Below are 136,625 nucleotides of genomic sequence, written 5' to 3'. Positions count from 1 at the left end.
ACCCTGCCGAGGGGCACTTTGCCCTGGCACTCCGTGCCCTGGTGAATGTTGCAAGCCTGGCACGCAATGGCTGCTCCTTGCTGGACGAGACAAAGAGGAAAGCACTTGAGGTGCCCGGTTAATGCTGAAGAGCCATGGTGATCGCAGGCAACAATGGTTGCTCGTGGGCTCCAGTCCGCCTCTCCAAGCGTGCTCCAGTGGCGCAATGGGCCAGCGCGCAGTACTTATACAGCAGTGCTAAGCGGAGGGATGCTGAGGGTGAGTTCAAGCCTCACCTGGAGCATGGGCTTTTGATCATGCAGTGCCTCCTCTTCCCTTGGGCGGTGCAGCTTCCTAGCAGTGACATCTGTCTCAAGCCAGACATCCTGGGACCTGCCAATACAGACACCTTGGAACACCAGAAGCGCTCGGGGCCGTTCCAGGCTTGACCTGGGCTCTGCCCGCATAGCACTCGGTTTGGGGCCCCGGAGGCAGAGCTGGGCTCTCCTCCCTTCTCTTCCGCAGAGGATCCAGACCTCTTCTCTTCCGCAGAGGATCCAGAGGGTTTCTTTCCCACAGCCAGCTTACAGCTTGGCCGGAACAGGACTTAAGGCTTCCAGCATGGTGGCATAACCTCAGAAAAGTCACACGCTCCCCCTGAAGAAAAAAAAAAGCGACTTCTTTCTCCCAGGGAAGAGCTACTTGTGTTGGGGGTCTCTATGGCGTGGGATGGCAGTTGCGGGTGGGCTGGGGCTGCAGGGCAGTTTGTGTGTGGAGCTGAGAGTGCCCTGACTGCAACACGGAGAGCAAGGGCAAGGGAAAGGAAAGGTGAAAAGCTGGGCACTTTCCAGGCAGACTCTCTCAGTTCTCAAGCTTGGCCTGGAGAATGGAGAAGCTTGACTGCTTTCCCAGAAGCAGGGGTAGCTGTCACGGCAGCCCCACAGCAGAAGACACTGCACGATCACTAGAAACCAGGAAATCATTTTAGGCACGAGCCCACTGAATGTTTGGAACAGAGAGCACAGAAGAGCTTCCTAGGCCATGGCATCTTTGGAAACAAACCCACTGGCCTACCCTTGCGGGTGCCTCCCGTGTCTTTTCCAACTCTCCTTTTCACCCGGCGGGCTTTGCAAAACCATTGCTGTGACTCGGATTCGGCCACAACGCAGAGTACTAACCACTATACGATCACAGCTGCCCATGTGATTGCCTTTCCTCCTCGGGCCATTTGTCCCTCCTGCCTCCTGCCCTCCTGCCTTCTGCCCTCCTGCGGAGCAGCCAGAGCTGTCAGGTGACGGCAGGCTAGCAGGGAGAAGTCAGAAAATGCGAGTCTGTGTCCTTGCAGAGCAGCACCCGAACAGCGCAAGCCCTCATGTGCCTCCCTGGGAGAGGGGAGGCAAACTCACACTCTAGATTCACCTTTTCAGAAGTCTCAGTTCTTGGGGATGGCAAAGAACTGGACTGAAGGAAGTTACGGGGCATGTCCAGGGGCTGGCGATGAGGAAAGGACAACTCTGCAAAGAGCGGCCCCGCGTAGCCAGCTGGACAGAGGGTGGTGTAGGGGGGAAGGCAGGTGCATAGCACAGGGGATAGGAACTGCTCCGTGCCCAGCCCTGGCTCTTTCTGCTCAAGTGTCCCCTCCACCACGCACCCTGGGGTGCAGTGTGAGCCTGTGGGCGCACCTCCACAAAGAGCGACGGTCCTTTCCCCACTTGCTCTGCTCCTGCTGCTGGGAGAGGTCCTGGCGAGAGGTTGCAGCTGCAGGAGTGCTGCGCTGGGTGGCGGAGGTGGCTCAGCAGAAGGGAGCTGCTCCTCGCCTGAGCTACGTTGCAGCCATGCCCGGCCCTGGCCGCCATGCACCTCGCTGACCCTGCCCTTCCCTGGCTGACCGGGCTCCAGAGCTTGGCCTCAGACCCGTCTCAGCACTTTGGACTTGGCTGGCAACCACTGCTCTGTGCCTGGCCCTCGTTCCTGACACTCAACCAGCTCTCCCTTCTTGCTCGGGTGCTGAGGGCCTGTGCCCTGCCAGGGAGGTCCCTGCCTCACTGGCCTTGCTATGTCCCTCGCAGCCTGCTTGCCTGCCCTCGGAAAGCAGCCCGCTCCCACTGCTGGCTGCCACCTGCAGCAAGAGCGTGCTCACGCTTCGCACTGTGCTGCAAGGACAGCCGGAAGGGGCATCGGTCCCCTGGCGAGAGGCAATCCAGACTTCCCCCAGCCCAACCCATGCACCAGGACAGGAGTGTTGCAGTCTGGTGGGTATAGGTGAGTGGTGCAAGGAGCTGGATTTTGGCTCCGGTTTCTTGGAGAGGTGGGTTTGAAGCCCGTGCTGTCGGGTTTTGTTGTCTCAGGCTGCTGTGATTTGTGCCCAGCTGTGATTTTCTGCTCAGGGACTTTCCAGGTGCAAACCTGTGTCCAGCAGTGACCAGCCTCCCCGCCGACCGCCACCTTGCACTCCCTGGGCCTTCCCGCTGCAGGGTGCCTGCTGCCCAGAGGCTCTGGTTGAGGGCCTCGTTCTCAGAAAGAAGGAGGAATGCCTGCAGAGTTGCCTGGGAAGGCTCGGGCTGCCACGGCAATTTGTCTTCCTGACCGGCTGTGGGGGGCTGTGGTTGGAGGGGTTGGTCCCCTGCAGGGCAGGGCTGGTGCCCACCGGTGGGTGCACAGGCAGGCTGGGCCTCTCCTCCCTGGTGGTCTAGTGGTCAGGATTCGGCACTCTCACTGCCGCGGCCTGGGTTCGATTCCCAGCCAGGGAAAGGCTTAGGGTTAGGGCTAACCCTATTGCCACAGCAAGCGAGGCCTTTCACCTGGGGGGCAGCGTGGAAGGAAGGGGACCCTATCAGACGCACAGGAGCTCTGAGCAGGCACGAGGAACAGGGCGTTTCCTCTGTTGCAACAACAGCCATCCTGGGCTTGCCTGTGCAGCCAGCTCCAGGGCAGCCCTGTCTTCTGCCAAATCCCCTTGCAGAATACCCTTTCCTTAGGGCTCCTGGGAGGCGCTGGGTGACAGAGAAAAGGTCTCTGGGTCTGCGGGACGTGACTCACCTGCCGCAGGAGCTGCCTTGTCTTTCAGTCCTAAGATCCCTGCACTACCCAGTCCCACAGAGGCAGGAGCAGGCGACTCTGCAGTGAAGCTTTGCTCTGCACATGCCAATGAGAGACCCTTCCCATGCTTCCTGGTGCAGACGGGGCCAGAAGGCCCAGGGAGGAGCTGAAATGGGCTCCTGGGCCCATGGGCAGGGTGTGTGGAGCATTGCTGGTCAGGGCCACTGAGGCCCTCAGGGCCCTGACAGCACCCAGGTGTCGCGTCCTGCTGCTACGCCACAGGGGACTTGCAATAACAACCAGTGCTTAGGCCCTGCTGATAGTCACAGCCTGAGCCAGCCCTTGGTTCTGTTACGTCCTGGACAACTCCGGTCACTTTGAAAGAAGCCCTGGAAACAAGCCCACCTGCCCCCCACACTCAGCCATGGCACAGGTGTTCCTCAGTGCAGCGAGATGTTGGTGCACAAGGGGTGGCGCTTAACGCTCCCAGACCCGATTTTGCATTCGCACGGCCTTTGGCACGGTTTGGAGACGGTCCTGGCGGACTCTTGGACAGTGCCCGGGGGGAAAGGAAGTAGCCGTTGCTGAGAGCACAGCTCACCGAGGCAGCACACAGGTGCAGCAGTTTGAGCCAAAGGAGGCTGTGACCTCTCGCAAGCTCTAACAGGCTCCAGCGAGCTCTGTCAGCCATTCCTGAGCACAGGGCGCTTGGAGCTCTAGTTCCACCTAGAGTCGTGATGAGGGAAGGTCAAGCAGCCGTCCAGCAGGTGCCAGCGAGAGACCTGTACCACAAGCGCTGGGCCCAGTACAAGAAAGACATGGCCATGCCGGAGCGAGTCCAGCAAAAGGCCTCCGAGAGGCTTGAGGGATTGAAGCATCCGTCACACGAGCAGAGGCTGAGAGAGCTGGGATTGTTTAGGCGGGAGACGCAAAGGCCCAGAGGGGCTCTTGTCGGTGTGTCTAAATACGCGATGGGGGGAGTAAAGAAGACGGAGCCAGACTCCAGAGCCCAGGCAGACTCCAGACTCCAGAACCCAGAGAGGCTGTGGTATACCTAACCAGCACCAGCCCTTGCTTTGCCGAGGCTCCTCTTTATTCCTTCCTTCCTTTATCCCTTCCTTCCTTCCTTCAGGGCAGAGCTCAGCACAGCCCCTGCGGCCAGCAATGGCAGCGCAGCGTCCCCATCTGGGGCCACCACACTGGTGAGCTCCCCCTCCCCGCCCCCGCCATGGCTCTCGCTGCGCCACGGCGTGGGGTGGGGGCAGCACCCCAAAACAGCCAGCGCAGCTGCCCTTGGCTGAGGTGGGCAAAGCCTGGCAGGGTCTGGGGGAGGGTGTCGCGGGAGGCCTGGCAGCCTCTTGGTGACGCGGGCTGGGGTCACAGTGGGACATGCCGCATCACAGCCACAGCTCCCCTCCCGCCACGGGGCCCCTCCCTGCACTTCCCTGCGAGGCCTGGGCAAGCCCAGCTTTCGGGTGCTGCTCTCGCCACCGCTCTTCTCTGGAGGAGCTGCTTTGCAGCGCAACGAGAGGGCGAAGGCAGGCCACGCAACACTGCTGGAGCCTGCCTGGGGAAGTGCAAAGGAGGAGGAGGAGAAGTTTCCTCCTCCCCCTCCTGCTACAGGGCCTCATTGAGCGTGAGGGGGCGCAAAGATGGAGAACCTGTGGCCAGACGTGTTCCCAACGCTCAGGAATCTCAGCCGCTACGGTAAGGCTTGCAGGAGGTATTTCCTGACTGCTGTAGAGCATATCAGCTAGGAGAAGAGCTATGGAAAGGCTGGGCTCTGTGGGGCAGGGCTGGACAGGGCTAGTGGGTGCCACGAGAGACCAGTCTGCACGTCCCTTGGTGGCCCAGCGGTGAGTTTGGCAGCCGGGACTCCTGCAGGGGAGACACCTGGGGCTGCCCTGAGCCTGGGCGACTCCTGTGGGCACGGCACCGTCCTCTCACTGGCGTGGAAAGCTAGTCCCCGTTTCCCTAGCGGGCGGGTATGCCTTTCAGGCATGCCCACCTGAAAGGACAGGAGCCTCGCTTAGAAGTGGGCAGAGGTGTCCTCGCAGCTCAGCTCTGCAGCTCCCGCCACGTGGAGCGCCTTGCGTGTTCGGAATTGGGGTGGCGGTATGTTTCGTCTCACCTGCACCGGTCACCTCCTTGGTGAGCAGGGTGCTGAATGGTTGTGCGCTTGCTGACTTGGATTTTTCCCTTGCTTTCCAGAGATTGTTACCATTTGGGACAGCGTCTCTGAATACATTCTAGAGCACTTGGCAGAGAACAAGGTGGGTCTTGTGGCTCGGTCCTCCCCTCCTGAAACGCTGACGGTTTGCCTTGTCCTGACACCCCTGTGCCACGGCGTGCCGTTGCTTCCCTCCCCTGAAAAGAGAAAGAGCACCCCCGCAGGACACTGTCCTGGACAAATGTGCCACAGAGCAGCTTCTCTGGCACCGGCGGTAACAACGGAAGTCCCGATAAAGCAGAAGAGAGTGCTGGGCACTTTCTGGGCCTTCTCCCTTCTCCAGTGCCAGCATGGAAAAACCAAAGCCTGGCCCCTGTTCCAGGGTTGGTCCCTGCCGTTGGAAACCCCTCCGACTGTAGGTAGGGGAGGAATGTTGGCTCTGCTGTTGCTTTCCCAAAGAGATTTGGGGGGCGAGCCGAGGAGCAAGAGGAAAGAAAGGTCTGGAGTGTGTGCTTTCCCTAGTGCCCCATCTTGCCTTTTGCATGCTAGGGGTGGGCAGGGCCCAGGGCAGCATCTCCACGCTCGGGCAAGCCCTCGGTCCGTTTTTCGTCTCCAGGCTGCTTATGCTTGTTCCTTCTCTCCCGCTGCTGCTCTCAGGGTGTCAAGGTATTAGGAGTGGGGATATTCTATGTCCTTAAACACTACGAGTGCTCCGTGAACGGTGAGCTTTCGATTGTTCGGAGACCCATGTTCCGTATATCGGAGGTTGTTGCCAAGGAATACCAGGCCAGGTGTGCTCAAGAAGATGTTCCTGGTAAGAAGACACGTTAAAACCTTTGCCTGCCCTTGCGCCGAGCTTGAGGCGCATGCAAACTGCTCTGAAGACATGACTGAATGCCTCCGGCTGGCCTGAGAACAACTTCAGCTTGTTCAAGCTGCAGAGGCCAGCCAGGAGCAACTGCTCAGAAAGGCTCCCTGGGTGTCCTTTCCTGGTAATATGCCTTCAGCCGGTGCGTGGGAGGGATAGGACGCTGGCCCCAAAAGCGGAGACATTTGCTGACTACGAGGCGGTGGGGGTGGGGGTGGGGGTCGGGGTGGGGGTGCGGGGGGGGTAGAAGAACCCTGTGGGCTGCTGTGCCGTCCTTGCACTTTGCTTCTTCCTTGCGTCTACTGACATGGCATAGGCTTAGCCAGAGGGCACTGGCTGCGGGCACAGTCACAATGGCCTGGCACCACGCACTTTCTCATGGGACCTGCACCCGTCTGCCCTACTTGTCCTGCCCTCCGGTAACGTGGTCCTACCAAATGGTTAGTTTCCCTTTTTTATTCCTGCACTGGCAAAATCACTGCTGCCCCCTGAGCACCTCAGTTTGCAGGCTGCTCTGACTCTTCCCGGAAGGGACTCCATAAACCGCTCCTAGGCGCTGTAGCAGAGGATTCAAGAGCCTGCTCTGAGGCAGCGCTGTCTTGCCAGAAAGTGTTGTCACCTTGTGATTGGAGCCCGCTGCCCTGCTGCAGAGGTGACTTTGTTCCTCCTTTGCTGCTGTCTAGGTGACGTAAGAATCGTCCCTCTGAGGTACGAGGATCTATCCGTGTGTGCCCACATGCCTTTTACAACGGTGCAGTGCTGCATACAGGAGACCGTGATGGCGTTCTTTCGGGCCATCTCAAAAAGACAGGCCGTGGACTTTGTCTTCAAGGCCATTGGCATTCTCTCCGTACGAGACCAGGAAGTGACCATGAGATTTTACGATGACTTCCTCCTCACCGTGGATGGCACTGGAAAGCTGCTAGCAGCTCTGCTCGGGGTAAGTCGAGCACTTCCCCGTGCTACGCCTACTTCTTCTGGACACCTGTCAAAGGACGACTGAACTGATCTCTGTTGGCCTGCCAGGACCTTCCCGGCCAGCGGGGCAGCCACGGTCTCCAGCCACGCCAACTCTCTCTAGCGTCCGTCTCTCGTACGCAGTGGTCTGGGCGACAGAGGCGAACGTAGGACGAGCTGCCCCGCGTTAGGCCAAGGCTCTGGCTGGCCCAGCATCCCACTCTCTGTGCTAGAAATGATAATGGCGAGGCTTTTACGGGCTCAAAAGTAGGCAGTTTCTGGGGAAAGAGTCTACGACGCAGGCAGGTATCTGTGGCGCTTCCCCTCGCAGAAAGCCATGGTTGAGTGCTGGGCCGTCTGCACTGACCAGCCCTTCCCAGTGTCCCTGGCGTCCCACTGCCATGAACGGCTCTTTTCTGCCCCAGGCCTGCATTCACGCTCTGCTTGGGATGGTCACCCTGTCCCAGCCTGTCTCCTCATCCCAGCCCAATGCCCTTCCCCAGCTCTCTTGTGTGGCGCTCCCGGTTCTTACCCACTGGGCAAAGGCAAAGCAAGGGCTGGGTCTCTCTCGCTCCTCTTCCATGCTATGGATGCAACCACCCAAATCCTTGGAGAGCCTGTGAGGCTAACACCAGGTCCGAGCCAGGTGTTCTCTTTCCAGGAAGGCTCATAGCAAGCCAACCGGCAAAACCCGGCCCGCAGAGACCCTGGCTAATCGAATGCCTTCTCCTGTGCCTGACTTCTCCACTAACAGAGAAGGCGCGTCCTCGTTGACTGTCTTGACTCTTGCCCTTGCGAAACACCTGGCAGTGAGGTCCCTCAGTCTCAGCTCTGAGCTGTGCATCTTCTGCTTTCCTAGTTGAGGGCTAGCATTTGGAGAGGAAACTTTGTTTCAGGGTGTCCCGGTGGCAGCATCTGCCCTGAGCACAAGAAAGATTTGCTGCCTTTAGGAGCAAGGCAGTCATGTCGCCGGAACGCTCTCACGTACCTCTGTCTCTGTTTCAGGCCCCAGGGACGAGACCCCTGGTGGTTTCAGGAAGAGGAAGTGTGGCTTTTCGCATGGGTCCCGGCAGCGTCTTCGTGTTGCCACAGTACGTTTGTGGAGTAGGTCTCAGCTCCTGCTTGGTGAATAGGAGGAGGGGAGGCGAGATGGTCTCCAGGGGCAGCAAGGAGGCCTGGAGTACACTTTCTCCGCGTTAGGATAGGGAAGCCCTGGCCCAGACTGGTGGGGCCTCTCGTGTGCGCACACGCCGCGGAGGTCTGGCCTGTGCCTCTCCGGTTCCTCAGAATGAGAGTTCTCAAGGATGTTGCGTACTCTGCTTTGGAAAGCTATGGCCTTGGCAGGCCTTCTCAAAGCTCTCTGGCAACGGACTGTGAATGCGAGCGGCAAAGGGAGCGTGGTGCCTTTTCTGCAGCCTGGCGTCTTCTCCTTTCCAGATTTGATTTGACGCTTCCGGCTGAAAAACAAGAGGCGGAATCTCCCTCCCAGGGATCCCTGAAGTGCACTGAAGAAGAAGGGCAGATGGACAGAACAGGTCATGTCACAGCTGACTTGTGAGAGAGAAGGGAGTGTGCATGCGTGCGTGTGTTCATGCGTGTGTTCCCTTTGTCCTCAGCAGTAGGTGGTTGGAGCCCTGGTCAAGATGCGGTGCCTGGGAGAGTAGACTGCCTCTTTGTGCCTCTATTTACCCCTCGCAGCAAATCTCAAGTGACTCTGGATGGCAGGAGGTCTCAGGGTGGCCCAACAGCAACAAATGCAGCTGGTGCCGCTGAAGGGCAGTTTTGCCCCGGGGCGCTGCGCCCTGGTGGATAGCGCAAGCTCCTCTTTCACTTTAGCACTTTAGGACGTTTGGCGACGAGGTGTCTATGCTGGAGGGGAGGGGAGGGGGGGGTCTACCTCTCTGACGGATCCCGGGCACGTGAATGTGGGGAGAAAGATTGCCTGGAGATGACTGTCAACAGGCTGCTAGCGTGTGCCAAGGACGTCCTAGGGAGCAAGACCTCTTGGAGAGCGTGGCTCCAAGGGGATCAGCCTGTTTGATCCGATGCTGGAGCACATCTGCCTGTCCCAAGTGCTCACAAAGACGCTTGCTGAAGAGCCTTCTCCTTTCCTACTTCCAGGGAGTGCTCCCGTTGCGTGCCTCCTCTCTCAAGAAAGGCCTGTGCCACCCGCGTTATCTGGCGCCGGCCGTAAAAAGCAGAAGGGGCGGAAGAGCAAAGGAAGCAAGTCGTCGGCCAGGTGAGGCTCTTGGAGAAAAGGGCTGAGGGTGCCCTTGTGCTCTTGGAGTTCTTCGAAGGGGTTGCTTCTTCCGTACACTCTGTCAGTGTGACATCTGAAGGGCGGCCAACAAGTCTTTGCATGACTTGGTCTTCCTAGATTGACGGCAAGCCTGTCGCAGGTTTCTGCGAGCCTCTGGTGTCAAGCTTCTCTCTGGTGCCTTTCTTGTTTCCAGGACGGAGACTGAGATGTCGCCTGTGAGACCAGCCTCTTCCTCCAGAGGGTCTCGGAAGGCCGCCAAAGGCCGGGAGGCAAAGGACAGAGCGCGTAACAAGCAGACTGAGGGAAAAGGTAATGTCACAGCTGACTGGTGAGAGAGGTGTGTTTGTTTTCCTTTTGGCCTCCGCAGCACGGGGCTGGAGCCAAGCTGAAAAGGCGATGCCTGGCGGAGTAGGCTGCTTCTCTTGTGCCTCTGTTTACTCATCACGGCAGATCTCAGGGGACTCCTCCTGGAAGGGGCTCTCCGGGCAGTCCTGCAGCACCAACTGCAGCAGCTGCCACTGCTGAGGGGCACTTGGCCCTGGGACTCCATGCCCTGGTGTGTCTTGCAAGCTGCTCCTTAGTTGCAGGAGTCTGTCTGTGCAGCAGCATTTAGGAATTTAGGAAGATCCCTCCGCGCTCTGCGCGGGATCAAAATCCTGCCTTGAGCTGCCAGTGGCGGAGGGGGTCTAGCTTTCCCAGGGAAGCAGCGCGCTGGAAAGTGGGGAGGAAGACCACGTGGAGATGAGTGGCGACAGGCTGCGAAGCTGTGCCAAAACGTGGCTTCCTTGTGGAGGCTGGTAATTGCAGGCCTTGTGCTGTGCATCTCCCTAAGCATGTCTTTGGGCTGGATGCGCCAGAAGAGCACGTCTGTGCATGTGAGCGCCTTATAGATGTGCAGGAATCTGTTCCCCTTCTCGTGTGGAACTATGCCCTCCAGCCCGCAGCCGCCCCAAAGGAGAGGGTACCATGAGGTCACCAGCACCTCCCAGCCAAGCCCCGCTTTTTAAGCCTATGGGCTAGAGAAAGCAGGAGAACAGCCACAGTACTCCAGGGCAGACGGGTGCCCTGCAGAAGTGAAGAGCTGGACAGGATTCTGTGTCAGCAAGGGCCTAAGACCTGCTCGGGAGCAGAGCTCCGAGGCAATCGGGCTCTTTGATCCAAAGCTGGAGCACAGCTGCCTGTCCTTCTTGTTCAAACGCTCACAGAGATGCTTGCTGAAGAGTCTCCGCCCTTCCTACTTCCAGGGAGTCCTCCTGCTGAGCGCCTCCTTTCTCGAGAAAGGCTTTCTCCGCCCACGCTATCTGGGGCCAGCTCAAAGGGAGGGAAAGAATGGAAAACCCGGGCAAACAAGCCAGCTGCCAGGTGAGGCTCTTGGAGCAAAGCATGCTGGTGACCGTGTGCTTTTGGCATTCTGGGAAGGAGTTGTTTCCGTCGCACACGCCGTCGGTATGAACTCTGAAAGGTTGTCAACTCGTGTCACAACGACCGATGTCGATGCAAGAGGTGTTGCAGCAGCTGAGAAGTTGCAGCAAAGCTGTTCTGCTTTGCTAGACATTTCAAGGGACCTCATTTGGTTGCAGCGTAGATGAGAGCACTTCCCAGAGGAACGTGAAAGTCAGACCATCCTCCCCCACCAACAGAGAGCGGTGTCCGTTTTCCCTGGTTTTTAGGTTGGATTCAATTCACTAGAAGCCTCCCCTTTTCCCATTTCACCCCAAAACAGAGTCTTTCTGACCACCTCACGGCCTTTAGTGCCCCTAGCAGGAGGCGGCTAGCGGGCTCTGCAGGCTCCGGGCGTGGCAAATGGCACTGGTTTTCTCCTCGTGCCATCCAGAGAGGGCCCACACCTGGGCATCCAGAGCTTTCCTTAGGGCCTGTAGGGCCCTCACTCTTGATGGGATCACAAGGGCTCAAATACACCAAATGCTCCAGCAGCACTGTCTTGTGCTGCAGAGGCTGGCACGCCGCTGCTTGTGAGCACAAGATGGAGAACGGTCTCATCCGGGACTCCGATAACCTCACCCGGCTTGTGTGTTTTCAGCCTGCTGCAAACAGTTCGGGAGAGCTCCTCTCAGGTGGACGAGGACAGCAAGCAGCAAGAACCTCGTCAAGCCAGACCTCGGACTGCAATTCCTGTTTGCAGGCAGCCAAACAGGGCAGAACAGGTAAGCCGAGGAGCAGAGCTGTGGAGGTCTCCAAGTCCGAGTGGTACTGCTGCCCCCCAAAGAGCAGGCCAGGTGGCCATGGTCTTTCAAGCTTGCCTGCCCATGCCTGGCAGGGAGAAGCTGCTGCAAAAAGCCAAAGGGGAGGAGCAGCAATGTGCTGTGGTGGGGGCATGGCTGGGTCACCCCCTCCCTTGAACTTGCAGGGAAGAAGGCCAACCACAGGCGGGGCTGTGTTTGCAAGAGTGTAGCCAGCCGAGTGAAGGACGCCACGAGTCCTCTCTCTTCAGCCCTTGGGAGACCTCACCTGGAGCCAGCCCTAGGTCCAGGGTGGGGCTCGACCATGCAAGAGAGGCTCTGGAATGCTGGAGCAAATCCAGCGGAGGCTCCCAAGCTGGCCAGCGGGCTGGAGAACCTGGTGTCCAAGGGAGAGGTGGAGAGGACTGTGTTTGTTCAGCCCATAGAAGAGAAGGCTCAAGGGTCCATCGCCTTGCTGTCTGCAGCTACCCGGGGGAAAGGCTAGAGGTAACTTAGCCAGCTCTTCTCAGAGGCGCACAGTGACAGGGTGAGAGGCACAAGACGTAGAGTTGCAAAAAGGCAGATTCCGGCTAGCTGTTGGGAGGCGCGTTTCCACCATGAGGGTGGTCAAAGTTTGGAACAGGGCCCAGAGAGGCTGTGGGACTTCTACCCTTGGAGTTATTCAACCCTCAGGTGGACACGGCCCGGGCAGCCTGCTCTAACTGGCCCCGCTTGGAGCAGGGCCTTGGACGAGAGTTCTCCAGAGGTCCCCTCCAACCGACCCCGTTCAGTGGTTCCGTGCTGGGGTCTGACTGGTGGAACCCCACGGGAGCGTTTGATTTCACGGTTGCAGCGCTGAAAAATGGTCATTCCTTGCCCTCATTCACCCTGTCACGAGCGATGTCAGCAAGAGAGAATGGAGCCAGCAAGCAACGGTGGTGAATCCCGGCCAGGGTCCCTGCCTGCGGCAGTGCTTGGCATGGGGGTTTCTGAGGCCAGAGCAGAGCAAGTGTGCGGGAGGACGCACAGGCCCCGCAGTTGCTGGCTTCTCCAGGGCTGAGAGGTGAGAGCGCCTGAGGGAGGTCAGAAGCAGCCTCAAATTTGTCCTCTGGCCCCAATGCAGGCTTGGCGGCATCAGGAAACGCTGCCCGAGCTTCAGCCACACTCACCAGTGCCGTGGCTTGGGAAAGAGGAGAGCGCTGCTGCCTTCCTGCCCCGAGCTGAGGAGAAGAAGAGGAAGCCAGAGAGGCTGCCGCGGCTGCGCAAAGAGTAAGTGCGCGCCAGGCCCAGCCCCGGCCTGGAAAACTGGAGTGGCAGCACCTGTCTGAGGTGTGAGGAAGCCCATCTTGGGAGCCATGGGGCTGGGTATGGCGTCCCCTGATTTCTCCTGGCATGGCAATGACCTGGGCTGGACCCTGGTGCCAGGCAGCCCCAAGCTGCATTGCCACTTGAAGGCTGTGGGTACCACCAGCGGGAGCGTGCGTGCAGGGGCTGGTCGAGGGGAGAGGCAGGAGGGCCTCAGCCAGAAGGGGAGAGGGAACTTTCCCTGCTCTTGCAGGCAGCTTTCTGTACGAGCAAGCCACACCCTGCAACTCTTGGAGACTTACCAAGTGCGTCGGGAAGAGTGGAAGCAGAGGGTAGAGCTGAATCGGCAGCGGAATTCCCAAGAGAAGCACTTCCTCTGGTAAATTTCTCCAGCTGGGGGTGCTGTTTCCCCTTCCCCTGCACTGGCCTTCCCTCCACACCCAGGAGCACCCAAGGGGAGGGGAGGGGAAGGGGGTCCGGTCTTTCCCTGGCACCCCTCGTGGGAGAGCAACAGGCTTTGCAGGCTGTGGCCTGGGAGCAGGCACCCTTCCAGCCCAGGGGCAGGGGTTGGGCACTCAGCGGTGGGCTTTCCCTGTGGGACCAGAAAGTTGTGGCTGCCGACGATGAAAGGATTCCTCCAGCGTTTTGGCTCTCCCTTTTCAAACCGCACGCTCCATCCTTGTCTCCCCAAGGCTCCACACCCGGACACCTTGCCCTGTGGGGATCGAGGCCGGCTTGGTGCAAAGTCCCATCCCCGCCTGACTCCTCCGCAGGCTGATTACCGGCACGTGGCACCTTGTCATGTCCTTGCCTTGGACACTAGGGCCCCTGTCCCGTTCCAGAAAGCATAGAGATGCCAGCAGAAGCAGACCCCAGAAGAACCGCCCTGCCCTAGGCCTGCAGCGTTTCCGTGCCCTTCTCCCTGTGCCTAAAACCAAACGGTTCCTTTTTAATGCCCTAGCACTGGGCAGCAGATGGCTCTGCGGGATCAAAGGGAGAGATACCAGGACTTGCTGGCTGCGCAGAAGACATGTGAACATTGCTGGAAAGTCTGGAAGCGTGGTCCTGAGCCATCTTGCTAGCTGCGGAAGCCTGCCTGGGCCTGAAGAGCGACCAGTCCCAAGGCACTGCAGCTCCAGGGCCAAGTGGAGGCCTGTCAGCGTGGGAGCTCCCTCGGCTGCTGTCAGCGTTGTCTCCATTGCGGCCATGGAGCTCTTAGCAAAGGGGATGTTGAAATCCACCTACAAGGGCCAAAGGAAAAAAAAAGTGGCGTGTACTTGTTCACGGCTGGAGTAACCAGCCTGTGCCTCACAAAGGACAGTGCTGCAGGACAGATGAACAGAAGAGCTGTTAAACCCCCCATGTGCTCCTCCACAGTTTTTGTAGCGCCGTAACAGAATAACGCCCGTACACAGACCGCAGCATAGAGACACGCGTGCCACAGAGCAGGTGTGCAAGCAAACCACTGCCTCACTCATTCTAAGGACAGCGCGCGCGCACACACACGCGCCCCTTTCTTCCTTCATTACCCTCCCTAGGACACGCTCAGAGCTCACACCTCTCACTCCCCAAGACCCTCACGCACAGCCAGGACTGCACCGCCAGAGTGCACATGCACCAGCCCAACACATCCCTGACACTGCACACGCATCCGCACACATGCTCACGCTCTCCACACGCACAGAGACACTGCACAGCGGACACACCCCTCACACAGCATGGTGGCCAGGACACACGTACACCTGATGGGCCCACAGCCCCAGGGGTGCTATAGGAGCTGCAGCCCTTCTCCGGATTGTATGGGGAAAGGCTAAGGGCAGAGGAGGAGCTGCTGTGGGGTAGAGCGGTGCGGCAACCTGGGAGTGCAGATGCCTGGCTTTTCTCTGCAGCTGCAGTGCTCTCCAGCCAGGCAAACCTGGGATGGGCCATGTTTGTCCCTGGGCCTCCGTCGGCCCTTGGCTGCTCCTTGTGGCGGCCCCCCCAGGGCTGTGCTCATGTCCTGGTGGGCGCACGGTGTCCCCACCACCCACCTCCTGCCTGCTGCCTGGAGGTGGACGTGCCTCATTTAGACCTTCCTCCTCTCTTGCCGCATGGCTGCGGTTGGTTTTTTTAGCGCTTTCTTGAATTAGGTTTTCAAAGCAGCACCTAGTAGCTTCTTGTAAACTACAGGCAGCTCACAGCTGCTTGACTGCCCTGTCAGCCTTTTTCAAATCCTGGGCTCCTTGAAGCCTGTCCATGCGCCTCCTCTGACCCGGGAACACAGCATCTCCCTGCCCTTCATCAAACACAGGAAGGGGCTTTGTGGATCCTCCCAGAGGAGCGGGTGATGGCCGTGTCCTTTCGGTCTGTTGCTGGGAGAAGCCTCTTCTTCGGTCGTCTTCCTTGTCCCAGTAACGCCTGATGCTCCAAACACTGCACTCTCCCTGCAAGTGCTGCCTCTTACTAAGCACCTGCTTCACTGGCAGACATTCGGCGTAGTAAAGAGGCAAAGGCTTTGGACCGCCTTGCTGCTGCAGGGACCAACAAATTGCCAAGGAGGTCCAGAAGCTGAGTACTCAGCCAGTACTGTTTTGCCCTGCCTGTGCGCTTAGTTGGCAGCTTTCCCTGGCCATGCAACTCATGAAGTGGTGCTGACCCTGATTTCCAGAAAAGTGCTTGTCAGTTTAAAAGAGAAGAACTGGTTTTCAGTGGGGAGTTGGAAGGGCGACGTTCTGCTGCTTTGGGGGACTGCCCGCTGGCTTTTCTGGTGCGGTGACCCTTCTGTCTCGTCTCGCTCTGAGAGCTCCGCGAGGTCCCTCTTGACCCTCCCTGTGTGGAATAGCTACAAGATGCTGCTGCAGAGACTACTGGACTCTGACAGCCAGGCAGGGGTTAGGCCAGAGCCCAGATGCCCTCGGGAGCAGAGCGCAAAGCCAGAAGCCCGTTGGCTCCCCCACGAGATGTGGTTTGGGACCAGTGTTCCCTGCTGCTGCTCTCCGTGTCCTTCTTGGCTGCCTTAGCCCCTCTCCAGCCTCCACTCCCATTGGCCCAGCATGGCTTTGGCTGCTCTGGGTCTGCCCTTACTCACGGTCCCTGTGGCAGTCGGGTGTCCTTCTTCTGCCTCCCCTCGCCCCCTCCCCCGGCTGCCTTCACTACAGGGGCTTTCTGATGCACTCAATGGCCTCACAGGGCTGCCACAGCAGCGACCGCACTGTCCCAGCCCTGGGTCGCCTGTGGCCTCCCTTTTCCTGCCTCTAGCCAGCTAAACCCTGCCGAGGGGCACTTTGCCCTGGCACTCCGTGCCCTGGTGAATGTTGCAAGCCTGGCACGCAATGGCTGCTCCTTGCTGGACGAGACAAAGAGGAAAGCACTTGAGGTGCCCGGTTAATGCTGAAGAGCCATGGTGATCGCAGGCAACAATGGTTGCTCGTGGGCTCCAGTCCGCCTCTCCAAGCGTGCTCCAGTGGCGCAATGGGCCAGCGCGCAGTACTTATACAGCAGTGCTAAGCGGAGGGATGCTGAGGGTGTGAGTTCAAGCCTCACCTGGAGCATGGGCTTTTGATCATGCAGTGCCTCCTCTTCCCTTGGGCGGTGCAGCTTCCTAGCAGTGACATCTGTCTCAAGCCAGACATCCTGGGACCTGCCAATACAGACACCTTGGAACACCAGAAGCGCTCGGGGCCGTTCCAGGCTTGACCTGGGCTCTGCCCGCATAGCACTCGGTTTGGGGCCCCGGAGGCAGAGCTGGGCTCTCCTCCCTTCTCTTCCGCAGAGGATCCAGACCTCTTCTCTTCCGCAGAGGATCCAGAGGGTTTCTTTCCCACAGCCAGCTTACAGCTTGGCCGGAACAGGACTTAAGGCTTCCAGCATGGTGGCATAACCTCAGAAAAGTCACACGCTCCCCCTGAAGAAAAAAAAAAAGCGACTTCTTTCTCCCAGGGAAGAGCTACTTGTGTTGGGGGTCTCTATGGCGTGGGATGGCAGTTGCGGGTGGGCTGGGGCTGCAGGGCAGTTTGTGTGTGGAGCTGAGAGTGCCCTGACTGCAACACGGAGAGCAAGGGCAAGGGAAAGGAAAGGTGAAAAGCTGGGCACTTTCCAGGCAGAGTCTCTCAGTTCTCAAGCTTGGCCTGGAAAATGGAGAAGCTTGACTGCTTTCCCAGAAGCAGGGGTAGCTGTCACGGCAGCCCCACAGCAGAAGACACTGCACGATCACTAGAAACCAGGAAATCATTTTAGGCACGAGCCCACTGAATGTTTGGAACAGAGAGCACAGAAGAGCTTCCTAGGCCATGGCATCTTTGGAAACAAACCCACTGGCCTACCCTTGCGGGTGCCTCCCGTGTCTTTTCCAACTCTCCTTTTCACCCGGCGGGCTTTGCAAAACCATTGCTGTGACTCGGATTCGGCCACAACGCAGAGTACTAACCACTATACGATCACAGCTGCCCATGTGATTGCCTTTCCTCCTCGGGCCATTTGTCCCTCCTGCCTCCTGCCCTCCTGCCTTCTGCCCTCCTGCGGAGCAGCCAGAGCTGTCAGGTGACGACAGGCTAGCAGGGAGAAGTCAGAAAATGCGAGTCTGTGTCCTTGCAGAGCAGCACCCGAACAGCGCAAGCCCTCATGTGCCTCCCTGGGAGAGGGGAGGCAAACTCACACTCTAGATTCACCTTTTCAGAAGTCTCAGTTCTTGGGGATGGCAAAGAACTGGACTGAAGGCAGTTACGGGGCATGTCCAGGGGCTGGCGATGAGGAAAGGACAACTCTGCAAAGAGCGGCCCCGCGTAGCCAGCTGGACAGAGGGTGGTGTAGGGGGGAAGGCAGGTGCATAGCACAGGGGATAGGAACTGCTCCGTGCCCAGCCCTGGCTCTTTCTGCTCAAGTGTCCCCTCCACCACGCACCCTGGGGTGCAGTGTGAGCCTGTGGGCGCACCTCCACAAAGAGCGACGGTCCTTTCCCCACTTGCTCTGCTCCTGCTGCTGGGAGAGGTCCTGGCGAGAGGTTGCAGCTGCAGGAGTGCTGCGCTGGGTGGCGGAGGTGGCTCAGCAGAAGGGAGCTGCTCCTCGCCTGAGCTACGTTGCAGCCATGCCCGGCCCTGGCCGCCATGCACCTCGCTGACCCTGCCCTTCCCTGGCTGACCGGGCTCCAGAGCTTGGCCTCAGACCCGTCTCAGCACTTTGGACTTGGCTGGCAACCACTGCTCTGTGCCTGGCCCTCGTTCCTGACACTCAACCAGCTCTCCCTTCTTGCTCGGGTGCTGAGGGCCTGTGCCCTGCCAGGGAGGTCCCTGCCTCACTGGCCTTGCTATGTCCCTCGCAGCCTGCTTGCCTGCCCTCGGAAAGCAGCCCGCTCCCACTGCTGGCTGCCACCTGCAGCAAGAGCGTGCTCACGTTTCGCACTGTGCTGCAAGGACAGCCGGAAGGGGCATCGGTCCCCTGGCGAGAGGCAATCCAGACTTCCCCCAGCCCAACCCATGCACCAGGACAGGAGTGTTGCAGTCTGGTGGGTATAGGTGAGTGGTGCAAGGAGCTGGATTTTGGCTCCGGTTTCTTGGAGAGGTGGGTTTGAAGCCCGTGCTGTTGGGTTTTGTTGTCTCAGGCTGCTGTGATTTGTGCCCAGCTGTGATTTTCTGCTCAGGGACTTTCCAGGTGCAAACCTGTGTCCAGCAGTGACCAGCCTCCCCGCCGACCGCCACCTTGTACTCCCTGGGCCTTCCCGCTGCAGGGTGCCTGCTGCCCAGAGGCTCTGGTTGAGGGCCTCGTTCTCAGAAAGAAGGAGGAATGCCTGCAGAGTTGCCTGGGAAGGCTCGGGCTGCCACGGCAATTTGTCTTCCTGACCGGCTGTGGGGGGCTGTGGTTGGAGGGGTTGGTCCCCTGCAGGGCAGGGCTGGTGCCCACCGGTGGGTGCACAGGCAGGCTGGGCCTCTCCTCCCTGGTGGTCTAGTGGTCAGGATTCGGCACTCTCACTGCCGCGGCCTGGGTTCGATTCCCAGCCAGGGAAAGGCTTAGGGTTAGGGCTAACCCTATTGCCACAGCAAGCGAGGCCTTTCACCTGGGGGGCAGCGTGGAAGGAAGGGGACCCTATCAGACGCACAGGAGCTCTGAGCAGGCACGAGGAACAGGGCGTTTCCTCTGTTGCAACAACAGCCATCCTGGGCTTGCCTGTGCAGCCAGCTCCAGGGCAGCCCTGTCTTCTGCCAAATCCCCTTGCAGAATACCCTTTCCTTAGGGCTCCTGGGAGGCGCTGGGTGACAGAGAAAAGGTCTCTGGGTCTGTGGGACGTGACTCACCTGCCGCAGGAGCTGCCTTGTCTTTCAGTCCTAAGATCCCTGCACTACCCAGTCCCACAGAGGCAGGAGCAGGCGACTCTGCAGTGAAGCTTTGCTCTGCACATGCCAATGAGAGACCCTTCCCATGCTTCCTGGTGCAGACCAGAAGGCCCAGGGAGGAGCTGAAATGGGCTCCTGGGCCCATGGGCAGGGTGTGTGGAGCATTGCTGGTCAGGGCCACTGAGGCCCTCAGGGCCCTGACAGCACCCAGGTGTCGCGTCCTGCTGCTACGCCACAGGGGACTTGCAATAACAACCAGTGCTTAGGCCCTGCTGATAGTCACAGCCTGAGCCAGCCCTTGGTTCTGTTACGTCCTGGACAACTCCGGTCACTTTGAAAGAAGCCCTGGAAACAAGCCCACCTGCCCCCCACACTCAGCCATGGCACAGGTGTTCCTCAGTGCAGCGAGATGTTGGTGCACAAGGGGTGGCGCTTAACGCTCCCAGACCCGATTTTGCATTCGCACGGCCTTTGGCACGGTTTGGAGACGGTCCTGGCGGACTCTTGGACAGTGCCCGGGGGGAAAGGAAGTAGCCGTTGCTGAGAGCACAGCTCACCGAGGCAGCACACAGGTGCAGCAGTTTGAGCCAAAGGAGGCTGTGACCTCTCGCAAGCTCTAACAGGCTCCAGCGAGCTCTGTCAGCCATTCCTGAGCACAGGGCGCTTGGAGCTCTAGTTCCACCTAGAGTCGTGATGAGGGAAGGTCAAGCAGCCATCCAGCAGGTGCCAGCGAGAGACCTGTACCACAAGCGCTGGGCCCAGTACAAGAAAGACATGGCCATGCCGGAGCGAGTCCAGCAAAAGGCCTCCGAGAGGCTTGAGGGATTGAAGCATCCGTCACACGAGCAGAGGCTGAGAGAGCTGGGATTGTTTAGGCGGGAGACGCAAAGGCCCAGAGGGGCTCTTGTCGGTGTGTCTAAATACGCGATGGGGGGAGTAAAGAAGACGGAGCCAGACTCCAGAGCCCAGGCAGACTCCAGACTCCAGAACCCAGAGAGGCTGTGGTATACCTAACCAGCACCAGCCCTTGCTTTGCCGAGGCTCCTCTTTATTCCTTCCTTCCTTTATCCCTTCCTTCCTTCCTTCAGGGCAGAGCTCAGCACAGCCCCTGCGGCCAGCAATGGCAGCGCAGCGTCCCCATCTGGGGCCACCACACTGGTGAGCTCCCCCTCCCCGCCCCCGCCATGGCTCTCGCTGCGCCACGGCGTGGGGTGGGGGCAGCACCCCAAAACAGCCAGCGCAGCTGCCCTTGGCTGAGGTGGGCAAAGCCTGGCAGGGTCTGGGGGAGGGTGTCGCGGGAGGCCTGGCAGCCTCTTGGTGACGCGGGCTGGGGTCACAGTGGGACATGCCGCATCACAGCCACAGCTCCCCTCCCGCCACGGGGCCCCTCCCTGCACTTCCCTGCGAGGCCTGGGCAAGCCCAGCTTTCGGGTGCTGCTCTCGCCACCGCTCTTCTCTGGAGGAGCTGCTTTGCAGCGCAACGAGAGGGCGAAGGCAGGCCACGCAACACTGCTGGAGCCTGCCTGGGGAAGTGCAAAGGAGGAGGAGGAGAAGTTTCCTCCTCCCCCTCCTGCTACAGGGCCTCATTGAGCGTGAGGGGGCGCAAAGATGGAGAACCTGTGGCCAGACGTGTTCCCAACGCTCAGGAATCTCAGCCGCTACGGTAAGGCTTGCAGGAGGTATTTCCTGACTGCTGTAGAGCATATCAGCTAGGAGAAGAGCTATGGAAAGGCTGGGCTCTGTGGGGCAGGGCTGGACAGGGCTAGTGGGTGCCACGAGAGACCAGTCTGCACGTCCCTTGGTGGCCCAGCGGTGAGTTTGGCAGCCGGGACTCCTGCAGGGGAGACACCTGGGGCTGCCCTGAGCCTGGGCGACTCCTGTGGGCACGGCACCGTCCTCTCACTGGCGTGGAAAGCTAGTCCCCGTTTCCCTAGCGGGCGGGTATGCCTTTCAGGCATGCCCACCTGAAAGGACAGGAGCCTCGCTTAGAAGTGGGCAGAGGTGTCCTCGCAGCTCAGCTCTGCAGCTCCCGCCACGTGGAGCGCCTTGCGTGTTCGGAATTGGGGTGGCGGTATGTTTCGTCTCACCTGCACCGGTCACCTCCTTGGTGAGCAGGGTGCTGAATGGTTGTGCGCTTGCTGACTTGGATTTTTCCCTTGCTTTCCAGAGATTGTTACCATTTGGGACAGCGTCTCTGAATACATTCTAGAGCACTTGGCAGAGAACAAGGTGGGTCTTGTGGCTCGGTCCTCCCCTCCTGAAACGCTGACGGTTTGCCTTGTCCTGACACCCCTGTGCCACGGCGTGCCGTTGCTTCCCTCCCCTGAAAAGAGAAAGCGCACCCCCGCAGGACACTGTCCTGGACAAATGTGCCACAGAGCAGCTTCTCTGGCACCGGCGGTAACAACGGAAGTCCCGATAAAGCAGAAGAGAGTGCTGGGCACTTTCTGGGCCTTCTCCCTTCTCCAGTGCCAGCATGGAAAAACCAAAGCCTGGCCCCTGTTCCAGGGTTGGTCCCTGCCGTTGGAAACCCCTCCGACTGTAGGTAGGGGAGGAATGTTGGCTCTGCTGTTGCTTTCCCAAAGAGATTTGGGGGGCGAGCCGAGGAGCAAGAGGAAAGAAAGGTCTGGAGTGTGTGCTTTCCCTAGTGCCCCATCTTGCCTTTTGCATGCTAGGGGTGGGCAGGGCCCAGGGCAGCATCTCCACGCTCGGGCAAGCCCTCGGTCCGTTTTTCGTCTCCAGGCTGCTTATGCTTGTTCCTTCTCTCCCGCTGCTGCTCTCAGGGTGTCAAGGTATTAGGAGTGGGGATATTCTATGTCCTTAAACACTACGAGTGCTCCGTGAACGGTGAGCTTTCGATTGTTCGGAGACCCATGTTCCGTATATCGGAGGTTGTTGCCAAGGAATACCAGGCCAGGTGCGCTCAAGAAGATGTTCCTGGTAAGAAGACACGTTAAAACCTTTGCCTGCCCTTGCGCCGAGCTTGAGGCGCATGCAAACTGCTCTGAAGACATGACTGAATGCCTCCGGCTGGCCTGAGAACAACTTCAGCTTGTTCAAGCTGCAGAGGCCAGCCAGGAGCAACTGCTCAGAAAGGCTCCCTGGGTGTCCTTTCCTGGTAATATGCCTTCAGCCGGTGCGTGGGAGGGATAGGACGCTGGCCCCAAAAGCGGAGACATTTGCTGACTACGAGGCGGTGGGGGTGGGGGTGGGGGTCGGGGTGGGGGTGCGGGGGGGTAGAAGAACCCTGTGGGCTGCTGTGCCGTCCTTGCACTTTGCTTCTTCCTTGCGTCTACTGACATGGCATAGGCTTAGCCAGAGGGCACTGGCTGCGGGCACAGTCACAATGGCCTGGCACCACGCACTTTCTCATGGGACCTGCACCCGTCTGCCCTACTTGTCCTGCCCTCCGGTAACGTGGTCCTACCAAATGGTTAGTTTCCCTTTTTTATTCCTGCACTGGCAAAATCACTGCTGCCCCCTGAGCACCTCAGTTTGCAGGCTGCTCTGACTCTTCCCGGAAGGGACTCCATAAACCGCTCCTAGGCGCTGTAGCAGAGGATTCAAGAGCCTGCTCTGAGGCAGCGCTGTCTTGCCAGAAAGTGTTGTCGCCTTGTGATTGGAGCCCGCTGCCCTGCTGCAGAGGTGACTTTGTTCCTCCTTTGCTGCTGTCTAGGTGACGTAAGAATCGTCCCTCTGAGGTACGAGGATCTATCCGTGTGTGCCCACATGCCTTTTACAACGGTGCAGTGCTGCATACAGGAGACCGTGATGGCGTTCTTTCGGGCCATCTCAAAAAGACAGGCCGTGGACTTTGTCTTCAAGGCCATTGGCATTCTCTCCGTACGAGACCAGGAAGTGACCATGAGATTTTACGATGACTTCCTCCTCACCGTGGATGGCACTGGAAAGCTGCTAGCAGCTCTGCTCGGGGTAAGTCGAGCACTTCCCCGTGCTACGCCTACTTCTTCTGGACACCTGTCAAAGGACGACTGAACTGATCTCTGTTGGCCTGCCAGGACCTTCCCGGCCAGCGGGGCAGCCACGGTCTCCAGCCACGCCAACTCTCTCTAGCGTCCGTCTCTCGTACGCAGTGGTCTGGGCGACAGAGGCGAACGTAGGACGAGCTGCCCCGCGTTAGGCCAAGGCTCTGGCTGGCCCAGCATCCCACTCTCTGTGCTAGAAATGATAATGGCGAGGCTTTTACGGGCTCAAAAGTAGGCAGTTTCTGGGGAAAGAGTCTACGACGCAGGCAGGTATCTGTGGCGCTTCCCCTCGCAGAAAGCCATGGTTGAGTGCTGGGCCGTCTGCACTGACCAGCCCTTCCCAGTGTCCCTGGCGTCCCACTGCCATGAACGGCTCTTTTCTGCCCCAGGCCTGCATTCACGCTCTGCTTGGGATGGTCACCCTGTCCCAGCCTGTCTCCTCATCCCAGCCCAATGCCCTTCCCCAGCTCTCTTGTGTGGCGCTCCCGGTTCTTACCCACTGGGCAAAGGCAAAGCAAGGGCTGGGTCTCTCTCGCTCCTCTTCCATGCTATGGATGCAACCACCCAAATCCTTGGAGAGCCTGTGAGGCTAACACCAGGTCTGAGCCAGGTGTTCTCTTTCCAGGAAGGCTCATAGCAAGCCAACCGGCAAAACCCGGCCCGCAGAGACCCTGGCTAATCGAATGCCTTCTCCTGTGCCTGACTTCTCCACTAACAGAGAAGGCGCGTCCTCGTTGACTGTCTTGACTCTTGCCCTTGCGAAACACCTGGCAGTGAGGTCCCTCAGTCTCAGCTCTGAGCTGTGCATCTTCTGCTTTCCTAGTTGAGGGCTAGCATTTGGAGAGGAAACTTTGTTTCAGGGTGTCCCGGTGGCAGCATCTGCCCTGAGCACAAGAAAGATTTGCTGCCTTTAGGAGCAAGGCAGTCATGTCGCCGGAACGCTCTCACGTACCTCTGTCTCTGTTTCAGGCCCCAGGGACGAGACCCCTGGTGGTTTCAGGAAGAGGAAGTGTGGCTTTTCGCATGGGTCCCGGCAGTGTCTTCGTGTTGCCACAGTACGTTTGTGGAGTAGGTCTCAGCTCCTGCTTGGTGAATAGGAGGAGGGGAGGCGAGATGGTCTCCAGGGGCAGCAAGGAGGCCTGGAGTACACTTTCTCCGCGTTAGGATAGGGAAGCCCTGGCCCAGACTGGTGGGGCCTCTCGTGTGCGCACACGCCGCGGAGGTCTGGCCTGTGCCTCTCCGGTTCCTCAGAATGAGAGTTCTCAAGGATGTTGCGTACTCTGCTTTGGAAAGCTATGGCCTTGGCAGGCCTTCTCAAAGCTCTCTGGCAACGGACTGTGAATGCGAGCGGCAAAGGGAGCGTGGTGCCTTTTCTGCAGCCTGGCGTCTTCTCCTTTCCAGATTTGATTTGACGCTTCCGGCTGAAAAACAAGAGGCGGAATCTCCCTCCCAGGGATCCCTGAAGTGCACTGAAGAAGAAGGGCAGATGGACAGAACAGGTCATGTCACAGCTGACTTGTGAGAGAGAAGGGAGTGTGCATGCGTGCGTGTGTTCATGCGTGTGTTCCCTTTGTCCTCAGCAGTAGGTGGTTGGAGCCCTGGTCAAGATGCGGTGCCTGGGAGAGTAGACTGCCTCTTTGTGCCTCTATTTACCCCTCGCAGCAAATCTCAAGTGACTCTGGATGGCAGGAGGTCTCAGGGTGGCCCAACAGCAACAAATGCAGCTGGTGCCGCTGAAGGGCAGTTTTGCCCCGGGGCGCTGCGCCCTGGTGGATAGCGCAAGCTCCTCTTTCACTTTAGCACTTTAGGACGTTTGGCGACGAGGTGTCTATGCTGGAGGGGAGGGGAGGGGGGGGTCTACCTCTCTGACGGATCCCGGGCACGTGAATGTGGGGAGAAAGATTGCCTGGAGATGACTGTCAACAGGCTGCTAGCGTGTGCCAAGGACGTCCTAGGGAGCAAGACCTCTTGGAGAGCGTGGCTCCAAGGGGATCAGCCTGTTTGATCCGATGCTGGAGCACATCTGCCTGTCCCAAGTGCTCACAAAGACGCTTGCTGAAGAGCCTTCTCCTTTCCTACTTCCAGGGAGTGCTCCCGTTGCGTGCCTCCTCTCTCAAGAAAGGCCTGTGCCACCCGCGTTATCTGGCGCCGGCCGTAAAAAGCAGAAGGGGCGGAAGAGCAAAGGAAGCAAGTCGTCGGCCAGGTGAGGCTCTTGGAGAAAAGGGCTGAGGGTGCCCTTGTGCTCTTGGAGTTCTTCGAAGGGGTTGCTTCTTCCGTACACTCTGTCAGTGTGACATCTGAAGGGCGGCCAACAAGTCTTTGCATGACTTGGTCTTCCTAGATTGACGGCAAGCCTGTCGCAGGTTTCTGCGAGCCTCTGGTGTCAAGCTTCTCTCTGGTGCCTTTCTTGTTTCCAGGACGGAGACTGAGATGTCGCCTGTGAGACCAGCCTCTTCCTCCAGAGGGTCTCGGAAGGCCGCCAAAGGCCGGGAGGCAAAGGACAGAGCGCGTAACAAGCAGACTGAGGGAAAAGGTAATGTCACAGCTGACTGGTGAGAGAGGTGTGTTTGTTTTCCTTTTGGCCTCCGCAGCACGGGGCTGGAGCCAAGCTGAAAAGGCGATGCCTGGCGGAGTAGGCTGCTCCTCTTGTGCCTCTGTTTACTCATCACGGCAGATCTCAGGGGACTCCTCCTGGAAGGGGCTCTCCGGGCAGTCCTGCAGCACCAACTGCAGCAGCTGCCACTGCTGAGGGGCACTTGGCCCTGGGACTCCATGCCCTGGTGTGTCTTGCAAGCTGCTCCTTAGTTGCAGGAGTCTGTCTGTGCAGCAGCATTTAGGAATTTAGGAAGATCCCTCCGCGCTCTGCGCGGGATCAAAATCCTGCCTTGAGCTGCCAGTGGCGGAGGGGGTCTAGCTTTCCCAGGGAAGCAGCGCGCTGGAAAGTGGGGAGGAAGACCACGTGGAGATGAGTGGCGACAGGCTGCGAAGCTGTGCCAAAACGTGGCTTCCTTGTGGAGGCTGGTAATTGCAGGCCTTGTGCTGTGCATCTCCCTAAGCATGTCTTTGGGCTGGATGCGCCAGAAGAGCACGTCTGTGCATGTGAGCGCCTTAGAGATGTGCAGGAATCTGTTCCCCTTCTCGTGTGGAACTATGCCCTCCAGCCCGCAGCCGCCCCAAAGGAGAGGGTACCATGAGGTCACCAGCACCTCCCAGCCAAGCCCCGCTTTTTAAGCCTATGGGCTAGAGAAAGCAGGAGAACAGCCACAGTACTCCAGGGCAGACGGGTGCCCTGCAGAAGTGAAGAGCTGGACAGGATTCTGTGTCAGCAAGGGCCTAAGACCTGCTCGGGAGCAGAGCTCCGAGGCAATCGGGCTCTTTGATCCAAAGCTGGAGCACAGCTGCCTGTCCTTCTTGTTCAAACGCTCACAGAGATGCTTGCTGAAGAGTCTCCGCCCTTCCTACTTCCAGGGAGTCCTCCTGCTGAGCGCCTCCTTTCTCGAGAAAGGCTTTCTCCGCCCACGCTATCTGGGGCCAGCTCAAAGGGAGGGAAAGAATGGAAAACCCGGGCAAACAAGCCAGCTGCCAGGTGAGGCTCTTGGAGCAAAGCATGCCGGTGACCGTGTGCTTTTGGCATTCTGGGAAGGAGTTGTTTCCGTCGCACACGCCGTCGGTATGAACTCTGAAAGGTTGTCAACTCGTGTCACAACGACCGATGTCGATGCAAGAGGTGTTGCAGCAGCTGAGAAGTTGCAGCAAAGCTGTTCTGCTTTGCTAGACATTTCAAGGGACCTCATTTGGTTGCAGCGTAGATGAGAGCACTTCCCAGAGGAACGTGAAAGTCAGACCATCCTCCCCCACCAACAGAGAGCGGTGTCCGTTTTCCCTGGTTTTTAGGTTGGATTCAATTCACTAGAAGCCTCCCCTTTTCCCATTTCACCCCAAAACAGAGTCTTTCTGACCACCTCACGGCCTTTAGTGCCCCTAGCAGGAGGCGGCTAGCGGGCTCTGCAGGCTCCGGGCGTGGCAAATGGCACTGGTTTTCTCCTCGTGCCATCCAGAGAGGGCCCACACCTGGGCATCCAGAGCTTTCCTTAGGGCCTGTAGGGCCCTCACTCTTGATGGGATCACAAGGGCTCAAATACACCAAATGCTCCAGCAGCACTGTCTTGTGCTGCAGAGGCTGGCACGCCGCTGCTTGTGAGCACAAGATGGAGAACGGTCTCATCCGGGACTCCGATAACCTCACCCGGCTTGTGTGTTTTCAGCCTGCTGCAAACAGTTCGGGAGAGCTCCTCTCAGGTGGACGAGGACAGCAAGCAGCAAGAACCTCGTCAAGCCAGACCTCGGACTGCAATTCCTGTTTGCAGGCAGCCAAACAGGGCAGAACAGGTAAGCCGAGGAGCAGAGCTGTGGAGGTCTCCAAGTCCGAGTGGTACTGCTGCCCCCCAAAGAGCAGGCCAGGTGGCCATGGTCTTTCAAGCTTGCCTGCCCATGCCTGGCAGGGAGAAGCTGCTGCAAAAAGCCAAAGGGGAGGAGCAGCAATGTGCTGTGGTGGGGGCATGGCTGGGTCACCCCCTCCCTTGAACTTGCGGGGAAGAAGGCCAACCACAGGCGGGGCTGTGTTTGCAAGAGTGTAGCCAGCCGAGTGAAGGACGCCACGAGTCCTCTCTCTTCAGCCCTTGGGAGACCTCACCTGGAGCCAGCCCTAGGTCCAGGGTGGGGCTCGACCATGCAAGAGAGGCTCTGGAATGCTGGAGCAAATCCAGCGGAGGCTCCCAAGCTGGCCAGCGGGCTGGAGAACCTGGTGTCCAAGGGAGAGGTGGAGAGGACTGTGTTTGTTCAGCCCATAGAAGAGAAGGCTCAAGGGTCCATCGCCTTGCTGTCTGCAGCTACCCGGGGGAAAGGCTAGAGGTAACTTAGCCAGCTCTTCTCAGAGGCGCACAGTGACAGGGTGAGAGGCACAAGACGTAGAGTTGCAAAAAGGCAGATTCCGGCTAGCTGTTGGGAGGCGCGTTTCCACCATGAGGGTGGTCAAAGTTTGGAACAGGGCCCAGAGAGGCTGTGGGACTTCTACCCTTGGAGTTATTCAACCCTCAGGTGGACACGGCCCGGGCAGCCTGCTCTAACTGGCCCCGCTTGGAGCGGGGCCTTGGACGAGAGTTCTCCAGAGGTCCCCTCCAACCGACCCCGTTCAGTGGTTCCGTGCTGGGGTCTGACTGGTGGAACCCCACGGGAGCGTTTGATTTCACGGTTGCAGCGCTGAAAAATGGTCATTCCTTGCCCTCATTCACCCTGTCACGAGCGATGTCAGCAAGAGAGAATGGAGCCAGCAAGCAACGGTGGTGAATCCCGGCCAGGGTCCCTGCCTGCGGCAGTGCTTGGCATGGGGGTTTCTGAGGCCAGAGCAGAGCAAGTGTGCGGGAGGACGCACAGGCCCCGCAGTTGCTGGCTTCTCCAGGGCTGAGAGGTGAGAGCGCCTGAGGGAGGTCAGAAGCAGCCTCAAATTTGTCCTCTGGCCCCAATGCAGGCTTGGCGGCATCAGGAAACGCTGCCCGAGCTTCAGCCACACTCACCAGTGCCGTGGCTTGGGAAAGAGGAGAGCGCTGCTGCCTTCCTGCCCCGAGCTGAGGAGAAGAAGAGGAAGCCAGAGAGGCTGCCGCGGCTGCGCAAAGAGTAAGTGCGCGCCAGGCCCAGCCCCGGCCTGGAAAACTGGAGTGGCAGCACCTGTCCGAGGTGTGAGGAAGCCCATCTTGGGAGCCATGGGGCTGGGTATGGCGTCCCCTGATTTCTCCTGGCATGGCAATGACCTGGGCTGGACCCTGGTGCCAGGCAGCCCCAAGCTGCATTGCCACTTGAAGGCTGTGGGTACCACCAGCGGGAGCGTGCGTGCAGGGGCTGGTCGAGGGGAGAGGCAGGAGGGCCTCAGCCAGAAGGGGAGAGGGAACTTTCCCTGCTCTTGCAGGCAGCTTTCTGTACGAGCAAGCCACACCCTGCAACTCTTGGAGACTTACCAAGTGCGTCGGGAAGAGTGGAAGCAGAGGGTAGAGCTGAATCGGCAGCGGAATTCCCAAGAGAAGCACTTCCTCTGGTAAATTTCTCCAGCTGGGGGTGCTGTTTCCCCTTCCCCTGCACTGGCCTTCCCTCCACACCCAGGAGCACCCAAGGGGAGGGGAGGGGAAGGGGGTCCGGTCTTTCCCTGGCACCCCTCGTGGGAGAGCAACAGGCTTTGCAGGCTGTGGCCTGGGAGCAGGCACCCTTCCAGCCCAGGGGCAGGGGTTGGGCACTCAGCGGTGGGCTTTCCCTGTGGGACCAGAAAGTTGTGGCTGCCGACGATGAAAGGATTCCTCCAGCGTTTTGGCTCTCCCTTTTCAAACCGCACGCTCCATCCTTGTCTCCCCAAGGCTCCACACCCGGACACCTTGCCCTGTGGGGATCGAGGCCGGCTTGGTGCAAAGTCCCATCCCCGCCTGACTCCTCCGCAGGCTGATTACCGGCACGTGGCACCTTGTCATGTCCTTGCCTTGGACACTAGGGCCCCTGTCCCGTTCCAGAAAGCATAGAGATGCCAGCAGAAGCAGACCCCAGAAGAACCGCCCTGCCCTAGGCCTGCAGCGTTTCCGTGCCCTTCTCCCTGTGCCTAAAACCAAACGGTTCCTTTTTAATGCCCTAGCACTGGGCAGCAGATGGCTCTGCGGGATCAAAGGGAGAGATACCAGGACTTGCTGGCTGCGCAGAAGACATGTGAACATTGCTGGAAAGTCTGGAAGCGTGGTCCTGAGCCATCTTGCTAGCTGCGGAAGCCTGCCTGGGCCTGAAGAGCGACCAGTCCCAAGGCACTGCAGCTCCAGGGCCAAGTGGAGGCCTGTCAGCGTGGGAGCTCCCTCGGCTGCTGTCAGCGTTGTCTCCATTGCGGCCATGGAGCTCTTAGCAAAGGGGATGTTGAAATCCACCTACAAGGGCCAAAGGAAAAAAAAAGTGGCGTGTACTTGTTCACGGCTGGAGTAACCAGCCTGTGCCTCACAAAGGACAGTGCTGCAGGACAGATGAACAGAAGAGCTGTTAAACCCCCCATGTGCTCCTCCACAGTTTTTGTAGCGCCGTAACAGAATAACGCCCGTACACAGACCGCAGCATAGAGACACGCGTGCCACAGAGCGGGTGTGCAAGCAAACCACTGCCTCACTCATTCTAAGGACAGCGCGCGCGCACACACACGCGCCCCTTTCTTCCTTCATTACCCTCCCTAGGACACGCTCAGAGCTCACACCTCTCACTCCCCAAGACCCTCACGCACAGCCAGGACTGCACCGCCAGAGTGCACATGCACCAGCCCAACACATCCCTGACACTGCACACGCATCCGCACACATGCTCACGCTCTCCACACGCACAGAGACACTGCACAGCGGACACACCCCTCACACAGCATGGTGGCCAGGACACACGTACACCTGATGGGCCCACAGCCCCAGGGGTGCTATAGGAGCTGCAGCCCTTCTCCGGATTGTATGGGGAAAGGCTAAGGGCAGAGGAGGAGCTGCTGTGGGGTAGAGCGGTGCGGCAACCTGGGAGTGCAGATGCCTGGCTTTTCTCTGCAGCTGCAGTGCTCTCCAGCCAGGCAAACCTGGGATGGGCCATGTTTGTCCCTGGGCCTCCGTCGGCCCTTGGCTGCTCCTTGTGGCGGCCCCCCCAGGGCTGTGCTCATGTCCTGGTGGGCGCACGGTGTCCCCACCACCCACCTCCTGCCTGCTGCCTGGAGGTGGACGTGCCTCATTTAGACCTTCCTCCTCTCTTGCCGCATGGCTGCGGTTGGTTTTTTTAGCGCTTTCTTGAATTAGGTTTTCAAAGCAGCACCTAGTAGCTTCTTGTAAACTACAGGCAGCTCACAGCTGCTTGACTGCCCTGTCAGCCTTTTTCAAATCCTGGGCTCCTTGAAGCCTGTCCATGCGCCTCCTCTGACCCGGGAACACAGCATCTCCCTGCCCTTCATCAAACACAGGAAGGGGCTTTGTGGATCCTCCCAGAGGAGCGGGTGATGGCCGTGTCCTTTCGGTCTGTTGCTGGGAGAAGCCTCTTCTTCGGTCGTCTTCCTTGTCCCAGTAACGCCTGATGCTCCAAACACTGCACTCTCCCTGCAAGTGCTGCCTCTTACTAAGCACCTGCTTCACTGGCAGACATTCGGCGTAGTAAAGAGGCAAAGGCTTTGGACCGCCTCGCTGCTGCAGGGACCAACAAATTGCCAAGGAGGTCCAGAAGCTGAGTACTCAGCCAGTACTGTTTTGCCCTGCCTGTGCGCTTAGTTGGCAGCTTTCCCTGGCCATGCAACTCATGAAGTGGTGCTGACCCTGATTTCCAGAAAAGTGCTTGTCAGTTTAAAAGAGAAGAACTGGTTTTCAGTGGGGAGTTGGAAGGGCGACGTTCTGCTGCTTTGGGGGACTGCCCGCTGGCTTTTCTGGTGCGGTGACCCTTCTGTCTCGTCTCGCTCTGAGAGCTCCGCGAGGTCCCTCTTGACCCTCCCTGTGTGGAATAGCTACAAGATGCTGCTGCAGAGACTACTGGACTCTGACAGCCAGGCAGGGGTTAGGCCAGAGCCCAGATGCCCTCGGGAGCAGAGCGCAAAGCCAGAAGCCCGTTGGCTCCCCCACGAGATGTGGTTTGGGACCAGTGTTCCCTGCTGCTGCTCTCCGTGTCCTTCTTGGCTGCCTTAGCCCCTCTCCAGCCTCCACTCCCATTGGCCCAGCATGGCTTTGGCTGCTCTGGGTCTGCCCTTACTCACGGTCCCTGTGGCAGTCGGGTGTCCTTCTTCTGCCTCCCCTCGCCCCCTCCCCCGGCTGCCTTCACTACAGGGGCTTTCTGATGCACTCAATGGCCTCACAGGGCTGCCACAGCAGCGACCGCACTGTCCCAGCCCTGGGTCGCCTGTGGCCTCCCTTTTCCTGCCTCTAGCCAGCTAAACCCTGCCGAGGGGCACTTTGCCCTGGCACTCCGTGCCCTGGTGAATGTTGCAAGCCTGGCACGCAATGGCTGCTCCTTGCTGGACGAGACAAAGAGGAAAGCACTTGAGGTGCCCGGTTAATGCTGAAGAGCCATGGTGATCGCAGGCAACAATGGTTGCTCGTGGGCTCCAGTCCGCCTCTCCAAGCGTGCTCCAGTGGCGCAATGGGCCAGCGCGCAGTACTTATACAGCAGTGCTAAGCGGAGGGATGCTGAGGGTGAGTTCAAGCCTCACCTGGAGCATGGGCTTTTGATCATGCACTGCCTCCTCTTCCCTTGGGCGGTGCAGCTTCCTAGCAGTGACATCTGTCTCAAGCCAGACATCCTGGGACCTGCCAATACAGACACCTTGGAACACCAGAAGCGCTCGGGGCCGTTCCAGGCTTGACCTGGGCTCTGCCCGCATAGCACTCGGTTTGGGGCCCCGGAGGCAGAGCTGGGCTCTCCTCCCTTCTCTTCCGCAGAGGATCCAGACCTCTTCTCTTCCGCAGAGGATCCAGAGGGTTTCTTTCCCACAGCCAGCTTACAGCTTGGCCGGAACAGGACTTAAGGCTTCCAGCATGGTGGCATAACCTCAGAAAAGTCACACGCTCCCCCTGAAGAAAAAAAAAAAGCGACTTCTTTCTCCCAGGGAAGAGCTACTTGTGTTGGGGGTCTCTATGGCGTGGGATGGCAGTTGCGGGTGGGCTGGGGCTGCAGGGCAGTTTGTGTGTGGAGCTGAGAGTGCCCTGACTGCAACACGGAGAGCAAGGGCAAGGGAAAGGAAAGGTGAAAAGCTGGGCACTTTCCAGGCAGAGTCTCTCAGTTCTCAAGCTTGGCCTGGAGAATGGAGAAGCTTGACTGCTTTCCCAGAAGCAGGGGTAGCTGTCACGGCAGCCCCACAGCAGAAGACACTGCACGATCACTAGAAACCAGGAAATCATTTTAGGCACGAGCCCACTGAATGTTTGGAACAGAGAGCACAGAAGAGCTTCCTAGGCCATGGCATCTTTGGAAACAAACCCACTGGCCTACCCTTGCGGGTGCCTCCCGTGTCTTTTCCAACTCTCCTTTTCACCCGGCGGGCTTTGCAAAACCATTGCTGTGACTCGGATTCGGCCACAACGCAGAGTACTAACCACTATACGATCACAGCTGCCCATGTGATTGCCTTTCCTCCTCGGGCCATTTGTCCCTCCTGCCTCCTGCCCTCCTGCCTTCTGCCCTCCTGCGGAGCAGCCAGAGCTGTCAGGTGACGACAGGCTAGCAGGGAGAAGTCAGAAAATGCGAGTCTGTGTCCTTGCAGAGCAGCACCCGAACAGCGCAAGCCCTCATGTGCCTCCCTGGGAGAGGGGAGGCAAACTCACACTCTAGATTCACCTTTTCAGAAGTCTCAGTTCTTGGGGATGGCAAAGAACTGGACTGAAGGCAGTTACGGGGCATGTCCAGGGGCTGGCGATGAGGAAAGGACAACTCTGCAAAGAGCGGCCCCGCGTAGCCAGCTGGACAGAGGGTGGTGTAGGGGGGAAGGCAGGTGCATAGCACAGGGGATAGGAACTGCTCCGTGCCCAGCCCTGGCTCTTTCTGCTCAAGTGTCCCCTCCACCACGCACCCTGGGGTGCAGTGTGAGCCTGTGGGCGCACCTCCACAAAGAGCGACGGTCCTTTCCCCACTTGCTCTGCTCCTGCTGCTGGGAGAGGTCCTGGCGAGAGGTTGCAGCTGCAGGAGTGCTGCGCTGGGTGGCGGAGGTGGCTCAGCAGAAGGGAGCTGCTCCTCGCCTGAGCTACGTTGCAGCCATGCCCGGCCCTGGCCGCCATGCACCTCGCTGACCCTGCCCTTCCCTGGCTGACCGGGCTCCAGAGCTTGGCCTCAGACCCGTCTCAGCACTTTGGACTTGGCTGGCAACCACTGCTCTGTGCCTGGCCCTCGTTCCTGACACTCAACCAGCTCTCCCTTCTTGCTCGGGTGCTGAGGGCCTGTGCCCTGCCAGGGAGGTCCCTGCCTCACTGGCCTTGCTATGTCCCTCGCAGCCTGCTTGCCTGCCCTCGGAAAGCAGCCCGCTCCCACTGCTGGCTGCCACCTGCAGCAAGAGCGTGCTCACGTTTCGCACTGTGCTGCAAGGACAGCCGGAAGGGGCATCGGTCCCCTGGCGAGAGGCAATCCAGACTTCCCCCAGCCCCACCCATGCACCAGGACAGGAGTGTTGCAGTCTGGTGGGTATAGGTGAGTGGTGCAAGGAGCTGGATTTTGGCTCCGGTTTCTTGGAGAGGTGGGTTTGAAGCCCGTGCTGTCGGGTTTTGTTGTCTCAGGCTGCTGTGATTTGTGCCCAGCTGTGATTTTCTGCTCAGGGACTTTCCAGGTGCAAACCTGTGTCCAGCAGTGACCAGCCTCCCCGCCGACCGCCACCTTGCACTCCCTGGGCCTTCCCGCTGCAGGGTGCCTGCTGCCCAGAGGCTCTGGTTGAGGGCCTCGTTCTCAGAAAGAAGGAGGAATGCCTGCAGAGTTGCCTGGGAAGGCTCGGGCTGCCACGGCAATTTGTCTTCCTGACCGGCTGTGGGGGGCTGTGGTTGGAGGGGTTGGTCCCCTGCAGGGCAGGGCTGGTGCCCACCGGTGGGTGCACAGGCAGGCTGGGCCTCTCCTCCCTGGTGGTCTAGTGGTCAGGATTCGGCACTCTCACTGCCGCGGCCTGGGTTCGATTCCCAGCCAGGGAAAGGCTTAGGGTTAGGGCTAACCCTATTGCCACAGCAAGCGAGGCCTTTCACCTGGGGGGCAGCGTGGAAGGAAGGGGACCCTATCAGACGCACAGGAGCTCTGAGCAGGCACGAGGAACAGGGCGTTTCCTCTGTTGCAACAACAGCCATCCTGGGCTTGCCTGTGCAGCCAGCTCCAGGGCAGCCCTGTCTTCTGCCAAATCCCCTTGCAGAATACCCTTTCCTTAGGGCTCCTGGGAGGCGCTGGGTGACAGAGAAAAGGTCTCTGGGTCTGCGGGACGTGACTCACCTGCCGCAGGAGCTGCCTTGTCTTTCAGTCCTAAGATCCCTGCACTACCCAGTCCCACAGAGGCAGGAGCAGGCGACTCTGCAGTGAAGCTTTGCTCTGCACATGCCAATGAGAGACCCTTCCCATGCTTCCTGGTGCAGACGGGGCCAGAAGGCCCAGGGAGGAGCTGAAATGGGCTCCTGGGCCCATGGGCAGGGTGTGTGGAGCATTGCTGGTCAGGGCCACTGAGGCCCTCAGGGCCCTGACAGCACCCAGGTGTCGCGTCCTGCTGCTACGCCACAGGGGACTCGCAATAACAACCAGTGCTTAGGCCCTGCTGATAGTCACAGCCTGAGCCAGCCCTTGGTTCTGTTACGTCCTGGACAACTCCGGTCACTTTGAAAGAAGCCCTGGAAACAAGCCCACCTGCCCCCCACACTCAGCCATGGCACAGGTGTTCCTCAGTGCAGCGAGATGTTGGTGCACAAGGGGTGGCGCTTAACGCTCCCAGACCCGATTTTGCATTCGCACGGCCTTTGGCACGGTTTGGAGACGGTCCTGGCGGACTCTTGGACAGTGCCCGGGGGGAAAGGAAGTAGCCGTTGCTGAGAGCACAGCTCACCGAGGCAGCACACAGGTGCAGCAGTTTGAGCCAAAGGAGGCTGTGACCTCTCGCAAGCTCTAACAGGCTCCAGCGAGCTCTGTCAGCCATTCCTGAGCACAGGGCGCTTGGAGCTCTAGTTCCACCTAGAGTCGTGATGAGGGAAGGTCAAGCAGCCGTCCAGCAGGTGCCAGCGAGAGACCTGTACCACAAGCGCTGGGCCCAGTACAAGAAAGACATGGCCATGCCGGAGCGAGTCCAGCAAAAGGCCTCCGAGAGGCTTGAGGGATTGAAGCATCCGTCACACGAGCAGAGGCTGAGAGAGCTGGGATTGTTTAGGCGGGAGACGCAAAGGCCCAGAGGGGCTCTTGTCGGTGTGTCTAAATACGCGATGGGGGGAGTAAAGAAGACGGAGCCAGACTCCAGAGCCCAGGCAGACTCCAGACTCCAGAACCCAGAGAGGCTGTGGTATACCTAACCAGCACCAGCCCTTGCTTTGCCGAGGCTCCTCTTTATTCCTTCCTTCCTTTATCCCTTCCTTCCTTCCTTCAGGGCAGAGCTCAGCACAGCCCCTGCGGCCAGCAATGGCAGCGCAGCGTCCCCATCTGGGGCCACCACACTGGTGAGCTCCCCCTCCCCGCCCCCGCCATGGCTCTCGCTGCGCCACGGCGTGGGGTGGGGGCAGCACCCCAAAACAGCCAGCGCAGCTGCCCTTGGCTGAGGTGGGCAAAGCCTGGCAGGGTCTGGGGGAGGGTGTCGCGGGAGGCCTGGCAGCCTCTTGGTGACGCGGGCTGGGGTCACAGTGGGACATGCCGCATCACAGCCACAGCTCCCCTCCCGCCACGGGGCCCCTCCCTGCACTTCCCTGCGAGGCCTGGGCAAGCCCAGCTTTCGGGTGCTGCTCTCGCCACCGCTCTTCTCTGGAGGAGCTGCTTTGCAGCGCAACGAGAGGGCGAAGGCAGGCCACGCAACACTGCTGGAGCCTGCCTGGGGAAGTGCAAAGGAGGAGGAGGAGAAGTTTCCTCCTCCCCCTCCTGCTACAGGGCCTCATTGAGCGTGAGGGGGCGCAAAGATGGAGAACCTGTGGCCAGACGTGTTCCCAACGCTCAGGAATCTCAGCCGCTACGGTAAGGCTTGCAGGAGGTATTTCCTGACTGCTGTAGAGCATATCAGCTAGGAGAAGAGCTATGGAAAGGCTGGGCTCTGTGGGGCAGGGCTGGACAGGGCTAGTGGGTGCCACGAGAGACCAGTCTGCACGTCCCTTGGTGGCCCAGCGGTGAGTTTGGCAGCCGGGACTCCTGCAGGGGAGACACCTGGGGCTGCCCTGAGCCTGGGCGACTCCTGTGGGCACGGCACCGTCCTCTCACTGGCGTGGAAAGCTAGTCCCCGTTTCCCTAGCGGGCGGGTATGCCTTTCAGGCATGCCCACCTGAAAGGACAGGAGCCTCGCTTAGAAGTGGGCAGAGGTGTCCTCGCAGCTCAGCTCTGCAGCTCCCGCCACGTGGAGCGCCTTGCGTGTTCGGAATTGGGGTGGCGGTATGTTTCGTCTCACCTGCACCGGTCACCTCCTTGGTGAGCAGGGTGCTGAATGGTTGTGCGCTTGCTGACTTGGATTTTTCCCTTGCTTTCCAGAGATTGTTACCATTTGGGACAGCGTCTCTGAATACATTCTAGAGCACTTGGCAGAGAACAAGGTGGGTCTTGTGGCTCGGTCCTCCCCTCCTGAAACGCTGACGGTTTGCCTTGTCCTGACACCCCTGTGCCACGGCGTGCCGTTGCTTCCCTCCCCTGAAAAGAGAAAGAGCACCCCCGCAGGACACTGTCCTGGACAAATGTGCCACAGAGCAGCTTCTCTGGCACCGGCGGTAACAACGGAAGTCCCGATAAAGCAGAAGAGAGTGCTGGGCACTTTCTGGGCCTTCTCCCTTCTCCAGTGCCAGCATGGAAAAACCAAAGCCTGGCCCCTGTTCCAGGGTTGGTCCCTGCCGTTGGAAACCCCTCCGACTGTAGGTAGGGGAGGAATGTTGGCTCTGCTGTTGCTTTCCCAAAGAGATTTGGGGGGCGAGCCGAGGAGCAAGAGGAAAGAAAGGTCTGGAGTGTGTGCTTTCCCTAGTGCCCCATCTTGCCCTTTGCATGCTAGGGGTGGGCAGGGCCCAGGGCAGCATCTCCACGCTCGGGCAAGCCCTCGGTCCGTTTTTCGTCTCCAGGCTGCTTATGCTTGTTCCTTCTCTCCCGCTGCTGCTCTCAGGGTGTCAAGGTATTAGGAGTGGGGATATTCTATGTCCTTAAACACTACGAGTGCTCCGTGAACGGTGAGCTTTCGATTGTTCGGAGACCCATGTTCCGTATATCGGAGGTTGTTGCCAAGGAATACCAGGCCAGGTGCGCTCAAGAAGATGTTCCTGGTAAGAAGACACGTTAAAACCTTTGCCTGCCCTTGCGCCGAGCTTGAGGCGCATGCAAACTGCTCTGAAGACATGACTGAATGCCTCCGGCTGGCCTGAGAACAACTTCAGCTTGTTCAAGCTGCAGAGGCCAGCCAGGAGCAACTGCTCAGAAAGGCTCCCTGGGTGTCCTTTCCTGGTAATATGCCTTCAGCCGGTGTGTGGGAGGGATAGGACGCTGGCCCCAAAAGCGGAGACATTTGCTGACTACGAGGCGGTGGGGGTGGGGGTGGGGGTCGGGGTGGGGGTGCGGGGGGGGTAGAAGAACCCTGTGGGCTGCTGTGCCGTCCTTGCACTTTGCTTCTTCCTTGCGTCTACTGACATGGCATAGGCTTAGCCAGAGGGCACTGGCTGCGGGCACAGTCACAATGGCCTGGCACCACGCACTTTCTCATGGGACCTGCACCCGTCTGCCCTACTTGTCCTGCCCTCCGGTAACGTGGTCCTACCAAATGGTTAGTTTCCCTTTTTTATTCCTGCACTGGCAAAATCACTGCTGCCCCCTGAGCACCTCAGTTTGCAGGCTGCTCTGACTCTTCCCGGAAGGGACTCCATAAACCGCTCCTAGGCGCTGTAGCAGAGGATTCAAGAGCCTGCTCTGAGGCAGCGCTGTCTTGCCAGAAAGTGTTGTCGCCTTGTGATTGGAGCCCGCTGCCCTGCTGCAGAGGTGACTTTGTTCCTCCTTTGCTGCTGTCTAGGTGACGTAAGAATCGTCCCTCTGAGGTACGAGGATCTATCCGTGTGTGCCCACATGCCTTTTACAACGGTGCAGTGCTGCATACAGGAGACCGTGATGGCGTTCTTTCGGGCCATCTCAAAAAGACAGGCCGTGGACTTTGTCTTCAAGGCCATTGGCATTCTCTCCGTACGAGACCAGGAAGTGACCATGAGATTTTACGATGACTTCCTCCTCACCGTGGATGGCACTGGAAAGCTGCTAGCAGCTCTGCTCGGGGTAAGTCGAGCACTTCCCCGTGCTACGCCTACTTCTTCTGGACACCTGTCAAAGGACGACTGAACTGATCTCTGTTGGCCTGCCAGGACCTTCCCGGCCAGCGGGGCAGCCACGGTCTCCAGCCACGCCAACTCTCTCTAGCGTCCGTCTCTCGTACGCAGTGGTCTGGGCGACAGAGGCGAACGTAGGACGAGCTGCCCCGCGTTAGGCCAAGGCTCTGGCTGGCCCAGCATCCCACTCTCTGTGCTAGAAATGATAATGGCGAGGCTTTTACGGGCTCAAAAGTAGGCAGTTTCTGGGGAAAGAGTCTACGACGCAGGCAGGTATCTGTGGCGCTTCCCCTCGCAGAAAGCCATGGTTGAGTGCTGGGCCGTCTGCACTGACCAGCCCTTCCCAGTGTCCCTGGCGTCCCACTGCCATGAACGGCTCTTTTCTGCCCCAGGCCTGCATTCACGCTCTGCTTGGGATGGTCACCCTGTCCCAGCCTGTCTCCTCATCCCAGCCCAATGCCCTTCCCCAGCTCTCTCGTGTGGCGCTCCCGGTTCTTACCCACTGGGCAAAGGCAAAGCAAGGGCTGGGTCTCTCTCGCTCCTCTTCCATGCTATGGATGCAACCACCCAAATCCTTGGAGAGCCTGTGAGGCTAACACCAGGTCCGAGCCAGGTGTTCTCTTTCCAGGAAGGCTCATAGCAAGCCAACCGGCAAAACCCGGCCCGCAGAGACCCTGGCTAATCGAATGCCTTCTCCTGTGCCTGACTTCTCCACTAACAGAGAAGGCGCGTCCTCGTTGACTGTCTTGACTCTTGCCCTTGCGAAACACCTGGCAGTGAGGTCCCTCAGTCTCAGCTCTGAGCTGTGCATCTTCTGCTTTCCTAGTTGAGGGCTAGCATTTGGAGAGGAAACTTTGTTTCAGGGTGTCCCGGTGGCAGCATCTGCCCTGAGCACAAGAAAGATTTGCTGCCTTTAGGAGCAAGGCAGTCATGTCGCCGGAACGCTCTCACGTACCTCTGTCTCTGTTTCAGGCCCCAGGGACGAGACCCCTGGTGGTTTCAGGAAGAGGAAGTGTGGCTTTTCGCATGGGTCCCGGCAGTGTCTTCGTGTTGCCACAGTACGTTTGTGGAGTAGGTCTCAGCTCCTGCTTGGTGAATAGGAGGAGGGGAGGCGAGATGGTCTCCAGGGGCAGCAAGGAGGCCTGGAGTACACTTTCTCCGCGTTAGGATAGGGAAGCCCTGGCCCAGACTGGTGGGGCCTCTCGTGTGCGCACACGCCGCGGAGGTCTGGCCTGTGCCTCTCCGGTTCCTCAGAATGAGAGTTCTCAAGGATGTTGCGTACTCTGCTTTGGAAAGCTATGGCCTTGGCAGGCCTTCTCAAAGCTCTCTGGCAACGGACTGTGAATGCGAGCGGCAAAGGGAGCGTGGTGCCTTTTCTGCAGCCTGGCGTCTTCTCCTTTCCAGATTTGATTTGACGCTTCCGGCTGAAAAACAAGAGGCGGAATCTCCCTCCCAGGGATCCCTGAAGTGCACTGAAGAAGAAGGGCAGATGGACAGAACAGGTCATGTCACAGCTGACTTGTGAGAGAGAAGGGAGTGTGCATGCGTGCGTGTGTTCATGCGTGTGTTCCCTTTGTCCTCAGCAGTAGGTGGTTGGAGCCCTGGTCAAGATGCGGTGCCTGGGAGAGTAGACTGCCTCTTTGTGCCTCTATTTACCCCTCGCAGCAAATCTCAAGTGACTCTGGATGGCAGGAGGTCTCAGGGTGGCCCAACAGCAACAAATGCAGCTGGTGCCGCTGAAGGGCAGTTTTGCCCCGGGGCGCTGCGCCCTGGTGGATAGCGCAAGCTCCTCTTTCACTTTAGGACGTTTGGCGGCGAGGTGTCTATGCTGGAGGGGAAGGGAGGGGGGGGTCTACCTCTCTGACGGATCCCGGGCACGTGAATGTGGGGAGAAAGATTGCCTGGAGATGACTGTCAACAGGCTGCTAGCGTGTGCCAAGGACGTCCTAGGGAGCAAGACCTCTTGGAGAGCGTGGCTCCAAGGGGATCAGCCTGTTTGATCCGATGCTGGAGCACATCTGCCTGTCCCAAGTGCTCACAAAGACGCTTGCTGAAGAGCCTTCTCCTTTCCTACTTCCAGGGAGTGCTCCCGTTGCGTGCCTCCTCTCTCAAGAAAGGCCTGTGCCACCCGCGTTATCTGGCGCCGGCCGTAAAAAGCAGAAGGGGCGGAAGAGCAAAGGAAGCAAGTCGTCGGCCAGGTGAGGCTCTTGGAGAAAAGGGCTGAGGGTGCCCTTGTGCTCTTGGAGTTCTTCGAAGGGGTTGCTTCTTCCGTACACTCTGTCAGTGTGACATCTGAAGGGCGGCCAACAAGTCTTTGCATGACTTGGTCTTCCTAGATTGACGGCAAGCCTGTCGCAGGTTTCTGCGAGCCTCTGGTGTCAAGCTTCTCTCTGGTGCCTTTCTTGTTTCCAGGACGGAGACTGAGATGTCGCCTGTGAGACCAGCCTCTTCCTCCAGAGGGTCTCGGAAGGCCGCCAAAGGCCGGGAGGCAAAGGACAGAGCGCGTAACAAGCAGACTGAGGGAAAAGGTAATGTCACAGCTGACTGGTGAGAGAGGTGTGTTTGTTTTCCTTTTGGCCTCCGCAGCACGGGGCTGGAGCCAAGCTGAAAAGGCGATGCCTGGCGGAGTAGGCTGCTTCTCTTGTGCCTCTGTTTACTCATCACGGCAGATCTCAGGGGACTCCTCCTGGAAGGGGCTCTCCGGGCAGTCCTGCAGCACCAACTGCAGCAGCTGCCACTGCTGAGGGGCACTTGGCCCTGGGACTCCATGCCCTGGTGTGTCTTGCAAGCTGCTCCTTAGTTGCAGGAGTCTGTCTGTGCAGCAGCATTTAGGAATTTAGGAAGATCCCTCCGCGCTCTGCGCGGGATCAAAATCCTGCCTTGAGCTGCCAGTGGCGGAGGGGGTCTAGCTTTCCCAGGGAAGCAGCGCGCTGGAAAGTGGGGAGGAAGACCACGTGGAGATGAGTGGCGACAGGCTGCGAAGCTGTGCCAAAACGTGGCTTCCTTGTGGAGGCTGGTAATTGCAGGCCTTGTGCTGTGCATCTCCCTAAGCATGTCTTTGGGCTGGATGCGCCAGAAGAGCACGTCTGTGCATGTGAGCGCCTTAGAGATGTGCAGGAATCTGTTCCCCTTCTCGTGTGGAACTATGCCCTCCAGCCCGCAGCCGCCCCAAAGGAGAGGGTACCATGAGGTCACCAGCACCTCCCAGCCAAGCCCCGCTTTTTAAGCCTATGGGCTAGAGAAAGCAGGAGAACAGCCACAGTACTCCAGGGCAGACGGGTGCCCTGCAGAAGTGAAGAGCTGGACAGGATTCTGTGTCAGCAAGGGCCTAAGACCTGCTCGGGAGCAGAGCTCCGAGGCAATCGGGCTCTTTGATCCAAAGCTGGAGCACAGCTGCCTGTCCTTCTTGTTCAAACGCTCACAGAGATGCTTGCTGAAGAGTCTCCGCCCTTCCTACTTCCAGGGAGTCCTCCTGCTGAGCGCCTCCTTTCTCGAGAAAGGCTTTCTCCGCCCACGCTATCTGGGGCCAGCTCAAAGGGAGGGAAAGAATGGAAAACCCGGGCAAACAAGCCAGCTGCCAGGTGAGGCTCTTGGAGCAAAGCATGCCGGTGACCGTGTGCTTTTGGCATTCTGGGAAGGAGTTGTTTCCGTCGCACACGCCGTCGGTATGAACTCTGAAAGGTTGTCAACTCGTGTCACAACGACCGATGTCGATGCAAGAGGTGTTGCAGCAGCTGAGAAGTTGCAGCAAAGCTGTTCTGCTTTGCTAGACATTTCAAGGGACCTCATTTGGTTGCAGCGTAGATGAGAGCACTTCCCAGAGGAACGTGAAAGTCAGACCATCCTCCCCCACCAACAGAGAGCGGTGTCCGTTTTCCCTGGTTTTTAGGTTGGATTCAATTCACTAGAAGCCTCCCCTTTTCCCATTTCACCCCAAAACAGAGTCTTTCTGACCACCTCACGGCCTTTAGTGCCCCTAGCAGGAGGCGGCTAGCGGGCTCTGCAGGCTCCGGGCGTGGCAAATGGCACTGGTTTTCTCCTCGTGCCATCCAGAGAGGGCCCACACCTGGGCATCCAGAGCTTTCCTTAGGGCCTGTAGGGCCCTCACTCTTGATGGGATCACAAGGGCTCAAATACACCAAATGCTCCAGCAGCACCGTCTTGTGCTGCAGAGGCTGGCACGCCGCTGCTTGTGAGCACAAGATGGAGAACGGTCTCATCCGGGACTCCGATAACCTCACCCGGCTTGTGTGTTTTCAGCCTGCTGCAAACAGTTCGGGAGAGCTCCTCTCAGGTGGACGAGGACAGCAAGCAGCAAGAACCTCGTCAAGCCAGACCTCGGACTGCAATTCCTGTTTGCAGGCAGCCAAACAGGGCAGAACAGGTAAGCCGAGGAGCGGAGCCGTGGAGGTCTCCAAGTCCGAGTGGTACTGCTGCCCCCCAAAGAGCAGGCCAGGTGGCCATGGTCTTTCAAGCTTGCCTGCCCATGCCTGGCAGGGAGAAGCTGCTGCAAAAAGCCAAAGGGGAGGAGCAGCAATGTGCTGTGGTGGGGGCATGGCTGGGTCACCCCCTCCCTTGAACTTGCGGGGAAGAAGGCCAACCACAGGCGGGGCTGTGCTTGCAAGAGTGTAGCCAGCCGAGTGAAGGACGCCACGAGTCCTCTCTCTTCAGCCCTTGGGAGACCTCACCTGGAGCCAGCCCTAGGTCCAGGGTGGGGCTCGACCATGCAAGAGAGGCTCTGGAATGCTGGAGCAAATCCAGCGGAGGCTCCCAAGCTGGTCAGCGGGCTGGAGAACCTGGTGTCCAAGGGAGAGGTGGAGAGGACTGTGTTTGTTCAGCCCATAGAAGAGAAGGCTCAAGGGTCCATCGCCTTGCTGTCTGCAGCTACCCGGGGGAAAGGCTAGAGGTAACTTAGCCAGCTCTTCTCAGAGGCGCACAGTGACAGGGTGAGAGGCACAAGACGTAGAGTTGCAAAAAGGCAGATTCCGGCTAGCTGTTGGGAGGCGCGTTTCCACCATGAGGGTGGTCAAAGTTTGGAACAGGGCCCAGAGAGGCTGTGGGACTTCTACCCTTGGAGTTATTCAACCCTCAGGTGGACACAGCCCGGGCAGCCTGCTCTAACTGGCCCCGCTCCAACTTGGACTTGGACGAGAGTTCTCCAGAGGTCCCCTCCAACCGACCCCGTTCAGTGGTTCCGTGCTGGGGTCTGACTGGTGGAACCCCACGGGAGCGTTTGATTTCACGGTTGCAGCGCTGAAAAACGGTCATTCCTTGCCCTCATTCACCCTGTCACGAGCGATGTCAGCAAGAGAGAATGGAGCCAGCAAGCAACGGTGGTGAATCCCGGCCAGGGTCCCTGCCTGCGGCAGTGCTTGGCATGGGGGTTTCTGAGGCCAGAGCAGAGCAAGTGTGCGGGAGGACGCACAGGCCCCGCAGTTGCTGGCTTCTCCAGGGCTGAGAGGTGAGAGCGCCTGAGGGAGGTCAGAAGCAGCCTCAAATTTGTCCTCTGGCCCCAATGCAGGCTTGGCGGCATCAGGAAACGCTGCCCGAGGTTCAGCCACACTCACCAGTGCCGTGGCTTGGGAAAGAGGAGAGCGCTGCTGCCTTCCTGCCCCGAGCTGAGGAGAAGAAGAGGAAGCCAGAGAGGCTGCCGCGGCTGCGCAAAGAGTAAGTGCGCGCCAGGCCCAGCCCCGGCCTGGAAAACTGGAGTGGCAGCACCTGTCCGAGGTGTGAGGAAGCCCATCTTGGGAGCCATGGGGCTGGGTATGGCGTCCCCTGATTTCTCCTGGCATGGCAATGACCTGGGCTGGACCCTGGTGCCAGGCAGCCCCAAGCTGCATTGCCACTTGAAGGCTGTGGGTACCACCAGCGGGAGCGTGCGTGCAGGGGCTGGTCGAGGGGAGAGGCAGGAGGGCCTCAGCCAGAAGGGGAGAGGGAACTTTCCCTGCTCTTGCAGGCAGCTTTCTGTACGAGCAAGCCACACCCTGCAACTCTTGGAGACTTACCAAGTGCGTCGGGAAGAGTGGAAGCAGAGGGTAGAGCTGAATCGGCAGCGGAATTCCCAAGAGAAGCACTTCCTCTGGTAAATTTCTCCAGCTGGGGGTGCTGTTTCCCCTTCCCCTGCACTGGCCTTCCCTCCACACCCAGGAGCACCCAAGGGGAGGGGAAGGGGGTCCGGTCTTTCCCTGGCACCCCTCGTGGGAGAGCAACAGGCTTTGCAGGCTGTGGCCTGGGAGCAGGCACTCTTCCAGCCCAGGGGCAGGGGTTGGGCACTCAGCGGTGGGCTTTCCCTGTGGGACCAGAAAGTTGTGGCTGCCGACGATGAAAGGATTCCTCCAGCGTTTTGGCTCTCCCTTTTCAAACCGCACGCTCCATCCTTGTCTCCCCAAGGCTCCACACCCGGACACCTTGCCCTGTGGGGATCGAGGCCGGCTTGGTGCAAAGTCCCATCCCCGCCTGACTCCTCCGCAGGCTGATTACCGGCACGTGGCACCTTGTCATGTCCTTGCCTTGGACACTAGGGCCCCTGTCCCGTTCCAGAAAGCATAGAGATGCCAGCAGAAGCAGACCCCAGAAGAACCGCCCTGCCCTAGGCCTGCAGCGTTTCCGTGCCCTTCTCCCTGTGCCTAAAACCAAACGGTTCCTTTTTAATGCCCTAGCACTGGGCAGCAGATGGCTCTGCGGGATCAAAGGGAGAGATACCAGGACTTGCTGGCTGCGCAGAAGACATGTGAACATTGCTGGAAAGTCTGGAAGCGTGGTCCTGAGCCATCTTGCTAGCTGCGGAAGCCTGCCTGGGCCTGAAGAGCGACCAGTCCCAAGGCACTGCAGCTCCAGGGCCAAGTGGAGGCCTGTCAGCGTGGGAGCTCCCTCGGCTGCTGTCAGCGTTGTCTCCATTGCGGCCATGGAGCTCTTAGCAAAGGGGATGTTGAAATCCACCTACAAGGGCCAAAGGAAAAAAAAAAGTGGCGTGTACTTGTTCACGGCTGGAGTAACCAGCCTGTGCCTCACAAAGGACAGTGCTGCAGGACAGATGAACAGAAGAGCTGTTAAACCCCCCATGTGCTCCTCCACAGTTTTTGTAGCGCCGTAACAGAATAACGCCCGTACACAGACCGCAGCATAGAGACACGCGTGCCACAGAGCGGGTGTGCAAGCAAACCACTGCCTCACTCATTCTAAGGACAGCGCGCGCGCACACACACGCGCCCCTTTCTTCCTTCATTACCCTCCCTAGGACACGCTCAGAGCTCACACCTCTCACTCCCCAAGACCCTCACGCACAGCCAGGACTGCACCGCCAGAGTGCACATGCACCAGCCCAACACATCCCTGACACTGCACACGCATCCGCACACATGCTCACGCTCTCCACACGCACAGAGACACTGCACAGCGGACACACCCCTCACACAGCATGGTGGCCAGGACACACGTACACCTGATGGGCCCACAGCCCCAGGGGTGCTATAGGAGCTGCAGCCCTTCTCCGGATTGTATGGGGAAAGGCTAAGGGCAGAGGAGGAGCTGCTGTGGGGTAGAGCGGTGCGGCAACCTGGGAGTGCAGATGCCTGGCTTTTCTCTGCAGCTGCAGTGCTCTCCAGCCAGGCAAACCTGGGATGGGCCATGTTTGTCCCTGGGCCTCCGTCGGCCCTTGGCTGCTCCTTGTGGCGGCCCCCCCAGGGCTGTGCTCATGTCCTGGTGGGCGCACGGTGTCCCCACCACCCACCTCCTGCCTGCTGCCTGGAGGTGGACGTGCCTCATTTAGACCTTCCTCCTCTCTTGCCGCATGGCTGCGGTTGGTTTTTTTAGCGCTTTCTTGAATTAGGTTTTCAAAGCAGCACCTAGTAGCTTCTTGTAAACTACAGGCAGCTCACAGCTGCTTGACTGCCCTGTCAGCCTTTTTCAAATCCTGGGCTCCTTGAAGCCTGTCCATGCGCCTCCTCTGACCCGGGAACACAGCATCTCCCTGCCCTTCATCAAACACAGGAAGGGGCTTTGTGGATCCTCCCAGAGGAGCGGGTGATGGCCGTGTCCTTTCGGTCTGTTGCTGGGAGAAGCCTCTTCTTCGGTCGTCTTCCTTGTCCCAGTAACGCCTGATGCTCCAAACACTGCACTCTCCCTGCAAGTGCTGCCTCTTACTAAGCACCTGCTTCACTGGCAGACATTCGGCGTAGTAAAGAGGCAAAGGCTTTGGACCGCCTTGCTGCTGCAGGGACCAACAAATTGCCAAGGAGGTCCAGAAGCTGAGTACTCAGCCAGTACTGTTTTGCCCTGCCTGTGCGCTTAGTTGGCAGCTTTCCCTGGCCATGCAACTCATGAAGTGGTGCTGACCCTGATTTCCAGAAAAGTGCTTGTCAGTTTAAAAGAGAAGAACTGGTTTTCAGTGGGGAGTTGGAAGGGCGACGTTCTGCTGCTTTGGGGGACTGCCCGCTGGCTTTTCTGGTGCGGTGACCCTTCTGTCTCGTCTCGCTCTGAGAGCTCCGCGAGGTCCCTCTTGACCCTCCCTGTGTGGAATAGCTACAAGATGCTGCTGCAGAGACTACTGGACTCTGACAGCCAGGCAGGGGTTAGGCCAGAGCCCAGATGCCCTCGGGAGCAGAGCGCAAAGCCAGAAGCCCGTTGGCTCCCCCACGAGATGTGGTTTGGGACCAGTGTTCCCTGCTGCTGCTCTCCGTGTCCTTCTTGGCTGCCTTAGCCCCTCTCCAGCCTCCACTCCCATTGGCCCAGCATGGCTTTGGCTGCTCTGGGTCTGCCCTTACTCACGGTCCCTGTGGCAGTCGGGTGTCCTTCTTCTGCCTCCCCTCGCCCCCTCCCCCGGCTGCCTTCACTACAGGGGCTTTCTGATGCACTCAATGGCCTCACAGGGCTGCCACAGCAGCGACCGCACTGTCCCAGCCCTGGGTCGCCTGTGGCCTCCCTTTTCCTGCCTCTAGCCAGCTAAACCCTGCCGAGGGGCACTTTGCCCTGGCACTCCGTGCCCTGGTGAATGTTGCAAGCCTGGCACGCAATGGCTGCTCCTTGCTGGACGAGACAAAGAGGAAAGCACTTGAGGTGCCCGGTTAATGCTGAAGAGCCATGGTGATCGCAGGCAACAATGGTTGCTCGTGGGCTCCAGTCCGCCTCTCCAAGCGTGCTCCAGTGGCGCAATGGGCCAGCGCGCAGTACTTATACAGCAGTGCTAAGCGGAGGGATGCTGAGGGTGTGAGTTCAAGCCTCACCTGGAGCATGGGCTTTTGATCATGCACTGCCTCCTCTTCCCTTGGGCGGTGCAGCTTCCTAGCAGTGACATCTGTCTCAAGCCAGACATCCTGGGACCTGCCAATACAGACACCTTGGAACACCAGAAGCGCTCGGGGCCGTTCCAGGCTTGACCTGGGCTCTGCCCGCATAGCACTCGGTTTGGGGCCCCGGAGGCAGAGCTGGGCTCTCCTCCCTTCTCTTCCGCAGAGGATCCAGACCTCTTCTCTTCCGCAGAGGATCCAGAGGGTTTCTTTCCCACAGCCAGCTTACAGCTTGGCCGGAACAGGACTTAAGGCTTCCAGCATGGTGGCATAACCTCAGAAAAGTCACACGCTCCCCCTGAAGAAAAAAAAAAAGCGACTTCTTTCTCCCAGGGAAGAGCTACTTGTGTTGGGGGTCTCTATGGCGTGGGATGGCAGTTGCGGGTGGGCTGGGGCTGCAGGGCAGTTTGTGTGTGGAGCTGAGAGTGCCCTGACTGCAACACGGAGAGCAAGGGCAAGGGAAAGGAAAGGTGAAAAGCTGGGCACTTTCCAGGCAGACTCTCTCAGTTCTCAAGCTTGGCCTGGAGAATGGAGAAGCTTGACTGCTTTCCCAGAAGCAGGGGTAGCTGTCACGGCAGCCCCCCAGCAGAAGACACTGCACGATCACTAGAAACCAGGAAATCATTTTAGGCACGAGCCCACTGAATGTTTGGAACAGAGAGCACAGAAGAGCTTCCTAGGCCATGGCATCTTTGGAAACAAACCCACTGGCCTACCCTTGCGGGTGCCTCCCGTGTCTTTTCCAACTCTCCTTTTCACCCGGCGGGCTTTGCAAAACCATTGCTGTGACTCGGATTCGGCCACAACGCAGAGTACTAACCACTATACGATCACAGCTGCCCATGTGATTGCCTTTCCTCCTCGGGCCATTTGTCCCTCCTGCCTCCTGCCCTCCTGCCTTCTGCCCTCCTGCGGAGCAGCCAGAGCTGTCAGGTGACGACAGGCTAGCAGGGAGAAGTCAGAAAATGCGAGTCTGTGTCCTTGCAGAGCAGCACCCGAACAGCGCAAGCCCTCATGTGCCTCCCTGGGAGAGGGGAGGCAAACTCACACTCTAGATTCACCTTTTCAGAAGTCTCAGTTCTTGGGGATGGCAAAGAACTGGACTGAAGGCAGTTACGGGGCATGTCCAGGGGCTGGCGATGAGGAAAGGACAACTCTGCAAAGAGCGGCCCCGCGTAGCCAGCTGGACAGAGGGTGGTGTAGGGGGGAAGGCAGGTGCATAGCACAGGGGATAGGAACTGCTCCGTGCCCAGCCCTGGCTCTTTCTGCTCAAGTGTCCCCTCCACCACGCACCCTGGGGTGCAGTGTGAGCCTGTGGGCGCACCTCCACAAAGAGCGACGGTCCTTTCCCCACTTGCTCTGCTCCTGCTGCTGGGAGAGGTCCTGGCGAGAGGTTGCAGCTGCAGGAGTGCTGCGCTGGGTGGCGGAGGTGGCTCAGCAGAAGGGAGCTGCTCCTCGCCTGAGCTACGTTGCAGCCATGCCCGGCCCTGGCCGCCATGCACCTCGCTGACCCTGCCCTTCCCTGGCTGACCGGGCTCCAGAGCTTGGCCTCAGACCCGTCTCAGCACTTTGGACTTGGCTGGCAACCACTGCTCTGTGCCTGGCCCTCGTTCCTGACACTCAACCAGCTCTCCCTTCTTGCTCGGGTGCTGAGGGCCTGTGCCCTGCCAGGGAGGTCCCTGCCTCACTGGCCTTGCTATGTCCCTCGCAGCCTGCTTGCCTGCCCTCGGAAAGCAGCCCGCTCCCACTGCTGGCTGCCACCTGCAGCAAGAGCGTGCTCACGCTTCGCACTGTGCTGCAAGGACAGCCGGAAGGGGCATCGGTCCCCTGGCGAGAGGCAATCCAGACTTCCCCCAGCCCAACCCATGCACCAGGACAGGAGTGTTGCAGTCTGGTGGGTATAGGTGAGTGGTGCAAGGAGCTGGATTTTGGCTCCGGTTTCTTGGAGAGGTGGGTTTGAAGCCCGTGCTGTCGGGCTTTGTTGTCTCAGGCTGCTGTGATTTGTGCCCAGCTGTGATTTTCTGCTCAGGGACTTTCCAGGTGCAAACCTGTGTCCAGCAGTGACCAGCCTCCCCGCCGACCGCCACCTTGCACTCCCTGGGCCTTCCCACTGCAGGGTGCCTGCTGCCCAGAGGCTCTGGTTGAGGGCCTCGTTCTCAGAAAGAAGGAGGAATGCCTGCAGAGTTGCCTGGGAAGGCTCGGGCTGCCACGGCAATTTGTCTTCCTGACCGGCTGTGGGGGGCTGTGGTTGGAGGGGTTGGTCCCCTGCAGGGCAGGGCTGGTGCCCACCGGTGGGTGCACAGGCAGGCTGGGCCTCTCCTCCCTGGTGGTCTAGTGGTCAGGATTCGGCACTCTCACTGCCGCGGCCTGGGTTCGATTCCCAGCCAGGGAAAGGCTTAGGGTTAGGGCTAACCCTATTGCCACAGCAAGCGAGGCCTTTCACCTGGGGGGCAGCGTGGAAGGAAGGGGACCCTATCAGACGCACAGGAGCTCTGAGCAGGCACGAGGAACAGGGCGTTTCCTCTGTTGCAACAACAGCCATCCTGGGCTTGCCTGTGCAGCCAGCTCCAGGGCAGCCCTGTCTTCTGCCAAATCCCCTTGCAGAATACCCTTTCCTTAGGGCTCCTGGGAGGCGCTGGGTGACAGAGAAAAGGTCTCTGGGTCTGCGGGACGTGACTCACCTGCCGCAGGAGCTGCCTTGTCTTTCAGTCCTAAGATCCCTGCACTACCCAGTCCCACAGAGGCAGGAGCAGGCGACTCTGCAGTGAAGCTTTGCTCTGCACATGCCAATGAGAGACCCTTCCCATGCTTCCTGGTGCAGACGGGGCCAGAAGGCCCAGGGAGGAGCTGAAATGGGCTCCTGGGCCCATGGGCAGGGTGTGTGGAGCATTGCTGGTCAGGGCCACTGAGGCCCTCAGGGCCCTGACAGCACCCAGGTGTCGCGTCCTGCTGCTACGCCACAGGGGACTCGCAATAACAACCAGTGCTTAGGCCCTGCTGATAGTCACAGCCTGAGCCAGCCCTTGGTTCTGTTACGTCCTGGACAACTCCGGTCACTTTGAAAGAAGCCCTGGAAACAAGCCCACCTGCCCCCCACACTCAGCCATGGCACAGGTGTTCCTCAGTGCAGCGAGATGTTGGTGCACAAGGGGTGGCGCTTAACGCTCCCAGACCCGATTTTGCATTCGCACGGCCTTTGGCACGGTTTGGAGACGGTCCTGGCGGACTCTTGGACAGTGCCCGGGGGGAAAGGAAGTAGCCGTTGCTGAGAGCACAGCTCACCGAGGCAGCACACAGGTGCAGCAGTTTGAGCCAAAGGAGGCTGTGACCTCTCGCAAGCTCTAACAGGCTCCAGCGAGCTCTGTCAGCCATTCCTGAGCACAGGGCGCTTGGAGCTCTAGTTCCACCTAGAGTCGTGATGAGGGAAGGTCAAGCAGCCGTCCAGCAGGTGCCAGCGAGAGACCTGTACCACAAGCGCTGGGCCCAGTACAAGAAAGACATGGCCATGCCGGAGCGAGTCCAGCAAAAGGCCTCCGAGAGGCTTGAGGGATTGAAGCATCCGTCACACGAGCAGAGGCTGAGAGAGCTGGGATTGTTTAGGCGGGAGACGCAAAGGCCCAGAGGGGCTCTTGTCGGTGTGTCTAAATACACGATGGGGGGAGTAAAGAAGACGGAGCCAGACTCCAGAGCCCAGGCAGACTCCAGACTCCAGAACCCAGAGAGGCTGTGGTATACCTAACCAGCACCAGCCCTTGCTTTGCCGAGGCTCCTCTTTATTCCTTCCTTCCTTTATCCCTTCCTTCCTTCCTTCAGGGCAGAGCTCAGCACAGCCCCTGCGGCCAGCAATGGCAGCGCAGCGTCCCCATCTGGGGCCACCACACTGGTGAGCTCCCCCTCCCCGCCCCCGCCATGGCTCTCGCTGCGCCACGGCGTGGGGTGGGGGCAGCACCCCAAAACAGCCAGCGCAGCTGCCCTTGGCTGAGGTGGGCAAAGCCTGGCAGGGTCTGGGGGAGGGTGTCGCGGGAGGCCTGGCAGCCTCTTGGTGACGCGGGCTGGGGTCACAGTGGGACATGCCGCATCACAGCCACAGCTCCCCTCCCGCCACGGGGCCCCTCCCTGCACTTCCCTGCGAGGCCTGGGCAAGCCCAGCTTTCGGGTGCTGCTCTCGCCACCGCTCTTCTCTGGAGGAGCTGCTTTGCAGCGCAACGAGAGGGCGAAGGCAGGCCACGCAACACTGCTGGAGCCTGCCTGGGGAAGTGCAAAGGAGGAGGAGGAGAAGTTTCCTCCTCCCCCTCCTGCTACAGGGCCTCATTGAGCGTGAGGGGGCGCAAAGATGGAGAACCTGTGGCCAGACGTGTTCCCAACGCTCAGGAATCTCAGCCGCTACGGTAAGGCTTGCAGGAGGTATTTCCTGACTGCTGTAGAGCATATCAGCTAGGAGAAGAGCTATGGAAAGGCTGGGCTCTGTGGGGCAGGGCTGGACAGGGCTAGTGGGTGCCACGAGAGACCAGTCTGCACGTCCCTTGGTGGCCCAGCGGTGAGTTTGGCAGCCGGGACTCCTGCAGGGGAGACACCTGGGGCTGCCCTGAGCCTGGGCGACTCCTGTGGGCACGGCACCGTCCTCTCACTGGCGTGGAAAGCTAGTCCCCGTTTCCCTAGCGGGCGGGTATGCCTTTCAGGCATGCCCACCTGAAAGGACAGGAGCCTCGCTTAGAAGTGGGCAGAGGTGTCCTCGCAGCTCAGCTCTGCAGCTCCCGCCACGTGGAGCGCCTTGCGTGTTTGGAATTGGGGTGGCGGTATGTTTCATCTCACCTGCACCGGTCACCTCCTTGGTGAGCAGGGTGCTGAATGGTTGTGCGCTTGCTGACTTGGATTTTTCCCTTGCTTTCCAGAGATTGTTACCATTTGGGACAGCGTCTCTGAATACATTCTAGAGCACTTGGCAGAGAACAAGGTGGGTCTTGTGGCTCGGTCCTCCCCTCCTGAAACGCTGACGGTTTGCCTTGTCCTGACACCCCTGTGCCACGGCGTGCCGTTGCTTCCCTCCCCTGAAAAGAGAAAGAGCACCCCCGCAGGACACTGTCCTGGACAAATGTGCCACAGAGCAGCTTCTCTGGCACCGGCGGTAACAACGGAAGTCCCGATAAAGCAGAAGAGAGTGCTGGGCACTTTCTGGGCCTTCTCCCTTCTCCAGTGCCAGCATGGAAAAACCAAAGCCTGGCCCCTGTTCCAGGGTTGGTCCCTGCCGTTGGAAACCCCTCCGACTGTAGGTAGGGGAGGAATGTTGGCTCTGCTGTTGCTTTCCCAAAGAGATTTGGGGGGCGAGCCGAGGAGCAAGAGGAAAGAAAGGTCTGGAGTGTGTGCTTTCCCTAGTGCCCCATCTTGCCCTTTGCATGCTAGGGGTGGGCAGGGCCCAGGGCAGCATCTCCACGCTCGGGCAAGCCCTCGGTCCGTTTTTCGTCTCCAGGCTGCTTATGCTTGTTCCTTCTCTCCCGCTGCTGCTCTCAGGGTGTCAAGGTATTAGGAGTGGGGATATTCTATGTCCTTAAACACTACGAGTGCTCCGTGAACGGTGAGCTTTCGATTGTTCGGAGACCCATGTTCCGTATATCGGAGGTTGTTGCCAAGGAATACCAGGCCAGGTGCGCTCAAGAAGATGTTCCTGGTAAGAAGACACGTTAAAACCTTTGCCTGCCCTTGCGCCGAGCTTGAGGCGCATGCAAACTGCTCTGAAGACATGACTGAATGCCTCCGGCTGGCCTGAGAACAACTTCAGCTTGTTCAAGCTGCAGAGGCCAGCCAGGAGCAACTGCTCAGAAAGGCTCCCTGGGTGTCCTTTCCTGGTAATATGCCTTCAGCCGGGTGCGTGGGAGGGATAGGACGCTGGCCCCAAAAGCGGAGACATTTGCTGACTACGAGGCGGTGGGGGTGGGGGTGGGGGTCGGGGTGGGGGTGCGGGGGGGGTAGAAGAACCCTGTGGGCTGCTGTGCCGTCCTTGCACTTTGCTTCTTCCTTGCGTCTACTGACATGGCATAGGCTTAGCCAGAGGGCACTGGCTGCGGGCACAGTCACAATGGCCTGGCACCACGCACTTTCTCATGGGACCTGCACCCGTCTGCCCTACTTGTCCTGCCCTCCGGTAACGTGGTCCTACCAAATGGTTAGTTTCCCTTTTTTATTCCTGCACTGGCAAAATCACTGCTGCCCCCTGAGCACCTCAGTTTGCAGGCTGCTCTGACTCTTCCCGGAAGGGACTCCATAAACCGCTCCTAGGCGCTGTAGCAGAGGATTCAAGAGCCTGCTCTGAGGCAGCGCTGTCTTGCCAGAAAGTGTTGTCGCCTTGTGATTGGAGCCCGCTGCCCTGCTGCAGAGGTGACTTTGTTCCTCCTTTGCTGCTGTCTAGGTGACGTAAGAATCGTCCCTCTGAGGTACGAGGATCTATCCGTGTGTGCCCACATGCCTTTTACAACGGTGCAGTGCTGCATACAGGAGACCGTGATGGCGTTCTTTCGGGCCATCTCAAAAAGACAGGCCGTGGACTTTGTCTTCAAGGCCATTGGCATTCTCTCCGTACGAGACCAGGAAGTGACCATGAGATTTTACGATGACTTCCTCCTCACCGTGGATGGCACTGGAAAGCTGCTAGCAGCTCTGCTCGGGGTAAGTCGAGCACTTCCCCGTGCTACGCCTACTTCTTCTGGACACCTGTCAAAGGACGACTGAACTGATCTCTGTTGGCCTGCCAGGACCTTCCCGGCCAGCGGGGCAGCCACGGTCTCCAGCCACGCCAACTCTCTCTAGCGTCCGTCTCTCGTACGCAGTGGTCTGGGCGACAGAGGCGAACGTAGGACGAGCTGCCCCGCGTTAGGCCAAGGCTCTGGCTGGCCCAGCATCCCACTCTCTGTGCTAGAAATGATAATGGCGAGGCTTTTACGGGCTCAAAAGTAGGCAGTTTCTGGGGAAAGAGTCTACGACGCAGGCAGGTATCTGTGGCGCTTCCCCTCGCAGAAAGCCATGGTTGAGTGCTGGGCCGTCTGCACTGACCAGCCCTTCCCAGTGTCCCTGGCGTCCCACTGCCATGAACGGCTCTTTTCTGCCCCAGGCCTGCATTCACGCTCTGCTTGGGATGGTCACCCTGTCCCAGCCTGTCTCCTCATCCCAGCCCAATGCCCTTCCCCAGCTCTCTCGTGTGGCGCTCCCGGTTCTTACCCACTGGGCAAAGGCAAAGCAAGGGCTGGGTCTCTCTCGCTCCTCTTCCATGCTATGGATGCAACCACCCAAATCCTTGGAGAGCCTGTGAGGCTAACACCAGGTCCGAGCCAGGTGTTCTCTTTCCAGGAAGGCTCATAGCAAGCCAACCGGCAAAACCCGGCCCGCAGAGACCCTGGCTAATCGAATGCCTTCTCCTGTGCCTGACTTCTCCACTAACAGAGAAGGCGCGTCCTCGTTGACTGTCTTGACTCTTGCCCTTGCGAAACACCTGGCAGTGAGGTCCCTCAGTCTCAGCTCTGAGCTGTGCATCTTCTGCTTTCCTAGTTGAGGGCTAGCATTTGGAGAGGAAACTTTGTTTCAGGGTGTCCCGGTGGCAGCATCTGCCCTGAGCACAAGAAAGATTTGCTGCCTTTAGGAGCAAGGCAGTCATGTTGCCGGAACGCTCTCACGTACCTCTGTCTCTGTTTCAGGCCCCAGGGACGAGACCCCTGGTGGTTTCAGGAAGAGGAAGTGTGGCTTTTCGCATGGGTCCCGGCAGTGTCTTCGTGTTGCCACAGTACGTTTGTGGAGTAGGTCTCAGCTCCTGCTTGGTGAATAGGAGGAGGGGAGGCGAGATGGTCTCCAGGGGCAGCAAGGAGGCCTGGAGTACACTTTCTCCGCGTCAGGATAGGGAAGCCCTGGCCCAGACTGGTGGGGCCTCTCGTGTGCGCACACGCCGCGGAGGTCTGGCCTGTGCCTCTCCGGTTCCTCAGAATGAGAGTTCTCAAGGATGTTGCGTACTCTGCTTTGGAAAGCTATGGCCTTGGCAGGCCTTCTCAAAGCTCTCTGGCAACGGACTGTGAATGCGAGCGGCAAAGGGAGCGTGGTGCCTTTTCTGCAGCCTGGCGTCTTCTCCTTTCCAGATTTGATTTGACGCTTCCGGCTGAAAAACAAGAGGCGGAATCTCCCTCCCAGGGATCCCTGAAGTGCACTGAAGAAGAAGGGCAGATGGACAGAACAGGTCATGTCACAGCTGACTTGTGAGAGAGAAGGGAGTGTGCATGCGTGCGTGTGTTCATGCGTGTGTTCCCTTTGTCCTCAGCAGTAGGTGGTTGGAGCCCTGGTCAAGATGCGGTGCCTGGGAGAGTAGACTGCCTCTTTGTGCCTCTATTTACCCCTCGCAGCAAATCTCAAGTGACTCTGGATGGCAGGAGGTCTCAGGGTGGCCCAACAGCAACAAATGCAGCTGGTGCCGCTGAAGGGCAGTTTTGCCCCGGGGCGCTGCGCCCTGGTGGATAGCGCAAGCTCCTCTTTCACTTTAGGACGTTTGGCGGCGAGGTGTCTATGCTGGAGGGGAAGGGAGGGGGGGGTCTACCTCTCTGACGGATCCCGGGCACGTGAATGTGGGGAGAAAGATTGCCTGGAGATGACTGTCAACAGGCTGCTAGCGTGTGCCAAGGACGTCCTAGGGAGCAAGACCTCTTGGAGAGCGTGGCTCCAAGGGGATCAGCCTGTTTGATCCGATGCTGGAGCACATCTGCCTGTCCCAAGTGCTCACAAAGACGCTTGCTGAAGAGCCTTCTCCTTTCCTACTTCCAGGGAGTGCTCCCGTTGCGTGCCTCCTCTCTCAAGAAAGGCCTGTGCCACCCGCGTTATCTGGCGCCGGCCGTAAAAAGCAGAAGGGGCGGAAGAGCAAAGGAAGCAAGTCGTCGGCCAGGTGAGGCTCTTGGAGAAAAGGGCTGAGGGTGCCCTTGTGCTCTTGGAGTTCTTCGAAGGGGTTGCTTCTTCCGTACACTCTGTCAGTGTGACATCTGAAGGGCGGCCAACAAGTCTTTGCATGACTTGGTCTTCCTAGATTGACGGCAAGCCTGTCGCAGGTTTCTGCGAGCCTCTGGTGTCAAGCTTCTCTCTGGTGCCTTTCTTGTTTCCAGGACGGAGACTGAGATGTCGCCTGTGAGACCAGCCTCTTCCTCCAGAGGGTCTCGGAAGGCCGCCAAAGGCCGGGAGGCAAAGGACAGAGCGCGTAACAAGCAGACTGAGGGAAAAGGTAATGTCACAGCTGACTGGTGAGAGAGGTGTGTTTGTTTTCCTTTTGGCCTCCGCAGCACGGGGCTGGAGCCAAGCTGAAAAGGCGATGCCTGGCGGAGTAGGCTGCTTCTCTTGTGCCTCTGTTTACTCATCACGGCAGATCTCAGGGGACTCCTCCTGGAAGGGGCTCTCCGGGCAGTCCTGCAGCACCAACTGCAGCAGCTGCCACTGCTGAGGGGCACTTGGCCCTGGGACTCCATGCCCTGGTGTGTCTTGCAAGCTGCTCCTTAGTTGCAGGAGTCTGTCTGTGCAGCAGCATTTAGGAATTTAGGAAGATCCCTCCGCGCTCTGCGCGGGATCAAAATCCTGCCTTGAGCTGCCAGTGGCGGAGGGGGTCTAGCTTTCCCAGGGAAGCAGCGCGCTGGAAAGTGGGGAGGAAGACCACGTGGAGATGAGTGGCGACAGGCTGCGAAGCTGTGCCAAAACGTGGCTTCCTTGTGGAGGCTGGTAATTGCAGGCCTTGTGCTGTGCATCTCCCTAAGCATGTCTTTGGGCTGGATGCGCCAGAAGAGCACGTCTGTGCATGTGAGCGCCTTAGAGATGTGCAGGAATCTGTTCCCCTTCTCGTGTGGAACTATGCCCTCCAGCCCGCAGCCGCCCCAAAGGAGAGGGTACCATGAGGTCACCAGCACCTCCCAGCCAAGCCCCGCTTTTTAAGCCTATGGGCTAGAGAAAGCAGGAGAACAGCCACAGTACTCCAGGGCAGAAGGGTGCCCTGCAGAAGTGAAGAGCTGGACAGGATTCTGTGTCAGCAAGGGCCTAAGACCTGCTCGGGAGCAGAGCTCCGAGGCAATCGGGCTCTTTGATCCAAAGCTGGAGCACAGCTGCCTGTCCTTCTTGTTCAAACGCTCACAGAGATGCTTGCTGAAGAGTCTCCGCCCTTCCTACTTCCAGGGAGTCCTCCTGCTGAGCGCCTCCTTTCTCGAGAAAGGCTTTCTCCGCCCACGCTATCTGGGGCCAGCTCAAAGGGAGGGAAAGAATGGAAAACCCGGGCAAACAAGCCAGCTGCCAGGTGAGGCTCTTGGAGCAAAGCATGCCGGTGACCGTGTGCTTTTGGCATTCTGGGAAGGAGTTGTTTCCGTCGCACACGCCGTCGGTATGAACTCTGAAAGGTTGTCAACTCGTGTCACAACGACCAATGTCGATGCAAGAGGTGTTGCAGCAGCTGAGAAGTTGCAGCAAAGCTGTTCTGCTTTGCTAGACATTTCAAGGGACCTCATTTGGTTGCAGCGTAGATGAGAGCACTTCCCAGAGGAACGTGAAAGTCAGACCATCCTCCCCCACCAACAGAGAGCGGTGTCCGTTTTCCCTGGTTTTTAGGTTGGATTCAATTCACTAGAAGCCTCCCCTTTTCCCATTTCACCCCAAAACAGAGTCTTTCTGACCACCTCACGGCCTTTAGTGCCCCTAGCAGGAGGCGGCTAGCGGGCTCTGCAGGCTCCGGGCGTGGCAAATGGCACTGGTTTTCTCCTCGTGCCATCCAGAGAGGGCCCACACCTGGGCATCCAGAGCTTTCCTTAGGGCCTGTAGGGCCCTCACTCTTGATGGGATCACAAGGGCTCAAATACACCAAATGCTCCAGCAGCACCGTCTTGTGCTGCAGAGGCTGGCACGCCGCTGCTTGTGAGCACAAGATGGAGAACGGTCTCATCCGGGACTCCGATAACCTCACCCGGCTTGTGTGTTTTCAGCCTGCTGCAAACAGTTCGGGAGAGCTCCTCTCAGGTGGACGAGGACAGCAAGCAGCAAGAACCTCGTCAAGCCAGACCTCGGACTGCAATTCCTGTTTGCAGGCAGCCAAACAGGGCAGAACAGGTAAGCCGAGGAGCGGAGCCGTGGAGGTCTCCAAGTCCGAGTGGTACTGCTGCCCCCCAAAGAGCAGGCCAGGTGGCCATGGTCTTTCAAGCTTGCCTGCCCATGCCTGGCAGGGAGAAGCTGCTGCAAAAAGCCAAAGGGGAGGAGCAGCAATGTGCTGTGGTGGGGGCATGGCTGGGTCACCCCCTCCCTTGAACTTGCGGGGAAGAAGGCCAACCACAGGCGGGGCTGTGTTTGCAAGAGTGTAGCCAGCCGAGTGAAGGACGCCACGAGTCCTCTCTCTTCAGCCCTTGGGAGACCTCACCTGGAGCCAGCCCTAGGTCCAGGGTGGGGCTCGACCATGCAAGAGAGGCTCTGGAATGCTGGAGCAAATCCAGCGGAGGCTCCCAAGCTGGTCAGCGGGCTGGAGAACCTGGTGTCCAAGGGAGAGGTGGAGAGGACTGTGTTTGTTCAGCCCATAGAAGAGAAGGCTCAAGGGTCCATCGCCTTGCTGTCTGCAGCTACCCGGGGGAAAGGCTAGAGGTAACTTAGCCAGCTCTTCTCAGAGGCGCACAGTGACAGGGTGAGAGGCACAAGACGTAGAGTTGCAAAAAGGCAGATTCCGGCTAGCTGTTGGGAGGCGCGTTTCCACCATGAGGGTGGTCAAAGTTTGGAACAGGGCCCAGAGAGGCTGTGGGACTTCTACCCTTGGAGTTATTCAACCCTCAGGTGGACACGGCCCGGGCAGCCTGCTCTAACTGGCCCCGCTTGGAGCGGGGCCTTGGACGAGAGTTCTCCAGAGGTCCCCTCCAACCGACCCCGTTCAGTGGTTCCGTGCTGGGGTCTGACTGGTGGAACCCCACGGGAGCGTTTGATTTCACGGTTGCAGCGCTGAAAAATGGTCATTCCTTGCCCTCATTCACCCTGTCACGAGCGATGTCAGCAAGAGAGAATGGAGCCAGCAAGCAACGGTGGTGAATCCCGGCCAGGGTCCCTGCCTGCGGCAGTGCTTGGCATGGGGGTTTCTGAGGCCAGAGCAGAGCAAGTGTGCGGGAGGACGCACAGGCCCCGCAGTTGCTGGCTTCTCCAGGGCTGAGAGGTGAGAGCGCCTGAGGGAGGTCAGAAGCAGCCTCAAATTTGTCCTCTGGCCCCAATGCAGGCTTGGCGGCATCAGGAAACGCTGCCTGAGGTTCAGCCACACTCACCAGTGCCGTGGCTTGGGAAAGAGGAGAGCGCTGCTGCCTTCCTGCCCCGAGCTGAGGAGAAGAAGAGGAAGCCAGAGAGGCTGCCGCGGCTGCGCAAAGAGTAAGTGCGCGCCAGGCCCAGCCCCGGCCTGGAAAACTGGAGTGGCAGCACCTGTCCGAGGTGTGAGGAAGCCCATCTTGGGAGCCATGGGGCTGGGTATGGCGTCCCCTGATTTCTCCTGGCATGGCAATGACCTGGGCTGGACCCTGGTGCCAGGCAGCCCCAAGCTGCATTGCCACTTGAAGGCTGTGGGTACCACCAGCGGGAGCGTGCGTGCAGGGGCTGGTCGAGGGGAGAGGCAGGAGGGCCTCAGCCAGAAGGGGAGAGGGAACTTTCCCTGCTCTTGCAGGCAGCTTTCTGTACGAGCAAGCCACACCCTGCAACTCTTGGAGACTTACCAAGTGCGTCGGGAAGAGTGGAAGCAGAGGGTAGAGCTGAATCGGCAGCGGAATTCCCAAGAGAAGCACTTCCTCTGGTAAATTTCTCCAGCTGGGGGTGCTGTTTCCCCTTCCCCTGCACTGGCCTTCCCTCCACACCCAGGAGCACCCAAGGGGAGGGGAGGGGAAGGGGGTCCGGTCTTTCCCTGGCACCCCTCGTGGGAGAGCAACAGGCTTTGCAGGCTGTGGCCTGGGAGCAGGCACCCTTCCAGCCCAGGGGCAGGGGTTGGGCACTCAGCGGTGGGCTTTCCCTGTGGGACCAGAAAGTTGTGGCTGCCGACGATGAAAGGATTCCTCCAGCGTTTTGGCTCTCCCTTTTCAAACCGCACGCTCCATCCTTGTCTCCCCAAGGCTCCACACCCGGACACCTTGCCCTGTGGGGATCGAGGCCGGCTTGGTGCAAAGTCCCATCCCCGCCTGACTCCTCCGCAGGCTGATTACCGGCACGTGGCACCTTGTCATGTCCTTGCCTTGGACACTAGGGCCCCTGTCCCGTTCCAGAAAGCATAGAGATGCCAGCAGAAGCAGACCCCAGAAGAACCGCCCTGCCCTAGGCCTGCAGCGTTTCCGTGCCCTTCTCCCTGTGCCTAAAACCAAACGGTTCCTTTTTAATGCCCTAGCACTGGGCAGCAGATGGCTCTGCGGGATCAAAGGGAGAGATACCAGGACTTGCTGGCTGCGCAGAAGACGTGTGAACATTGCTGGAAAGTCTGGAAGCGTGGTCCTGAGCCATCTTGCTAGCTGCGGAAGCCTGCCTGGGCCTGAAGAGCGACCAGTCCCAAGGCACTGCAGCTCCAGGGCCAAGTGGAGGCCTGTCAGCGTGGGAGCTCCCTCGGCTGCTGTCAGCGTTGTCTCCATTGCGGCCATGGAGCTCTTAGCAAAGGGGATGTTGAAATCCACCTACAAGGGCCAAAGGAAAAAAAAAGTGGCGTGTACTTGTTCACGGCTGGAGTAACCAGCCTGTGCCTCACAAAGGACAGTGCTGCAGGACAGATGAACAGAAGAGCTGTTAAACCCCCCATGTGCTCCTCCACGGTTTTTGTAGCGCCGTAACAGAATAACGCCCGTACACAGACCGCAGCATAGAGACACGCGTGCCACAGAGCGGGGGCGCAAGCAAACCACTGCCTCACTCATTCTAAGGACAGCGCGCGCGCACACACACGCGCCCCTTTCTTCCTTCATTACCCTCCCTAGGACACGCTCAGAGCTCACACCTCTCACTCCCCAAGACCCTCACGCACAGCCAGGACTGCACCGCCAGAGTGCACATGCACCAGCCCAACACATCCCTGACACTGCACACGCATCCGCACACATGCTCACGCTCTCCACACGCACAGAGACACTGCACAGCGGACACACCCCTCACACAGCATGGTGGCCAGGACACACGTACACCTGATGGGCCCACAGCCCCAGGGGTGCTATAGGAGCTGCAGCCCTTCTCCGGATTGTATGGGGAAAGGCTAAGGGCAGAGGAGGAGCTGCTGTGGGGTAGAGCGGTGCGGCAACCTGGGAGTGCAGATGCCTGGCTTTTCTCTGCAGCTGCAGTGCTCTCCAGCCAGGCAAACCTGGGATGGGCCATGTTTGTCCCTGGGCCTCCGTCGGCCCTTGGCTGCTCCTTGTGGCGGCCCCCCCAGGGCTGTGCTCATGTCCTGGTGGGCGCACGGTGTCCCCACCACCCACCTCCTGCCTGCTGCCTGGAGGTGGACGTGCCTCATTTAGACCTTCCTCCTCTCTTGCCGCATGGCTGCGGTTGGTTTTTTTAGCGCTTTCTTGAATTAGGTTTTCAAAGCAGCACCTAGTAGCTTCTTGTAAACTACAGGCAGCTCACAGCTGCTTGACTGCCCTGTCAGCCTTTTTCAAATCCTGGGCTCCTTGAAGCCTGTCCATGCGCCTCCTCTGACCCGGGAACACAGCATCTCCCTGCCCTTCATCAAACACAGGAAGGGGCTTTGTGGATCCTCCCAGAGGAGCGGGTGATGGCCGTGTCCTTTCGGTCTGTTGCTGGGAGAAGCCTCTTCTTCGGTCGTCTTCCTTGTCCCAGTAACGCCTGATGCTCCAAACACTGCACTCTCCCTGCAAGTGCTGCCTCTTACTAAGCACCTGCTTCACTGGCAGACATTCGGCGTAGTAAAGAGGCAAAGACTTTGGACCGCCTCGCTGCTGCAGGGACCAACAAATTGCCAAGGAGGTCCAGAAGCTGAGTACTCAGCCAGTACTGTTTTGCCCTGCCTGTGCGCTTAGTTGGCAGCTTTCCCTGGCCATGCAACTCATGAAGTGGTGCTGACCCTGATTTCCAGAAAAGTGCTTGTCAGTTTAAAAGAGAAGAACTGGTTTTCAGTGGGGAGTTGGAAGGGCGACGTTCTGCTGCTTTGGGGGACTGCCCGCTGGCTTTTCTGGTGCGGTGACCCTTCTGTCTCGTCTCGCTCTGAGAGCTCCGCGAGGTCCCTCTTGACCCTCCCTGTGTGGAATAGCTACAAGATGCTGCTGCAGAGACTACTGGACTCTGACAGCCAGGCAGGGGTTAGGCCAGAGCCCAGATGCCCTCGGGAGCAGAGCGCAAAGCCAGAAGCCCGTTGGCTCCCCCACGAGATGTGGTTTGGGACCAGTGTTCCCTGCTGCTGCTCTCCGTGTCCTTCTTGGCTGCCTTAGCCCCTCTCCAGCCTCCACTCCCATTGGCCCAGCATGGCTTTGGCTGCTCTGGGTCTGCCCTTACTCACGGTCCCTGTGGCAGTCGGGTGTCCTTCTTCTGCCTCCCCTCGCCCCCTCCCCCGGCTGCCTTCACTACAGGGGCTTTCTGATGCACTCAATGGCCTCACAGGGCTGCCACAGCAGCGACCGCACTGTCCCAGCCCTGGGTCGCCTGTGGCCTCCCTTTTCCTGCCTCTAGCCAGCTAAACCCTGCCGAGGGGCACTTTGCCCTGGCACTCCGTGCCCTGGTGAATGTTGCAAGCCTGGCACGCAATGGCTGCTCCTTGCTGGACGAGACAAAGAGGAAAGCACTTGAGGTGCCCGGTTAATGCTGAAGAGCCATGGTGATCGCAGGCAACAATGGTTGCTCGTGGGCTCCAGTCCGCCTCTCCAAGCGTGCTCCAGTGGCGCAATGGGCCAGCGCGCAGTACTTATACAGCAGTGCTAAGCGGAGGGATGCTGAGGGTGAGTTCAAGCCTCACCTGGAGCATGGGCTTTTGATCATGCACTGCCTCCTCTTCCCTTGGGCGGTGCAGCTTCCTAGCAGTGACATCTGTCTCAAGCCAGACATCCTGGGACCTGCCAATACAGACACCTTGGAACACCAGAAGCGCTCGGGGCCGTTCCAGGCTTGACCTGGGCTCTGCCCGCATAGCACTCGGTTTGGGGCCCCGGAGGCAGAGCTGGGCTCTCCTCCCTTCTCTTCCGCAGAGGATCCAGACCTCTTCTCTTCCGCAGAGGATCCAGAGGGTTTCTTTCCCACAGCCAGCTTACAGCTTGGCCGGAACAGGACTTAAGGCTTCCAGCATGGTGGCATAACCTCAGAAAAGTCACACGCTCCCCCTGAAGAAAAAAAAAAGCGACTTCTTTCTCCCAGGGAAGAGCTACTTGTGTTGGGGGTCTCTATGGCGTGGGATGGCAGTTGCGGGTGGGCTGGGGCTGCAGGGCAGTTTGTGTGTGGAGCTGAGAGTGCCCTGACTGCAACACGGAGAGCAAGGGCAAGGGAAAGGAAAGGTGAAAAGCTGGGCACTTTCCAGGCAGAGTCTCTCAGTTCTCAAGCTTGGCCTGGAGAATGGAGAAGCTTGACTGCTTTCCCAGAAGCAGGGGTAGCTGTCACGGCAGCCCCACAGCAGAAGACACTGCACGATCACTAGAAACCAGGAAATCATTTTAGGCACGAGCCCACTGAATGTTTGGAACAGAGAGCACAGAAGAGCTTCCTAGGCCATGGCATCTTTGGAAACAAACCCACTGGCCTACCCTTGCGGGTGCCTCCCGTGTCTTTTCCAACTCTCCTTTTCACCCGGCGGGCTTTGCAAAACCATTGCTGTGACTCGGATTCGGCCACAACGCAGAGTACTAACCACTATACGATCACAGCTGCCCATGTGATTGCCTTTCCTCCTCGGGCCATTTGTCCCTCCTGCCTCCTGCCCTCCTGCCTTCTGCCCTCCTGCGGAGCAGCCAGAGCTGTCAGGTGACGACAGGCTAGCAGGGAGAAGTCAGAAAATGCGAGTCTGTGTCCTTGCAGAGCAGCACCCGAACAGCGCAAGCCCTCATGTGCCTCCCTGGGAGAGGGGAGGCAAACTCACACTCTAGATTCACCTTTTCAGAAGTCTCAGTTCTTGGGGATGGCAAAGAACTGGACTGAAGGAAGTTACGGGGCATGTCCAGGGGCTGGCGATGAGGAAAGGACAACTCTGCAAAGAGCGGCCCCGCGTAGCCAGCTGGACAGAGGGTGGTGTAGGGGGGAAGGCAGGTGCATAGCACAGGGGATAGGAACTGCTCCGTGCCCAGCCCTGGCTCTTTCTGCTCAAGTGTCCCCTCCACCACGCACCCTGGGGTGCAGTGTGAGCCTGTGGGCGCACCTCCACAAAGAGCGACGGTCCTTTCCCCACTTGCTCTGCTCCTGCTGCTGGGAGAGGTCCTGGCGAGAGGTTGCAGCTGCAGGAGTGCTGCGCTGGGTGGCGGAGGTGGCTCAGCAGAAGGGAGCTGCTCCTCGCCTGAGCTACGTTGCAGCCATGCCCGGCCCTGGCCGCCATGCACCTCGCTGACCCTGCCCTTCCCTGGCTGACCGGGCTCCAGAGCTTGGCCTCAGACCCGTCTCAGCACTTTGGACTTGGCTGGCAACCACTGCTCTGTGCCTGGCCCTCGTTCCTGACACTCAACCAGCTCTCCCTTCTTGCTCGGGTGCTGAGGGCCTGTGCCCTGCCAGGGAGGTCCCTGCCTCACTGGCCTTGCTATGTCCCTCGCAGCCTGCTTGCCTGCCCTCGGAAAGCAGCCCGCTCCCACTGCTGGCTGCCACCTGCAGCAAGAGCGTGCTCACGTTTCGCACTGTGCTGCAAGGACAGCCGGAAGGGGCATCGGTCCCCTGGCGAGAGGCAATCCAGACTTCCCCCAGCCCAACCCATGCACCAGGACAGGAGTGTTGCAGTCTGGTGGGTATAGGTGAGTGGTGCAAGGAGCTGGATTTTGGCTCCGGTTTCTTGGAGAGGTGGGTTTGAAGCCCGTGCTGTCGGGCTTTGTTGTCTCAGGCTGCTGTGATTTGTGCCCAGCTGTGATTTTCTGCTCAGGGACTTTCCAGGTGCAAACCTGTGTCCAGCAGTGACCAGCCTCCCCGCCGACCGCCACCTTGCACTCCCTGGGCCTTCCCACTGCAGGGTGCCTGCTGCCCAGAGGCTCTGGTTGAGGGCCTCGTTCTCAGAAAGAAGGAGGAATGCCTGCAGAGTTGCCTGGGAAGGCTCGGGCTGCCACGGCAATTTGTCTTCCTGACCGGCTGTGGGGGGCTGTGGTTGGAGGGGTTGGTCCCCTGCAGGGCAGGGCTGGTGCCCACCGGTGGGTGCACAGGCAGGCTGGGCCTCTCCTCCCTGGTGGTCTAGTGGTCAGGATTCGGCACTCTCACTGCCGCGGCCTGGGTTCGATTCCCAGCCAGGGAAAGGCTTAGGGTTAGGGCTAACCCTATTGCCACAGCAAGCGAGGCCTTTCACCTGGGGGGGCAGCGTGGAAGGAAGGGGACCCTATCAGACGCACAGGAGCTCTGAGCAGGCACGAGGAACAGGGCGTTTCCTCTGTTGCAACAACAGCCATCCTGGGCTTGCCTGTGCAGCCAGCTCCAGGGCAGCCCTGTCTTCTGCCAAATCCCCTTGCAGAATACCCTTTCCTTAGGGCTCCTGGGAGGCGCTGGGTGACAGAGAAAAGGTCTCTGGGTCTGCGGGACGTGACTCACCTGCCGCAGGAGCTGCCTTGTCTTTCAGTCCTAAGATCCCTGCACTACCCAGTCCCACAGAGGCAGGAGCAGGCGACTCTGCAGTGAAGCTTTGCTCTGCACATGCCAATGAGAGACCCTTCCCATGCTTCCTGGTGCAGACGGGGCCAGAAGGCCCAGGGAGGAGCTGAAATGGGCTCCTGGGCCCATGGGCAGGGTGTGTGGAGCATTGCTGGTCAGGGCCACTGAGGCCCTCAGGGCCCTGACAGCACCCAGGTGTCGCGTCCTGCTGCTACGCCACAGGGGACTCGCAATAACAACCAGTGCTTAGGCCCTGCTGATAGTCACAGCCTGAGCCAGCCCTTGGTTCTGTTACGTCCTGGACAACTCCGGTCACTTTGAAAGAAGCCCTGGAAACAAGCCCACCTGCCCCCCACACTCAGCCATGGCACAGGTGTTCCTCAGTGCAGCGAGATGTTGGTGCACAAGGGGTGGCGCTTAACGCTCCCAGACCCGATTTTGCATTCGCACGGCCTTTGGCACGGTTTGGAGACGGTCCTGGCGGACTCTTGGACAGTGCCCGGGGGGAAAGGAAGTAGCCGTTGCTGAGAGCACAGCTCACCGAGGCAGCACACAGGTGCAGCAGTTTGAGCCAAAGGAGGCTGTGACCTCTCGCAAGCTCTAACAGGCTCCAGCGAGCTCTGTCAGCCATTCCTGAGCACAGGGCGCTTGGAGCTCTAGTTCCACCTAGAGTCGTGATGAGGGAAGGTCAAGCAGCCGTCCAGCAGGTGCCAGCGAGAGACCTGTACCACAAGCGCTGGGCCCAGTACAAGAAAGACATGGCCATGCCGGAGCGAGTCCAGCAAAAGGCCTCCGAGAGGCTTGAGGGATTGAAGCATCCGTCACACGAGCAGAGGCTGAGAGAGCTGGGATTGTTTAGGCGGGAGACGCAAAGGCCCAGAGGGGCTCTTGTCGGTGTGTCTAAATACGCGATGGGGGGAGTAAAGAAGACGGAGCCAGACTCCAGAGCCCAGGCAGACTCCAGACTCCAGAACCCAGAGAGGCTGTGGTATACCTAACCAGCACCAGCCCTTGCTTTGCCGAGGCTCCTCTTTATTCCTTCCTTCCTTTATCCCTTCCTTCCTTCCTTCAGGGCAGAGCTCAGCACAGCCCCTGCGGCCAGCAATGGCAGCGCAGCGTCCCCATCTGGGGCCACCACACTGGTGAGCTCCCCCTCCCCGCCCCCGCCATGGCTCTCGCTGCGCCACGGCGTGGGGTGGGGGCAGCACCCCAAAACAGCCAGCGCAGCTGCCCTTGGCTGAGGTGGGCAAAGCCTGGCAGGGTCTGGGGGAGGGTGTCGCGGGAGGCCTGGCAGCCTCTTGGTGACGCGGGCTGGGGTCACAGTGGGACATGCCGCATCACAGCCACAGCTCCCCTCCCGCCACGGGGCCCCTCCCTGCACTTCCCTGCGAGGCCTGGGCAAGCCCAGCTTTCGGGTGCTGCTCTCGCCACCGCTCTTCTCTGGAGGAGCTGCTTTGCAGCGCAACGAGAGGGCGAAGGCAGGCCACGCAACACTGCTGGAGCCTGCCTGGGGAAGTGCAAAGGAGGAGGAGGAGAAGTTTCCTCCTCCCCCTCCTGCTACAGGGCCTCATTGAGCGTGAGGGGGCGCAAAGATGGAGAACCTGTGGCCAGACGTGTTCCCAACGCTCAGGAATCTCAGCCGCTACGGTAAGGCTTGCAGGAGGTATTTCCTGACTGCTGTAGAGCATATCAGCTAGGAGAAGAGCTATGGAAAGGCTGGGCTCTGTGGGGCAGGGCTGGACAGGGCTAGTGGGTGCCACGAGAGACCAGTCTGCACGTCCCTTGGTGGCCCAGCGGTGAGTTTGGCAGCCGGGACTCCTGCAGGGGAGACACCTGGGGCTGCCCTGAGCCTGGGCGACTCCTGTGGGCACGGCACCGTCCTCTCACTGGCGTGGAAAGCTAGTCCCCGTTTCCCTAGCGGGCGGGTATGCCTTTCAGGCATGCCCACCTGAAAGGACAGGAGCCTCGCTTAGAAGTGGGCAGAGGTGTCCTCGCAGCTCAGCTCTGCAGCTCCCGCCACGTGGAGCGCCTTGCGTGTTCGGAATTGGGGTGGCGGTATGTTTCGTCTCACCTGCACCGGTCACCTCCTTGGTGAGCAGGGTGCTGAATGGTTGTGCGCTTGCTGACTTGGATTTTTCCCTTGCTTTCCAGAGATTGTTACCATTTGGGACAGCGTCTCTGAATACATTCTAGAGCACTTGGCAGAGAACAAGGTGGGTCTTGTGGCTCGGTCCTCCCCTCCTGAAACGCTGACGGTTTGCCTTGTCCTGACACCCCTGTGCCACGGCGTGCCGTTGCTTCCCTCCCCTGAAAAGAGAAAGCGCACCCCCGCAGGACACTGTCCTGGACAAATGTGCCACAGAGCAGCTTCTCTGGCACCGGCGGTAACAACGGAAGTCCCGATAAAGCAGAAGAGAGTGCTGGGCACTTTCTGGGCCTTCTCCCTTCTCCAGTGCCAGCATGGAAAAACCAAAGCCTGGCCCCTGTTCCAGGGTTGGTCCCTGCCGTTGGAAACCCCTCCGACTGTAGGTAGGGGAGGAATGTTGGCTCTGCTGTTGCTTTCCCAAAGAGATTTGGGGGGCGAGCCGAGGAGCAAGAGGAAAGAAAGGTCTGGAGTGTGTGCTTTCCCTAGTGCCCCATCTTGCCCTTTGCATGCTAGGGGTGGGCAGGGCCCAGGGCAGCATCTCCACGCTCGGGCAAGCCCTCGGTCCGTTTTTCGTCTCCAGGCTGCTTATGCTTGTTCCTTCTCTCCCGCTGCTGCTCTCAGGGTGTCAAGGTATTAGGAGTGGGGATATTCTATGTCCTTAAACACTACGAGTGCTCCGTGAACGGTGAGCTTTCGATTGTTCGGAGACCCATGTTCCGTATATCGGAGGTTGTTGCCAAGGAATACCAGGCCAGGTGCGCTCAAGAAGATGTTCCTGGTAAGAAGACACGTTAAAACCTTTGCCTGCCCTTGCGCCGAGCTTGAGGCGCATGCAAACTGCTCTGAAGACATGACTGAATGCCTCCGGCTGGCCTGAGAACAACTTCAGCTTGTTCAAGCTGCAGAGGCCAGCCAGGAGCAACTGCTCAGAAAGGCTCCCTGGGTGTCCTTTCCTGGTAATATGCCTTCAGCCGGTGTGTGGGAGGGATAGGACGCTGGCCCCAAAAGCGGAGACATTTGCTGACTACGAGGCGGTGGGGGTGGGGGTGGGGGTCGGGGTGGGGGTGCGGGGGGGGTAGAAGAACCCTGTGGGCTGCTGTGCCGTCCTTGCACTTTGCTTCTTCCTTGCGTCTACTGACATGGCATAGGCTTAGCCAGAGGGCACTGGCTGCGGGCACAGTCACAATGGCCTGGCACCACGCACTTTCTCATGGGACCTGCACCCGTCTGCCCTACTTGTCCTGCCCTCCGGTAACGTGGTCCTACCAAATGGTTAGTTTCCCTTTTTTATTCCTGCACTGGCAAAATCACTGCTGCCCCCTGAGCACCTCAGTTTGCAGGCTGCTCTGACTCTTCCCGGAAGGGACTCCATAAACCGCTCCTAGGCGCTGTAGCAGAGGATTCAAGAGCCTGCTCTGAGGCAGCGCTGTCTTGCCAGAAAGTGTTGTCACCTTGTGATTGGAGCCCGCTGCCCTGCTGCAGAGGTGACTTTGTTCCTCCTTTGCTGCTGTCTAGGTGACGTAAGAATCGTCCCTCTGAGGTACGAGGATCTATCCGTGTGTGCCCACATGCCTTTTACAACGGTGCAGTGCTGCATACAGGAGACCGTGATGGCGTTCTTTCGGGCCATCTCAAAAAGACAGGCCGTGGACTTTGTCTTCAAGGCCATTGGCATTCTCTCCGTACGAGACCAGGAAGTGACCATGAGATTTTACGATGACTTCCTCCTCACCGTGGATGGCACTGGAAAGCTGCTAGCAGCTCTGCTCGGGGTAAGTCGAGCACTTCCCCGTGCTACGCCTACTTCTTCTGGACAGCTGTCAAAGGACGACTGAACTGATCTCTGTTGGCCTGCCAGGACCTTCCCGGCCAGCGGGGCAGCCACGGTCTCCAGCCACGCCAACTCTCTCTAGCGTCCGTCTCTCGTACGCAGTGGTCTGGGCGACAGAGGCGAACGTAGGACGAGCTGCCCCGCGTTAGGCCAAGGCTCTGGCTGGCCCAGCATCCCACTCTCTGTGCTAGAAATGATAATGGCGAGGCTTTTACGGGCTCAAAAGTAGGCAGTTTCTGGGGAAAGAGTCTACGACGCAGGCAGGTATCTGTGGCGCTTCCCCTCGCAGAAAGCCATGGTTGAGTGCTGGGCCGTCTGCACTGACCAGCCCTTCCCAGTGTCCCTGGCGTCCCACTGCCATGAACGGCTCTTTTCTGCCCCAGGCCTGCATTCACGCTCTGCTTGGGATGGTCACCCTGTCCCAGCCTGTCTCCTCATCCCAGCCCAATGCCCTTCCCCAGCTCTCTCGTGTGGCACTCCCGGTTCTTACCCACTGGGCAAAGGCAAAGCAAGGGCTGGGTCTCTCTCGCTCCTCTTCCATGCTATGGATGCAACCACCCAAATCCTTGGAGAGCCTGTGAGGCTAACACCAGGTCCGAGCCAGGTGTTCTCTTTCCAGGAAGGCTCATAGCAAGCCAACCGGCAAAACCCGGCCCGCAGAGACCCTGGCTAATCGAATGCCTTCTCCTGTGCCTGACTTCTCCACTAACAGAGAAGGCGCGTCCTCGTTGACTGTCTTGACTCTTGCCCTTGCGAAACACCTGGCAGTGAGGTCCCTCAGTCTCAGCTCTGAGCTGTGCATCTTCTGCTTTCCTAGTTGAGGGCTAGCATTTGGAGAGGAAACTTTGTTTCAGGGTGTCCCGGTGGCAGCATCTGCCCTGAGCACAAGAAAGATTTGCTGCCTTTAGGAGCAAGGCAGTCATGTCGCCGGAACGCTCTCACGTACCTCTGTCTCTGTTTCAGGCCCCAGGGACGAGACCCCTGGTGGTTTCAGGAAGAGGAAGTGTGGCTTTTCGCATGGGTCCCGGCAGTGTCTTCGTGTTGCCACAGTACGTTTGTGGAGTAGGTCTCAGCTCCTGCTTGGTGAATAGGAGGAGGGGAGGCGAGATGGTCTCCAGGGGCAGCAAGGAGGCCTGGAGTACACTTTCTCCGCGTCAGGATAGGGAAGCCCTGGCCCAGACTGGTGGGGCCTCTCGTGTGCGCACACGCCGCGGAGGTCTGGCCTGTGCCTCTCCGGTTCCTCAGAATGAGAGTTCTCAAGGATGTTGCGTACTCTGCTTTGGAAAGCTATGGCCTTGGCAGGCCTTCTCAAAGCTCTCTGGCAACGGACTGTGAATGCGAGCGGCAAAGGGAGCGTGGTGCCTTTTCTGCAGCCTGGCGTCTTCTCCTTTCCAGATTTGATTTGACGCTTCCGGCTGAAAAACAAGAGGCGGAATCTCCCTCCCAGGGATCCCTGAAGTGCACTGAAGAAGAAGGGCAGATGGACAGAACAGGTCATGTCACAACTGACTTGTGAGAGAGAAGGGAGTGTGCATGCGTGCGTGTGTTCATGCGTGTGTTCCCTTTGTCCTCAGCAGTAGGTGGTTGGAGCCCTGGTCAAGATGCGGTGCCTGGGAGAGTAGACTGCCTCTTTGTGCCTCTATTTACCCCTCGCAGCAAATCTCAAGTGACTCTGGATGGCAGGAGGTCTCAGGGTGGCCCAACAGCAACAAATGCAGCTGGTGCCGCTGAAGGGCAGTTTTGCCCCGGGGCGCTGCGCCCTGGTGGATAGCGCAAGCTCCTCTTTCACTTTAGGACGTTTGGCGGCGAGGTGTCTATGCTGGAGGGGAAGGGAGGGGGGGGTCTACCTCTCTGACGGATCCCGGGCACGTGAATGTGGGGAGAAAGATTGCCTGGAGATGACTGTCAACAGGCTGCTAGCGTGTGCCAAGGACGTCCTAGGGAGCAAGACCTCTTGGAGAGCGTGGCTCCAAGGGGATCAGCCTGTTTGATCCGATGCTGGAGCACATCTGCCTGTCCCAAGTGCTCACAAAGACGCTTGCTGAAGAGCCTTCTCCTTTCCTACTTCCAGGGAGTGCTCCCGTTGCGTGCCTCCTCTCTCAAGAAAGGCCTGTGCCACCCGCGTTATCTGGCGCCGGCCGTAAAAAGCAGAAGGGGCGGAAGAGCAAAGGAAGCAAGTCGTCGGCCAGGTGAGGCTCTTGGAGAAAAGGGCTGAGGGTGCCCTTGTGCTCTTGGAGTTCTTCGAAGGGGTTGCTTCTTCCGTACACTCTGTCAGTGTGACATCTGAAGGGCGGCCAACAAGTCTTTGCATGACTTGGTCTTCCTAGATTGACGGCAAGCCTGTCGCAGGTTTCTGCGAGCCTCTGGTGTCAAGCTTCTCTCTGGTGCCTTTCTTGTTTCCAGGACGGAGACTGAGATGTCGCCTGTGAGACCAGCCTCTTCCTCCAGAGGGTCTCGGAAGGCCGCCAAAGGCCGGGAGGCAAAGGACAGAGCGCGTAACAAGCAGACTGAGGGAAAAGGTAATGTCACAGCTGACTGGTGAGAGAGGTGTGTTTGTTTTCCTTTTGGCCTCCGCAGCACGGGGCTGGAGCCAAGCTGAAAAGGCGATGCCTGGCGGAGTAGGCTGCTCCTCTTGTGCCTCTGTTTACTCATCACGGCAGATCTCAGGGGACTCCTCCTGGAAGGGGCTCTCCGGGCAGTCCTGCAGCACCAACTGCAGCAGCTGCCACTGCTGAGGGGCACTTGGCCCTGGGACTCCATGCCCTGGTGTGTCTTGCAAGCTGCTCCTTAGTTGCAGGAGTCTGTCTGTGCAGCAGCATTTAGGAATTTAGGAAGATCCCTCCGCGCTCTGCGCGGGATCAAAATCCTGCCTTGAGCTGCCAGTGGCGGAGGGGGTCTAGCTTTCCCAGGGAAGCAGCGCGCTGGAAAGTGGGGAGGAAGACCACGTGGAGATGAGTGGCGACAGGCTGCGAAGCTGTGCCAAAACGTGGCTTCCTTGTGGAGGCTGGTAATTGCAGGCCTTGTGCTGTGCATCTCCCTAAGCATGTCTTTGGGCTGGATGCGCCAGAAGAGCACGTCTGTGCATGTGAGCGCCTTATAGATGTGCAGGAATCTGTTCCCCTTCTCGTGTGGAACTATGCCCTCCAGCCCGCAGCCGCCCCAAAGGAGAGGGTACCATGAGGTCACCAGCACCTCCCAGCCAAGCCCCGCTTTTTAAGCCTATGGGCTAGAGAAAGCAGGAGAACAGCCACAGTACTCCAGGGCAGACGGGTGCCCTGCAGAAGTGAAGAGCTGGACAGGATTCTGTGTCAGCAAGGGCCTAAGACCTGCTCGGGAGCAGAGCTCCGAGGCAATCGGGCTCTTTGATCCAAAGCTGGAGCACAGCTGCCTGTCCTTCTTGTTCAAACGCTCACAGAGATGCTTGCTGAAGAGTCTCCGCCCTTCCTACTTCCAGGGAGTCCTCCTGCTGAGCGCCTCCTTTCTCGAGAAAGGCTTTCTCCGCCCACGCTATCTGGGGCCAGCTCAAAGGGAGGGAAAGAATGGAAAACCCGGGCAAACAAGCCAGCTGCCAGGTGAGGCTCTTGGAGCAAAGCATGCCGGTGACCGTGTGCTTTTGGCATTCTGGGAAGGAGTTGTTTCCGTCGCACACGCCGTCGGTATGAACTCTGAAAGGTTGTCAACTCGTGTCACAACGACCAATGTCGATGCAAGAGGTGTTGCAGCAGCTGAGAAGTTGCAGCAAAGCTGTTCTGCTTTGCTAGACATTTCAAGGGACCTCATTTGGTTGCAGCGTAGATGAGAGCACTTCCCAGAGGAACGTGAAAGTCAGACCATCCTCCCCCACCAACAGAGAGCGGTGTCCGTTTTCCCTGGTTTTTAGGTTGGATTCAATTCACTAGAAGCCTCCCCTTTTCCCATTTCACCCCAAAACAGAGTCTTTCTGACCACCTCACGGCCTTTAGTGCCCCTAGCAGGAGGCGGCTAGCGGGCTCTGCAGGCTCCGGGCGTGGCAAATGGCACTGGTTTTCTCCTCGTGCCATCCAGAGAGGGCCCACACCTGGGCATCCAGAGCTTTCCTTAGGGCCTGTAGGGCCCTCACTCTTGATGGGATCACAAGGGCTCAAATACACCAAATGCTCCAGCAGCACCGTCTTGTGCTGCAGAGGCTGGCACGCCGCTGCTTGTGAGCACAAGATGGAGAACGGTCTCATCCGGGACTCCGATAACCTCACCCGGCTTGTGTGTTTTCAGCCTGCTGCAAACAGTTCGGGAGAGCTCCTCTCAGGTGGACGAGGACAGCAAGCAGCAAGAACCTCGTCAAGCCAGACCTCGGACTGCAATTCCTGTTTGCAGGCAGCCAAACAGGGCAGAACAGGTAAGCCGAGGAGCGGAGCCGTGGAGGTCTCCAAGTCCGAGTGGTACTGCTGCCCCCCAAAGAGCAGGCCAGGTGGCCATGGTCTTTCAAGCTTGCCTGCCCATGCCTGGCAGGGAGAAGCTGCTGCAAAAAGCCAAAGGGGAGGAGCAGCAATGTGCTGTGGTGGGGGCATGGCTGGGTCACCCCCTCCCTTGAACTTGCGGGGAAGAAGGCCAACCACAGGCGGGGCTGTGTTTGCAAGAGTGTAGCCAGCCGAGTGAAGGACGCCACGAGTCCTCTCTCTTCAGCCCTTGGGAGACCTCACCTGGAGCCAGCCCTAGGTCCAGGGTGGGGCTCGACCATGCAAGAGAGGCTCTGGAATGCTGGAGCAAATCCAGCGGAGGCTCCCAAGCTGGTCAGCGGGCTGGAGAACCTGGTGTCCAAGGGAGAGGTGGAGAGGACTGTGTTTGTTCAGCCCATAGAAGAGAAGGCTCAAGGGTCCATCGCCTTGCTGTCTGCAGCTACCCAGGGGAAAGGCTAGAGGTAACTTAGCCAGCTCTTCTCAGAGGCGCACAGTGACAGGGTGAGAGGCACAAGACGTAGAGTTGCAAAAAGGCAGATTCCGGCTAGCTGTTGGGAGGCGCGTTTCCACCATGAGGGTGGTCAAAGTTTGGAACAGGGCCCAGAGAGGCTGTGGGACTTCTACCCTTGGAGTTATTCAACCCTCAGGTGGACACAGCCCGGGCAGCCTGCTCTAACTGGCCCCGCTTGGAGCGGGGCCTTGGACGAGAGTTCTCCAGAGGTCCCCTCCAACCGACCCCGTTCAGTGGTTCCGTGCTGGGGTCTGACTGGTGGAACCCCACGGGAGCGTTTGATTTCACGGTTGCAGCGCTGAAAAATGGTCATTCCTTGCCCTCATTCACCCTGTCACGAGCGATGTCAGCAAGAGAGAATGGAGCCAGCAAGCAACGGTGGTGAATCCCGGCCAGGGTCCCTGCCTGCGGCAGTGCTTGGCATGGGGGTTTCTGAGGCCAGAGCAGAGCAAGTGTGCGGGAGGACGCACAGGCCCCGCAGTTGCTGGCTTCTCCAGGGCTGAGAGGTGAGAGCGCCTGAGGGAGGTCAGAAGCAGCCTCAAATTTGTCCTCTGGCCCCAATGCAGGCTTGGCGGCATCAGGAAACGCTGCCCGAGGTTCAGCCACACTCACCAGTGCCGTGGCTTGGGAAAGAGGAGAGCGCTGCTGCCTTCCTGCCCCGAGCTGAGGAGAAGAAGAGGAAGCCAGAGAGGCTGCCGCGGCTGCGCAAAGAGTAAGTGCGCGCCAGGCCCAGCCCCGGCCTGGAAAACTGGAGTGGCAGCACCTGTCCGAGGTGTGAGGAAGCCCATCTTGGGAGCCATGGGGCTGGGTATGGCGTCCCCTGATTTCTCCTGGCATGGCAATGACCTGGGCTGGACCCTGGTGCCAGGCAGCCCCAAGCTGCATTGCCACTTGAAGGCTGTGGGTACCACCAGCGGGAGCGTGCGTGCAGGGGCTGGTCGAGGGGAGAGGCAGGAGGGCCTCAGCCAGAAGGGGAGAGGGAACTTTCCCTGCTCTTGCAGGCAGCTTTCTGTACGAGCAAGCCACACCCTGCAACTCTTGGAGACTTACCAAGTGCGTCGGGAAGAGTGGAAGCAGAGGGTAGAGCTGAATCGGCAGCGGAATTCCCAAGAGAAGCACTTCCTCTGGTAAATTTCTCCAGCTGGGGGTGCTGTTTCCCCTTCCCCTGCACTGGCCTTCCCTCCACACCCAGGAGCACCCAAGGGGAGGGGAGGGGAAGGGGGTCCGGTCTTTCCCTGGCACCCCTCGTGGGAGAGCAACAGGCTTTGCAGGCTGTGGCCTGGGAGCAGGCACCCTTCCAGCCCAGGGGCAGGGGTTGGGCACTCAGCGGTGGGCTTTCCCTGTGGGACCAGAAAGTTGTGGCTGCCGACGATGAAAGGATTCCTCCAGCGTTTTGGCTCTCCCTTTTCAAACCGCACGCTCCATCCTTGTCTCCCCAAGGCTCCACACCCGGACACCTTGCCCTGTGGGGATCGAGGCCGGCTTGGTGCAAAGTCCCATCCCCGCCTGACTCCTCCGCAGGCTGATTACCGGCACGTGGCACCTTGTCATGTCCTTGCCTTGGACACTAGGGCCCCTGTCCCGTTCCAGAAAGCATAGAGATGCCAGCAGAAGCAGACCCCAGAAGAACCGCCCTGCCCTAGGCCTGCAGCGTTTCCGTGCCCTTCTCCCTGTGCCTAAAACCAAACGGTTCCTTTTTAATGCCCTAGCACTGGGCAGCAGATGGCTCTGCGGGATCAAAGGGAGAGATACCAGGACTTGCTGGCTGCGCAGAAGACATGTGAACATTGCTGGAAAGTCTGGAAGCGTGGTCCTGAGCCATCTTGCTAGCTGCGGAAGCCTGCCTGGGCCTGAAGAGCGACCAGTCCCAAGGCACTGCAGCTCCAGGGCCAAGTGGAGGCCTGTCAGCGTGGGAGCTCCCTCGGCTGCTGTCAGCGTTGTCTCCATTGCGGCCATGGAGCTCTTAGCAAAGGGGATGTTGAAATCCACCTACAAGGGCCAAAGGAAAAAAAAAAGTGGCGTGTACTTGTTCACGGCTGGAGTAACCAGCCTGTGCCTCACAAAGGACAGTGCTGCAGGACAGATGAACAGAAGAGCTGTTAAACCCCCCATGTGCTCCTCCACAGTTTTTGTAGCGCCGTAACAGAATAACGCCCGTACACAGACCGCAGCATAGAGACACGCGTGCCACAGAGCGGGTGTGCAAGCAAACCACTGCCTCACTCATTCTAAGGACAGCGCGCGCGCACACACACGCGCCCCTTTCTTCCTTCATTACCCTCCCTAGGACACGCTCAGAGCTCACACCTCTCACTCCCCAAGACCCTCACGCACAGCCAGGACTGCACTGCCAGAGTGCACATGCACCAGCCCAACACATCCCTGACACTGCACACGCATCCGCACACATGCTCACGCTCTCCACACGCACAGAGACACTGCACAGCGGACACACCCCTCACACAGCATGGTGGCCAGGACACACGTACACCTGATGGGCCCACAGCCCCAGGGGTGCTATAGGAGCTGCAGCCCTTCTCCGGATTGTATGGGGAAAGGCTAAGGGCAGAGGAGGAGCTGCTGTGGGGTAGAGCGGTGCGGCAACCTGGGAGTGCAGATGCCTGGCTTTTCTCTGCAGCTGCAGTGCTCTCCAGCCAGGCAAACCTGGGATGGGCCATGTTTGTCCCTGGGCCTCCGTCGGCCCTTGGCTGCTCCTTGTGGCGGCCCCCCCAGGGCTGTGCTCATGTCCTGGTGGGCGCACGGTGTCCCCACCACCCACCTCCTGCCTGCTGCCTGGAGGTGGACGTGCCTCATTTAGACCTTCCTCCTCTCTTGCCGCATGGCTGCGGTTGGTTTTTTTAGCGCTTTCTTGAATTAGGTTTTCAAAGCAGCACCTAGTAGCTTCTTGTAAACTACAGGCAGCTCACAGCTGCTTGACTGCCCTGTCAGCCTTTTTCAAATCCTGGGCTCCTTGAAGCCTGTCCATGCGCCTCCTCTGACCCGGGAACACAGCATCTCCCTGCCCTTCATCAAACACAGGAAGGGGCTTTGTGGATCCTCCCAGAGGAGCGGGTGATGGCTGTGTCCTTTCGGTCTGTTGCTGGGAGAAGCCTCTTCTTCGGTCGTCTTCCTTGTCCCAGTAACGCCTGATGCTCCAAACACTGCACTCTCCCTGCAAGTGCTGCCTCTTACTAAGCACCTGCTTCACTGGCAGACATTCGGCGTAGTAAAGAGGCAAAGGCTTTGGACCGCCTTGCTGCTGCAGGGACCAACAAATTGCCAAGGAGGTCCAGAAGCTGAGTACTCAGCCAGTACTGTTTTGCCCTGCCTGTGCGCTTAGTTGGCAGCTTTCCCTGGCCATGCAACTCATGAAGTGGTGCTGACCCTGATTTCCAGAAAAGTGCTTGTCAGTTTAAAAGAGAAGAACTGGTTTTCAGTGGGGAGTTGGAAGGGCGACGTTCTGCTGCTTTGGGGGACTGCCCGCTGGCTTTTCTGGTGCGGTGACCCTTCTGTCTCGTCTCGCTCTGAGAGCTCCGCGAGGTCCCTCTTGACCCTCCCTGTGTGGAATAGCTACAAGATGCTGCTGCAGAGACTACTGGACTCTGACAGCCAGGCAGGGGTTAGGCCAGAGCCCAGATGCCCTCGGGAGCAGAGCGCAAAGCCAGAAGCCCGTTGGCTCCCCCACGAGATGTGGTGTGGGACCAGTGTTCCCTGCTGCTGCTCTCCGTGTCCTTCTTGGCTGCCTTAGCCCCTCTCCAGCCTCCACTCCCATTGGCCCAGCATGGCTTTGGCTGCTCTGGGTCTGCCCTTACTCACGGTCCCTGTGGCAGTCGGGTGTCCTTCTTCTGCCTCCCCTCGCCCCCTCCCCCGGCTGCCTTCACTACAGGGGCTTTCTGATGCACTCAATGGCCTCACAGGGCTGCCACAGCAGCGACCGCACTGTCCCAGCCCTGGGTCGCCTGTGGCCTCCCTTTTCCTGCCTCTAGCCAGCTAAACCCTGCCGAGGGGCACTTTGCCCTGGCACTCCGTGCCCTGGTGAATGTTGCAAGCCTGGCACGCAATGGCTGCTCCTTGCTGGACGAGACAAAGAGGAAAGCACTTGAGGTGCCCGGTTAATGCTGAAGAGCCATGGTGATCGCAGGCAACAATGGTTGCTCGTGGGCTCCAGTCCGCCTCTCCAAGCGTGCTCCAGTGGCGCAATGGGCCAGCGCGCAGTACTTATACAGCAGTGCTAAGCGGAGGGATGCTGAGGGTGAGTTCAAGCCTCACCTGGAGCATGGGCTTTTGATCATGCACTGCCTCCTCTTCCCTTGGGCGGTGCAGCTTCCTAGCAGTGACATCTGTCTCAAGCCAGACATCCTGGGACCTGCCAATACAGACACCTTGGAACACCAGAAGCGCTCGGGGCCGTTCCAGGCTTGACCTGGGCTCTGCCCGCATAGCACTCGGTTTGGGGCCCCGGAGGCAGAGCTGGGCTCTCCTCCCTTCTCTTCCGCAGAGGATCCAGACCTCTTCTCTTCCGCAGAGGATCCAGAGGGTTTCTTTCCCACAGCCAGCTTACAGCTTGGCCGGAACAGGACTTAAGGCTTCCAGCATGGTGGCATAACCTCAGAAAAGTCACACGCTCCCCCTGAAGAAAAAAAAAAAGCGACTTCTTTCTCCCAGGGAAGAGCTACTTGTGTTGGGGGTCTCTATGGCGTGGGATGGCAGTTGCGGGTGGGCTGGGGCTGCAGGGCAGTTTGTGTGTGGAGCTGAGAGTGCCCTGACTGCAACACGGAGAGCAAGGGCAAGGGAAAGGAAAGGTGAAAAGCTGGGCACTTTCCAGGCAGACTCTCTCAGTTCTCAAGCTTGGCCTGGAGAATGGAGAAGCTTGACTGCTTTCCCAGAAGCAGGGGTAGCTGTCACGGCAGCCCCACAGCAGAAGACACTGCACGATCACTAGAAACCAGGAAATCATTTTAGGCACGAGCCCACTGAATGTTTGGAACAGAGAGCACAGAAGAGCTTCCTAGGCCATGGCATCTTTGGAAACAAACCCACTGGCCTACCCTTGCGGGTGCCTCCCGTGTCTTTTCCAACTCTCCTTTTCACCCGGCGGGCTTTGCAAAACCATTGCTGTGACTCGGATTCGGCCACAACGCAGAGTACTAACCACTATACGATCACAGCTGCCCATGTGATTGCCTTTCCTCCTCGGGCCATTTGTCCCTCCTGCCTCCTGCCCTCCTGCCTTCTGCCCTCCTGCGGAGCAGCCAGAGCTGTCAGGTGACGGCAGGCTAGCAGGGAGAAGTCAGAAAATGCGAGTCTGTGTCCTTGCAGAGCAGCACCCGAACAGCGCAAGCCCTCATGTGCCTCCCTGGGAGAGGGGAGGCAAACTCACACTCTAGATTCACCTTTTCAGAAGTCTCAGTTCTTGGGGATGGCAAAGAACTGGACTGAAGGAAGTTACGGGGCATGTCCAGGGGCTGGCGATGAGGAAAGGACAACTCTGCAAAGAGCGGCCCCGCGTAGCCAGTGGACAGAGGGTGGTGTAGGGGGGAAGGCAGGTGCATATCACAGGGGATACGAACTGCTCCGTGCCCAGCCCTGGCTCTTTCTGCTCAAGTGTCCCCTCCACCACGCACCCTGGGGTGCAGTGTGAGCCTGTGGGCGCACCTCCACAAAGAGCGACGGTCCTTTCCCCACTTGCTCTGCTCCTGCTGCTGGGAGAGGTCCTGGCGAGAGGTTGCAGCTGCAGGAGTGCTGCGCTGGGTGGCGGAGGTGGCTCAGCAGAAGGGAGCTGCTCCTCGCCTGAGCTACGTTGCAGCCATGCCCGGCCCTGGCCGCCATGCACCTCGCTGACCCTGCCCTTCCCTGGCTGACCGGGCTCCAGAGCTTGGCCTCAGACCCGTCTCAGCACTTTGGACTTGGCTGGCAACCACTGCTCTGTGCCTGGCCCTCGTTCCTGACACTCAACCAGCTCTCCCTTCTTGCTCGGGTGCTGAGGGCCTGTGCCCTGCCAGGGAAGTCCCTGCCTCACTGGCCTTGCTATGTCCCTCGCAGCCTGCTTGCCTGCCCTCGGAAAGCAGCCTGCTCCCACTGCTGGCTGCCACCTGCAGCAAGAGCGTGCTCACGTTTCGCACTGTGCTGCAAGGACAGCCGGAAGGGGCATCGGTCCCCTGGCGAGAGGCAATCCAGACTTCCCCCAGCCCAACCCATGCACCAGGACAGGAGTGTTGCAGTCTGGTGGGTATAGGTGAGTGGTGCAAGGAGCTGGATTTTGGCTCCGGTTTCTTGGAGAGGTGGGTTTGAAGCCCGTGCTGTCGGGCTTTGTTGTCTCAGGCTGCTGTGATTTGTGCCCAGCTGTGATTTTCTGCTCAGGGACTTTCCAGGTGCAAACCTGTGTCCAGCAGTGACCAGCCTCCCCGCCGACCGCCACCTTGCACTCCCTGGGCCTTCCCACTGCAGGGTGCCTGCTGCCCAGAGGCTCTGGTTGAGGGCCTCGTTCTCAGAAAGAAGGAGGAATGCCTGCAGAGTTGCCTGGGAAGGCTCGGGCTGCCACGGCAATTTGTCTTCCTGACCGGCTGTGGGGGGCTGTGGTTGGAGGGGTTGGTCCCCTGCAGGGCAGGGCTGGTGCCCACCGGTGGGTGCACAGGCAGGCTGGGCCTCTCCTCCCTGGTGGTCTAGTGGTCAGGATTCGGCACTCTCACTGCCGCGGCCTGGGTTCGATTCCCAGCCAGGGAAAGGCTTAGGGTTAGGGCTAACCCTATTGCCACAGCAAGCGAGGCCTTTCACCTGGGGGGCAGCGTGGAAGGAAGGGGACCCTATCAGACGCACAGGAGCTCTGAGCAGGCACGAGGAACAGGGCGTTTCCTCTGTTGCAACAACAGCCATCCTGGGCTTGCCTGTGCAGCCAGCTCCAGGGCAGCCCTGTCTTCTGCCAAATCCCCTTGCAGAATACCCTTTCCTTAGGGCTCCTGGGAGGCGCTGGGTGACAGAGAAAAGGTCTCTGGGTCTGCGGGACGTGACTCACCTGCCGCAGGAGCTGCCTTGTCTTTCAGTCCTAAGATCCCTGCACTACCCAGTCCCACAGAGGCAGGAGCAGGCGACTCTGCAGTGAAGCTTTGCTCTGCACATGCCAATGAGAGACCCTTCCCATGCTTCCTGGTGCAGACGGGGCCAGAAGGCCCAGGGAGGAGCTGAAATGGGCTCCTGGGCCCATGGGCAGGGTGTGTGGAGCATTGCTGGTCAGGGCCACTGAGGCCCTCAGGGCCCTGACAGCACCCAGGTGTCGCGTCCTGCTGCTACGCCACAGGGGACTCGCAATAACAACCAGTGCTTAGGCCCTGCTGATAGTCACAGCCTGAGCCAGCCCTTGGTTCTGTTACGTCCTGGACAACTCCGGTCACTTTGAAAGAAGCCCTGGAAACAAGCCCACCTGCCCCCCACACTCAGCCATGGCACAGGTGTTCCTCAGTGCAGCGAGATGTTGGTGCACAAGGGGTGGCGCTTAACGCTCCCAGACCCGATTTTGCATTCGCACGGCCTTTGGCACGGTTTGGAGACGGTCCTGGCGGACTCTTGGACAGTGCCCGGGGGGAAAGGAAGTAGCCGTTGCTGAGAGCACAGCTCACCGAGGCAGCACACAGGTGCAGCAGTTTGAGCCAAAGGAGGCTGTGACCTCTCGCAAGCTCTAACAGGCTCCAGCGAGCTCTGTCAGCCATTCCTGAGCACAGGGCGCTTGGAGCTCTAGTTCCACCTAGAGTCGTGATGAGGGAAGGTCAAGCAGCCGTCCAGCAGGTGCCAGCGAGAGACCTGTACCACAAGCGCTGGGCCCAGTACAAGAAAGACATGGCCATGCCGGAGCGAGTCCAGCAAAAGGCCTCCGAGAGGCTTGAGGGATTGAAGCATCCGTCACACGAGCAGAGGCTGAGAGAGCTGGGATTGTTTAGGCGGGAGACGCAAAGGCCCAGAGGGGCTCTTGTCGGTGTGTCTAAATACGCGATGGGGGGAGTAAAGAAGACGGAGCCAGACTCCAGAGCCCAGGCAGACTCCAGACTCCAGAACCCAGAGAGGCTGTGGTATACCTAACCAGCACCAGCCCTTGCTTTGCCGAGGCTCCTCTTTATTCCTTCCTTCCTTTATCCCTTCCTTCCTTCCTTCAGGGCAGAGCTCAGCACAGCCCCTGCGGCCAGCAATGGCAGCGCAGCGTCCCCATCTGGGGCCACCACACTGGTGAGCTCCCCCTCCCCGCCCCCGCCATGGCTCTCGCTGCGCCACGGCATGGGGTGGGGGCAGCACCCCAAAACAGCCAGCGCAGCTGCCCTTGGCTGAGGTGGGCAAAGCCTGGCAGGGTCTGGGGGAGGGTGTCGCGGGAGGCCTGGCAGCCTCTTGGTGACGCGGGCTGGGGTCACAGTGGGACATGCCGCATCACAGCCACAGCTCCCCTCCCGCCACGGGGCCCCTCCCTGCACTTCCCTGCGAGGCCTGGGCAAGCCCAGCTTTCGGGTGCTGCTCTCGCCACCGCTCTTCTCTGGAGGAGCTGCTTTGCAGCGCAACGAGAGGGCGAAGGCAGGCCACGCAACACTGCTGGAGCCTGCCTGGGGAAGTGCAAAGGAGGAGGAGGAGAAGTTTCCTCCTCCCCCTCCTGCTACAGGGCCTCATTGAGCGTGAGGGGGCGCAAAGATGGAGAACCTGTGGCCAGACGTGTTCCCAACGCTCAGGAATCTCAGCCGCTACGGTAAGGCTTGCAGGAGGTATTTCCTGACTGCTGTAGAGCATATCAGCTAGGAGAAGAGCTATGGAAAGGCTGGGCTCTGTGGGGCAGGGCTGGACAGGGCTAGTGGGTGCCACGAGAGACCAGTCTGCACGTCCCTTGGTGGCCCAGCGGTGAGTTTGGCAGCCGGGACTCCTGCAGGGGAGACACCTGGGGCTGCCCTGAGCCTGGGCGACTCCTGTGGGCACGGCACCGTCCTCTCACTGGCGTGGAAAGCTAGTCCCCGTTTCCCTAGCGGGCGGGTATGCCTTTCAGGCATGCCCACCTGAAAGGACAGGAGCCTCGCTTAGAAGTGGGCAGAGGTGTCCTCGCAGCTCAGCTCTGCAGCTCCCGCCACGTGGAGCGCCTTGCGTGTTCGGAATTGGGGTGGCGGTATGTTTCGTCTCACCTGCACCGGTCACCTCCTTGGTGAGCAGGGTGCTGAATGGTTGTGCGCTTGCTGACTTGGATTTTTCCCTTGCTTTCCAGAGATTGTTACCATTTGGGACAGCGTCTCTGAATACATTCTAGAGCACTTGGCAGAGAACAAGGTGGGTCTTGTGGCTCGGTCCTCCCCTCCTGAAACGCTGACGGTTTGCCTTGTCCTGACACCCCTGTGCCACGGCGTGCCGTTGCTTCCCTCCCCTGAAAAGAGAAAGAGCACCCCCGCAGGACACTGTCCTGGACAAATGTGCCACAGAGCAGCTTCTCTGGCACCGGCGGTAACAACGGAAGTCCCGATAAAGCAGAAGAGAGTGCTGGGCACTTTCTGGGCCTTCTCCCTTCTCCAGTGCCAGCATGGAAAAACCAAAGCCTGGCCCCTGTTCCAGGGTTGGTCCCTGCCGTTGGAAACCCCTCCGACTGTAGGTAGGGGAGGAATGTTGGCTCTGCTGTTGCTTTCCCAAAGAGATTTGGGGGGCGAGCCGAGGAGCAAGAGGAAAGAAAGGTCTGGAGTGTGTGCTTTCCCTAGTGCCCCATCTTGCCCTTTGCATGCTAGGGGTGGGCAGGGCCCAGGGCAGCATCTCCACGCTCGGGCAAGCCCTCGGTCCGTTTTTCGTCTCCAGGCTGCTTATGCTTGTTCCTTCTCTCCCGCTGCTGCTCTCAGGGTGTCAAGGTATTAGGAGTGGGGATATTCTATGTCCTTAAACACTACGAGTGCTCCGTGAACGGTGAGCTTTCGATTGTTCGGAGACCCATGTTCCGTATATCGGAGGTTGTTGCCAAGGAATACCAGGCCAGGTGCGCTCAAGAAGATGTTCCTGGTAAGAAGACACGTTAAAACCTTTGCCTGCCCTTGCGCCGAGCTTGAGGCGCATGCAAACTGCTCTGAAGACATGACTGAATGCCTCCGGCTGGCCTGAGAACAACTTCAGCTTGTTCAAGCTGCAGAGGCCAGCCAGGAGCAACTGCTCAGAAAGGCTCCCTGGGTGTCCTTTCCTGGTAATATGCCTTCAGCCGGTGCGTGGGAGGGATAGGACGCTGGCCCCAAAAGCGGAGACATTTGCTGACTACGAGGCGGTGGGGGTGGGGGTGGGGGTCGGGGTGGGGGTGCGGGGGGGTAGAAGAACCCTGTGGGCTGCTGTGCCGTCCTTGCACTTTGCTTCTTCCTTGCGTCTACTGACATGGCATAGGCTTAGCCAGAGGGCACTGGCTGCGGGCACAGTCACAATGGCCTGGCACCGCGCACTTTCTCATGGGACCTGCACCCGTCTGCCCTACTTGTCCTGCCCTCCGGTAACGTGGTCCTACCAAATGGTTAGTTTCCCTTTTTTATTCCTGCACTGGCAAAATCACTGCTGCCCCCTGAGCACCTCAGTTTGCAGGCTGCTCTGACTCTTCCCGGAAGGGACTCCATAAACCGCTCCTAGGCGCTGTAGCAGAGGATTCAAGAGCCTGCTCTGAGGCAGCGCTGTCTTGCCAGAAAGTGTTGTCACCTTGTGATTGGAGCCCGCTGCCCTGCTGCAGAGGTGCCTTTGTTCCTCCTTTGCTGCTGTCTAGGTGACGTAAGAATCGTCCCTCTGAGGTACGAGGATCTATCCGTGTGTGCCCACATGCCTTTTACAACGGTGCAGTGCTGCATACAGGAGACCGTGATGGCGTTCTTTCGGGCCATCTCAAAAAGACAGGCCGTGGACTTTGTCTTCAAGGCCATTGGCATTCTCTCCGTACGAGACCAGGAAGTGACCATGAGATTTTACGATGACTTCCTCCTCACCGTGGATGGCACTGGAAAGCTGCTAGCAGCTCTGCTCGGGGTAAGTCGAGCACTTCCCCGTGCTACGCCTACTTCTTCTGGACACCTGTCAAAGGACGACTGAACTGATCTCTGTTGGCCTGCCAGGACCTTCCCGGCCAGCGGGGCAGCCACGGTCTCCAGCCACGCCAACTCTCTCTAGCGTCCGTCTCTCGTACGCAGTGGTCTGGGCGACAGAGGCGAACGTAGGACGAGCTGCCCCGCGTTAGGCCAAGGCTCTGGCTGGCCCAGCATCCCACTCTCTGTGCTAGAAATGATAATGGCGAGGCTTTTACGGGCTCAAAAGTAGGCAGTTTCTGGGGAAAGAGTCTACGACGCAGGCAGGTATCTGTGGCGCTTCCCCTCGCAGAAAGCCATGGTTGAGTGCTGGGCCGTCTGCACTGACCAGCCCTTCCCAGTGTCCCTGGCGTCCCACTGCCATGAACGGCTCTTTTCTGCCCCAGGCCTGCATTCACGCTCTGCTTGGGATGGTCACCCTGTCCCAGCCTGTCTCCTCATCCCAGCCCAATGCCCTTCCCCAGCTCTCTCGTGTGGCACTCCCGGTTCTTACCCACTGGGCAAAGGCAAAGCAAGGGCTGGGTCTCTCTCGCTCCTCTTCCATGCTATGGATGCAACCACCCAAATCCTTGGAGAGCCTGTGAGGCTAACACCAGGTCCGAGCCAGGTGTTCTCTTTCCAGGAAGGCTCATAGCAAGCCAACCGGCAAAACCCGGCCCGCAGAGACCCTGGCTAATCGAATGCCTTCTCCTGTGCCTGACTTCTCCACTAACAGAGAAGGCGCGTCCTCGTTGACTGTCTTGACTCTTGCCCTTGCGAAACACCTGGCAGTGAGGTCCCTCAGTCTCAGCTCTGAGCTGTGCATCTTCTGCTTTCCTAGTTGAGGGCTAGCATTTGGAGAGGAAACTTTGTTTCAGGGTGTCCCCGTGGCAGCATCTGCCCTGAGCACAAGAAAGATTTGCTGCCTTTAGGAGCAAGGCAGTCATGTCGCCGGAACGCTCTCACGTACCTCTGTCTCTGTTTCAGGCCCCAGGGACGAGACCCCTGGTGGTTTCAGGAAGAGGAAGTGTGGCTTTTCGCATGGGTCCCGGCAGTGTCTTCGTGTTGCCACAGTACGTTTGTGGAGTAGGTCTCAGCTCCTGCTTGGTGAATAGGAGGAGGGGAGGCGAGATGGTCTCCAGGGGCAGCAAGGAGGCCTGGAGTACACTTTCTCCGCGTCAGGATAGGGAAGCCCTGGCCCAGACTGGTGGGGCCTCTCGTGTGCGCACACGCCGCGGAGGTCTGGCCTGTGCCTCTCCGGTTCCTCAGAATGAGAGTTCTCAAGGATGTTGCGTACTCTGCTTTGGAAAGCTATGGCCTTGGCAGGCCTTCTCAAAGCTCTCTGGCAACGGACTGTGAATGCGAGCGGCAAAGGGAGCGTGGTGCCTTTTCTGCAGCCTGGCGTCTTCTCCTTTCCAGATTTGATTTGACGCTTCCGGCTGAAAAACAAGAGGCGGAATCTCCCTCCCAGGGATCCCTGAAGTGCACTGAAGAAGAAGGGCAGATGGACAGAACAGGTCATGTCACAGCTGACTTGTGAGAGAGAAGGGAGTGTGCATGCGTGCGTGTGTTCATGCGTGTGTTCCCTTTGTCCTCAGCAGTAGGTGGTTGGAGCCCTGGTCAAGATGCGGTGCCTGGGAGAGTAGACTGCCTCTTTGTGCCTCTATTTACCCCTCGCAGCAAATCTCAAGTGACTCTGGATGGCAGGAGGTCTCAGGGTGGCCCAACAGCAACAAATGCAGCTGGTGCCGCTGAAGGGCAGTTTTGCCCCGGGGCGCTGCGCCCTGGTGGATAGCGCAAGCTCCTCTTTCACTTTAGGACGTTTGGCGGCGAGGTGTCTATGCTGGAGGGGAAGGGAGGGGGGGGTCTACCTCTCTGACGGATCCCGGGCACGTGAATGTGGGGAGAAAGATTGCCTGGAGATGACTGTCAACAGGCTGCTAGCGTGTGCCAAGGACGTCCTAGGGAGCAAGACCTCTTGGAGAGCGTGGCTCCAAGGGGATCAGCCTGTTTGATCCGATGCTGGAGCACATCTGCCTGTCCCAAGTGCTCACAAAGACGCTTGCTGAAGAGCCTTCTCCTTTCCTACTTCCAGGGAGTGCTCCCGTTGCGTGCCTCCTCTCTCAAGAAAGGCCTGTGCCACCCGCGTTATCTGGCGCCGGCCGTAAAAAGCAGAAGGGGCGGAAGAGCAAAGGAAGCAAGTCGTCGGCCAGGTGAGGCTCTTGGAGAAAAGGGCTGAGGGTGCCCTTGTGCTCTTGGAGTTCTTCGAAGGGGTTGCTTCTTCCGTACACTCTGTCAGTGTGACATCTGAAGGGCGGCCAACAAGTCTTTGCATGACTTGGTCTTCCTAGATTGACGGCAAGCCTGTCGCAGGTTTCTGCGAGCCTCTGGTGTCAAGCTTCTCTCTGGTGCCTTTCTTGTTTCCAGGACGGAGACTGAGATGTCGCCTGTGAGACCAGCCTCTTCCTCCAGAGGGTCTCGGAAGGCCGCCAAAGGCCGGGAGGCAAAGGACAGAGCGCGTAACAAGCAGACTGAGGGAAAAGGTAATGTCACAGCTGACTGGTGAGAGAGGTGTGTTTGTTTTCCTTTTGGCCTCCGCAGCACGGGGCTGGAGCCAAGCTGAAAAGGCGATGCCTGGCGGAGTAGGCTGCTCCTCTTGTGCCTCTGTTTACTCATCACGGCAGATCTCAGGGGACTCCTCCTGGAAGGGGCTCTCCGGGCAGTCCTGCAGCACCAACTGCAGCAGCTGCCACTGCTGAGGGGCACTTGGCCCTGGGACTCCATGCCCTGGTGTGTCTTGCAAGCTGCTCCTTAGTTGCAGGAGTCTGTCTGTGCAGCAGCATTTAGGAATTTAGGAAGATCCCTCCGCGCTCTGCGCGGGATCAAAATCCTGCCTTGAGCTGCCAGTGGCGGAGGGGGTCTAGCTTTCCCAGGGAAGCAGCGCGCTGGAAAGTGGGGAGGAAGACCACGTGGAGATGAGTGGCGACAGGCTGCGAAGCTGTGCCAAAACGTGGCTTCCTTGTGGAGGCTGGTAATTGCAGGCCTTGTGCTGTGCATCTCCCTAAGCATGTCTTTGGGCTGGATGCGCCAGAAGAGCACGTCTGTGCATGTGAGCACCTTATAGATGTGCAGGAATCTGTTCCCCTTCTCGTGTGGAACTATGCCCTCCAGCCCGCAGCCGCCCCAAAGGAGAGGGTACCATGAGGTCACCAGCACCTCCCAGCCAAGCCCCGCTTTTTAAGCCTATGGGCTAGAGAAAGCAGGAGAACAGCCACAGTACTCCAGGGCAGACGGGTGCCCTGCAGAAGTGAAGAGCTGGACAGGATTCTGTGTCAGCAAGGGCCTAAGACCTGCTCGGGAGCAGAGCTCCGAGGCAATCGGGCTCTTTGATCCAAAGCTGGAGCACAGCTGCCTGTCCTTCTTGTTCAAACGCTCACAGAGATGCTTGCTGAAGAGTCTCCGCCCTTCCTACTTCCAGGGAGTCCTCCTGCTGAGCGCCTCCTTTCTCGAGAAAGGCTTTCTCCGCCCACGCTATCTGGGGCCAGCTCAAAGGGAGGGAAAGAATGGAAAACCCGGGCAAACAAGCCAGCTGCCAGGTGAGGCTCTTGGAGCAAAGCATGCCGGTGACCGTGTGCTTTTGGCATTCTGGGAAGGAGTTGTTTCCGTCGCACACGCCGTCGGTATGAACTCTGAAAGGTTGTCAACTCGTGTCACAACGACCAATGTCGATGCAAGAGGTGTTGCAGCAGCTGAGAAGTTGCAGCAAAGCTGTTCTGCTTTGCTAGACATTTCAAGGGACCTCATTTGGTTGCAGCGTAGATGAGAGCACTTCCCAGAGGAACGTGAAAGTCAGACCATCCTCCCCCACCAACAGAGAGCGGTGTCCGTTTTCCCTGGTTTTTAGGTTGGATTCAATTCACTAGAAGCCTCCCCTTTTCCCATTTCACCCCAAAACAGAGTCTTTCTGACCACCTCACGGCCTTTAGTGCCCCTAGCAGGAGGCGGCTAGCGGGCTCTGCAGGCTCCGGGCGTGGCAAATGGCACTGGTTTTCTCCTCGTGCCATCCAGAGAGGGCCCACACCTGGGCATCCAGAGCTTTCCTTAGGGCCTGTAGGGCCCTCACTCTTGATGGGATCACAAGGGCTCAAATACACCAAATGCTCCAGCAGCACCGTCTTGTGCTGCAGAGGCTGGCACGCCGCTGCTTGTGAGCACAAGATGGAGAACGGTCTCATCCGGGACTCCGATAACCTCACCCGGCTTGTGTGTTTTCAGCCTGCTGCAAACAGTTCGGGAGAGCTCCTCTCAGGTGGACGAGGACAGCAAGCAGCAAGAACCTCGTCAAGCCAGACCTCGGACTGCAATTCCTGTTTGCAGGCAGCCAAACAGGGCAGAACAGGTAAGCCGAGGAGCGGAGCCGTGGAGGTCTCCAAGTCCGAGTGGTACTGCTGCCCCCCAAAGAGCAGGCCAGGTGGCCATGGTCTTTCAAGCTTGCCTGCCCATGCCTGGCAGGGAGAAGCTGCTGCAAAAAGCCAAAGGGGAGGAGCAGCAATGTGCTGTGGTGGGGGCATGGCTGGGTCACCCCCTCCCTTGAACTTGCGGGGAAGAAGGCCAACCACAGGCGGGGCTGTGTTTGCAAGAGTGTAGCCAGCCGAGTGAAGGACGCCACGAGTCCTCTCTCTTCAGCCCTTGGGAGACCTCACCTGGAGCCAGCCCTAGGTCCAGGGTGGGGCTCGACCATGCAAGAGAGGCTCTGGAATGCTGGAGCAAATCCAGCGGAGGCTCCCAAGCTGGCCAGCGGGCTGGAGAACCTGGTGTCCAAGGGAGAGGTGGAGAGGACTGTGTTTGTTCAGCCCATAGAAGAGAAGGCTCAAGGGTCCATCGCCTTGCTGTCTGCAGCTACCCGGGGGAAAGGCTAGAGGTAACTTAGCCAGCTCTTCTCAGAGGCGCACAGTGACAGGGTGAGAGGCACAAGACGTAGAGTTGCAAAAAGGCAGATTCCGGCTAGCTGTTGGGAGGCGCGTTTCCACCATGAGGGTGGTCAAAGTTTGGAACAGGGCCCAGAGAGGCTGTGGGACTTCTACCCTTGGAGTTATTCAACCCTCAGGTGGACACAGCCCGGGCAGCCTGCTCTAACTGGCCCCGCTTGGAGCGGGGCCTTGGACGAGAGTTCTCCAGAGGTCCCCTCCAACCGACCCCGTTCAGTGGTTCCGTGCTGGGGTCTGACTGGTGGAACCCCACTGGAGCGTTTGATTTCACGGTTGCAGCGCTGAAAAACGGTCATTCCTTGCCCTCATTCACCCTGTCACGAGCGATGTCAGCAAGAGAGAATGGAGCCAGCAAGCAACGGTGGTGAATCCCGGCCAGGGTCCCTGCCTGCGGCAGTGCTTGGCATGGGGGTTTCTGAGGCCAGAGCAGAGCAAGTGTGCGGGAGGACGCACAGGCCCCGCAGTTGCTGGCTTCTCCAGGGCTGAGAGGTGAGAGCGCCTGAGGGAGGTCAGAAGCAGCCTCAAATTTGTCCTCTGGCCCCAATGCAGGCTTGGCGGCATCAGGAAACGCTGCCCGAGGTTCAGCCACACTCACCAGTGCCGTGGCTTGGGAAAGAGGAGAGCGCTGCTGCCTTCCTGCCCCGAGCTGAGGAGAAGAAGAGGAAGCCAGAGAGGCTGCCGCGGCTGCGCAAAGAGTAAGTGCGCGCCAGGCCCAGCCCCGGCCTGGAAAACTGGAGTGGCAGCACCTGTCCGAGGTGTGAGGAAGCCCATCTTGGGAGCCATGGGGCTGGGTATGGCGTCCCCTGATTTCTCCTGGCATGGCAATGACCTGGGCTGGACCCTGGTGCCAGGCAGCCCCAAGCTGCATTGCCACTTGAAGGCTGTGGGTACCACCAGCGGGAGCGTGCGTGCAGGGGCTGGTCGAGGGGAGAGGCAGGAGGGCCTCAGCCAGAAGGGGAGAGGGAACTTTCCCTGCTCTTGCAGGCAGCTTTCTGTACGAGCAAGCCACACCCTGCAACTCTTGGAGACTTACCAAGTGCGTCGGGAAGAGTGGAAGCAGAGGGTAGAGCTGAATCGGCAGCGGAATTCCCAAGAGAAGCACTTCCTCTGGTAAATTTCTCCAGCTGGGGGTGCTGTTTCCCCTTCCCCTGCACTGGCCTTCCCTCCACACCCAGGAGCACCCAAGGGGAGGGGAGGGGAAGGGGGTCCGGTCTTTCCCTGGCACCCCTCGTGGGAGAGCAACAGGCTTTGCAGGCTGTGGCCTGGGAGCAGGCACCCTTCCAGCCCAGGGGCAGGGGTTGGGCACTCAGCGGTGGGCTTTCCCTGTGGGACCAGAAAGTTGTGGCTGCCGACGATGAAAGGATTCCTCCAGCGTTTTGGCTCTCCCTTTTCAAACCGCACGCTCCATCCTTGTCTCCCCAAGGCTCCACACCCGGACACCTTGCCCTGTGGGGATCGAGGCCGGCTTGGTGCAAAGTCCCATCCCCGCCTGACTCCTCCGCAGGCTGATTACCGGCACGTGGCACCTTGTCATGTCCTTGCCTTGGACACTAGGGCCCCTGTCCCGTTCCAGAAAGCATAGAGATGCCAGCAGAAGCAGACCCCAGAAGAACCGCCCTGCCCTAGGCCTGCAGCGTTTCCGTGCCCTTCTCCCTGTGCCTAAAACCAAACGGTTCCTTTTTAATGCCCTAGCACTGGGCAGCAGATGGCTCTGCGGGATCAAAGGGAGAGATACCAGGACTTGCTGGCTGCGCAGAAGACATGTGAACATTGCTGGAAAGTCTGGAAGCGTGGTCCTGAGCCATCTTGCTAGCTGCGGAAGCCTGCCTGGGCCTGAAGAGCGACCAGTCCCAAGGCACTGCAGCTCCAGGGCCAAGTGGAGGCCTGTCAGCGTGGGAGCTCCCTCGGCTGCTGTCAGCGTTGTCTCCATTGCGGCCATGGAGCTCTTAGCAAAGGGGATGTTGAAATCCACCTACAAGGGCCAAAGGAAAAAAAAAAGTGGCGTGTACTTGTTCACGGCTGGAGTAACCAGCCTGTGCCTCACAAAGGACAGTGCTGCAGGACAGATGAACAGAAGAGCTGTTAAACCCCCCATGTGCTCCTCCACAGTTTTTGTAGCGCCGTAACAGAATAACGCCCGTACACAGACCGCAGCATAGAGACACGCGTGCCACAGAGCGGGTGTGCAAGCAAACCACTGCCTCACTCATTCTAAGGACAGCGCGCGCGCACACACACGCGCCCCTTTCTTCCTTCATTACCCTCCCTAGGACACGCTCAGAGCTCACACCTCTCACTCCCCAAGACCCTCACGCACAGCCAGGACTGCACTGCCAGAGTGCACATGCACCAGCCCAACACATCCCTGACACTGCACACGCATCCGCACACATGCTCACGCTCTCCACACGCACAGAGACACTGCACAGCGGACACACCCCTCACACAGCATGGTGGCCAGGACACACGTACACCTGATGGGCCCACAGCCCCAGGGGTGCTATAGGAGCTGCAGCCCTTCTCCGGATTGTATGGGGAAAGGCTAAGGGCAGAGGAGGAGCTGCTGTGGGGTAGAGCGGTGCGGCAACCTGGGAGTGCAGATGCCTGGCTTTTCTCTGCAGCTGCAGTGCTCTCCAGCCAGGCAAACCTGGGATGGGCCATGTTTGTCCCTGGGCCTCCGTCGGCCCTTGGCTGCTCCTTGTGGCGGCCCCCCCAGGGCTGTGCTCATGTCCTGGTGGGCGCACGGTGTCCCCACCACCCACCTCCTGCCTGCTGCCTGGAGGTGGACGTGCCTCATTTAGACCTTCCTCCTCTCTTGCCGCATGGCTGCGGTTGGTTTTTTTAGCGCTTTCTTGAATTAGGTTTTCAAAGCAGCACCTAGTAGCTTCTTGTAAACTACAGGCAGCTCACAGCTGCTTGACTGCCCTGTCAGCCTTTTTCAAATCCTGGGCTCCTTGAAGCCTGTCCATGCGCCTCCTCTGACCCGGGAACACAGCATCTCCCTGCCCTTCATCAAACACAGGAAGGGGCTTTGTGGATCCTCCCAGAGGAGCGGGTGATGGCCGTGTCCTTTCGGTCTGTTGCTGGGAGAAGCCTCTTCTTCGGTCGTCTTCCTTGTCCCAGTAACGCCTGATGCTCCAAACACTGCACTCTCCCTGCAAGTGCTGCCTCTTACTAAGCACCTGCTTCACTGGCAGACATTCGGCATAGTAAAGAGGCAAAGGCTTTGGACCGCCTTGCTGCTGCAGGGACCAACAAATTGCCAAGGAGGTCCAGAAGCTGAGTACTCAGCCAGTACTGTTTTGCCCTGCCTGTGCGCTTAGTTGGCAGCTTTCCCTGGCCATGCAACTCATGAAGTGGTGCTGACCCTGATTTCCAGAAAAGTGCTTGTCAGTTTAAAAGAGAAGAACTGGTTTTCAGTGGGGAGTTGGAAGGGCGACGTTCTGCTGCTTTGGGGGACTGCCCGCTGGCTTTTCTGGTGCGGTGACCCTTCTGTCTCGTCTCGCTCTGAGAGCTCCGCGAGGTCCCTCTTGACCCTCCCTGTGTGGAATAGCTACAAGATGCTGCTGCAGAGACTACTGGACTCTGACAGCCAGGCAGGGGTTAGGCCAGAGCCCAGATGCCCTCGGGAGCAGAGCGCAAAGCCAGAAGCCCGTTGGCTCCCCCACGAGATGTGGTTTGGGACCAGTGTTCCCTGCTGCTGCTCTCCGTGTCCTTCTTGGCTGCCTTAGCCCCTCTCCAGCCTCCACTCCCATTGGCCCAGCATGGCTTTGGCTGCTCTGGGTCTGCCCTTACTCACGGTCCCTGTGGCAGTCGGGTGTCCTTCTTCTGCCTCCCCTCGCCCCCTCCCCCGGCTGCCTTCACTACAGGGGCTTTCTGATGCACTCAATGGCCTCACAGGGCTGCCACAGCAGCGACCGCACTGTCCCAGCCCTGGGTCGCCTGTGGCCTCCCTTTTCCTGCCTCTAGCCAGCTAAACCCTGCCGAGGGGCACTTTGCCCTGGCACTCCGTGCCCTGGTGAATGTTGCAAGCCTGGCACGCAATGGCTGCTCCTTGCTGGACGAGACAAAGAGGAAAGCACTTGAGGTGCCCGGTTAATGCTGAAGAGCCATGGTGATCGCAGGCAACAATGGTTGCTCGTGGGCTCCAGTCCGCCTCTCCAAGCGTGCTCCAGTGGCGCAATGGGCCAGCGCGCAGTACTTATACAGCAGTGCTAAGCGGAGGGATGCTGAGGGTGAGTTCAAGCCTCACCTGGAGCATGGGCTTTTGATCATGCAGTGCCTCCTCTTCCCTTGGGCGGTGCAGCTTCCTAGCAGTGACATCTGTCTCAAGCCAGACATCCTGGGACCTGCCAATACAGACACCTTGGAACACCAGAAGCGCTCGGGGCCGTTCCAGGCTTGACCTGGGCTCTGCCCGCATAGCACTCGGTTTGGGGCCCCGGAGGCAGAGCTGGGCTCTCCTCCCTTCTCTTCCGCAGAGGATCCAGACCTCTTCTCTTCCGCAGAGGATCCAGAGGGTTTCTTTCCCACAGCCAGCTTACAGCTTGGCCGGAACAGGACTTAAGGCTTCCAGCATGGTGGCATAACCTCAGAAAAGTCACACGCTCCCCCTGAAGAAAAAAAAAAAGCGACTTCTTTCTCCCAGGGAAGAGCTACTTGTGTTGGGGGTCTCTATGGCGTGGGATGGCAGTTGCGGGTGGGCTGGGGCTGCAGGGCAGTTTGTGTGTGGAGCTGAGAGTGCCCTGACTGCAACACGGAGAGCAAGGGCAAGGGAAAGGAAAGGTGAAAAGCTGGGCACTTTCCAGGCAGACTCTCTCAGTTCTCAAGCTTGGCCTGGAGAATGGAGAAGCTTGACTGCTTTCCCAGAAGCAGGGGTAGCTGTCACGGCAGCCCCACAGCAGAAGACACTGCACGATCACTAGAAACCAGGAAATCATTTTAGGCACGAGCCCACTGAATGTTTGGAACAGAGAGCACAGAAGAGCTTCCTAGGCCATGGCATCTTTGGAAACAAACCCACTGGCCTACCCTTGCGGGTGCCTCCCGTGTCTTTTCCAACTCTCCTTTTCACCCGGCGGGCTTTGCAAAACCATTGCTGTGACTCGGATTCGGCCACAACGCAGAGTACTAACCACTATACGATCACAGCTGCCCATGTGATTGCCTTTCCTCCTCGGGCCATTTGTCCCTCCTGCCTCCTGCCCTCCTGCCTTCTGCCCTCCTGCGGAGCAGCCAGAGCTGTCAGGTGACGGCAGGCTAGCAGGGAGAAGTCAGAAAATGCGAGTCTGTGTCCTTGCAGAGCAGCACCCGAACAGCGCAAGCCCTCATGTGCCTCCCTGGGAGAGGGGAGGCAAACTCACACTCTAGATTCACCTTTTCAGAAGTCTCAGTTCTTGGGGATGGCAAAGAACTGGACTGAAGGAAGTTACGGGGCATGTCCAGGGGCTGGCGATGAGGAAAGGACAACTCTGCAAAGAGCGGCCCCGCGTAGCCAGTGGACAGAGGGTGGTGTAGGGGGGAAGGCAGGTGCATATCACAGGGGATACGAACTGCTCCGTGCCCAGCCCTGGCTCTTTCTGCTCAAGTGTCCCCTCCACCACGCACCCTGGGGTGCAGTGTGAGCCTGTGGGCGCACCTCCACAAAGAGCGACGGTCCTTTCCCCACTTGCTCTGCTCCTGCTGCTGGGAGAGGTCCTGGCGAGAGGTTGCAGCTGCAGGAGTGCTGCGCTGGGTGGCGGAGGTGGCTCAGCAGAAGGGAGCTGCTCCTCGCCTGAGCTACGTTGCAGCCATGCCCGGCCCTGGCCGCCATGCACCTCGCTGACCCTGCCCTTCCCTGGCTGACCGGGCTCCAGAGCTTGGCCTCAGACCCGTCTCAGCACTTTGGACTTGGCTGGCAACCACTGCTCTGTGCCTGGCCCTCGTTCCTGACACTCAACCAGCTCTCCCTTCTTGCTCGGGTGCTGAGGGCCTGTGCCCTGCCAGGGAAGTCCCTGCCTCACTGGCCTTGCTATGTCCCTCGCAGCCTGCTTGCCTGCCCTCGGAAAGCAGCCCGCTCCCACTGCTGGCTGCCACCTGCAGCAAGAGCGTGCTCACGTTTCGCACTGTGCTGCAAGGACAGCCGGAAGGGGCATCGGTCCCCTGGCGAGAGGCAATCCAGACTTCCCCCAGCCCAACCCATGCACCAGGACAGGAGTGTTGCAGTCTGGTGGGTATAGGTGAGTGGTGCAAGGAGCTGGATTTTGGCTCCGGTTTCTTGGAGAGGTGGGTTTGAAGCCCGTGCTGTCGGGCTTTGTTGTCTCAGGCTGCTGTGATTTGTGCCCAGCTGTGATTTTCTGCTCAGGGACTTTCCAGGTGCAAACCTGTGTCCAGCAGTGACCAGCCTCCCCGCCGACCGCCACCTTGCACTCCCTGGGCCTTCCCACTGCAGGGTGCCTGCTGCCCAGAGGCTCTGGTTGAGGGCCTCGTTCTCAGAAAGAAGGAGGAATGCCTGCAGAGTTGCCTGGGAAGGCTCGGGCTGCCACGGCAATTTGTCTTCCTGACCGGCTGTGGGGGGCTGTGGTTGGAGGGGTTGGTCCCCTGCAGGGCAGGGCTGGTGCCCACCGGTGGGTGCACAGGCAGGCTGGGCCTCTCCTCCCTGGTGGTCTAGTGGTCAGGATTCGGCACTCTCACTGCCGCGGCCTGGGTTCGATTCCCAGCCAGGGAAAGGCTTAGGGTTAGGGCTAACCCTATTGCCACAGCAAGCGAGGCCTTTCACCTGGGGGGGCAGCGTGGAAGGAAGGGGACCCTATCAGACGCACAGGAGCTCTGAGCAGGCACGAGGAACAAGGCGTTTCCTCTGTTGCAACAACAGCCATCCTGGGCTTGCCTGTGCAGCCAGCTCCAGGGCAGCCCTGTCTTCTGCCAAATCCCCTTGCAGAATACCCTTTCCTTAGGGCTCCTGGGAGGCGCTGGGTGACAGAGAAAAGGTCTCTGGGTCTGCGGGACGTGACTCACCTGCCGCAGGAGCTGCCTTGTCTTTCAGTCCTAAGATCCCTGCACTACCCAGTCCCACAGAGGCAGGAGCAGGCGACTCTGCAGTGAAGCTTTGCTCTGCACATGCCAATGAGAGACCCTTCCCATGCTTCCTGGTGCAGACGGGGCCAGAAGGCCCAGGGAGGAGCTGAAATGGGCTCCTGGGCCCATGGGCAGGGTGTGTGGAGCATTGCTGGTCAGGGCCACTGAGGCCCTCAGGGCCCTGACAGCACCCAGGTGTCGCGTCCTGCTGCTACGCCACAGGGGACTCGCAATAACAACCAGTGCTTAGGCCCTGCTGATAGTCACAGCCTGAGCCAGCCCTTGGTTCTGTTACGTCCTGGACAACTCCGGTCACTTTGAAAGAAGCCCTGGAAACAAGCCCACCTGCCCCCCACACTCAGCCATGGCACAGGTGTTCCTCAGTGCAGCGAGATGTTGGTGCACAAGGGGTGGCGCTTAACGCTCCCAGACCCGATTTTGCATTCGCACGGCCTTTGGCACGGTTTGGAGACGGTCCTGGCGGACTCTTGGACAGTGCCCGGGGGGAAAGGAAGTAGCCGTTGCTGAGAGCACAGCTCACCGAGGCAGCACACAGGTGCAGCAGTTTGAGCCAAAGGAGGCTGTGACCTCTCGCAAGCTCTAACAGGCTCCAGCGAGCTCTGTCAGCCATTCCTGAGCACAGGGCGCTTGGAGCTCTAGTTCCACCTAGAGTCGTGATGAGGGAAGGTCAAGCAGCCGTCCAGCAGGTGCCAGCGAGAGACCTGTACCACAAGCGCTGGGCCCAGTACAAGAAAGACATGGCCATGCCGGAGCGAGTCCAGCAAAAGGCCTCCGAGAGGCTTGAGGGATTGAAGCATCCGTCACACGAGCAGAGGCTGAGAGAGCTGGGATTGTTTAGGCGGGAGACGCAAAGGCCCAGAGGGGCTCTTGTCGGTGTGTCTAAATACGCGATGGGGGGAGTAAAGAAGACGGAGCCAGACTCCAGAGCCCAGGCAGACTCCAGACTCCAGAACCCAGAGAGGCTGTGGTATACCTAACCAGCACCAGCCCTTGCTTTGCCGAGGCTCCTCTTTATTCCTTCCTTCCTTTATCCCTTCCTTCCTTCCTTCAGGGCAGAGCTCAGCACAGCCCCTGCGGCCAGCAATGGCAGCGCAGCGTCCCCATCTGGGGCCACCACACTGGTGAGCTCCCCCTCCCCGCCCCCGCCATGGCTCTCGCTGCGCCACGGCGTGGGGTGGGGGCAGCACCCCAAAACAGCCAGCGCAGCTGCCCTTGGCTGAGGTGGGCAAAGCCTGGCAGGGTCTGGGGGAGGGTGTCGCGGGAGGCCTGGCAGCCTCTTGGTGACGCGGGCTGGGGTCACAGTGGGACATGCCGCATCACAGCCACAGCTCCCCTCCCGCCACGGGGCCCCTCCCTGCACTTCCCTGCGAGGCCTGGGCAAGCCCAGCTTTCGGGTGCTGCTCTCGCCACCGCTCTTCTCTGGAGGAGCTGCTTTGCAGCGCAACGAGAGGGCGAAGGCAGGCCACGCAACACTGCTGGAGCCTGCCTGGGGAAGTGCAAAGGAGGAGGAGGAGAAGTTTCCTCCTCCCCCTCCTGCTACAGGGCCTCATTGAGCGTGAGGGGGCGCAAAGATGGAGAACCTGTGGCCAGACGTGTTCCCAACGCTCAGGAATCTCAGCCGCTACGGTAAGGCTTGCAGGAGGTATTTCCTGACTGCTGTAGAGCATATCAGCTAGGAGAAGAGCTATGGAAAGGCTGGGCTCTGTGGGGCAGGGCTGGACAGGGCTAGTGGGTGCCACGAGAGACCAGTCTGCACGTCCCTTGGTGGCCCAGCGGTGAGTTTGGCAGCCGGGACTCCTGCAGGGGAGACACCTGGGGCTGCCCTGAGCCTGGGCGACTCCTGTGGGCACGGCACCGTCCTCTCACTGGCGTGGAAAGCTAGTCCCCGTTTCCCTAGCAGGCGGGTATGCCTTTCAGGCATGCCCACCTGAAAGGACAGGAGCCTCGCTTAGAAGTGGGCAGAGGTGTCCTCGCAGCTCAGCTCTGCAGCTCCCGCCACGTGGAGCGCCTTGCGTGTTCGGAATTGGGGTGGCGGTATGTTTCGTCTCACCTGCACCGGTCACCTCCTTGGTGAGCAGGGTGCTGAATGGTTGTGCGCTTGCTGACTTGGATTTTTCCCTTGCTTTCCAGAGATTGTTACCATTTGGGACAGCGTCTCTGAATACATTCTAGAGCACTTGGCAGAGAACAAGGTGGGTCTTGTGGCTCGGTCCTCCCCTCCTGAAACGCTGACGGTTTGCCTTGTCCTGACACCCCTGTGCCACGGCGTGCCGTTGCTTCCCTCCCCTGAAAAGAGAAAGAGCACCCCCGCAGGACACTGTCCTGGACAAATGTGCCACAGAGCAGCTTCTCTGGCACCGGCGGTAACAACGGAAGTCCCGATAAAGCAGAAGAGAGTGCTGGGCACTTTCTGGGCCTTCTCCCTTCTCCAGTGCCAGCATGGAAAAACCAAAGCCTGGCCCCTGTTCCAGGGTTGGTCCCTGCCGTTGGAAACCCCTCCGACTGTAGGTAGGGGAGGAATGTTGGCTCTGCTGTTGCTTTCCCAAAGAGATTTGGGGGGCGAGCCGAGGAGCAAGAGGAAAGAAAGGTCTGGAGTGTGTGCTTTCCCTAGTGCCCCATCTTGCCCTTTGCATGCTAGGGGTGGGCAGGGCCCAGGGCAGCATCTCCACGCTCGGGCAAGCCCTCGGTCCGTTTTTCGTCTCCAGGCTGCTTATGCTTGTTCCTTCTCTCCCGCTGCTGCTCTCAGGGTGTCAAGGTATTAGGAGTGGGGATATTCTATGTCCTTAAACACTACGAGTGCTCCGTGAACGGTGAGCTTTCGATTGTTCGGAGACCCATGTTCCGTATATCGGAGGTTGTTGCCAAGGAATACCAGGCCAGGTGCGCTCAAGAAGATGTTCCTGGTAAGAAGACACGTTAAAACCTTTGCCTGCCCTTGCGCCGAGCTTGAGGCGCATGCAAACTGCTCTGAAGACATGACTGAATGCCTCCGGCTGGCCTGAGAACAACTTCAGCTTGTTCAAGCTGCAGAGGCCAGCCAGGAGCAACTGCTCAGAAAGGCTCCCTGGGTGTCCTTTCCTGGTAATATGCCTTCAGCCGGGTGCGTGGGAGGGATAGGACGCTGGCCCCAAAAGCGGAGACATTTGCTGACTACGAGGCGGTGGGGGTGGGGGTGGGGGTCGGGGTGGGGGTGCGGGGGGGGTAGAAGAACCCTGTGGGCTGCTGTGCCGTCCTTGCACTTTGCTTCTTCCTTGCGTCTACTGACATGGCATAGGCTTAGCCAGAGGGCACTGGCTGCGGGCACAGTCACAATGGCCTGGCACCACGCACTTTCTCATGGGACCTGCACCCGTCTGCCCTACTTGTCCTGCCCTCCGGTAACGTGGTCCTACCAAATGGTTAGTTTCCCTTTTTTATTCCTGCACTGGCAAAATCACTGCTGCCCCCTGAGCACCTCAGTTTGCAGGCTGCTCTGACTCTTCCCGGAAGGGACTCCATAAACCGCTCCTAGGCGCTGTAGCAGAGGATTCAAGAGCCTGCTCTGAGGCAGCGCTGTCTTGCCAGAAAGTGTTGTCGCCTTGTGATTGGAGCCCGCTGCCCTGCTGCAGAGGTGACTTTGTTCCTCCTTTGCTGCTGTCTAGGTGACGTAAGAATCGTCCCTCTGAGGTACGAGGATCTATCCGTGTGTGCCCACATGCCTTTTACAACGGTGCAGTGCTGCATACAGGAGACCGTGATGGCGTTCTTTCGGGCCATCTCAAAAAGACAGGCCGTGGACTTTGTCTTCAAGGCCATTGGCATTCTCTCCGTACGAGACCAGGAAGTGACCATGAGATTTTACGATGACTTCCTCCTCACCGTGGATGGCACTGGAAAGCTGCTAGCAGCTCTGCTCGGGGTAAGTCGAGCACTTCCCCGTGCTACGCCTACTTCTTCTGGACACCTGTCAAAGGACGACTGAACTGATCTCTGTTGGCCTGCCAGGACCTTCCCGGCCAGCGGGGCAGCCACGGTCTCCAGCCACGCCAACTCTCTCTAGCGTCCGTCTCTCGTACGCAGTGGTCTGGGCGACAGAGGCGAACGTAGGACGAGCTGCCCCGCGTTAGGCCAAGGCTCTGGCTGGCCCAGCATCCCACTCTCTGTGCTAGAAATGATAATGGCGAGGCTTTTACGGGCTCAAAAGTAGGCAGTTTCTGGGGAAAGAGTCTACGACGCAGGCAGGTATCTGTGGCGCTTCCCCTCGCAGAAAGCCATGGTTGAGTGCTGGGCCGTCTGCACTGACCAGCCCTTCCCAGTGTCCCTGGCGTCCCACTGCCATGAACGGCTCTTTTCTGCCCCAGGCCTGCATTCACGCTCTGCTTGGGATGGTCACCCTGTCCCAGCCTGTCTCCTCATCCCAGCCCAATGCCCTTCCCCAGCTCTCTCGTGTGGCGCTCCCGGTTCTTACCCACTGGGCAAAGGCAAAGCAAGGGCTGGGTCTCTCTCGCTCCTCTTCCATGCTATGGATGCAACCACCCAAATCCTTGGAGAGCCTGTGAGGCTAACACCAGGTCCGAGCCAGGTGTTCTCTTTCCAGGAAGGCTCATAGCAAGCCAACCGGCAAAACCCGGCCCGCAGAGACCCTGGCTAATCGAATGCCTTCTCCTGTGCCTGACTTCTCCACTAACAGAGAAGGAGCGTCCTCGTTGACTGTCTTGACTCTTGCCCTTGCGAAACACCTGGCAGTGAGGTCCCTCAGTCTCAGCTCTGAGCTGTGCATCTTCTGCTTTCCTAGTTGAGGGCTAGCATTTGGAGAGGAAACTTTGTTTCAGGGTGTCCCCGTGGCAGCATCTGCCCTGAGCACAAGAAAGATTTGCTGCCTTTAGGAGCAAGGCAGTCATGTCGCCGGAACGCTCTCACGTACCTCTGTCTCTGTTTCAGGCCCCAGGGACGAGACCCCTGGTGGTTTCAGGAAGAGGAAGTGTGGCTTTTCGCATGGGTCCCGGCAGTGTCTTCGTGTTGCCACAGTACGTTTGTGGAGTAGGTCTCAGCTCCTGCTTGGTGAATAGGAGGAGGGGAGGCGAGATGGTCTCCAGGGGCAGCAAGGAGGCCTGGAGTACACTTTCTCCGCGTCAGGATAGGGAAGCCCTGGCCCAGACTGGTGGGGCCTCTCGTGTGCGCACACGCCGCGGAGGTCTGGCCTGTGCCTCTCCGGTTCCTCAGAATGAGAGTTCTCAAGGATGTTGCGTACTCTGCTTTGGAAAGCTATGGCCTTGGCAGGCCTTCTCAAAGCTCTCTGGCAACGGACTGTGAATGCGAGCGGCAAAGGGAGCGTGGTGCCTTTTCTGCAGCCTGGCGTCTTCTCCTTTCCAGATTTGATTTGACGCTTCCGGCTGAAAAACAAGAGGCGGAATCTCCCTCCCAGGGATCCCTGAAGTGCACTGAAGAAGAAGGGCAGATGGACAGAACAGGTCATGTCACAGCTGACTTGTGAGAGAGAAGGGAGTGTGCATGCGTGCGTGTGTTCATGCGTGTGTTCCCTTTGTCCTCAGCAGTAGGTGGTTGGAGCCCTGGTCAAGATGCGGTGCCTGGGAGAGTAGACTGCCTCTTTGTGCCTCTATTTACCCCTCGCAGCAAATCTCAAGTGACTCTGGATGGCAGGAGGTCTCAGGGTGGCCCAACAGCAACAAATGCAGCTGGTGCCGCTGAAGGGCAGTTTTGCCCCGGGGCGCTGCGCCCTGGTGGATAGCGCAAGCTTCTCTTTCACTTTAGCACTTTAGGATGTTTGGCGGCGAGGTGTCTATGCTGGAGGGGAAGGGAGGGGGGGTCTACCTCTCTGACGGATCCCGGGCACGTGAATGTGGGGAGAAAGATTGCCTGGAGATGACTGTCAACAGGCTGCTAGCGTGTGCCAAGGACGTCCTAGGGAGCAAGACCTCTTGGAGAGCGTGGCTCCAAGGGGATCAGCCTGTTTGATCCGATGCTGGAGCACATCTGCCTGTCCCAAGTGCTCACAAAGACGCTTGCTGAAGAGCCTTCTCCTTTCCTACTTCCAGGGAGTGCTCCCGTTGCGTGCCTCCTCTCTCAAGAAAGGCCTGTGCCACCCGCGTTATCTGGCGCCGGCCGTAAAAAGCAGAAGGGGCGGAAGAGCAAAGGAAGCAAGTCGTCGGCCAGGTGAGGCTCTTGGAGAAAAGGGCTGAGGGTGCCCTTGTGCTCTTGGAGTTCTTCGAAGGGGTTGCTTCTTCCGTACACTCTGTCAGTGTGACATCTGAAGGGCGGCCAACAAGTCTTTGCATGACTTGGTCTTCCTAGATTGACGGCAAGCCTGTCGCAGGTTTCTGCGAGCCTCTGGTGTCAAGCTTCTCTCTGGTGCCTTTCTTGTTTCCAGGACGGAGACTGAGATGTCGCCTGTGAGACCAGCCTCTTCCTCCAGAGGGTCTCGGAAGGCCGCCAAAGGCCGGGAGGCAAAGGACAGAGCGCGTAACAAGCAGACTGAGGGAAAAGGTAATGTCACAGCTGACTGGTGAGAGAGGTGTGTTTGTTTTCCTTTTGGCCTCCGCAGCACGGGGCTGGAGCCAAGCTGAAAAGGCGATGCCTGGCGGAGTAGGCTGCTCCTCTTGTGCCTCTGTTTACTCATCACGGCAGAGCTCAGGGGACTCCTCCTGGAAGGGGCTCTCCGGGCAGTCCTGCAGCACCAACTGCAGCAGCTGCCACTGCTGAGGGGCACTTGGCCCTGGGACTCCATGCCCTGGTGTGTCTTGCAAGCTGCTCCTTAGTTGCAGGAGTCTGTCTGTGCAGCAGCATTTAGGAATTTAGGAAGATCCCTCCGCGCTCTGCGCAGGATCAAAATCCTGCCTTGAGCTGCCAGTGGCGGAGGGGGTCTAGCTTTCCCAGGGAAGCAGCGCGCTGGAAAGTGGGGAGGAAGACCACGTGGAGATGAGTGGCGACAGGCTGCGAAGCTGTGCCAAAACGTGGCTTCCTTGTGGAGGCTGGTAATTGCAGGCCTTGTGCTGTGCATCTCCCTAAGCATGTCTTTGGGCTGGATGCGCCAGAAGAGCACGTCTGTGCATGTGAGCGCCTTAGAGATGTGCAGGAATCTGTTCCCCTTCTCGTGTGGAACTATGCCCTCCAGCCCGCAGCCGCCCCAAAGGAGAGGGTACCATGAGGTCACCAGCACCTCCCAGCCAAGCCCCGCTTTTTAAGCCTATGGGCTAGAGAAAGCAGGAGAACAGCCACAGTACTCCAGGGCAGACGGGTGCCCTGCAGAAGTGAAGAGCTGGACAGGATTCTGTGTCAGCAAGGGCCTAAGACCTGCTCGGGAGCAGAGCTCCGAGGCAATCGGGCTCTTTGATCCAAAGCTGGAGCACAGCTGCCTGTCCTTCTTGTTCAAACGCTCACAGAGATGCTTGCTGAAGAGTCTCCGCCCTTCCTACTTCCAGGGAGTCCTCCTGCTGAGCGCCTCCTTTCTCGAGAAAGGCTTTCTCCGCCCACGCTATCTGGGGCCAGCTCAAAGGGAGGGAAAGAATGGAAAACCCGGGCAAACAAGCCAGCTGCCAGGTGAGGCTCTTGGAGCAAAGCATGCCGGTGACCGTGTGCTTTTGGCATTCTGGGAAGGAGTTGTTTCCGTCGCACACGCCGTCGGTATGAACTCTGAAAGGTTGTCAACTCGTGTCACAACGACCGATGTCGATGCAAGAGGTGTTGCAGCAGCTGAGAAGTTGCAGCAAAGCTGTTCTGCTTTGCTAGACATTTCAAGGGACCTCATTTGGTTGCAGCGTAGATGAGAGCACTTCCCAGAGGAACGTGAAAGTCAGACCATCCTCCCCCACCAACAGAGAGCGGTGTCCGTTTTCCCTGGTTTTTAGGTTGGATTCAATTCACTAGAAGCCTCCCCTTTTCCCATTTCACCCCAAAACAGAGTCTTTCTGACCACCTCACGGCCTTTAGTGCCCCTAGCAGGAGGCGGCTAGCGGGCTCTGCAGGCTCCGGGCGTGGCAAATGGCACTGGTTTTCTCCTCGTGCCATCCAGAGAGGGCCCACACCTGGGCATCCAGAGCTTTCCTTAGGGCCTGTAGGGCCCTCACTCTTGATGGGATCACAAGGGCTCAAATACACCAAATGCTCCAGCAGCACCGTCTTGTGCTGCAGAGGCTGGCACGCCGCTGCTTGTGAGCACAAGATGGAGAACGGTCTCATCCGGGACTCCGATAACCTCACCCGGCTTGTGTGTTTTCAGCCTGCTGCAAACAGTTCGGGAGAGCTCCTCTCAGGTGGACGAGGACAGCAAGCAGCAAGAACCTCGTCAAGCCAGACCTCGGACTGCAATTCCTGTTTGCAGGCAGCCAAACAGGGCAGAACAGGTAAGCCGAGGAGCGGAGCCGTGGAGGTCTCCAAGTCCGAGTGGTACTGCTGCCCCCCAAAGAGCAGGCCAGGTGGCCATGGTCTTTCAAGCTTGCCTGCCCATGCCTGGCAGGGAGAAGCTGCTGCAAAAAGCCAAAGGGGAGGAGCAGCAATGTGCTGTGGTGGGGGCATGCCTGGGTCACCCCCTCCCTTGAACTTGCAGGGAAGAAGGCCAACCACAGGCGGGGCTGTGTTTGCAAGAGTGTAGCCAGCCGAGTGAAGGACGCCACGAGTCCTCTCTCTTCAGCCCTTGGGAGACCTCACCTGGAGCCAGCCCTAGGTCCAGGGTGGGGCTCGACCATGCAAGAGAGGCTCTGGAATGCTGGAGCAAATCCAGCGGAGGCTCCCAAGCTGGCCAGCGGGCTGGAGAACCTGGTGTCCAAGGGAGAGGTGGAGAGGACTGTGTTTGTTCAGCCCATAGAAGAGAAGGCTCAAGGGTCCATCTCCTTGCTGTCTGCAGCTACCCGGGGGAAAGGCTAGAGGTAACTTAGCCAGCTCTTCTCAGAGGCGCACAGTGACAGGGTGAGAGGCACAAGACGTAGAGTTGCAAAAAGGCAGATTCCGGCTAGCTGTTGGGAGGCGCGTTTCCACCATGAGGGTGGTCAAAGTTTGGAACAGGGCCCAGAGAGGCTGTGGGACTTCTACCCTTGGAGTTATTCAACCCTCAGGTGGACACAGCCCGGGCAGCCTGCTCTAACTGGCCCCGCTTGGAGCGGGGCCTTGGACGAGAGTTCTCCAGAGGTCCCCTCCAACCGACCCCGTTCAGTGGTTCCGTGCTGGGGTCTGACTGGTGGAACCCCACGGGAGCGTTTGATTTCACGGTTGCAGCGCTGAAAAACGGTCATTCCTTGCCCTCATTCACCCTGTCACGAGCGATGTCAGCAAGAGAGAATGGAGCCAGCAAGCAACGGTGGTGAATCCCGGCCAGGGTCCCTGCCTGCGGCAGTGCTTGGCATGGGGGTTTCTGAGGCCAGAGCAGAGCAAGTGTGCGGGAGGACGCACAGGCCCCACAGTTGCTGGCTTCTCCAGGGCTGAGAGGTGAGAGCGCCTGAGGGAGGTCAGAAGCAGCCTCAAATTTGTCCTCTGGCCCCAATGCAGGCTTGGCGGCATCAGGAAACGCTGCCCGAGGTTCAGCCACACTCACCAGTGCCGTGGCTTGGGAAAGAGGAGAGCGCTGCTGCCTTCCTGCCCCGAGCTGAGGAGAAGAAGAGGAAGCCAGAGAGGCTGCCGCGGCTGCGCAAAGAGTAAGTGCGCGCCAGGCCCAGCCCCGGCCTGGAAAACTGGAGTGGCAGCACCTGTCCGAGGTGTGAGGAAGCCCATCTTGGGAGCCATGGGGCTGGGTATGGCGTCCCCTGATTTCTCCTGGCATGGCAATGACCTGGGCTGGACCCTGGTGCCAGGCAGCCCCAAGCTGCATTGCCACTTGAAGGCTGTGGGTACCACCAGCGGGAGCGTGCGTGCAGGGGCTGGTCGAGGGGAGAGGCAGGAGGGCCTCAGCCAGAAGGGGAGAGGGAACTTTCCCTGCTCTTGCAGGCAGCTTTCTGTACGAGCAAGCCACACCCTGCAACTCTTGGAGACTTACCAAGTGCGTCGGGAAGAGTGGAAGCAGAGGGTAGAGCTGAATCGGCAGCGGAATTCCCAAGAGAAGCACTTCCTCTGGTAAATTTCTCCAGCTGGGGGTGCTGTTTCCCCTTCCCCTGCACTGGCCTTCCCTCCACACCCAGGAGCACCCAAGGGGAGGGGAGGGGAAGGGGGTCCGGTCTTTCCCTGGCACCCCTCGTGGGAGAGCAACAGGCTTTGCAGGCTGTGGCCTGGGAGCAGGCACCCTTCCAGCCCAGGGGCAGGGGTTGGGCACTCAGCGGTGGGCTTTCCCTGTGGGACCAGAAAGTTGTGGCTGCCGACGATGAAAGGATTCCTCCAGCGTTTTGGCTCTCCCTTTTCAAACCGCACGCTCCATCCTTGTCTCCCCAAGGCTCCACACCCGGACACCTTGCCCTGTGGGGATCGAGGCCGGCTTGGTGCAAAGTCCCATCCCCGCCTGACTCCTCCGCAGGCTGATTACCGGCACGTGGCACCTTGTCATGTCCTTGCCTTGGACACTAGGGCCCCTGTCCCGTTCCAGAAAGCATAGAGATGCCAGCAGAAGCAGACCCCAGAAGAACCGCCCTGCCCTAGGCCTGCAGCGTTTCCGTGCCCTTCTCCCTGTGCCTAAAACCAAACGGTTCCTTTTTAATGCCCTAGCACTGGGCAGCAGATGGCTCTGCGGGATCAAAGGGAGAGATACCAGGACTTGCTGGCTGCGCAGAAGACATGTGAACATTGCTGGAAAGTCTGGAAGCGTGGTCCTGAGCCATCTTGCTAGCTGCGGAAGCCTGCCTGGGCCTGAAGAGCGACCAGTCCCAAGGCACTGCAGCTCCAGGGCCAAGTGGAGGCCTGTCAGCGTGGGAGCTCCCTCGGCTGCTGTCAGCGTTGTCTCCATTGCGGCCATGGAGCTCTTAGCAAAGGGGATGTTGAAATCCACCTACAAGGGCCAAAGGAAAAAAAAAAGTGGCGTGTACTTGTTCACGGCTGGAGTAACCAGCCTGTGCCTCACAAAGGACAGTGCTGCAGGACAGATGAACAGAAGAGCTGTTAAACCCCCCATGTGCTCCTCCACAGTTTTTGTAGCGCCGTAACAGAATAACGCCCGTACACAGACCGCAGCATAGAGACACGCGTGCCACAGAGCGGGTGTGCAAGCAAACCACTGCCTCACTCATTCTAAGGACAGCGCGCGCGCACACACACGCGCCCCTTTCTTCCTTCATTACCCTCCCTAGGACACGCTCAGAGCTCACACCTCTCACTCCCCAAGACCCTCACGCACAGCCAGGACTGCACCGCCAGAGTGCACATGCACCAGCCCAACACATCCCTGACACTGCACACGCATCCGCACACATGCTCACGCTCTCCACACGCACAGAGACACTGCACAGCGGACACACCCCTCACACAGCATGGTGGCCAGGACACACGTACACCTGATGGGCCCACAGCCCCAGGGGTGCTATAGGAGCTGGAGCCCTTCTCCGGATTGTATGGGGAAAGGCTAAGGGCAGAGGAGGAGCTGCTGTGGGGTAGAGCGGTGCGGCAACCTGGGAGTGCAGATGCCTGGCTTTTCTCTGCAGCTGCAGTGCTCTCCAGCCAGGCAAACCTGGGATGGGCCATGTTTGTCCCTGGGCCTCCGTCGGCCCTTGGCTGCTCCTTGTGGCGGCCCCCCCAGGGCTGTGCTCATGTCCTGGTGGGCGCACGGTGTCCCCACCACCCACCTCCTGCCTGCTGCCTGGAGGTGGACGTGCCTCATTTAGACCTTCCTCCTCTCTTGCCGCATGGCTGCGGTTGGTTTTTTTAGCGCTTTCTTGAATTAGGTTTTCAAAGCAGCACCTAGTAGCTTCTTGTAAACTACAGGCAGCTCACAGCTGCTTGACTGCCCTGTCAGCCTTTTTCAAATCCTGGGCTCCTTGAAGCCTGTCCATGCGCCTCCTCTGACCCGGGAACACAGCATCTCCCTGCCCTTCATCAAACACAGGAAGGGGCTTTGTGGATCCTCCCAGAGGAGCGGGTGATGGCTGTGTCCTTTCGGTCTGTTGCTGGGAGAAGCCTCTTCTTCGGTCGTCTTCCTTGTCCCAGTAACGCCTGATGCTCCAAACACTGCACTCTCCCTGCAAGTGCTGCCTCTTACTAAGCACCTGCTTCACTGGCAGACATTCGGCGTAGTAAAGAGGCAAAGGCTTTGGACCGCCTTGCTGCTGCAGGGACCAACAAATTGCCAAGGAGGTCCAGAAGCTGAGTACTCAGCCAGTACTGTTTTGCCCTGCCTGTGCGCTTAGTTGGCAGCTTTCCCTGGCCATGCAACTCATGAAGTGGTGCTGACCCTGATTTCCAGAAAAGTGCTTGTCAGTTTAAAAGAGAAGAACTGGTTTTCAGTGGGGAGTTGGAAGGGCGACGTTCTGCTGCTTTGGGGGACTGCCCGCTGGCTTTTCTGGTGCGGTGACCCTTCTGTCTCGTCTCGCTCCGAGAGCTCCGCGAGGTCCCTCTTGACCCTCCCTGTGTGGAATAGCTACAAGATGCTGCTGCAGAGACTACTGGACTCTGACAGCCAGGCAGGGGTTAGGCCAGAGCCCAGATGCCCTCGGGAGCAGAGCGCAAAGCCAGAAGCCCGTTGGCTCCCCCACGAGATGTGGTTTGGGACCAGTGTTCCCTGCTGCTGCTCTCCGTGTCCTTCTTGGCTGCCTTAGCCCCTCTCCAGCCTCCACTCCCATTGGCCCAGCATGGCTTTGGCTGCTCTGGGTCTGCCCTTACTCACGGTCCCTGTGGCAGTCGGGTGTCCTTCTTCTGCCTCCCCTCGCCCCCTCCCCCGGCTGCCTTCACTACAGGGGCTTTCTGATGCACTCAATGGCCTCACAGGGCTGCCACAGCAGCGACCGCACTGTCCCAGCCCTGGGTCGCCTGTGGCCTCCCTTTTCCTGCCTCTAGCCAGCTAAACCCTGCCGAGGGGCACTTTGCCCTGGCACTCCGTGCCCTGGTGAATGTTGCAAGCCTGGCACGCAATGGCTGCTCCTTGCTGGACGAGACAAAGAGGAAAGCACTTGAGGTGCCCGGTTAATGCTGAAGAGCCATGGTGATCGCAGGCAACAATGGTTGCTCGTGGGCTCCAGTCCGCCTCTCCAAGCGTGCTCCAGTGGCGCAATGGGCCAGCGCGCAGTACTTATACAGCAGTGCTAAGCGGAGGGATGCTGAGGGTGAGTTCAAGCCTCACCTGGAGCATGGGCTTTTGATCATGCACTGCCTCCTCTTCCCTTGGGCGGTGCAGCTTCCTAGCAGTGACATCTGTCTCAAGCCAGACATCCTGGGACCTGCCAATACAGACACCTTGGAACACCAGAAGCGCTCGGGGCCGTTCCAGGCTTGACCTGGGCTCTGCCCGCATAGCACTCGGTTTGGGGCCCCGGAGGCAGAGCTGGGCTCTCCTCCCTTCTCTTCCGCAGAGGATCCAGACCTCTTCTCTTCCGCAGAGGATCCAGAGGGTTTCTTTCCCACAGCCAGCTTACAGCTTGGCCGGAACAGGACTTAAGGCTTCCAGCATGGTGGCATAACCTCAGAAAAGTCACACGCTCCCCCTGAAGAAAAAAAAAAAGCGACTTCTTTCTCCCAGGGAAGAGCTACTTGTGTTGGGGGTCTCTATGGCGTGGGATGGCAGTTGCGGGTGGGCTGGGGCTGCAGGGCAGTTTGTGTGTGGAGCTGAGAGTGCCCTGACTGCAACACGGAGAGCAAGGGCAAGGGAAAGGAAAGGTGAAAAGCTGGGCACTTTCCAGGCAGACTCTCTCAGTTCTCAAGCTTGGCCTGGAGAATGGAGAAGCTTGACTGCTTTCCCAGAAGCAGGGGTAGCTGTCACGGCAGCCCCACAGCAGAAGACACTGCACGATCACTAGAAACCAGGAAATCATTTTAGGCACGAGCCCACTGAATGTTTGGAACAGAGAGCACAGAAGAGCTTCCTAGGCCATGGCATCTTTGGAAACAAACCCACTGGCCTACCCTTGCGGGTGCCTCCCGTGTCTTTTCCAACTCTCCTTTTCACCCGGCGGGCTTTGCAAAACCATTGCTGTGACTCGGATTCGGCCACAACGCAGAGTACTAACCACTATACGATCACAGCTGCCCATGTGATTGCCTTTCCTCCTCGGGCCATTTGTCCCTCCTGCCTCCTGCCCTCCTGCCTTCTGCCCTCCTGCGGAGCAGCCAGAGCTGTCAGGTGACGGCAGGCTAGCAGGGAGAAGTCAGAAAATGCGAGTCTGTGTCCTTGCAGAGCAGCACCCGAACACCGCAAGCCCTCATGTGCCTCCCTGGGAGAGGGGAGGCAAACTCACACTCTAGATTCACCTTTTCAGAAGTCTCAGTTCTTGGGGATGGCAAAGAACTGGACTGAAGGAAGTTACGGGGCATGTCCAGGGGCTGGCGATGAGGAAAGGACAACTCTGCAAAGAGCGGCCCCGCGTAGCCAGTGGACAGAGGGTGGTGTAGGGGGGAAGGCAGGTGCATAGCACAGGGGATACGAACTGCTCCGTGCCCAGCCCTGGCTCTTTCTGCTCAAGTGTCCCCTCCACCACGCACCCTGGGGTGCAGTGTGAGCCTGTGGGCGCACCTCCACAAAGAGCGACGGTCCTTTCCCCACTTGCTCTGCTCCTGCTGCTGGGAGAGGTCCTGGCGAGAGGTTGCAGCTGCAGGAGTGCTGCGCTGGGTGGCGGAGGTGGCTCAGCAGAAGGGAGCTGCTCCTCGCCTGAGCTACGTTGCAGCCATGCCCGGCCCTGGCCGCCATGCACCTCGCTGACCCTGCCCTTCCCTGGCTGACCGGGCTCCAGAGCTTGGCCTCAGACCCGTCTCAGCACTTTGGACTTGGCTGGCAACCACTGCTCTGTGCCTGGCCCTCGTTCCTGACACTCAACCAGCTCTCCCTTCTTGCTCGGGTGCTGAGGGCCTGTGCCCTGCCAGGGAAGTCCCTGCCTCACTGGCCTTGCTATGTCCCTCGCAGCCTGCTTGCCTGCCCTCGGAAAGCAGCCTGCTCCCACTGCTGGCTGCCACCTGCAGCAAGAGCGTGCTCACGTTTCGCACTGTGCTGCAAGGACAGCCGGAAGGGGCATCGGTCCCCTGGCGAGAGGCAATCCAGACTTCCCCCAGCCCAACCCATGCACCAGGACAGGAGTGTTGCAGTCTGGTGGGTATAGGTGAGTGGTGCAAGGAGCTGGATTTTGGCTCCGGTTTCTTGGAGAGGTGGGTTTGAAGCCCGTGCTGTCGGGCTTTGTTGTCTCAGGCTGCTGTGATTTGTGCCCAGCTGTGATTTTCTGCTCAGGGACTTTCCAGGTGCAAACCTGTGTCCAGCAGTGACCAGCCTCCCCGCCGACCGCCACCTTGCACTCCCTGGGCCTTCCCACTGCAGGGTGCCTGCTGCCCAGAGGCTCTGGTTGAGGGCCTCGTTCTCAGAAAGAAGGAGGAATGCCTGCAGAGTTGCCTGGGAAGGCTCGGGCTGCCACGGCAATTTGTCTTCCTGACCGGCTGTGGGGGGCTGTGGTTGGAGGGGTTGGTCCCCTGCAGGGCAGGGCTGGTGCCCACCGGTGGGTGCACAGGCAGGCTGGGCCTCTCCTCCCTGGTGGTCTAGTGGTCAGGATTCGGCACTCTCACTGCCGCGGCCTGGGTTCGATTCCCAGCCAGGGAAAGGCTTAGGGTTAGGGCTAACCCTATTGCCACAGCAAGCGAGGCCTTTCACCTGGGGGGGCAGCGTGGAAGGAAGGGGACCCTATCAGACGCACAGGAGCTCTGAGCAGGCACGAGGAACAAGGCGTTTCCTCTGTTGCAACAACAGCCATCCTGGGCTTGCCTGTGCAGCCAGCTCCAGGGCAGCCCTGTCTTCTGCCAAATCCCCTTGCAGAATACCCTTTCCTTAGGGCTCCTGGGAGGCGCTGGGTGACAGAGAAAAGGTCTCTGGGTCTGCGGGACGTGACTCACCTGCCGCAGGAGCTGCCTTGTCTTTCAGTCCTAAGATCCCTGCACTACCCAGTCCCACAGAGGCAGGAGCAGGCGACTCTGCAGTGAAGCTTTGCTCTGCACATGCCAATGAGAGACCCTTCCCATGCTTCCTGGTGCAGACGGGGCCAGAAGGCCCAGGGAGGAGCTGAAATGGGCTCCTGGGCCCATGGGCAGGGTGTGTGGAGCATTGCTGGTCAGGGCCACTGAGGCCCTCAGGGCCCTGACAGCACCCAGGTGTCGCGTCCTGCTGCTACGCCACAGGGGACTCGCAATAACAACCAGTGCTTAGGCCCTGCTGATAGTCACAGCCTGAGCCAGCCCTTGGTTCTGTTACGTCCTGGACAACTCCGGTCACTTTGAAAGAAGCCCTGGAAACAAGCCCACCTGCCCCCCACACTCAGCCATGGCACAGGTGTTCCTCAGTGCAGCGAGATGTTGGTGCACAAGGGGTGGCGCTTAACGCTCCCAGACCCGATTTTGCATTCGCACGGCCTTTGGCACGGTTTGGAGACGGTCCTGGCGGACTCTTGGACAGTGCCCGGGGGGAAAGGAAGTAGCCGTTGCTGAGAGCACAGCTCACCGAGGCAGCACACAGGTGCAGCAGTTTGAGCCAAAGGAGGCTGTGACCTCTCGCAAGCTCTAACAGGCTCCAGCGAGCTCTGTCAGCCATTCCTGAGCACAGGGCGCTTGGAGCTCTAGTTCCACCTAGAGTCGTGATGAGGGAAGGTCAAGCAGCCGTCCAGCAGGTGCCAGCGAGAGACCTGTACCACAAGCGCTGGGCCCAGTACAAGAAAGACATGGCCATGCCGGAGCGAGTCCAGCAAAAGGCCTCCGAGAGGCTTGAGGGATTGAAGCATCCGTCACACGAGCAGAGGCTGAGAGAGCTGGGATTGTTTAGGCGGGAGACGCAAAGGCCCAGAGGGGCTCTTGTCGGTGTGTCTAAATACGCGATGGGGGGAGTAAAGAAGACGGAGCCAGACTCCAGAGCCCAGGCAGACTCCAGACTCCAGAACCCAGAGAGGCTGTGGTATACCTAACCAGCACCAGCCCTTGCTTTGCCGAGGCTCCTCTTTATTCCTTCCTTCCTTTATCCCTTCCTTCCTTCCTTCAGGGCAGAGCTCAGCACAGCCCCTGCGGCCAGCAATGGCAGCGCAGCGTCCCCATCTGGGGCCACCACACTGGTGAGCTCCCCCTCCCCGCCCCCGCCATGGCTCTCGCTGCGCCACGGCGTGGGGTGGGGGCAGCACCCCAAAACAGCCAGCGCAGCTGCCCTTGGCTGAGGTGGGCAAAGCCTGGCAGGGTCTGGGGGAGGGTGTCGCGGGAGGCCTGGCAGCCTCTTGGTGACGCGGGCTGGGGTCACAGTGGGACATGCCGCATCACAGCCACAGCTCCCCTCCCGCCACGGGGCCCCTCCCTGCACTTCCCTGCGAGGCCTGGGCAAGCCCAGCTTTCGGGTGCTGCTCTCGCCACCGCTCTTCTCTGGAGGAGCTGCTTTGCAGCGCAACGAGAGGGCGAAGGCAGGCCACGCAACACTGCTGGAGCCTGCCTGGGGAAGTGCAAAGGAGGAGGAGGAGAAGTTTCCTCCTCCCCCTCCTGCTACAGGGCCTCATTGAGCGTGAGGGGGCGCAAAGATGGAGAACCTGTGGCCAGACGTGTTCCCAACGCTCAGGAATCTCAGCCGCTACGGTAAGGCTTGCAGGAGGTATTTCCTGACTGCTGTAGAGCATATCAGCTAGGAGAAGAGCTATGGAAAGGCTGGGCTCTGTGGGGCAGGGCTGGACAGGGCTAGTGGGTGCCACGAGAGACCAGTCTGCACGTCCCTTGGTGGCCCAGCGGTGAGTTTGGCAGCCGGGACTCCTGCAGGGGAGACACCTGGGGCTGCCCTGAGCCTGGGCGACTCCTGTGGGCACGGCACCGTCCTCTCACTGGCGTGGAAAGCTAGTCCCCGTTTCCCTAGCGGGCGGGTATGCCTTTCAGGCATGCCCACCTGAAAGGACAGGAGCCTCGCTTAGAAGTGGGCAGAGGTGTCCTCGCAGCTCAGCTCTGCAGCTCCCGCCACGTGGAGCGCCTTGCGTGTTCGGAATTGGGGTGGCGGTATGTTTCGTCTCACCTGCACCGGTCACCTCCTTGGTGAGCAGGGTGCTGAATGGTTGTGCGCTTGCTGACTTGGATTTTTCCCTTGCTTTCCAGAGATTGTTACCATTTGGGACAGCGTCTCTGAATACATTCTAGAGCACTTGGCAGAGAACAAGGTGGGTCTTGTGGCTCGGTCCTCCCCTCCTGAAACGCTGACGGTTTGCCTTGTCCTGACACCCCTGTGCCACGGCGTGCCGTTGCTTCCCTCCCCTGAAAAGAGAAAGAGCACCCCCGCAGGACACTGTCCTGGACAAATGTGCCACAGAGCAGCTTCTCTGGCACCGGCGGTAACAACGGAAGTCCCGATAAAGCAGAAGAGAGTGCTGGGCACTTTCTGGGCCTTCTCCCTTCTCCAGTGCCAGCATGGAAAAACCAAAGCCTGGCCCCTGTTCCAGGGTTGGTCCCTGCCGTTGGAAACCCCTCCGACTGTAGGTAGGGGAGGAATGTTGGCTCTGCTGTTGCTTTCCCAAAGAGATTTGGGGGGCGAGCCGAGGAGCAAGAGGAAAGAAAGGTCTGGAGTGTGTGCTTTCCCTAGTGCCCCATCTTGCCCTTTGCATGCTAGGGGTGGGCAGGGCCCAGGGCAGCATCTCCACGCTCGGGCAAGCCCTCGGTCCGTTTTTCGTCTCCAGGCTGCTTATGCTTGTTCCTTCTCTCCCGCTGCTGCTCTCAGGGTGTCAAGGTATTAGGAGTGGGGATATTCTATGTCCTTAAACACTACGAGTGCTCCGTGAACGGTGAGCTTTCGATTGTTCGGAGACCCATGTTCCGTATATCGGAGGTTGTTGCCAAGGAATACCAGGCCAGGTGCGCTCAAGAAGATGTTCCTGGTAAGAAGACACGTTAAAACCTTTGCCTGCCCTTGCGCCGAGCTTGAGGCGCATGCAAACTGCTCTGAAGACATGACTGAATGCCTCCGGCTGGCCTGAGAACAACTTCAGCTTGTTCAAGCTGCAGAGGCCAGCCAGGAGCAACTGCTCAGAAAGGCTCCCTGGGTGTCCTTTCCTGGTAATATGCCTTCAGCCGGGTGCGTGGGAGGGATAGGACGCTGGCCCCAAAAGCGGAGACATTTGCTGACTACGAGGCGGTGGGGGTGGGGGTGGGGGTCGGGGTGGGGGTGCGGGGGGGGTAGAAGAACCCTGTGGGCTGCTGTGCCGTCCTTGCACTTTGCTTCTTCCTTGCGTCTACTGACATGGCATAGGCTTAGCCAGAGGGCACTGGCTGCGGGCACAGTCACAATGGCCTGGCACCACGCACTTTCTCATGGGACCTGCACCCGTCTGCCCTACTTGTCCTGCCCTCCGGTAACGTGGTCCTACCAAATGGTTAGTTTCCCTTTTTTATTCCTGCACTGGCAAAATCACTGCTGCCCCCTGAGCACCTCAGTTTGCAGGCTGCTCTGACTCTTCCCGGAAGGGACTCCATAAACCGCTCCTAGGCGCTGTAGCAGAGGATTCAAGAGCCTGCTCTGAGGCAGCGCTGTCTTGCCAGAAAGTGTTGTCGCCTTGTGATTGGAGCCCGCTGCCCTGCTGCAGAGGTGACTTTGTTCCTCCTTTGCTGCTGTCTAGGTGACGTAAGAATCGTCCCTCTGAGGTACGAGGATCTACCTGTGTGTGCCCACATGCCTTTTACAACGGTGCAGTGCTGCATACAGGAGACCGTGATGGCGTTCTTTCGGGCCATCTCAAAAAGACAGGCCGTGGACTTTGTCTTCAAGGCCATTGGCATTCTCTCCGTACGAGACCAGGAAGTGACCATGAGATTTTACGATGACTTCCTCCTCACCGTGGATGGCACTGGAAAGCTGCTAGCAGCTCTGCTCGGGGTAAGTCGAGCACTTCCCCGTGCTACGCCTACTTCTTCTGGACACCTGTCAAAGGACGACTGAACTGATCTCTGTTGGCCTGCCAGGACCTTCCCGGCCAGCGGGGCAGCCACGGTCTCCAGCCACGCCAACTCTCTCTAGCGTCCGTCTCTCGTACGCAGTGGTCTGGGCGACAGAGGCGAACGTAGGACGAGCTGCCCCGCGTTAGGCCAAGGCTCTGGCTGGCCCAGCATCCCACTCTCTGTGCTAGAAATGATAATGGCGAGGCTTTTACGGGCTCAAAAGTAGGCAGTTTCTGGGGAAAGAGTCTACGACGCAGGCAGGTATCTGTGGCGCTTCCCCTCGCAGAAAGCCATGGTTGAGTGCTGGGCCGTCTGCACTGACCAGCCCTTCCCAGTGTCCCTGGCGTCCCACTGCCATGAACGGCTCTTTTCTGCCCCAGGCCTGCATTCACGCTCTGCTTGGGATGGTCACCCTGTCCCAGCCTGTCTCCTCATCCCAGCCCAATGCCCTTCCCCAGCTCTCTCGTGTGGCGCTCCCGGTTCTTACCCACTGGGCAAAGGCAAAGCAAGGGCTGGGTCTCTCTCGCTCCTCTTCCATGCTATGGATGCAACCACCCAAATCCTTGGAGAGCCTGTGAGGCTAACACCAGGTCCGAGCCAGGTGTTCTCTTTCCAGGAAGGCTCATAGCAAGCCAACCGACAAAACCCGGCCCGCAGAGACCCTGGCTAATCGAATGCCTTCTCCTGTGCCTGACTTCTCCACTAACAGAGAAGGAGCGTCCTCGTTGACTGTCTTGACTCTTGCCCTTGCGAAACACCTGGCAGTGAGGTCCCTCAGTCTCAGCTCTGAGCTGTGCATCTTCTGCTTTCCTAGTTGAGGGCTAGCATTTGGAGAGGAAACTTTGTTTCAGGGTGTCCCGGTGGCAGCATCTGCCCTGAGCACAAGAAAGATTTGCTGCCTTTAGGAGCAAGGCAGTCATGTCGCCGGAACGCTCTCACGTACCTCTGTCTCTGTTTCAGGCCCCAGGGACGAGACCCCTGGTGGTTTCAGGAAGAGGAAGTGTGGCTTTTCGCATGGGTCCCGGCAGTGTCTTCGTGTTGCCACAGTACGTTTGTGGAGTAGGTCTCAGCTCCTGCTTGGTGAATAGGAGGAGGGGAGGCGAGATGGTCTCCAGGGGCAGCAAGGAGGCCTGGAGTACACTTTCTCCGCGTTAGGATAGGGAAGCCCTGGCCCAGACTGGTGGGGCCTCTCGTGTGCGCACACGCCGCGGAGGTCTGGCCTGTGCCTCTCCGGTTCCTCAGAATGAGAGTTCTCAAGGATGTTGCGTACTCTGCTTTGGAAAGCTATGGCCTTGGCAGGCCTTCTCAAAGCTCTCTGGCAACGGACTGTGAATGCGAGCGGCAAAGGGAGCGTGGTGCCTTTTCTGCAGCCTGGCGTCTTCTCCTTTCCAGATTTGATTTGACGCTTCCGGCTGAAAAACAAGAGGCGGAATCTCCCTCCCAGGGATCCCTGAAGTGCACTGAAGAAGAAGGGCAGATGGACAGAACAGGTCATGTCACAGCTGACTTGTGAGAGAGAAGGGAGTGTGCATGCGTGCGTGTGTTCATGCGTGTGTTCCCTTTGTCCTCAGCAGTAGGTGGTTGGAGCCCTGGTCAAGATGCGGTGCCTGGGAGAGTAGACTGCCTCTTTGTGCCTCTATTTACCCCTCGCAGCAAATCTCAAGTGACTCTGGATGGCAGGAGGTCTCAGGGTGGCCCAACAGCAACAAATGCAGCTGGTGCCGCTGAAGGGCAGTTTTGCCCCGGGGCGCTGCGCCCTGGTGGATAGCGCAAGCTTCTCTTTCACTTTAGCACTTTAGGATGTTTGGCGGCGAGGTGTCTATGCTGGAGGGGAAGGGAGGGGGGGTCTACCTCTCTGACGGATCCCGGGCACGTGAATGTGGGGAGAAAGATTGCCTGGAGATGACTGTCAACAGGCTGCTAGCGTGTGCCAAGGACGTCCTAGGGAGCAAGACCTCTTGGAGAGCGTGGCTCCAAGGGGATCAGCCTGTTTGATCCGATGCTGGAGCACATCTGCCTGTCCCAAGTGCTCACAAAGACGCTTGCTGAAGAGCCTTCTCCTTTCCTACTTCCAGGGAGTGCTCCCGTTGCGTGCCTCCTCTCTCAAGAAAGGCCTGTGCCACCCGCGTTATCTGGCGCCGGCCGTAAAAAGCAGAAGGGGCGGAAGAGCAAAGGAAGCAAGTCGTCGGCCAGGTGAGGCTCTTGGAGAAAAGGGCTGAGGGTGCCCTTGTGCTCTTGGAGTTCTTCGAAGGGGTTGCTTCTTCCGTACACTCTGTCAGTGTGACATCTGAAGGGCGGCCAACAAGTCTTTGCATGACTTGGTCTTCCTAGATTGACGGCAAGCCTGTCGCAGGTTTCTGCGAGCCTCTGGTGTCAAGCTTCTCTCTGGTGCCTTTCTTGTTTCCAGGACGGAGACTGAGATGTCGCCTGTGAGACCAGCCTCTTCCTCCAGAGGGTCTCGGAAGGCCGCCAAAGGCCGGGAGGCAAAGGACAGAGCGCGTAACAAGCAGACTGAGGGAAAAGGTAATGTCACAGCTGACTGGTGAGAGAGGTGTGTTTGTTTTCCTTTTGGCCTCCGCAGCACGGGGCTGGAGCCAAGCTGAAAAGGCGATGCCTGGCGGAGTAGGCTGCTCCTCTTGTGCCTCTGTTTACTCATCACGGCAGATCTCAGGGGACTCCTCCTGGAAGGGGCTCTCCGGGCAGTCCTGCAGCACCAACTGCAGCAGCTGCCACTGCTGAGGGGCACTTGGCCCTGGGACTCCATGCCCTGGTGTGTCTTGCAAGCTGCTCCTTAGTTGCAGGAGTCTGTCTGTGCAGCAGCATTTAGGAATTTAGGAAGATCCCTCCGCGCTCTGCGCAGGATCAAAATCCTGCCTTGAGCTGCCAGTGGCGGAGGGGGTCTAGCTTTCCCAGGGAAGCAGCGCGCTGGAAAGTGGGGAGGAAGACCACGTGGAGATGAGTGGCGACAGGCTGCGAAGCTGTGCCAAAACGTGGCTTCCTTGTGGAGGCTGGTAATTGCAGGCCTTGTGCTGTGCATCTCCCTAAGCATGTCTTTGGGCTGGATGCGCCAGAAGAGCACGTCTGTGCATGTGAGCGCCTTAGAGATGTGCAGGAATCTGTTCCCCTTCTCGTGTGGAACTATGCCCTCCAGCCCGCAGCCGCCCCAAAGGAGAGGGTACCATGAGGTCACCAGCACCTCCCAGCCAAGCCCCGCTTTTTAAGCCTATGGGCTAGAGAAAGCAGGAGAACAGCCACAGTACTCCAGGGCAGACGGGTGCCCTGCAGAAGTGAAGAGCTGGACAGGATTCTGTGTCAGCAAGGGCCTAAGACCTGCTCGGGAGCAGAGCTCCGAGGCAATCGGGCTCTTTGATCCAAAGCTGGAGCACAGCTGCCTGTCCTTCTTGTTCAAACGCTCACAGAGATGCTTGCTGAAGAGTCTCCGCCCTTCCTACTTCCAGGGAGTCCTCCTGCTGAGCGCCTCCTTTCTCGAGAAAGGCTTTCTCCGCCCACGCTATCTGGGGCCAGCTCAAAGGGAGGGAAAGAATGGAAAACCCGGGCAAACAAGCCAGCTGCCAGGTGAGGCTCTTGGAGCAAAGCATGCCGGTGACCGTGTGCTTTTGGCATTCTGGGAAGGAGTTGTTTCCGTCGCACACGCCGTCGGTATGAACTCTGAAAGGTTGTCAACTCGTGTCACAACGACCGATGTCGATGCAAGAGGTGTTGCAGCAGCTGAGAAGTTGCAGCAAAGCTGTTCTGCTTTGCTAGACATTTCAAGGGACCTCATTTGGTTGCAGCGTAGATGAGAGCACTTCCCAGAGGAACGTGAAAGTCAGACCATCCTCCCCCACCAACAGAGAGCGGTGTCCGTTTTCCCTGGTTTTTAGGTTGGATTCAATTCACTAGAAGCCTCCCCTTTTCCCATTTCACCCCAAAACAGAGTCTTTCTGACCACCTCACGGCCTTTAGTGCCCCTAGCAGGAGGCGGCTAGCGGGCTCTGCAGGCTCCGGGCGTGGCAAATGGCACTGGTTTTCTCCTCGTGCCATCCAGAGAGGGCCCACACCTGGGCATCCAGAGCTTTCCTTAGGGCCTGTAGGGCCCTCACTCTTGATGGGATCACAAGGGCTCAAATACACCAAATGCTCCAGCAGCACCGTCTTGTGCTGCAGAGGCTGGCACGCCGCTGCTTGTGAGCACAAGATGGAGAACGGTCTCATCCGGGACTCCGATAACCTCACCCGGCTTGTGTGTTTTCAGCCTGCTGCAAACAGTTCGGGAGAGCTCCTCTCAGGTGGACGAGGACAGCAAGCAGCAAGAACCTCGTCAAGCCAGACCTCGGACTGCAATTCCTGTTTGCAGGCAGCCAAACAGGGCAGAACAGGTAAGCCGAGGAGCGGAGCCGTGGAGGTCTCCAAGTCCGAGTGGTACTGCTGCCCCCCAAAGAGCAGGCCAGGTGGCCATGGTCTTTCAAGCTTGCCTGCCCATGCCTGGCAGGGAGAAGCTGCTGCAAAAAGCCAAAGGGGAGGAGCAGCAATGTGCTGTGGTGGGGGCATGGCTGGGTCACCCCCTCCCTTGAACTTGCAGGGAAGAAGGCCAACCACAGGCGGGGCTGTGTTTGCAAGAGTGTAGCCAGCCGAGTGAAGGACGCCACGAGTCCTCTCTCTTCAGCCCTTGGGAGACCTCACCTGGAGCCAGCCCTAGGTCCAGGGTGGGGCTCGACCATGCAAGAGAGGCTCTGGAATGCTGGAGCAAATCCAGCGGAGGCTCCCAAGCTGGCCAGCGGGCTGGAGAACCTGGTGTCCAAGGGAGAGGTGGAGAGGACTGTGTTTGTTCAGCCCATAGAAGAGAAGGCTCAAGGGTCCATCTCCTTGCTGTCTGCAGCTACCCGGGGGAAAGGCTAGAGGTAACTTAGCCAGCTCTTCTCAGAGGCGCACAGTGACAGGGTGAGAGGCACAAGACGTAGAGTTGCAAAAAGGCAGATTCCGGCTAGCTGTTGGGAGGCGCGTTTCCACCATGAGGGTGGTCAAAGTTTGGAACAGGGCCCAGAGAGGCTGTGGGACTTCTACCCTTGGAGTTATTCAACCCTCAGGTGGACACAGCCCGGGCAGCCTGCTCTAACTGGCCCCGCTTGGAGCGGGGCCTTGGACGAGAGTTCTCCAGAGGTCCCCTCCAACCGACCCCGTTCAGTGGTTCCGTGCTGGGGTCTGACTGGTGGAACCCCACGGGAGCGTTTGATTTCACGGTTGCAGCGCTGAAAAACGGTCATTCCTTGCCCTCATTCACCCTGTCACGAGCGATGTCAGCAAGAGAGAATGGAGCCAGCAAGCAACGGTGGTGAATCCCGGCCAGGGTCCCTGCCTGCGGCAGTGCTTGGCATGGGGGTTTCTGAGGCCAGAGCAGAGCAAGTGTGCGGGAGGACGCACAGGCCCCGCAGTTGCTGGCTTCTCCAGGGCTGAGAGGTGAGAGCGCCTGAGGGAGGTCAGAAGCAGCCTCAAATTTGTCCTCTGGCCCCAATGCAGGCTTGGCGGCATCAGGAAACGCTGCCCGAGGTTCAGCCACACTCACCAGTGCCGTGGCTTGGGAAAGAGGAGAGCGCTGCTGCCTTCCTGCCCCGAGCTGAGGAGAAGAAGAGGAAGCCAGAGAGGCTGCCGCGGCTGCGCAAAGAGTAAGTGCGCGCCAGGCCCAGCCCCGGCCTGGAAAACTGGAGTGGCAGCACCTGTCCGAGGTGTGAGGAAGCCCATCTTGGGAGCCATGGGGCTGGGTATGGCGTCCCCTGATTTCTCCTGGCATGGCAATGACCTGGGCTGGACCCTGGTGCCAGGCAGCCCCAAGCTGCATTGCCACTTGAAGGCTGTGGGTACCACCAGCGGGAGCGTGCGTGCAGGGGCTGGTCGAGGGGAGAGGCAGGAGGGCCTCAGCCAGAAGGGGAGAGGGAACTTTCCCTGCTCTTGCAGGCAGCTTTCTGTACGAGCAAGCCACACCCTGCAACTCTTGGAGACTTACCAAGTGCGTCGGGAAGAGTGGAAGCAGAGGGTAGAGCTGAATCGGCAGCGGAATTCCCAAGAGAAGCACTTCCTCTGGTAAATTTCTCCAGCTGGGGGTGCTGTTTCCCCTTCCCCTGCACTGGCCTTCCCTCCACACCCAGGAGCACCCAAGGGGAGGGGAGGGGAAGGGGGTCCGGTCTTTCCCTGGCACCCCTCGTGGGAGAGCAACAGGCTTTGCAGGCTGTGGCCTGGGAGCAGGCACCCTTCCAGCCCAGGGGCAGGGGTTGGGCACTCAGCGGTGGGCTTTCCCTGTGGGACCAGAAAGTTGTGGCTGCCGACGATGAAAGGATTCCTCCAGCGTTTTGGCTCTCCCTTTTCAAACCGCACGCTCCATCCTTGTCTCCCCAAGGCTCCACACCCGGACACCTTGCCCTGTGGGGATCGAGGCCGGCTTGGTGCAAAGTCCCATCCCCGCCTGACTCCTCCGCAGGCTGATTACCGGCACGTGGCACCTTGTCATGTCCTTGCCTTGGACACTAGGGCCCCTGTCCCGTTCCAGAAAGCATAGAGATGCCAGCAGAAGCAGACCCCAGAAGAACCGCCCTGCCCTAGGCCTGCAGCGTTTCCGTGCCCTTCTCCCTGTGCCTAAAACCAAACGGTTCCTTTTTAATGCCCTAGCACTGGGCAGCAGATGGCTCTGCGGGATCAAAGGGAGAGATACCAGGACTTGCTGGCTGCGCAGAAGACATGTGAACATTGCTGGAAAGTCTGGAAGCGTGGTCCTGAGCCATCTTGCTAGCTGCGGAAGCCTGCCTGGGCCTGAAGAGCGACCAGTCCCAAGGCACTGCAGCTCCAGGGCCAAGTGGAGGCCTGTCAGCGTGGGAGCTCCCTCGGCTGCTGTCAGCGTTGTCTCCATTGCGGCCATGGAGCTCTTAGCAAAGGGGATGTTGAAATCCACCTACAAGGGCCAAAGGAAAAAAAAAAGTGGCGTGTACTTGTTCACGGCTGGAGTAACCAGCCTGTGCCTCACAAAGGACAGTGCTGCAGGACAGATGAACAGAAGAGCTGTTAAACCCCCCATGTGCTCCTCCACAGTTTTTGTAGCGCCGTAACAGAATAACGCCCGTACACAGACCGCAGCATAGAGACACGCGTGCCACAGAGCGGGTGTGCAAGCAAACCACTGCCTCACTCATTCTAAGGACAGCGCGCGCGCACACACACGCGCCCCTTTCTTCCTTCATTACCCTCCCTAGGACACGCTCAGAGCTCACACCTCTCACTCCCCAAGACCCTCACGCACAGCCAGGACTGCACCGCCAGAGTGCACATGCACCAGCCCAACACATCCCTGACACTGCACACGCATCCGCACACATGCTCACGCTCTCCACACGCACAGAGACACTGCACAGCGGACACACCCCTCACACAGCATGGTGGCCAGGACACACGTACACCTGATGGGCCCACAGCCCCAGGGGTGCTATAGGAGCTGCAGCCCTTCTCCGGATTGTATGGGGAAAGGCTAAGGGCAGAGGAGGAGCTGCTGTGGGGTAGAGCGGTGCGGCAACCTGGGAGTGCAGATGCCTGGCTTTTCTCTGCAGCTGCAGTGCTCTCCAGCCAGGCAAACCTGGGATGGGCCATGTTTGTCCCTGGGCCTCCGTCGGCCCTTGGCTGCTCCTTGTGGCGGCCCCCCCAGGGCTGTGCTCATGTCCTGGTGGGCGCACGGTGTCCCCACCACCCACCTCCTGCCTGCTGCCTGGAGGTGGACGTGCCTCATTTAGACCTTCCTCCTCTCTTGCCGCATGGCTGCGGTTGGTTTTTTTAGCGCTTTCTTGAATTAGGTTTTCAAAGCAGCACCTAGTAGCTTCTTGTAAACTACAGGCAGCTCACAGCTGCTTGACTGCCCTGTCAGCCTTTTTCAAATCCTGGGCTCCTTGAAGCCTGTCCATGCGCCTCCTCTGACCCGGGAACACAGCATCTCCCTGCCCTTCATCAAACACAGGAAGGGGCTTTGTGGATCCTCCCAGAGGAGCGGGTGATGGCTGTGTCCTTTCGGTCTGTTGCTGGGAGAAGCCTCTTCTTCGGTCGTCTTCCTTGTCCCAGTAACGCCTGATGCTCCAAACACTGCACTCTCCCTGCAAGTGCTGCCTCTTACTAAGCACCTGCTTCACTGGCAGACATTCGGCGTAGTAAAGAGGCAAAGGCTTTGGACCGCCTTGCTGCTGCAGGGACCAACAAATTGCCAAGGAGGTCCAGAAGCTGAGTACTCAGCCAGTACTGTTTTGCCCTGCCTGTGCGCTTAGTTGGCAGCTTTCCCTGGCCATGCAACTCGTGAAGTGGTGCTGACCCTGATTTCCAGAAAAGTGCTTGTCAGTTTAAAAGAGAAGAACTGGTTTTCAGTGGGGAGTTGGAAGGGCGACGTTCTGCTGCTTTGGGGGACTGCCCGCTGGCTTTTCTGGTGTGGTGACCCTTCTGTCTCGTCTCGCTCTGAGAGCTCCGCGAGGTCCCTCTTGACCCTCCCTGTGTGGAATAGCTACAAGATGCTGCTGCAGAGACTACTGGACTCTGACAGCCAGGCAGGGGTTAGGCCAGAGCCCAGATGCCCTCGGGAGCAGAGCGCAAAGCCAGAAGCCCGTTGGCTCCCCCACGAGATGTGGTTTGGGACCAGTGTTCCCTGTTGCTGCTCTCCGTGTCCTTCTTGGCTGCCTTAGCCCCTCTCCAGCCTCCACTCCCATTGGCCCAGCATGGCTTTGGCTGCTCTGGGTCTGCCCTTACTCACGGTCCCTGTGGCAGTCGGGTGTCCTTCTTCTGCCTCCCCTCGCCCCCTCCCCCGGCTGCCTTCACTACAGGGGCTTTCTGATGCACTCAATGGCCTCACAGGGCTGCCACAGCAGCGACCGCACTGTCCCAGCCCTGGGTCGCCTGTGGCCTCCCTTTTCCTGCCTCTAGCCAGCTAAACCCTGCCGAGGGGCACTTTGCCCTGGCACTCCGTGCCCTGGTGAATGTTGCAAGCCTGGCACGCAATGGCTGCTCCTTGCTGGACGAGACAAAGAGGAAAGCACTTGAGGTGCCCGGTTAATGCTGAAGAGCCATGGTGATCGCAGGCAACAATGGTTGCTCGTGGGCTCCAGTCCGCCTCTCCAAGCGTGCTCCAGTGGCGCAATGGGCCAGCGCGCAGTACTTATACAGCAGTGCTAAGCGGAGGGATGCTGAGGGTGAGTTCAAGCCTCACCTGGAGCATGGGCTTTTGATCATGCACTGCCTCCTCTTCCCTTGGGCGGTGCAGCTTCCTAGCAGTGACATCTGTCTCAAGCCAGACATCCTGGGACCTGCCAATACAGACACCTTGGAACACCAGAAGCGCTCGGGGCCGTTCCAGGCTTGACCTGGGCTCTGCCCGCATAGCACTCGGTTTGGGGCCCCGGAGGCAGAGCTGGGCTCTCCTCCCTTCTCTTCCGCAGAGGATCCAGACCTCTTCTCTTCCGCAGAGGATCCAGAGGGTTTCTTTCCCACAGCCAGCTTACAGCTTGGCCGGAACAGGACTTAAGGCTTCCAGCATGGTGGCATAACCTCAGAAAAGTCACACGCTCCCCCTGAAGAAAAAAAAAAAGCGACTTCTTTCTCCCAGGGAAGAGCTACTTGTGTTGGGGGTCTCTATGGCGTGGGATGGCAGTTGCGGGTGGGCTGGGGCTGCAGGGCAGTTTGTGTGTGGAGCTGAGAGTGCCCTGACTGCAACACGGAGAGCAAGGGCAAGGGAAAGGAAAGGTGAAAAGCTGGGCACTTTCCAGGCAGACTCTCTCAGTTCTCAAGCTTGGCCTGGAGAATGGAGAAGCTTGACTGCTTTCCCAGAAGCAGGGGTAGCTGTCACGGCAGCCCCCCAGCAGAAGACACTGCACGATCACTAGAAACCAGGAAATCATTTTAGGCACGAGCCCACTGAATGTTTGGAACAGAGAGCACAGAAGAGCTTCCTAGGCCATGGCATCTTTGGAAACAAACCCACTGGCCTACCCTTGCGGGTGCCTCCCGTGTCTTTTCCAACTCTCCTTTTCACCCGGCGGGCTTTGCAAAACCATTGCTGTGACTCGGATTCGGCCACAACGCAGAGTACTAACCACTATACGATCACAGCTGCCCATGTGATTGCCTTTCCTCCTCGGGCCATTTGTCCCTCCTGCCTCCTGCCCTCCTGCCTTCTGCCCTCCTGCGGAGCAGCCAGAGCTGTCAGGTGACGGCAGGCTAGCAGGGAGAAGTCAGAAAATGCGAGTCTGTGTCCTTGCAGAGCAGCACCCGAACAGCGCAAGCCCTCATGTGCCTCCCTGGGAGAGGGGAGGCAAACTCACACTCTAGATTCACCTTTTCAGAAGTCTCAGTTCTTGGGGATGGCAAAGAACTGGACTGAAGGAAGTTACGGGGCATGTCCAGGGGCTGGCGATGAGGAAAGGACAACTCTGCAAAGAGCGGCCCCGCGTAGCCAGTGGACAGAGGGTGGTGTAGGGGGGAAGGCAGGTGCATAGCACAGGGGATACGAACTGCTCCGTGCCCAGCCCTGGCTCTTTCTGCTCAAGTGTCCCCTCCACCACGCACCCTGGGGTGCAGTGTGAGCCTGTGGGCGCACCTCCACAAAGAGCGACGGTCCTTTCCCCACTTGCTCTGCTCCTGCTGCTGGGAGAGGTCCTGGCGAGAGGTTGCAGCTGCAGGAGTGCTGCGCTGGGTGGCGGAGGTGGCTCAGCAGAAGGGAGCTGCTCCTCGCCTGAGCTACGTTGCAGCCATGCCCGGCCCTGGCCGCCATGCACCTCGCTGACCCTGCCCTTCCCTGGCTGACCGGGCTCCAGAGCTTGGCCTCAGACCCGTCTCAGCACTTTGGACTTGGCTGGCAACCACTGCTCTGTGCCTGGCCCTCGTTCCTGACACTCAACCAGCTCTCCCTTCTTGCTCGGGTGCTGAGGGCCTGTGCCCTGCCAGGGAAGTCCCTGCCTCACTGGCCTTGCTATGTCCCTCGCAGCCTGCTTGCCTGCCCTCGGAAAGCAGCCTGCTCCCACTGCTGGCTGCCACCTGCAGCAAGAGCGTGCTCACGTTTCGCACTGTGCTGCAAGGACAGCCGGAAGGGGCATCGGTCCCCTGGCGAGAGGCAATCCAGACTTCCCCCAGCCCAACCCATGCACCAGGACAGGAGTGTTGCAGTCTGGTGGGTATAGGTGAGTGGTGCAAGGAGCTGGATTTTGGCTCCGGTTTCTTGGAGAGGTGGGTTTGAAGCCCGTGCTGTCGGGCTTTGTTGTCTCAGGCTGCTGTGATTTGTGCCCAGCTGTGATTTTCTGCTCAGGGACTTTCCAGGTGCAAACCTGTGTCCAGCAGTGACCAGCCTCCCCGCCGACCGCCACCTTGCACTCCCTGGGCCTTCCCACTGCAGGGTGCCTGCTGCCCAGAGGCTCTGGTTGAGGGCCTCGTTCTCAGAAAGAAGGAGGAATGCCTGCAGAGTTGCCTGGGAAGGCTCGGGCTGCCACGGCAATTTGTCTTCCTGACCGGCTGTGGGGGGCTGTGGTTGGAGGGGTTGGTCCCCTGCAGGGCAGGGCTGGTGCCCACCGGTGGGTGCACAGGCAGGCTGGGCCTCTCCTCCCTGGTGGTCTAGTGGTCAGGATTCGGCACTCTCACTGCCGCGGCCTGGGTTCGATTCCCAGCCAGGGAAAGGCTTAGGGTTAGGGCTAACCCTATTGCCACAGCAAGCGAGGCCTTTCACCTGGGGGGGCAGCGTGGAAGGAAGGGGACCCTATCAGACGCACAGGAGCTCTGAGCAGGCACGAGGAACAAGGCGTTTCCTCTGTTGCAACAACAGCCATCCTGGGCTTGCCTGTGCAGCCAGCTCCAGGGCAGCCCTGTCTTCTGCCAAATCCCCTTGCAGAATACCCTTTCCTTAGGGCTCCTGGGAGGCGCTGGGTGACAGAGAAAAGGTCTCTGGGTCTGCGGGACGTGACTCACCTGCCGCAGGAGCTGCCTTGTCTTTCAGTCCTAAGATCCCTGCACTACCCAGTCCCACAGAGGCAGGAGCAGGCGACTCTGCAGTGAAGCTTTGCTCTGCACATGCCAATGAGAGACCCTTCCCATGCTTCCTGGTGCAGACGGGGCCAGAAGGCCCAGGGAGGAGCTGAAATGGGCTCCTGGGCCCATGGGCAGGGTGTGTGGAGCATTGCTGGTCAGGGCCACTGAGGCCCTCAGGGCCCTGACAGCACCCAGGTGTCGCGTCCTGCTGCTACGCCACAGGGGACTCGCAATAACAACCAGTGCTTAGGCCCTGCTGATAGTCACAGCCTGAGCCAGCCCTTGGTTCTGTTACGTCCTGGACAACTCCGGTCACTTTGAAAGAAGCCCTGGAAACAAGCCCACCTGCCCCCCACACTCAGCCATGGCACAGGTGTTCCTCAGTGCAGCGAGATGTTGGTGCACAAGGGGTGGCGCTTAACGCTCCCAGACCCGATTTTGCATTCGCACGGCCTTTGGCACGGTTTGGAGACGGTCCTGGCGGACTCTTGGACAGTGCCCGGGGGGAAAGGAAGTAGCCGTTGCTGAGAGCACAGCTCACCGAGGCAGCACACAGGTGCAGCAGTTTGAGCCAAAGGAGGCTGTGACCTCTCGCAAGCTCTAACAGGCTCCAGCGAGCTCTGTCAGCCATTCCTGAGCACAGGGCGCTTGGAGCTCTAGTTCCACCTAGAGTCGTGATGAGGGAAGGTCAAGCAGCCGTCCAGCAGGTGCCAGCGAGAGACCTGTACCACAAGCGCTGGGCCCAGTACAAGAAAGACATGGCCATGCCGGAGCGAGTCCAGCAAAAGGCCTCCGAGAGGCTTGAGGGATTGAAGCATCCGTCACACGAGCAGAGGCTGAGAGAGCTGGGATTGTTTAGGCGGGAGACGCAAAGGCCCAGAGGGGCTCTTGTCGGTGTGTCTAAATACGCGATGGGGGGAGTAAAGAAGACGGAGCCAGACTCCAGAGCCCAGGCAGACTCCAGACTCCAGAACCCAGAGAGGCTGTGGTATACCTAACCAGCACCAGCCCTTGCTTTGCCGAGGCTCCTCTTTATTCCTTCCTTCCTTTATCCCTTCCTTCCTTCCTTCAGGGCAGAGCTCAGCACAGCCCCTGCGGCCAGCAATGGCAGCGCAGCGTCCCCATCTGGGGCCACCACACTGGTGAGCTCCCCCTCCCCGCCCCCGCCATGGCTCTCGCTGCGCCACGGCGTGGGGTGGGGGCAGCACCCCAAAACAGCCAGCGCAGCTGCCCTTGGCTGAGGTGGGCAAAGCCTGGCAGGGTCTGGGGGAGGGTGTCGCGGGAGGCCTGGCAGCCTCTTGGTGACGCGGGCGGGGGTCACAGTGGGACATGCCGCATCACAGCCACAGCTCCCCTCCCGCCACGGGGCCCCTCCCTGCACTTCCCTGCGAGGCCTGGGCAAGCCCAGCTTTCGGGTGCTGCTCTCGCCACCGCTCTTCTCTGGAGGAGCTGCTTTGCAGCGCAACGAGAGGGCGAAGGCAGGCCACGCAACACTGCTGGAGCCTGCCTGGGGAAGTGCAAAGGAGGAGGAGGAGAAGTTTCCTCCTCCCCCTCCTGCTACAGGGCCTCATTGAGCGTGAGGGGGCGCAAAGATGGAGAACCTGTGGCCAGACGTGTTCCCAACGCTCAGGAATCTCAGCCGCTGCGGTAAGGCTTGCAGGAGGTATTTCCTGACTGCTGTAGAGCATATCAGCTAGGAGAAGAGCTATGGAAAGGCTGGGCTCTGTGGGGCAGGGCTGGACAGGGCTAGTGGGTGCCACGAGAGACCAGTCTGCACGTCCCTTGGTGGCCCAGCGGTGAGTTTGGCAGCCGGGACTCCTGCAGGGGAGACACCTGGGGCTGCCCTGAGCCTGGGCGACTCCTGTGGGCACGGCACCGTCCTCTCACTGGCGTGGAAAGCTAGTCCCCGTTTCCCTAGCGGGCGGGTATGCCTTTCAGGCATGCCCACCTGAAAGGACAGGAGCCTCGCTTAGAAGTGGGCAGAGGTGTCCTCGCAGCTCAGCTCTGCAGCTCCCGCCACGTGGAGCGCCTTGCGTGTTCGGAATTGGGGTGGCGGTATGTTTCGTCTCACCTGCACCGGTCACCTCCTTGGTGAGCAGGGTGCTGAATGGTTGTGCGCTTGCTGACTTGGATTTTTCCCTTGCTTTCCAGAGATTGTTACCATTTGGGACAGCGTCTCTGAATACATTCTAGAGCACTTGGCAGAGAACAAGGTGGGTCTTGTGGCTCGGTCCTCCCCTCCTGAAACGCTGACGGTTTGCCTTGTCCTGACACCCCTGTGCCACGGCGTGCCGTTGCTTCCCTCCCCTGAAAAGAGAAAGAGCACCCCCGCAGGACACTGTCCTGGACAAATGTGCCACAGAGCAGCTTCTCTGGCACCGGCGGTAACAACGGAAGTCCCGATAAAGCAGAAGAGAGTGCTGGGCACTTTCTGGGCCTTCTCCCTTCTCCAGTGCCAGCATGGAAAAACCAAAGCCTGGCCCCTGTTCCAGGGTTGGTCCCTGCCGTTGGAAACCCCTCCGACTGTAGGTAGGGGAGGAATGTTGGCTCTGCTGTTGCTTTCCCAAAGAGATTTGGGGGGCGAGCCGAGGAGCAAGAGGAAAGAAAGGTCTGGAGTGTGTGCTTTCCCTAGTGCCCCATCTTGCCCTTTGCATGCTAGGGGTGGGCAGGGCCCAGGGCAGCATCTCCACGCTCGGGCAAGCCCTCGGTCCGTTTTTCGTCTCCAGGCTGCTTATGCTTGTTCCTTCTCTCCCGCTGCTGCTCTCAGGGTGTCAAGGTATTAGGAGTGGGGATATTCTATGTCCTTAAACACTACGAGTGCTCCGTGAACGGTGAGCTTTCGATTGTTCGGAGACCCATGTTCCGTATATCGGAGGTTGTTGCCAAGGAATACCAGGCCAGGTGCGCTCAAGAAGATGTTCCTGGTAAGAAGACACGTTAAAACCTTTGCCTGCCCTTGCGCCGAGCTTGAGGCGCATGCAAACTGCTCTGAAGACATGACTGAATGCCTCCGGCTGGCCTGAGAACAACTTCAGCTTGTTCAAGCTGCAGAGGCCAGCCAGGAGCAACTGCTCAGAAAGGCTCCCTGGGTGTCCTTTCCTGGTAATATGCCTTCAGCCGGTGCGTGGGAGGGATAGGACGCTGGCCCCAAAAGCGGAGACATTTGCTGACTACGAGGCGGTGGGGGTGGGGGTGGGGGTCGGGGTGGGGGTGCGGGGGGGTAGAAGAACCCTGTGGGCTGCTGTGCCGTCCTTGCACTTTGCTTCTTCCTTGCGTCTACTGACATGGCATAGGCTTAGCCAGAGGGCACTGGCTGCGGGCACAGTCACAATGGCCTGGCACCACGCACTTTCTCATGGGACCTGCACCCGTCTGCCCTACTTGTCCTGCCCTCCGGTAACGTGGTCCTACCAAATGGTTAGTTTCCCTTTTTTATTCCTGCACTGGCAAAATCACTGCTGCCCCCTGAGCACCTCAGTTTGCAGGCTGCTCTGACTCTTCCCGGAAGGGACTCCATAAACCGCTCCTAGGCGCTGTAGCAGAGGATTCAAGAGCCTGCTCTGAGGCAGCGCTGTCTTGCCAGAAAGTGTTGTCGCCTTGTGATTGGAGCCCGCTGCCCTGCTGCAGAGGTGACTTTGTTCCTCCTTTGCTGCTGTCTAGGTGACGTAAGAATCGTCCCTCTGAGGTACGAGGATCTATCCGTGTGTGCCCACATGCCTTTTACAACGGTGCAGTGCTGCATACAGGAGACCGTGATGGCGTTCTTTCGGGCCATCTCAAAAAGACAGGCCGTGGACTTTGTCTTCAAGGCCATTGGCATTCTCTCCGTACGAGACCAGGAAGTGACCATGAGATTTTACGATGACTTCCTCCTCACCGTGGATGGCACTGGAAAGCTGCTAGCAGCTCTGCTCGGGGTAAGTCGAGCACTTCCCCGTGCTACGCCTACTTCTTCTGGACACCTGTCAAAGGACGACTGAACTGATCTCTGTTGGCCTGCCAGGACCTTCCCGGCCAGCGGGGCAGCCACGGTCTCCAGCCACGCCAACTCTCTCTAGCGTCCGTCTCTCGTACGCAGTGGTCTGGGCGACAGAGGCGAACGTAGGACGAGCTGCCCCGCGTTAGGCCAAGGCTCTGGCTGGCCCAGCATCCCACTCTCTGTGCTAGAAATGATAATGGCGAGGCTTTTACGGGCTCAAAAGTAGGCAGTTTCTGGGGAAAGAGTCTACGACGCAGGCAGGTATCTGTGGCGCTTCCCCTCGCAGAAAGCCATGGTTGAGTGCTGGGCCGTCTGCACTGACCAGCCCTTCCCAGTGTCCCTGGCGTCCCACTGCCATGAACAGCTCTTTTCTGCCCCAGGCCTGCATTCACGCTCTGCTTGGGATGGTCACCCTGTCCCAGCCTGTCTCCTCATCCCAGCCCAATGCCCTTCCCCAGCTCTCTCGTGTGGCGCTCCCGGTTCTTACCCACTGGGCAAAGGCAAAGCAAGGGCTGGGTCTCTCTCGCTCCTCTTCCATGCTATGGATGCAACCACCCAAATCCTTGGAGAGCCTGTGAGGCTAACACCAGGTCCGAGCCAGGTGTTCTCTTTCCAGGAAGGCTCATAGCAAGCCAACCGGCAAAACCCGGCCCGCAGAGACCCTGGCTAATCGAATGCCTTCTCCTGTGCCTGACTTCTCCACTAACAGAGAAGGAGCGTCCTCGTTGACTGTCTTGACTCTTGCCCTTGCGAAACACCTGGCAGTGAGGTCCCTCAGTCTCAGCTCTGAGCTGTGCATCTTCTGCTTTCCTAGTTGAGGGCTAGCATTTGGAGAGGAAACTTTGTTTCAGGGTGTCCCCGTGGCAGCATCTGCCCTGAGCACAAGAAAGATTTGCTGCCTTTAGGAGCAAGGCAGTCATGTCGCCGGAACGCTCTCACGTACCTCTGTCTCTGTTTCAGGCCCCAGGGACGAGACCCCTGGTGGTTTCAGGAAGAGGAAGTGTGGCTTTTCGCATGGGTCCCGGCAGTGTCTTCGTGTTGCCACAGTACGTTTGTGGAGTAGGTCTCAGCTCCTGCTTGGTGAATAGGAGGAGGGGAGGCGAGATGGTCTCCAGGGGCAGCAAGGAGGCCTGGAGTACACTTTCTCCGCGTCAGGATAGGGAAGCCCTGGCCCAGACTGGTGGGGCCTCTCGTGTGCGCACACGCCGCGGAGGTCTGGCCTGTGCCTCTCCGGTTCCTCAGAATGAGAGTTCTCAAGGATGTTGCGTACTCTGCTTTGGAAAGCTATGGCCTTGGCAGGCCTTCTCAAAGCTCTCTGGCAACGGACTGTGAATGCGAGCGGCAAAGGGAGCGTGGTGCCTTTTCTGCAGCCTGGCGTCTTCTCCTTTCCAGATTTGATTTGACGCTTCCGGCTGAAAAACAAGAGGCGGAATCTCCCTCCCAGGGATCCCTGAAGTGCACTGAAGAAGAAGGGCAGATGGACAGAACAGGTCATGTCACAGCTGACTTGTGAGAGAGAAGGGAGTGTGCATGCGTGCGTGTGTTCATGCGTGTGTTCCCTTTGTCCTCAGC

General features: G+C 59.1%; 11 non-coding genes across 11 annotated transcripts; all 11 read left to right on the top strand.

Moving 5' to 3' along the window:
* The first annotated feature begins 2,657 nt into the window (after positions 1–2,657).
* TRNAE-CUC (transfer RNA glutamic acid (anticodon CUC)) lies at positions 2,658–2,729 on the top strand. The gene has a single exon. It is a non-coding gene; the product is annotated as a tRNA-Glu (tRNA).
* Positions 2,730–16,194: 13,465 nt separating this feature from the next.
* Positions 16,195–16,288, top strand: TRNAI-UAU (transfer RNA isoleucine (anticodon UAU)). The gene is made up of 2 exons: positions 16,195–16,232; positions 16,253–16,288. It is a non-coding gene; the product is annotated as a tRNA-Ile (tRNA).
* Positions 16,289–18,663: 2,375 nt separating this feature from the next.
* Positions 18,664–18,735, top strand: TRNAE-CUC (transfer RNA glutamic acid (anticodon CUC)). The gene has a single exon. It is a non-coding gene; the product is annotated as a tRNA-Glu (tRNA).
* Positions 18,736–34,661: 15,926 nt separating this feature from the next.
* On the top strand, positions 34,662–34,733 carry TRNAE-CUC (transfer RNA glutamic acid (anticodon CUC)). The gene has a single exon. It is a non-coding gene; the product is annotated as a tRNA-Glu (tRNA).
* Positions 34,734–48,185: 13,452 nt separating this feature from the next.
* On the top strand, positions 48,186–48,279 carry TRNAI-UAU (transfer RNA isoleucine (anticodon UAU)). Its single transcript has 2 exons — positions 48,186–48,223; positions 48,244–48,279. It is a non-coding gene; the product is annotated as a tRNA-Ile (tRNA).
* A 2,375-nt stretch (positions 48,280–50,654) lies between these two features.
* On the top strand, positions 50,655–50,726 carry TRNAE-CUC (transfer RNA glutamic acid (anticodon CUC)). The gene has a single exon. It is a non-coding gene; the product is annotated as a tRNA-Glu (tRNA).
* Positions 50,727–66,650: 15,924 nt separating this feature from the next.
* TRNAE-CUC (transfer RNA glutamic acid (anticodon CUC)) lies at positions 66,651–66,722 on the top strand. Its single transcript has one exon. It is a non-coding gene; the product is annotated as a tRNA-Glu (tRNA).
* A 15,925-nt stretch (positions 66,723–82,647) lies between these two features.
* On the top strand, positions 82,648–82,719 carry TRNAE-CUC (transfer RNA glutamic acid (anticodon CUC)). Its single transcript has one exon. It is a non-coding gene; the product is annotated as a tRNA-Glu (tRNA).
* Positions 82,720–98,642: 15,923 nt separating this feature from the next.
* TRNAE-CUC (transfer RNA glutamic acid (anticodon CUC)) lies at positions 98,643–98,714 on the top strand. Its single transcript has one exon. It is a non-coding gene; the product is annotated as a tRNA-Glu (tRNA).
* Positions 98,715–114,647: 15,933 nt separating this feature from the next.
* On the top strand, positions 114,648–114,719 carry TRNAE-CUC (transfer RNA glutamic acid (anticodon CUC)). The gene has a single exon. It is a non-coding gene; the product is annotated as a tRNA-Glu (tRNA).
* A 15,933-nt stretch (positions 114,720–130,652) lies between these two features.
* On the top strand, positions 130,653–130,724 carry TRNAE-CUC (transfer RNA glutamic acid (anticodon CUC)). The gene has a single exon. It is a non-coding gene; the product is annotated as a tRNA-Glu (tRNA).
* Positions 130,725–136,625: the final 5,901 nt, after the last annotated feature.

This window comes from Struthio camelus, chromosome 10 (genome assembly GCF_040807025.1).
Source record: "Struthio camelus isolate bStrCam1 chromosome 10, bStrCam1.hap1, whole genome shotgun sequence".
Classification (NCBI taxonomy): Eukaryota; Metazoa; Chordata; class Aves; order Struthioniformes; family Struthionidae; genus Struthio; species Struthio camelus.
This window is presented reverse-complemented; position numbering and strand designations above follow the sequence as displayed.